The 119,244-nt window shown below is 39.8% G+C and overlaps 3 protein-coding genes across 4 annotated transcripts; 1 reads left to right on the top strand and 2 right to left on the bottom strand.

The window, feature by feature from the left end:
• Window positions 1-4,946: 4,946 nt before the first annotated feature.
• Window positions 4,947-37,607, bottom strand: slc15a4 (solute carrier family 15 member 4). Its single transcript, XM_042487887.1, has 9 exons — window positions 37,424-37,607; window positions 36,594-37,229; window positions 33,412-33,704; window positions 32,544-32,685; window positions 31,451-31,531; window positions 27,832-28,012; window positions 23,033-23,191; window positions 16,640-16,798; window positions 4,947-6,904 (listed from the first exon to the last, which is right to left on the bottom strand). Exons 2-9 carry the CDS (start codon window positions 37,176-37,178, stop codon window positions 6,753-6,755), a joined length of 1,752 nt encoding a protein of 583 aa, XP_042343821.1. The 5' UTR covers window positions 37,179-37,229; window positions 37,424-37,607; the 3' UTR covers window positions 4,947-6,752.
• A 303-nt stretch (window positions 37,608-37,910) lies between these two features.
• On the top strand, window positions 37,911-67,567 carry glt1d1 (glycosyltransferase 1 domain containing 1). 2 transcript variants are annotated; one of them, XR_006105900.1, is made up of 13 exons: window positions 37,911-38,267; window positions 39,435-39,586; window positions 39,736-39,841; window positions 42,324-42,375; window positions 43,297-43,333; window positions 44,323-44,379; window positions 53,346-53,444; window positions 55,369-55,418; window positions 57,463-57,506; window positions 57,967-58,087; window positions 58,696-58,794; window positions 66,538-66,693; window positions 67,482-67,567. XR_006105900.1 is itself a non-coding variant. In XM_042487969.1 (12 exons), the coding sequence occupies exons 1-12, from the start codon at window positions 38,200-38,202 to the stop codon at window positions 61,867-61,869; spliced, it is 1,032 nt and encodes a 343-aa protein (XP_042343903.1). In that variant the 5' UTR covers window positions 37,915-38,199; the 3' UTR covers window positions 61,870-62,120. The 2 variants fall into 2 exon arrangements, 1 of the variants encoding a protein (XP_042343903.1); XM_042487969.1 differs by lacking the exons at window positions 66,538-66,693; window positions 67,482-67,567 and adding an exon at window positions 61,723-62,120 and having other exon boundaries at window positions 37,915-38,267.
• LOC121944237 (transmembrane protein 132D) lies at window positions 63,033-100,052 on the bottom strand. The gene is made up of 9 exons (XM_042487968.1): window positions 99,947-100,052; window positions 91,069-91,945; window positions 80,399-80,536; window positions 75,069-75,261; window positions 71,714-71,857; window positions 68,018-68,223; window positions 67,506-67,770; window positions 67,122-67,313; window positions 63,033-64,871 (listed from the first exon to the last, which is right to left on the bottom strand). Exons 1-9 carry the CDS (start codon window positions 100,017-100,019, stop codon window positions 63,564-63,566), a joined length of 3,396 nt encoding a protein of 1,131 aa, XP_042343902.1. The 5' UTR covers window positions 100,020-100,052; the 3' UTR covers window positions 63,033-63,563.
• Between the last annotated feature and the right edge of the window lie 19,192 nt (window positions 100,053-119,244).

Below are 119,244 nucleotides of genomic sequence, written 5' to 3'. Positions count from 1 at the left end.
CATTTTCACCCATTTTTGGGACATTTCAAAATTTGACATATTTGCTATACTATAGTATGTGATTTTTTGCGATTTTTTCAACATGCTAAATTATGACGTTTTTGGCCTGTTTTGGCCGTTGTTTCTACTTTGTATACTATGCGTTTCCAGGAGTTATAATATGTTGTTTTTAGCCATTTTGTCATTTTCGGTGACTTTTTCAACATGCTAAACCACTCTGCATACTATGACACATCTCTTCAAGCTCTAATATTTAGTTTTTAGCCATTTTTATGACATTTCAAAATTTGACATTTTTCGACATACTATGATATGGCCTTTTCAGTCATTTATTCGACATGCTACATTATGATGTTTTGAGCCTTTTTTGGCCTTTGTTTCCACTTTGTATACTATGACACGTGTCTACAGGCACACGTTGTTTTCAGTCATTTTCATGATATGTCAAATTTGCCATTCTTTACATGATAAATTGCAACGTTTTTCGCATTTTTTTCTTTGCATTTTTTCCACTTTGTATACTATGTTTTTATCAGACATTTTTCTAACATGTATAAATTTGACGCTTTTCAAAATCAGTCGGTTCTTTTCTTTGACATACTATATTTTATTTTTTTTGTAATTTTTGCAATGTTTTTGATATGGCATGTGTCAGCAATGTTTTTTTGTGGTTTTCAGTTGTATTTTGGACACATCACATTTTGACATGTTTCATCATACTATAGTATAGACTTTTCCATCGTTTTTCCAACATGTTATATCATGGTGTTTTTGGTTGTTTTTGCAACGTTCTATGCTATGACCTAGCATAACGTTTTTGGTGGTGGCCCTGAAGCCAACAGGGTTGGACGAGGATATTTGCCAGAAGTGCTCAGTGACCAGTCCAAGCCTGTGATTGATGCAAAATAAACTATAGTGCATATCTTAATCATAGCAAAGGAAAATCTTACCCTGTGCAACAGTTGTGTTTTTGAACAGCAGAGGAAGTCTATGGCACGGAGGAATGTCATTGATTTGATTTGTGATGGGTTTTTTTTTTTTTTTTTGTTTTGGGATTTTTCAGAGAAATATTGAATACTACGTGCATCCCACCAACACCAGTGGACAATCAGGTTTAGACTCTCTGAATGTGATGTAAATACACTTTCACACACAGCAGAATTTACATATACACAACGAAAAGTGTCAGCTATGACTCAAAAAGCCCTAGGCAATAAACAACTAGAGAAGCAGGTGAAGCCCTTCAGCAGCATGAGATAAGGACACAACCATGTCATTTAGATATATCGGCCCAGGTGGAGTAGCAGGGCAATGTGCACAGGGGAGAAACATATCAGCCAGCACCCAAAGACAGGCCGGAGCTTTTCTTTGCCTGCTGGATAACAACAGGTCAGAGGGCTATCAAGATACGCCCAGCTGCACGAATGGCATTCCTCAAAATGGTTGAGAAAAATATATCTTGATACCTGTACTGTTTTATAGGAGTCAAGCGCCATTCTGTACAAATAAGACGCTCTAAACCACAGGACCTGCACGTAATAACCAAGGTTGATGCCATAAATCCAGATGGATGTACGCTGTTAAACGCATTTTATGGTTGCTTATTTCACAGATCATCCGTCTGAATGAACATCCTTAACCTGCCACCATGCTCAGTCCAACAGAAAACAGTTTTCAAGTGACAAGACTGGCACACCTTCTGCAACAGGCGACTGTCAGAGGCTCTACATAATTATGTTTAATTTTTCGTTGCTCATATTCACAGTATGACTACATTGGGGGTAGTGTGTAAGAAAAAAATCAACCCTGATTTAAATAACTTGTCTCTCGTCCAACACTTTCCTGTTTGAATTCACAAACATAAATGCCTCCAGGATGCCGACGAACAAAGACTGCTCAGAGAAGATAATTAGGTCTATGTACTGTAAATGTGAATGATTGGTAATTAGTGATGGGCGATTTGTGTGCTTGGCCATTTTCTTAAACATTGTGTCTGCATTAGCTTATCTTAATTAACATGTGATGATACCTCCTAATCCCCCAATTACTGGAGGAACATCTTCTGGAGCATCTGCCAGTCGCTCATTACACAGGTAAGACTTAGTAATACAATTAAAAGCAGCTTAGCATTTTGTAGATTATGTTAGACTGCCACATGCCCTCGAAAAGCCATTCACAGTAGATGGGAGGGACAAAAATGTCTGACATACAGCATGAAAAATGGTCTTAATTAAGCAATAACCATAATGGACATGGAGATAAAAACACACTAAAAGTAAATGCCACTGACTGAAATCTGTAATCACAACTTCATCTTTACTGTCAAATTATTTTTACACTCATGGATGGACTACTCAACAGGCTTAGTGGCACACAGGCCTTCACCTGCAAAACGTCACTCAAATTATTATGTACCCACCAGGAAGAGACACAAACAGACAAATCAGAGATGCAAAGGACCTCCAAGGAGACACAAAATAACTAGTCTACAAACAGAGACACAAAATGACCTCAAAGGGAAAAAAATGACTATAAAAAGGGGCAAAACAACATGAAAAAGACACAAAATGACAACAAAAAAAGAGGCAAAATCACCATGAGACACTAGGTACCTAGTGTCTCATAGTCTGCCCATGGATACACTACTTTAGCAGTCTTTGAGCTTGTAAAATGCGTTTGTTCAAAATGTTATTAATCTCACAGAGTGGCTATTGCAACGTAATTTGTACAAAATAGTAAGACCAAGAGCCTGCAGGCATGCTAGCAGCTCTGTGAAACTGTACTGTACACAACAGTACTTCCAGCTAAATGTTTATCTTAGCATGTTTACATGTTCACAATGACAATACTAACATCTTAATGCTAAACAATTAGAATGGTTATCCCACAGCCCTAATCAATCAAATAGTTAAAGATTTTTAACAGGAAAAGCAAAAATTTCATTATTCTAAGTCATCAGAATTAATCTTCTGAGGACCATGAATGTCGGTACAAAATTTTACATCACTCCATCGAATAGTTGTTGAGGTATCTCAGACTGGAACAAAGTGGTGGACCTACAGACCAACATTGTCATAGCTAAACTCAACCCACGCAACTAAGATAGTTTAAAAAATATATACTGTCAGATTTAGAACTCTATAAACTCCAGAGGCGATGCATTACCTTGGCTCCTAGAACATGCTGACAAAAAAAGAAGAAAAAAACAGTAGCAGGTATAAATGTATGCTGGAGGTGCTCTCTCCAAGGCACTGTTGTTTGCTTAAAGCCAGGCCAATAAATCAACTTAAAATATTGGGAGGTCAGTACCAAAACTATATATCTCAGTGTTATTGCCTTGCAATTCTGCCTCCATAACCACTTCGATGTGTCAGAAATTCCTCTCAATGTGAGAAACAAGCCGCCACACTAGAATTATGACCCAGAGGCATTGTGTTGGTTTCAAACATCAAGCTGTCTGCTCAGTCACGGCTGTGTGGGCTCTCTGACCAAATTAAACAGGAAATGGCCCTCTCCGAGCCTCATGGCTGTGAGGGCTTAGCATTAAAAAATGATCTGGGATGACGTGTTGATTTCAATCTGTGTCTGATGAAACTAAGAAGAAATATACTGCCTTCCCCAATGGGAATGCAAAATGAGGCTTTACACCTCTGTGTTTGCAACCTCTTTCCAAACAGCCTGCCACAGGGTGTGTTTTTTGTAATATAAATCATTTACACAGTCTACTTTGGGTTTCCCTTAGGAGCAACAAACCATAGCCCTAATCATGAAAGCATCCTGGCAGGCTTTAAAGGCACAATCCGTGATTCACATTTAAACAACAGGGTCACGCTGCTGCCTGAATTTAAAACATGCTGTTGTCACTCTGAGCTATTAATGTTTTCTGATGCTTAAAATATCTGTTCAGTAAGACGTGTGAATACAAAAGTAAACTTAATGATATAGAACTTTGGAATATGTTTAGCATACTGATTTGTCCACTAGATTTATTAGTCATGTTTTAAACAAAGTTTTGCTTAAAACATGAAATTATAATTGGTCCTTGATCCTGCCACATCTTTGGAGGTGAAGAATGAGTTGACAAAAATCACCAGTTACTAAGAAAATTTCATCTGGTTGCTTGGGCATGTTGCTGCTGATGGCATTGTACCATTCCTGCAGTGCATTTTTTGAATTTGCATCAGAGTCTTGTGTCTCTTCAGCTCTAAACAAGGTCCGCCTATCCAACGCAATAGCTTGATCCGAGATGTTAGGAGTAAACCATGTCTGTAAAGATGTGCGCAGAGCAGTCTCTGATTTCCCTTTGCTGATTGAGTCTTAATCGCATCTCATCCACCTTATTCTCCTGCAACAGGAAATTAGCCAGCAGAAGGCTTGGTAGAGGAACAACTCTACAGAAACAGTCCAAGTCGGGTCAGCCTTGCCATGATGCCAACCCCCACCACTCCTCGTTCAGCACTCTCAGTTTCATTTCTCCCCTGTGGCCTGACTGGCCGCTCAGCATGTGCTGTTGCTAGGGGATCCTCTTGTGGTCTGCTGCATTTAGTCCAAACCCCACACAATTTTTCACGATGTTGATAAGTGCTTCTCTTTCGCAGAAAAGTCGTAATTCAGCAGAAGGGGTTGAAAAAATAGACAAAAAATAAACTAAACAAAAAATAGCAGAGATTTGAGGAGCTCCTAGCTGCTGCATCTTTGTGAATCTACATTAAGGGACATTCATTTTCATTGCAAAATTCACCAATATAAGTGGCCATCTGGGTCAACCTTTTCCTAAATTTTTGGGGGACCCAAACATATGCCTCGTTTGCCTCTCCTTACAGTGCACCCCCGATAGTATACCTCTAAGTGAATTAGGGATGACAGCAGCTAAAGTTCAGACATCTGAACTAGCTTTGCACATTAAGCCTTTTTTGGAGAATGGTTAAAAAAGAAAAACCCAATTCTCAATTTAATAAACTTTAATGGCAACAAATATAACCACAAAACAATATTCCAGTTCTGCAGCATTATTAAAACAGAATATAATTCCAAAATGAACACAATAAATCTTTTTGATGAGGACTGAACTGACTATGCAAGTATATATAAAATATGCAATAAAACAAGGAACAGCCATTTATCCGACCGATTAAACACAAACTAAAATCACTCTAACAAGGATCACATACCATCAGTGAGTTACTCTTCATGCTTTTTATGTGCTGTTACAAATGTAACTTTATTTATACCACAGGGTAAACACTGTTCTAGGCTCCCAAAGGCAGTTTTTTTACATTTCCTGGAGAGTTATGCCACTCGGCACTATACCTCGAGCCCTGAGAGTTTTCTGGTTTTAATAAAATTCAGTGCCTTGTGCTGTACCTATTCTGAGAGCTGAAGAAACACACACACACACACACACACACACACCTTTCTTAACAGTATAAAGCTAAAACAAATGCTTCACAGTCTAATAAATACAACAAAACAGAAGCTTCTTTTTTAAGATTTTCTGGCAAAGCTGCAAAGCCACGATAACACTGTAAAACGTCGCTGACAACAAATACTGTGAAAGCTGTGCTGTATTTTGCTCCAAATAGAAAGAAGATGTCAATGTGAATAGGTTACATTCTTTATTTTTTTATATATCAAGTCTGCACTCCTTTTTTAATCATGATCCAAGTGTTAATGCAGGGGATATTTTAAGAGCTACGCTCAAAGTTGCCTGCTTAGCTTAAGGTTCATTTCTAATTAGTTGTTTGTCATGCGGTTTTGCAGCTTGACCAGAAATTAAAAAACTGCGTTGAAGCTTCGTTGGAGTCATGGAGTTTTTTTTAGCATGAGGAGTTAAGATCATTATTCATGTAGGGTTCTGTTTGAGGATTTATAGTGGATTTATGTGGATGGATTTATTTGGATTTACAGTATGTAATCACAGGCGGTGGTAACAAATGTGGGGGATTTTTTTCTCTCAATATTAGATTTGAATAATAGATTAGACAAATAGTGATTTCCTTTGGATTCTCCTCAAACAAAAGCCCTATTCTGTCTCTGCAATGACTTCTGCGAGTCTGCACCACTTTAACATAAAATTACGCTCAGAGTTAAAACAAAATCCCCATTTAATGTGATCACAATTATATGACTGCATAGGTTTATGAAGCTCTCTTGGGAAACATGATCAAGAAATAATGCTCAAGTATATTTAATTTCAGACTACAGATGGAAGTCAAGAAATCACTGAATTTAAATACTAATGTAATTGTACCTGTGCCAGTAAAATGGTTAGCAAAAATAAGACTTTTGTCAGAAAACAAAAGGTAGTAATCTAACTATAAAAACAACTGAGCATTTTTCATGATTCAAAAATATCTAGTTATTTTTTTTTTTTTTTGTTGTTGTTGTTTTATGGCACCACTCCTCAGTTCAAGTGCAAATGATCAAAGAAAGGCAACGGGAGTAAACACACAGGAGTAAAGGAGTAGAGTAGAAATGAATCAAACATGGCTTCTGAATTCATCTCTATACTTTCTGAGGCACCTGTGCAATCATCCAGTTATGTAAAACCATTATAAAAACAGGATAAAGAGTCGCCACTTAAAAGCTAAAATAAACATAAATATGACAAGATAATCTGTGACCGAAAGAAGTAAACCAATATTTTACAGAATTTGATTAGTAGATACCTCTTCCACAGGGTCTTTGGGCACTGAGCGATGAGACTGGAAAAGGCAGGTACGGTGAGGAGGATATGGGGACGTTTGTGTAGGTCAAGAGGAGGTGTGCCTCTGCCTTTGGCTTCCAGCTTTGCCCCTCTGCTTGTCATACTTGAAAGAGACAATGAGGAAGACCAGCAAGGTGATGCCCTGGATCCCTGCCAGGAGGAAAAAGTAGTAGTGCAGAGAGCAGTCATTGATGTTACCTGGAAAGAGAGAAAACAAGGACATTACTATAATAGAATATGTCACACCTTAGTCGAGACTCCAAACAGCCGAGACGCAAGACTGGCATTCATGCTTGAAAAGTGCGAGCTGAAAAATAACAAATATGGAAATTTGGAGAACAAAAGAGTCAGTCACGACATATTCACAGGGCCGACAGCAGGAGGGTTCTTTTATCACAAATTGCTGCTGCGTGTTGAAAGATTACCAAAGGCAAAGGTAAACGGCCATGAGCTCGCCAGTGTGGCAGGTTGCGGTGTTTTTTTGCGAGACATAAAAGGCGGGCTTGAAGTGAGCATGGCAGGGAGACGCGATGCTGTCAGGAATTAGGATTCAGCGGAGGGGCTTGTTACTTCTCATCTCACCACAGTGAGACCCTCTGAAAGTGAAGACGGTTGACCCCGCTCTTCAACGTTGATACAGGAAGACAGTATTGATGATTGGGGGACTGAGGCGTCAGAAATAACAGAGCAATATGGACCCTCAGCTGTGATTCGAGCCAGGGAGTCTTTCATCGGTATTAAAGGACGATTTGTTTCCTCACGGGAATGGAATTGCAATAAAAGGGAGAAAAAAACAAAGTGATGCTTCCACTATGATTTGCTGTGTAACTGATGCTCTGGAGGGAGGGGACTACAGACAGACCGAGCTGAGACTGACACAACTGAGGACATACAGTAAGATTCAAGTCACCCAGGCTAGACTGCTTTGACTGGGAGGTGGGGGAGGGGGTGGGGGCAGTAAAAGATGTTGGTGGGTAATACAAGTTATTATTTAGTGCTGTATGCTGAACTGCTTCATGTTTTTATTTAAAGCTCAGCCATCACCTTCTGTTCAGCGTTTGTGGACATTTGAGGCTTAGATCTGACCTCAGTAGAGGGATCCTCCCCTGGGAATTTGTATTTTTTTTTTATAAACAAGCTCAGTTTTGTGCTTTTTTATGCAGTGACATTCAACTTATGGCCCGAGGGCCAAATCCATCCCCCTATATGATGCCTTGTGGCCCCGCTACCATTTTCTAACTCACAATAAAATTGAAGTGATTGGGAATTGTTTTTGTGCTTTAGGTATACATAAGGTGCCTGAGTGCATAAAATAGAGCTTGTTTATAAATTAAGTACCAGTGGAGGATCCCTCGCATCCCCCAACAGAGGTCCTTGCTAAGCTCCTAATGTCCTGAAATCTGAGAAACGTTCTAAAATCCTAGAAAAGTTCCTTAAATCCTAGAAACGTGCTTAAATCCCATGAAACATCCTGAAATCCAAGAAACATTCTAAAATCCTATAGAAATGTCCTAAAATACTAGAAATGCCCTAAATATGAGAAATGTCCTACAATACGAAACATCCTAAATTACAAGGCATGTCTTATGTCCAAAATCCTACAAATGTCCTTAAAACATAGCAACATCCTAAAATCCTACAAATGTCCCAAAAATCCTAGAAATGCCCTAAAATTGAAGAATGCTGTGCTGCGACCGGCTCCTGGCATTGCCCCCCTCCCTCCCATGCCTAGAACCGGCCTCAAAGCCACCCATTTTTTCGTCTACTGGGTCTGGAGACTTTAACCAGCAGCCTTTAAACTCTTACTGTCTTAACATTTGCTGTGATTGAAGTGGTTGTCCCCATTCAGCAGCAAAGCTCAAGAGGAAAGCTCTAAACAAATCCTGTTTTTGCCTTGCTGGGATTTTACACAAAGGGCAAAACAAGAACAATTGCCTTTACTGTTCAAGTATGGAGACAATTGGAATGGCATTAGAGCAGCTTTTGTCCTCTTGACCAATGTCAAGCAGTCCAATCGACTTTGTAGCCAAACAGAATGGGATGAGGCTGTTTGCTCCTTTACTGGACGAGGAGACATTTTGGGGGTGAGCTGGCTGTTGAAGGGACCATTTTTACTTTTTTCCTTTCTGCTACAGCATATTCAAGAGCGTGTCTCTTTCTTTTTGTAAGAGGCTCCATGTAAGGCACAGTTTCTCAAGTGGACAGAGATACCTATAGCTTACATCCTATATTATCGTCAAATGAGTAAATGTGAAGCCCCAGAAGCAAGCTGCCTCCTTTCTCAGAAAGCTCCCATTAGCTGCTCCATGTGGAGCTGTCACACCGAATAAAGAGCCAGAGAAAGAGAAGTAAGCTTGATTTTAATTATATATGGGGGCAATTCTCAGTTCAAGTTCTGCCTATTCACATTATAGCGAGTGTGTGTGTGTGCGTGCGTGTGTGTATTTAAGTATAGCCTAATTAGACATGTCAATTTAAAGTTAAAAGCCCCTGGGTTGAGATGGTGCTTCTAAATCAAAAGGATTGAATCATTTTATAATAAGTTCAATGTGATGCAGGTATACAAGCAAAGCGTAAATTATACATACTATGTGAGCTGTTTGTTTTTTTTGTGTGTGTTTTTTTTTTTGCAGTTCTCTAAACTTGTGAAGGCTTTTCTTTTGAAGTAGAAAGTACAGTATAGTTGAGGTAACAAATCTAAAGCTTGAACAGTTGAATGTGTTGTAAACAAACCCTTATAGAAAGACGTGCAAAGCGGGAGATCTTGGGGGCCCAAACTGCGTGAGCGTCTCTAAGCACACCTGCAATTTTGGTTCATGTACAATATGTGCAGCAGCGTTAAGTGCAAAAAATGGGGCTGGCTGAAGTTCAATATAGATCAGAGGGTGTGGTGATTAATAAATACACTCTCAGCCAGTCACATCGCTGGTCTTATCGCTACGAAACAGCTGTTTCAATCACAGTGAAGCATGACATCAATAGCTCAACAAATGGACAAACGCTCTCAGAACTCTTGTTGTGTGGATGGTGCAGAGCGGCACAATGTGAACACACAGGACCAAAAAGTAGTCAGAAGTAGATGGTGTTTTTTTGTTTTTTAAAACAGTGATACTAGTACAGTAACGATTGAAATCAATACTTTTAGAAAGTTATTTAATCACCATTTAAATTGGTGAAGCCGCTAAGATTATCAGTCTTTACGATTTCAGTTTCTAGATAGTCTTCCCATCTTAGAGCAACTACAAGGATAGACCGTCAGCAAGAAGATTTTCTTTGGAGAATTTTATTTTTGACGTTATATTTTGTGGTTATGGCTGATTCTGGGGCAGGATTAGCTAAGTCATTAGATAAGAATTGCCCAATAAAAAAAAAAAAAGCTAAAAGTGACAGTGATGGAGCAGAAAAAGAATAAGAAAAAAATAAGACTTTCCTCCTTTTCAGTTCAAACAAATATATTCATTTATTAAGCCCAAATAAATATTCAATTATTATTTATCTATTATCAGGGTTCCCACACATTTTCATGGTCAAAATTTCCACACTCTTCCATTAGTTTTCATGGACCCATACTTTTTTTTGTTGCCCCACTTGCCTGGCATTTTTCAAACATCAGTTTCAAACTCTACTCAAACATAATTTCAGTTAACTGACATACAGGAGGGGGGAGACCGAACGCGGGGCGGAAATGACAAAAACAAAAATGATGGTGAACAATTGTTGTCCTAAATTGACATATATTAGGGCTAAATCACGTCGTAGGCAACAGAAAATACATTTGCTGTTATGTTATGTTAAATTATGTGGAAGGTTATCCATAGAAGACTTGTGTAAAAATGTCTTTACACACAACAAAATGTAATGACTTTTCCGAAACTTTGTATGATTTTAGTCAGTTTCATGACTTTTCCGGGCCTGGACAATTTGACTGTTAAAATCCATCACTGTATAATTTCAACTGATGTGATTAAAACAAGCCAGAGATTCACACCATATGCCTGTATAACGCCCAGCTCACTGCAGCACAGTCAGCTGTCTCACAACACATCCCCAACTAACATAGAAGCCTTTATGTTCCTGTACATGATTTAACAGGGCGTCCTCTGCTACTGATCAAAAAGCAGGATTAACTCATTTAAAACTAGTGATCCCGGTGCTTTGCATGATCACTTGCGATCAGTAGAGCAGATCACACTCAGTAATGTCACCACGTGTACCGTGCATATAAATAATTCTTTTTACCAGTGTCTCTGTTGTGGATAATTAGAAATCGAGGAGAATAAAGAAACACCGTCCTATTCACTGGGCCATCTCTATAGCTTCAAACCTTTGATCTCAGAACAGAGAGCTGGCTGATGACTGTGAACTTCTGCCAGAGCACTAATGAAATGAGTGGCAAATGGAAAACCTGATACTTTGACCTCTGTCGCAGTTTTAACTAATATTGCTGTCGTCTTAATCTGGTCAAAAGTTGAAGTTGTGAAAAAAAAAAAGAAAAAAAAAAATTAGAACCAAAGCAGAGTTTGAATAATTCATGAAGTGTAAAACAATGTGCTTGACAGGAGAGCACGGAAGGAAAAGGGAAGTGCATTTGCAGCGAGGGTGCTTGTATTTTCAATCGATAATTCCCCTTAACAGATAGTAAACCAAGAGTCTGTCTCTGCAGTCTTAATTAACAGAGCAGTATTGCTTACAAAAAGCAAGGAGCATGGCATACAAATTATGTCCAGGGAATATTCAGAACGTTTAGTACAATATCATTAGTTTAACATAGAATATGGACAGTATAAAAATAAGAGCAGGATTTACAGCAACATATTCTCTTGAGTTTGCTCTCAAGCAGGCACTAAAAGTCAGCATGAGGCATGTAACAAAACCTGACTTAAGGACATTTTTTTCTCCTCTGCAGGAGAGAATGTTTTTACCACAGCCTTAGGATTATTCTGACCGATGACTGGATCTCAACCTTTGTTCCTTCTCCCCTAACTAGGATCCACTGGGAGAAGACTACTAGGTAAAAAAAAAAGAAAAAGAAAAAAAGGCATCGTCTAATTTTTTAAGAACAGTCTGGAAAATTGTGCAAGGTTTCAGTTTTGTAATGGTTCTTGCTCTAATTTCATTATACATTAAGTTAGGCTCTACCTCCTCCTTCCAGCCTCTGCCCCCCAGGGCCCACTTGGCTGCTAACTACTTTCAGAAATATGGAGGGCTAATTACAGCAGCAAAAGACTAAACAAGGACTTGCTGTAAAACACATTAATGAAGCCCCATAAATATTTGACGGTTATTTTAAAGGCAAATTCTTAGCGTGGGAGGGAATGGTGCAAACCAATCAGAGTGAAGCATTTTAGAGCAAGCGTCGCTGTAAAACAATTTCTCCAGATTTCTACATGTAGTCCTGTTTTACAGCCGTGAGTTAGTAAATGTTGTGATTACACTGATTGCACCAGCAGCAGGGGTCAGCCACGTAATATCGGAGTGGTATAAATTTGTGGGACAATTTACCTGCGAGCGGGTTTGAGCAGACCATGTGAGTCCAGATGAAACGGGTCAATATCAATTTAACGTTTGAAAATGGATCAATTGATCCAGACCTTCAGTGCAACGACCCAACATTTTAATGCTTCAGTGCATTCAATGCCATCCTCTGCCTCAGAATGAAATCAGAGAGGGAATCAATGCATGTTTGTTTCAGCTATAAATATAGTTATTTTCTGCAGCTCCCCTCTTGCTCATAAAAACTTTATGATTGATGCTTAAATTTCGTAAATGACCACAAGACACTAACTGTATCTACGTGCCCTCCACTGCCTCTGACATGTCTGGTACACACACCAGAAATTACATTTTCAAATAGAGCCCTTTCAGACAGAATAAGAGTTCATGTTAAATTTGCCAGATCTGACATTAAAGGCTTCCATTAAAACACTGACATTTCAGTGAGTGTGATCCAACACTTCACGAGCAGGATGTGCGAATGTCAGCCCGCTCTGAATGTCTGAACACGTCCCAGACATCTGATATAAGATCAGTCAGGACTTGAACGCTGATCAAAGAAAAAGGCTATTTCCTGTCACATGACCACAGTGGCTCACAAAAAAACTCATTCACTTTGAGTGAATGACACTTTCACAAAGCCAGAATAAATGTAATGCAACAAAAGACATTTTCTGGAAACAAAAAGCTCCTCGTGTGTAGAGGATGACACTTGAGAAGAAAGCAAAGGTTGATCTTTAAATGACTTGACTTTGGAAGTTACAATGACTCCATGCTATTGTTTGACAGAAAAAGGATGAGATGGTGATACATACTGGGCCTATAAAATATTGAATAAAGAAGTGTGATGGATGACTAATCAACCAGATGTAACCATGCACACAACATGCTGTGGGATTTAAAGGATCAATGATTTTAACACACCAGCCCACTATGTTTTAAGTTTGAGAGCAGATGTTGCTGAAATACCGCAAAACCATTTTCACCACTGCTTTGCAGACTGATGCCGTGGGCTTTTAGTTGCACATGTGGTCCGTCACTCTGACATGCCAAATGGTAAAGACATTCACAAAGACAGAAAACTCAAAAAACAAGAGCCTGGCATGAGAGGAGTTTGAATTTTGTTGCAGTTTGTAAATAACGCAACATAAATAACACATATCACACATATAAACAAGGTGCAAAAATGTATCTTTGTTTGTCACCTGGCGAAATTTCGACTGAATTTTACCAGCCACTTAATACATAACCTTTTTTGGGGTGGCTGGTGAAAGCAAATTGACTAGCCACATGCATATTCTACCAGTTAGTGACTGGTGCTAACGGCAGGGAAGTGGATGGTGCTAATTCTATTCTCTGCATGTGAACCTGACACAACTGAGATTATGCTACATGTGCAACATGTAAATGTTTCCTATACTTGTTAAATATTGGCACATCTGGAACCTTAATTGTCTCTTGATGAATGCCTGTGAAAGGGCTGCAACTAACATTAATTCTCATTACAAGGTAATGTTTAACCCTTAATTGTGCACATGGTGTAAACTGAAGATTAACTGCCAACATTGTGCTGAATATTTCAAAGGAAAAACTCCTCTAAGTCAATTGCTTACTTTCATAGTGTCTCATTGGGTACAAATTGATGACAGCATAGTTTAGTCAATCCTTACAGGGACTCGCTAGAAACCTGGATGAGCGTTGTTTTGCAGGCCCCAACAGTGCACGCTTTAGCGAGCTTTGTGACTGTCTCAGCCTGCATGTGCTCTGAGTGAATGTTTATGATAATCTATGTGAACGTTTGTAAGAATGCAGTAATAAAAATCTGAATTATTTCAATTTGATGAAAAGAAGAAGTTGGACTGGGGGGCCAACTTTGCGCTGGTTTTATTTCAAAAGTGAAAAAAAATTTGGAAAACCAGACTGAATAATACACACTGCAAGTATGAAGGCATACAGCATATACTATTCTTCATGTTTTCTTATAATTTGAATATTTGGTCTCAGACCTGTATACATGGAAATTGATGGTCTGCCTTGTAAGCTTGTTTGGACTGGGCATTATATATTGATAAAAGAATAGAATAGAGTAGATTTTTGTTGTTGGACATGATTTTTTTCCATCAAAATTTTAACATATTTTAACAGTATTTAGTTGTACATATTTCACAGTATGATGTTATGATGGTCAGTCTGAGAATCTAACAAAAGTACAAGGAACAAAAATCTGAGTGTGTTTTCTTAAACTGACTATCACAAAAAAAAGAAGACAAAAAATAATCTCTGTTTTAAGTAACAGTTATGCGTGAGGTCTGATGTAGGTTTAATGTTGGGGTTAAGGCAAAGATTAAGTTATTTTTTTAGGGTATGGCTTTGCTAACTTATCCAAAAAGTGACAGGACGCCCCGATGCAAGCCAATGAGAATTCACAACAGGCACACAACACTCACACCTGAGGCGCTCCTACCTGGTGAAATACCAGGTTTTTAGTTATTCAGTTCCTTTTAAGACCACTTTAATTGCCTATGTATCTTTCAATTTGCCATGAAAAGACACATTTGATAACTAAAATCACATGTGCAAATACTGGCCTAAACTGAGTCAACCACACTATTCACTAAAACATGTACACTGTTAAAATCAAATGAATCTTCAAACATACATCTCTCTTGCATTACTGTAACAAAGCACTCAATAGTAAGAAACTATCCTATCCTTTTGTCTGTCTGCCATTAATAAGTAATATTTGTGCCTTTTTCCAGAAGTCATTATCACAGACTTGGTGGACGCATCATGTGACACTTCACTGATGCTGACTAAAATTAATGCAAAAGCGGGGAGAGACGGAGCAACAGGAGAGCTGAGCATCCACCAGCGCCATTGCCAGACTAGCTGTGCCATCTCAATGTAACGCTCCAGGGACAGCTTTACTTAAGAGATCCAGGGCTATGTAATCAGACCCCCAGCCTGTGATTAATGTTGTTCATCTGTCTTCAGGCCCATACAGCTCAGTACAACTTAGCTTAGCTCACCCAAGATGCTGTTTACTGCACACCATTTTGCCTGCAGCCATGGAAATAAGTTGAATCCATTCCACCTAGAGAGCCATGAGATGTGGAAGAAGCTAACATCCAACAAACTGTGAAAAACAACCACAAAAACAAACCACATGATTCCTGACTGTACCTAATGCCTAAGCTTTGTGTTGTGTCTCTTTTATCATTGGCCAGGAGGATGTTTTGTTCCATTTCAGCAGCTCACCTTTTAAATGACTTGTTTTGGAAAGCAAAAAGAAGTCTTACAGGCAATCCGGCTGTACTTTAACTGCCCCTCGAGTGAAGCAAGGCTGAGCAAAGGATGGATTTATGAAGCGTGCCAAGCATCTTCCAGTGCTAACATCATCAAAAGTACCTCCCTACCTGTCGGCACACTGTATTAATGAGCTATTAGGTGTTTGAGGGTAAACAATTTACAGTGTTGGCTTATTTACCGCGTACTAAGGGAAAAGTGCATCTGGGTTGGGAGCCTCCTCTTGCTGGGGAGCCCATCCATCTGCTGCCACCACCACACTATTCATTTTACCACTTGGATAGATTTACACAAACCTTTTGTCGTCAGGCTGACATGTCTATTTATTATGGGAAACCCTCTTAAAACAAGAGAACTGCACAGGGTGTTGCCCCACACCCCACCCTCTCTCTGCATTTAATTTACAAACACTTTAAGTGGATTTTAAATCAGCGCAAGCTATGAGCATTCTTAAGGTACAGCCCTAAAAAAACTTTCTGCATTCTGAATCAATACCAACAATTCTATTACGAGTCCATACATACAGTCGATGTGCAAAGTCAATAGTGCACTCTACATGCACTGAGCATCTAACAGCAGGCTTGACAGCCGTAATGCTCAATTCAGGTGGATTATGGACATCCCCAAGAAAACTCTATGAGCGAAGATCAATCACCTCTGTGCTGGAGATATTTTGAAGAGAGAAGCATCATTCTTTAAATTGAAGCAAAGACAAGGTCATCTCATGTCGTGCATGCAGAGTCATGATTCCCATTATGGAAGTCGTAATGATGATTAATCAAATAAAGAACATGTTAAGCTTTAAACCTGCAATATGGGCACCTGGAAACAACAGTAAAAACACTGACATGTATATACTAAGCAGGATTTTTCTAAAAACATTACATTCAAAAGCAATCCCTCTCAATCATCCCATCCAAGAGAATAAGTCACTATAAATCTGTTTGAAGGGGGGCAAAAAAATACTGCGATATACTGTGAAACTGCCAGAATCTTTAAAAATACGGGGATATAAATTTTAGGTCACACTGCCCAACACTAATAGCTGCTTTTATTTGTTGTTTTCTGTCTCTTGTGTGTGGTTTGCGACAATGATTTCACACATTATGAGAGTATAAACTACTATTCTCTTACCAAAGTCTTTGTGAGATGACATCCAGCCAATCTCCTTGAGAGAGACAATAGCCAGCAAACCGTAGCCCACGAAAGAGCCAATCCCAGAGAAGAAAAAGAAGAGCCCCATGATGGCACTCTGCATGGACCTCGGGGCTGCAGAATATGCAAACTCCAGACCTGCAACAAAGAAGGTAAAAAAATGATATTTGTTGAATTATTGTGGAATATGTGCAGTATAAAATCATGAAAATTTGTTTAAATGCTAAAAGCTGAAGCACATAATGGCAAGGCAATAATAATAATAATAATAAAATTATACAAATTATGCTTTACGGGCAAAAGACAAGAAAAATAAAAATATTTTAAAAACATATAAGAATAACATCAGATTAATAAAAACACAGTTAAATATTTTGTAAAAGTACATACAACTTTAAAAACCAAATTGATAAAATGGATAAAAGTACCATGAAAACTAATAAAAAGCTTCAGAAAAGAGAAGCTTAGCTAATCTTAAGCTTAGTTTTCAAAATGGCTACAGATAGGACATTTCTTAGGTCCAAGGGGAGCTGATTCCAGCAGTGGGCAGCTTAATGGCTAAAAGCTGTTATTTACATTTCGTTTGAACTCTGGGAACCACTTACTGACCAGTCCCTGCAGATCTGCGATATATTTTGGTTCTAGACCATTGAGTGACTTGCAGACAATAAGCAGGGTTTTCAAGTCAATTCTATGTTTAACAGAAAGCCAACGCAAGTAGGTAAGTATCGGTGAAATGTGCTCTCTCTTAGAGAAAGCATAAGAAGGTACACCTGTAATATCATGCGATCTAGTCATGTGCTCTGTCTGTCTGTGACACGTTGACTGTGGCTGTTTCCATGTCAGAATATTGCATGTGAGACCAAAAGGCTTCCTCGGCAGCCACTTGGCAGCTAATTTTCACAGTGGCGCTGGTCTGTGGTGCCATTATTGGGTATCTGCAGTGCTTGGTACTAGTCTCGAAAACCAGTAATTTCTGGAAAATACATCACTCAGTATTTACTGTGTCATGAGAGAAAAAACTGAGTGAGAAAATGGGCATGGGACCAAAGAGAAAGAAAGATGAGGAGGAAAAAACATCAAATGTGTGTCTTTTTTTGCCTAGAGATCTGTCTGCCTGCAAGCTGACATTGATAATTTCATGGCACCTCGAACATGTGATTTTTCAAATGAGGCCCTATAGCTACATCTGTCAGGAGAGATTAGGGAGCTGCGGTTAAATACATTTGCCTTTTAAGACCTTCCTTGGAGGGAGACATAGCACAAATTAATGTGACGAACGGCTTTCTTACAGATACCTGCACTAGTTGTGCAAAAAAAATGCTTCGGAAGAAAAGAATTGAGATAAGAGCATGACAAACATAAGGTTATTATTCAATAGAAAATGTGAATGACCTTTACCAAAGTTCACAACGACGCTTTTGTTTATATCCTAAGCTAACCTTTTGATAGCAAAAAACACTGGTCAATAGCTATGCGTCTCACAGCGACTGCAAAGGTTGGTGAAGATTCCCAGATGCAGCTCTGCACAGTAAAGGGGACAGCACAGACCAACATTATAATGTTACGTGAAATTCAGCTCTTGTCTGTCGGTGACAACAAATAACTCATGAAATAATCAGAGTGATCTTGACCTTTCTCAACCAAAGGGCAGAATTATTGAGAGAAAAAAAGGCACGGAATTTAAAATGTATATATCATTTTTCCTCCCTAGGGCATCATTGGAGGGGTGATTTTTCTTTCTTGGTAAAAAAACATTAGCCTTTAACATTTCAAAAGTGCAATACATAATTAAAAATACTGTAGGGAATCATTTTGCAAAAGTTTTTTGCATATTCTTATTGCCTGAAAGCAGACAAACTCAGTTGGTGTACAAGCAAAGAATTACCCATCCTCCTACAAGACTAGGGATTGCAGCGAGGAATGTTGGACGGCACCGGAGGTTTTAAACAGATTTATTCAAACAGAAGAAGACTAAGGGGAAATACTCCTCTAAACCAGACATATGTCACATTTCTGTCAGCCAATTTTCCTTGAAGTAAGCTCTGCGGGATGGTATAGAGGGAGAGAGGAGAGTAAGTTTATTTTAAGGATCCCTATAGCTTTGTTATGTCTGGATTTGACTTTCATAGGGACGCTGGCAGTTTTTGTGGAAATTCCATGTGTTTTATAGAAGCCTTATGGAGTTCTGTTCAGGGGGTTTATAATACCCAAGCTTATTAAACACATTTCAATATCCATGGATTTTAAACCTAAAGATGACGGATGTGAATGTTCATTCGTACAAACACCCTGCAGTGACTGGATCGGCTTGATAATCGTTCCACTGTGGTGAGAGGAAAGAAAAGTCTTAAATATTAATGATTCAATCTTCACTCTTGATATAGAAATAAAGCGAGCGCTATATTGAAGAGCCTACAACAGCATGACCCGTAGTAATAGGAGAATGACTCAATCATGGCTCCAGGCCTTAACAAACTCAAATCAGTGAGATAACTGAGGCCTGAAACCATGATCTGTAGAGACCGTAGAAGAAAAGATACGAAGGGAGAAACGAAAAACTATAGACACAAAACAGATAAACACAATACAAGGCTGATTTCTGTTGTGTGTGTATAGTGTAGGATAAAAGAGGCCCACAGCTGCCACATTGCAATGTTCTATATCACAGTCTATGCATTTCTCACAGATACAAACTCCCCTTTTTTAATATAACAGAATATTGTCGCTGTTGCTTTCGCTCTCCTCAGTGACTCTGCAGCTGCAATTTGATACAACACAAGAGCAATTTCTCACTTTGTCACATGATTGTATTACTCGGGCAATACGGCATTACTTCTCATAGCTTTTAATGAAACGGCATTTCCTGTTTAGGTCAGAGCTCAAAAAAGATTTTTTTTTAAACAGAGCCAGTTTACTGAGCCATTTTCAGCCCTGAGAGTATCAGCAAGAAGTCTGCGGCTGTCAGCTGTGGCATGAACTATTCTGACCTGCTTTGATTCAATGTTTTTCTTTTTAATCATTTTTCCAGAGAAGAACAGGGAATCTATTTCTCTGGGGAAAGCAAACACTGCTACATTTTCAGTGAGCGATTATGGGTGGCCTCATATTGATGAGCATGTGTCTTTGGATGATATTTACTGGGATGAACCGCCTGAGCACCACCAGTAATACAACTTTGAATACATATCAGACTTGGGCCATATTCTCAAGCTTCCTGCTGTTAAAGGTTGTTCCAAGTGCTGTAAAAAAAATCCAAGAACTGTGATATTTTGTAGGAAATTCTCTTTCCATGAAGATTAAAGCTATTCCCAAAGGATCTCAACCATTAGGACAGCTTCTAAGGTCACAAAATAATGAATAAGGAGGATTATTACAAAACTTAGGGCTTTCAGAAAGAGTTAATATACCCAAGTTAACTTCACTTCACTTCACTTCACTTTAAGCGATATCAAGTCATGCAGGTAGCTGTGGCTTACTGTGCCAAGGTTTTGAGATATCTACCTCTGGAACTTTGGCTGCCACCCCAATGGAGATTAATCAAATTTTGTTTGTGCTCTACAGTGAGCGATCGTTCACCTGCTGTTTTTTTAAAAAAATTTAATATATATACTGATCATATCATAGAAGCAATATCTCTAGTTGTACAGGACCATTGTGGACAATCTTGCACATCAACGAGATGGAGCACAGTAACATATAGTTGGCTTTATGCAGCATTCACATGGAATCAATCAGTAGAAGGTAGACAGACAATACTTTCACAACGGCACGGTAAAAAAAAACAGTCCAACGGAATGGCAGGATATGTTGCAATGGTGATGGCATATTGTTTACAAAAAATTGAGAAAAAAAAGTAGATTAAAAAAAAAAAACAATCAAAAAAGTTTATTTTTTCATGTAATTTTCTAGTAATGTCAATATTTTTCAGATCACCTGGTTTTGCCTCGTGTGAGGGAGCTGCCTAACATCTAGTTATACATTTCATGGAAAAAAGTTACAAACATCTTAATTTTGAATGTCTACCGTTACCATTGCTGATATTCTCTGCCGGGCTCACCTATTTTACTGTTCAGGGACCAGATGCATAAACCTATGTAGATTAATGATTAAAACTGTGTGTATAGACAAAGCTAAAATACGCATATGCATTCTTTTAGTCAGATTTGGAAAGACGTTTGTATGCCTGATTTTGTTATATAAATCTCGATCATATTGCTGGCGTTTTGGAAGGGTAAAAGCATTTGCTAATGTTAAATCGTGGCTTGATGATCTTGTCAGGACTCTTGAGGTGGAGAGGATAAGATGTATTAGAAATGAGCAGGTGAACTTATTTGATGCCTTCTGACTAGCTTTTTTTCAGTATTTGAAGAAAATAACAGTTTGATGCCATTTGCAGATTTTCACTATCAAGTAAATATAGGATCCTTTGATTTTGTCTTGGTTTTCATGGTTGGGTGATTTGTTTCTCTTTTTTTTAACCCCTTTTCTTCTATTGTGTTATTTTTAATAATAAAAAACCTGAAAGAGAACGCTGTCTGTTTTAGTTCTGGAAATGCACTAATTATCTTCATACTACAGTTGTTTATTTACCGATAATGTCTATGTTTGTTTAGATTTGCTGATGATTTATGCAAAATGACCCCTATAAAAATGCTTTCAATAAACCTCGATCATTTCCACACCCACAGTCCACCATGTTTGCGTATCACTACTTGTGCCCCTCCACCATTTTTTTCAACCTGTCAGTAAGAAAGATGGTAAAAAAAAATAAAAAATTGTAGCTTCACTATCTTTGGTAAGGTTCTCCAACAGTGCCAGGACAGCTGTAATAACACACGGCTGTTGTGATTTGTAGTGTCTTTGCCATTAATTCATCACATTTCTGCCAACCATTGTCACGGTAAAATCTCAATTATTATGATTTTTGACCGCCAGAAAGATGATCAATGATTAACTCATACTATCATATTAAAACAGATTTTACAAAGTGCTTCACAGAATAACATTAAACCATCACTAACAGGGAGATGTGTGCCAATAAAAATGATGATGAAATGTATCACTTATAAATGATCTAAAGTTATATTTATAAATGTGCTTTTGATTGACATTTTACACAACATAGTGTAGCCTGCAAAAAAATTATTACAATCAGTGAAATTGGCAAACATCATATCACCTGCAGGGATCTCAGCTAAAACTGTGTGTATGCCAGCTCTGAAAGATGCGTCAGATGGACACATTCTCACCAGTTTATGAGTGACAAAAGGCATACGTGTGGTTTTTGTACATTGTTCATCCACTCTCGTCCACTAAAATGATATCTGCTTTGTCGTCTTCCAGCTCTGATTCCATGTGAATGCAGCACTACAGTAAGCCAGTGACTTTTCCTTTGTTCCAGCCATCACTAGAGTCCATAGTATAACGCTTCTAAATTGGAAGTTGATGCATAACATTCGTTTAAGGATGTTTAAAGCTCATTCACTGCCTCTTTGGTTTATATGCAAATAAAACTGTCATCACCCTTAAAGTGTTGGACTGATAATTAAACATATCATATTCTGTGTATTCAAGTGTATTACGTCCCTTTGAATAGTGTGTCAGCACTAATTGGATAATTAAGAGCTGAACTTGCAATAGAGTGTATGTCGGTACAATTTGTCAGAATTATCTCTCTAGAGTGTGGGTGTGTGTGGGAGAGAAGGCACGGCTCACATTGTGATTACTATTTCATATGCTGGTATATATTTAAGTTCATGGTGGTAAATGTCAACACACCAGCTGACTGAACATGGGGGTGAAAAGTTAATGTTCTTATGTTAATTGTGCTGCCACTTTGACTCTACCCTCAGGGATACATAGTGCGGTGTTAGGTTTAGGTCTGTGCATTCATTCATCTTATTATCTACTGTATCTGTGTGGACAACAGGCAGAGGAAGAGCGCCTATGTGCTGATGGTCACTGGCTGGTTCAAGGCTCAGCTTTCATCATCATTTCAGTTTTGAAAAGTTACTTAATCCACACCTTATTTATAAAATGTTCCCTTTATTGAGCGATGTCTTGCAGTTGTGTGAGAAAATCAGGATAATCAATTATCGATTGACTCTCTGGGCTATTTACTCTGAAACAAATTAAGCTGGTGCTGGCGATGAATCAAACAAACTGGTCAAAAAGAGTTTACACATTAGTCTTCATTGCATTTTGCAAGACAAACGGGCGCTATTTTTCAGCGTACAATCTATCCAGAGTGGCTCAGCGTGAAGGGGAATCAGACCACTGCAAGATACTGTATTTCACTGTTAGTCTGAATCATCATGTCTACCTGACCACGGCGGTAAATGAGACACAGGAGATGTGAAACGACTTTACCTGCAATGCTGGCAAAGATTTCGCTGATTCCTATCAGCACATACTGAGGCACTTGCCACCATATGGGTAAATCTGCAGCGTAGTATGTAACTTTGCCAAGCACCTGGTCAATGGTACCATTTGATTTGACAATCTCCAGCCGTTTGGTCTCCAAAATACCTGAGGACAGACACAGAAAAGATGCACATGAGCTCAATAAAGGCACAGTCAAATGCAAGAAAAATTGGACAAAGCATTGTCCTAAAACACCTCACACAACACAGCCTTCTTTGGTATACCATCCTCAAAATGCAAGGTCACAATTCTGCAGGCAAATGCTATATTATTTGCTTCCCTGTTGGCTCAGACTTTTTAAGTGGGAGTCAAATACAGCACTCTAATTCTTACAGTGGTAAGAGGAGGTGCTCTCTCTTCTGCCATATGAGAAACTGTGATATAATGTCAGCAAAGCCTGCAAAAACTCCTTTTTAACCTACAGTCCTCTCAAAGAGTTTGCTGAAGTCTTTTTGAATGCACTTTTTGACTTGTTGTAACTTCAGTACTTGAACAGATGTAAGTGCATATTATTATACTGTATTTAAAAACATTTTTGTTACCTGTGAACTAAAATGGATGTCCCTGTCTGTCTTTCAATGTTTCATTTTTATTTCCTCTTTTATTTCTCTCTCTCATTTGTTTTTCTTTTTTGAGCCTTGGAATTTAATTTGCCTTGTTGTATTATGTTTGCCTTTATACCCACAACCTCAAAAATATATAATTAAGTATTCAAAGCAAACAAACAAAAAGAAAAACACTACACATACACACACACACACACACACACACACACACACACACACACACGTATATAATCTAAATTTCTGCAACATAAACTAACAGGGCATGGGGTGAATCTTAGGGCCTCTATATTTCAGTCAGGAAAAGAGCCGCTTGTTAAAGTACTTAAAGTCCATGACACCAACAAACACTGCCAGACTTAGAGGATTCAGTGACACTCCATTAAGCATCTAACTAGTTTTAGGACTACCCTACCACTTCATTAAGATCACATCTGCGTACTTCCATATTATGGCAGTTAGTAATGGACCAGTGCAGAAGGCTAAATAATAAGACCCAAAGAGTTGTCATCAACCGCTTCAGCCTGCTAAAAGCTTTATTCGATAGAGCTATTATCATGTAACCAGCGGCTATTTCCAGATAACTCCCAGAGACAGCCTCCTATCATAACTACACTTAATGCTGTATTTGAGAGGAGTTGTAGCCTTGTAATCCGGCTATCCTATAATACCAGCCGTCCATCTCAGGCAGTGTGGCCACTGGTCTGCCAAGAGCAAGAGTTGCACTATAAACACACTACTGCCTTTTTTTTCCCCCCTTTACTAAGCATCACACATCAGACAGCCCAGCGTGATCCATGGCAACTCTTCTCCAGCTTTTATGAAAAATAGAGATGCTTTTGGACACCTAAAAGCCATTGAGCTTCAACCAAAGAAGATTATAAAGTTAAGAGAATGTGATAAAAATGTGCTTAAAAAAAATCTCTTCAAAAGCAATGTCAGCGCAGCTTTTCAGAGCTAACCCCAGTGTGTGGCTGAAGTCTGGGACTGCGGATCAGAAACAGTGCACTGTCCGCCTGACAGCATGTCTTCAGTTGTCCCTTTGCACTACAAGGGAGGTCCAGCTGTCCTCATGCCACGAATGTCAGAGCAAACGATGAAATCCTGTGAAATATCGCTGCACCAACGACATCATGACAAATTCCTGCACATTTGTTGCACGCGGTGATGAAAGTGATTTTAACTCTGAACAGCAGTGCTGTGGCCAATGTTGTGGACACAGAGTGGCGGGGCTGACAATGCGATGTGTTGGACTGGCTATTCTCTGGGCAAAGGATGCCACACTTGGTCGTTCACAGCTCTCCATTTGTCAGTGTCTGAGCACAACATGATTTCAGCTAGTGGACAGATGCAAATAAGCACTGAGGACACACAGAAAGCCAGCTGACGGAAAAGCAGTTCAAAATGTAATAATAACACTGTAAGGCAGCTCCCTGGAGTCAATGTGTGTAACTGAATTAATGTGAGGAAAGGCAATGCTGGGGATAAACAGCACACATGCTCAGCAAAATATTCTTGGATGAATAATTCTTAAAATTAGTTGCAGATACAATATCATTAATACTGCATCTAAATAACAAGTTTTACACAGTCTACTGCTGTACAGATTTGATCCGGTCGTCTGATTTGACTCCAAAAATTCAGGTCAGAACTATGTTGCACACTAGTTGTGTATTCACCTACTGTTCTGTGACCAATGGCCACACCACTGCACCATCATAAACCCTTTCTCTCCACTCCTAGGACTCAAAATTGCTTTCTGCAATATTTGGAATTCATTTAGTCTGAATTCAAATGCAGGGATTGCACTTTCTTTCAAGAAGCCAAATGGAAAAGTAAATACCTGAATAGCTTTTGAACATCAGAAAATGAACATGTTAGAGCACCTTTCCTCCCAGGAATGCTCATGTCCTCTGAAAGGAAAATATTACTTTAAACCGAAAAGTAGACACATTAGATTTGGTTAATAGACCTTTCACCGCGGCTCTCTGATTGAAAAGGATGTTTTTGATGGGCTAAGTCGGGCTCTAATAACTCGCTAGAACATCTGAAGACTCTCCCTCAGCAAACTTTCTCATCTCCTCTTCTCCATGTTTATATAATATAAGGCAGAGGGATAAGTGCAGCCCAGCACCCTTTCCTCTCTCTCTTTCCCGTAATAACACAAGAAAAAACAATCTCTTAAAATTCTTGCTTTAAAAACCAAGAAGCTTTCATCATTGTACCATCATTCAAAAATATAACTTATTGACCTTTGGCAGTTTTCTTTGTTCTTTTTTGTAGATTTGTGCCTGATGTATAAACTGATTCATGGTCTTGCACCACCACCACTTTAACAAAGTTTCAAAGTGCAATACGTTTAGGAAAACTGCTTTTGGATGATATGGATTTTTATGAACCACGGCAAATACATGGAACTCTATTCCCACCTTTATCAGAGAATGCACAAGTTTAAGTATTATTTGAACAACACTTAAAATATGGCTCAAGACAAACAAATCATGTGATCACTGATCTAAACACCTGTATGGAATCAACTGTGTTCCTTGACTATATAGTGCATATTTTGTATAAAGTATTTTATGTGATATACTGTTCGTAAATTTGCAAACTGTTTTGCTTGCAAATTGTTAGATTTTAATTGTCCGTGTTGTACTCTCTGTATTGTTTTGTACTTTTTTCCCTCCCAGGGACCACAGATGCAAATTAGCCATATAGCTAATTAAAATACAGTAAACTAAACAAAACTAGTTGGGTACTCGTCCCTTTAATCTATGTCGACGTAAAGATCATACTCAACATTTATTTTATATTAAGCTTCTTGAATCAGCCAGTAATAATAAGTAAATTTGGATTTGAGCTGATTATAAAGGTCCTTAGTGTCATGAAGTGAGCTTTACCATTAAAAAACACCCTGCTTCTTTTTAGTTATAGTGATACTGAAGCACATTTAAATACCGAGTAAATACCACCTTTACACATTTTGCTGTCAGATGACTATAAAGACGCAAGAATTATAACTTTATTATGCAGACAAGGATTAAGAAACTACCAGATTGTGAATATGACATGACACATACAGTAAGTATAATCTTATTTGATGGCTCAAGTGTTTGTGTTGCAAACTGCATTCACAGGGCTACATGCAGCATACCAAGTTGCTTTTCAATCTGGACTCAAGAAGCACTTGGTAAAAATCCTTTGAAACAATGGGTTAAACTTAATAATGGTTTAGCTAATCAGATTACATTATTTGTTTTTTTTTTATAATGTTGAACATCCATAGATTTGTTACTCCCTAATTTATCTCCATCTTAGTTTGTATGAACAAAATATTTAACAAACTCACAATAAAATGTAATTATCCCTCAGAATTGTTGTCAGATTTGATTCAGTGCATGGTTAACAGTCAATTGGCAATCTGGTTGAAGCACGCCAGTCAATATCTAAAAGGTCACTAATGACAGAACATGTTCGTATTCAATGTTGCGGATGTATTGTGCATCTGAGAAAGGGCAGTCGTTGTGGAAAATATAATGTGCATTGATTCTCAGGAGTGCTACTGATTTGCTTTCTTCCTGCCTCCAGGCGTGTTTCTCAAACATTTTAGCCTGGATGTATCAATGCTGCAGCACCCACTGACAGGCCTGGCTGAGACTTTATTTCCAAAATAATCCAAAGCCTAGCAGTGAATAGGACTGAGCAGCGCTGCTGGATGCGGGTGCAGTCATTCAGGACCGGAAAGTAAGATGCCACAGCTCCCCCTGGGCTCTGCAGGGCGAGGAGAAAAGGCAAAACTCTGGGGCTAGTTTTCCTTTGGCCAAGCAGAAAGTGATGTTTTGATTCAGGGACTATTAATACTTCTCAGTCCCACAATGAGAAACGGCAACCATTAACGATCAGACAAATACCAGTAAATCATACTTAGAACAGATTAAAAGACGCCTCAGCAGCAATAATATATTCTCATTGTTGGTAAAGAACTGATATATTAGAGCCAAGTCCTACAAAAACAGTATTTAGGATTTAAATGAATAAATAGTGAAGCTGTGGCACTAAAGCTGCGTTGCTTGCTACTTTGTGACTACTGACTGCATGTGGCATTAACCAAAAGTACTCACTTTATTTGTTTTGCCAATTTATGTTACGGTGTAGAGAGAGCACGTCTGATTTTGCACTCACCCGCTGCCACGGCCGACCACATTACAAAGAACATCCCCACTGCGATCCTCTTCAGAGAGGAGGGCAGCAGGCCGCGGCGTTTCAGGATGGGGTCCACCACTTTGTCCTTAAGGGGAATCAGCATGAGGATGAGCACTGCGTCAAACATGGTGAGCCAGGCGGCAGGGAAGCGGAACGTCATCTGGGGGATCCAGAGGACAGAGATGAGGTAAAACTGTGCAAAAAAGCAACAAAGCATGAAAACTACAGAGAATGTCAGTGCATTGCAACACAGGTCACAGGGTGTTTGTGTGCATATGAGTGTGCATGTGAGTGTGTACATTTTGGACTTGGTATTGCTTTGGCACCCCCAGGTGGTCAAAACCAAACATAATAAAATGAAAATATCTCATAGTAAAGAAAGCACACAGTCAATTCAATAAATAACTATGAAATAGGTAGAAGAGTTATAAATGTTGTTATTTCTACAATGATAAGTAGTGGCAGTAGTTTTTTTATATGCTTATCTATCAAATGTGTAAGTTGCATACAAGACAAAGTATATCTGTTTGGATATAAATAACACTTTCCACCACAAATTCTAAATGTAGAACCACAAAGTGTAATCTATGAAAGGAATAATTACACAGTGCAAACAGACAGGATGAAATATCAATCAGAGGGGAAAATCCATTCTGAGCAGCACACAACGTACAAGTTAAGGCAATATCTCACTGAGGGAGCAATGAAAGACTGCAAACTGCTGGAGATGTTTTTTGCAATTCAAATTCCAAGTGCCATCTGAGCTCCCGATGTGTCTCTGCTTTAACACTTCTGATAGCATCATTTATTCTCAAATTGAATTTCCATTTCTCGGAATAACCGCTGGCAATCTATACGCAGCTCCTTAGAGAGTGTTTTCCTCCCTTGTTTGCGCATTATCATATTCAAAATGAAAGAAAGTGCTAAGGGAGACTTTTCCTTTGCCAAGGAAAGCCTGGCATGAATGAAGGAGGTGTCCCAGCAGGCCCAGGTCTGTGGTGGGCATGATGTTCTGTTTTTCTACTTCCTGAAATGGACTATATACATATGTACTGTATGTACATATACTGAATAACATGGTTCCCAGATTGGTAGGGCTCTGCATTGTTCCAAAATAATGACACCAGTTTCAATGACAGTGGACTTTAAGTAATTCAAATAACAACAAAGTACTTCTTTTGATACCTTTCCCCCCCCACTTCATCCAATATGAATAGAAGAATTCAGTTCACCAGACACCACGGCCGTATAGTATAGTCATACTTTCAAATATTTTGGTGGCATCTCTGCCAGTGGTGGACAAAGTACACAACGCTATCACTTGAGTCAAAGTATAGATACTCCTGGTCAAACGATACTCCAATACAAGTTTAAGTTGTTGAGTCAAATTATTACTTTAGTTAAAATAATGGAGTACTTGCTTTTAAAAAATACTAAAGTAGTCAAAGTACTTTTTCTCTTTTAATCTCAATGCATTTTTCATATTGTTACAGTGCATTTACAGAACGTAATGACTCTTAAACAACCCAATGAATGCACTGACTTGGTTGTAGAAGCAAGTAAATTGAACAAGTCATAATTTGTGGGCTCGGTTAATTTAACTTTTTTTTTTTGCTCATCATTTTGTGGTATTATATCTAAATAGAATCAAAACTTAAAATTAAAACAATCATTAACAACAACAGGACTCGACTATCTAAGCTATCGGCTTTCATTTGGACCAAACAATGTCGATGGCTTTCGCAACTGTATATTAATTCAACTTCTATTACAGCATTGCCAGAAATGTGAAACAGCTTGACCTTTCCTCTCCACCTGACTCTACAACGAGGCATGTGAGGTAGAGAAACGGGAACACTACTTCGACAAACAAACCACACAGACAACAGCATGATCACAGTTTATGGACTTTTGCATGTTAGAAAAGAAAAAAATCATCCGCTGAGAACCTTCATAGAAATGTAGTGGAGTCAAAATAACAAGTTTCAAAAATACTGACACTTACTTATAAAGTACAGATACTCAAAAACTAGTACTTAAGTCAATGTACTTCATTACTATCCAGAATTGATCTCTGCACAGTGATGTGCCAAATCCTTAAAATACACCATGCTTGACTTCACCACACCAATCCACAGACTGTATTGGTTGAAGCTGTTGCAGTAGGGGGCCGATCACATGTCGCATTAAATCTAACAACTGTGGTGACTGGCAGTAAACAAAACCATACAAACTGTCTTCTTTTTTTTCTAGACTTGAGCACATAAAGGACTGAATGCAGGTATCATTTCACTGGAGATGTTTCAATACTACTTGGAATTGCTTTATTGTGGTCGATACCTTAATGGTAATCACAACCGATACCAAGCCCTACAGGCTGGAAACTCGAAATACGAGGAAAAAAAAGAAGAAGCTGGCAACCACTTCTCTGTGTCTCAAAGAAATAAAATAGTAGTTTTGAATTAAAAGTACAAACACTTTACAAAATGTAGTTCAAACCAGTACTAATGCAAAAAGTCTAAAAATGACTTGTATATTCATGGAGACACAAAATAAATGCCACTGTGTTAGAGTAGTAATCTAAGGATCTTATCTTATTCTAATAAATTACAACATGTTCACTCCTCCCATTCCCAGTTGCTATTATTATTAGTATGGGCTCTGTTTGCTTGAAGAGACAGTATTTGTTCAGCTTTGCCATTGAAATGTGTCAGGTGAGGTGAGGGAGCAAATCACAGAGGCATCTAATCTCACTTCCCTTTTGATGTTGCGAAGTGTCGAGGCTGGTAGCAGAGAACGCTCAGTTTTGTTTTGGATACTAGATAAATAGTGTGTGAAGGGAAAGAAAAAAAAACACCAGTGTATTTCTTAAACACAGTTAAACACAGTGGGGTGTGAGTAAACAAAACTATGTCAGACAGTTTCAGTGTCACAAGCCTCTGTGTGCATATTGTTGAAATGTGAGAACATATAACATGCTATTTATATAGCTCAAAGTTACATTGTGTGGTTTACAGGCAAGTGTTTCACTTCATGTTTCCAAGAAGTCAGCACACTTAAACTGTCTGTTCAAAAAGAACAGGTGCACTATACATACTACACTTCCTAGTAACCCATTTCATCACCTCTGAGTTTTTCAGGAGCCATATGGAGCCATGTGGAGTAACCGAGGGGGGAAACTGTCATCAAAGCCCTCCAGAACATAACAGACACTCTGTCAGAGGCAGACATAAGTACAGCAGCAACACTAGTCAGGAGGAATCAGTTGGAGGCGCTGCTGCAAAGGCAGAGTCACAGCCAGGTTGCTAATCTGCGAGGTATTAGTCTGTGAAGTAAAGTTGTGACTTAATCCCCAAGGTATTACCAACCTTTGCTGCTGCCTCCAGCTGTTGCCTACCATTGTGTGTCAGTGACCTACTGACTCCTTTAGTGTCAACAGTGAAAAATCTAGTTTAAACCTACTCATGAGAGGGCAGGTTTGAGCTCCACATTGGTGCATTTAACTAAAGAGAGTTATTACGTCACCACACTGCTGCTACTTTTTAAATGAAACAAAAAAACAGGTACTTAAATTGAGAGCGCATCCACTTAACGTTACCTGTTGGGGGTCAGCAGATACATTCGAGGCACTATTAGGAATCCTAAGATGAAGACTCTGTAGGATGTACGTTGTCTGCATCTGCAACACAATAAGGAGATTAGAGTCCCAGCATGAGGTAATTCTCCACTTCATGACCACCAGGGTGCCTTGTACAAAACCATTCTTCAACAATACTGAAGCGGACAATAATCTTTCCTCGTATTAACACATGGCGTGTACATATCTGCATACAGAAAGCTTTAGTAATAAATGTGAAACATAGCTCATAAATTTTTGATTCAACTAAAAGAGGAACACCGCCCAAATTAATAATTCCAATATGTTGTTTCCAGGGTAAGGTGCTCCCTGACCTTATTGTTTTCTCAATTTGCAGACATTCACAGCTGCCGTTCTTCTTCTTTCAGTTAGCTGCCAGCTGCTTTTTTAATATCCCGTGGTGGGTCGCACACATCACACATCATCAGAAAGTCACACCCATCCTGCCGGCTGTCCCTTTTATACAGATGTTCTTTCAGCACTGTTACTATCTCCCATGCCAGCTTAAAGGTCAGACAACTCTGTCCCCCTAATCTGTGATCGTACCTTTTATACAGAATGGCAAGGCGGCATAAGGGCACGATATTCCTACCATGAACCGGCAGTGAGAAATGGGCTTTTATTTCTGATCATGAGCGACTCTGTCTCAAAGCAAAGCCAGACACCAGAGAAGTAGGTCTCACACTCGTGATGTCATAAAGTCTGGAGATAGACAATGAATAAGAGCCTGATTTGGTGGCCCCACAGTCTTTGTTTTCGTTTTTATACACAAATGAACTTTATTGTGCTGTAGTTTTCTCAGTTCTGAAACATAAAATGTAACCATATACTCAAAACATATATCTGGCTGCTCTCAGTGTCGCCTAGAACACCTTTCACCATTCACTGTCTATGGAGCAGCTCCAGACTATTATACTTGATGACATCACAAATGTAAGTTTTAGCACTATATTTTTTTAATTTGGGAGAGATTAGTCCATTTTTATTAATATTTTTAGACCATAAGAATAACATGTATACATTTTGAAAAGGGACGTAGTTCCCCTTTTCTTACCTGGAAGTACACAGTCCAGTATGGGATTAGGGCGAAGAAAACTGGGAGGATTTTCACCAGGGCTTTCACTTCTTCTACTTTCTCTTCTGGATATTTTCCTCCATAGGTCACTTTGGCACTGTCTAGTAGTGTTGGTTTGTTGCTTTGTGGGAATAAAAGAGAAAAAATAACCTTTAAAATAAATATTATTTTAAAACTACAGTGTGATTGATAACATAAAATAAACATATGAATAACCAAATGCAGACTACACTTCTTTTAAACTCTTTAAGTGCAAGTCTTAATCAGCCTTTTTTGTGAACATCTTACCCTTAAATAAAAGCACTTCTAGAGACAGGGAAGAAACTTTATTCTAAATCCTATAATCCACGTCTCTGGGGAAAATGTCTTAATATGGAATTCTTGAAAGGCTGCAGGATTGGCCAACTTAAAATATTCAATGTCAAGTTTTTGAACCAATTGTGCTGCTTTGGTTCAAAGTCAAGTAACAGCACTTCAGAATAACTTTTCACCACAGGGAATGAAGATGAATGCCCAGACATTCATCTTCAGAAAAGAATTATACAGGGGGATCAAAGGCAGCTTTAACATAAAGGTCTACCAACAACACCTAGCTGTGTTATTCGCCATCCCACTTAACTTTGTCATGAACAAAATATACTTGCTTCACTGTTGGAAAGAGCCTTCCCATTGAGATTGATGAATGCTTTGCTACAACACAGCCATTGTCAGCATGCTGTTTGTCATTGAGGGAATGACTTTACCACTTTAACTGCCTGACAATACAGTTTCATATCATCTTTTTCCCACCACTACATAAAAAATGCTCTAAAATGACGGACACACAGAGGCGACAAGCCATTCTCACCGCAGAAGGTTGGGCTCCTTTGGTTTCTTTGAACAGCAGGCAAAGCCCAGGATTTTGAACATATCTGTGAAAGCACTGCCATCAGCAGGCTTGGTGATGAAGACGGTACGGCCCAGGAGAAAGACCAGGAAGGAAACCCCGAGGCACACGGTGGGGATGATGTAGCCGAGCTCAAAGCTGAAGTTTTGCTGGATGTAGGCCACACCTCCAAGGGACAAGATGGCTCCTAAGTTGATGCACCAGTAGAACCAGTTGAAGAATCTGCGTGTGGCCTCTGGCCCTCTGTCTTTGACCTAAAATCACAAACAGCGCAGAATGATGGCAACCAGTCATGTCATTATGAGCTGATCCTACATACAGGGAGAATGTAAAAAAAGGCTTGTCTTATAGAAAAGACTTTGAACTCTGAATATTTGCTACAGCTGTGTGTCATACAAGTCTGATAGTCAGCTAGCAGCAATTTCCAGCCATAAAAGAAGTGTGATTATCAGCACTTTGATTTGTAAGTTTTCAAAGTCACATGAGGACTATAAATCCAGGAAGAGCAAATCTCATGCATTTCAACTGCAGTTGCTTTCGTCAACAAAAATTCAAACATTAAATCCTGACAAAACAAGACAAAAAACTAACTGCACTATATAAGAGGAACAATGATCACAAGTTGAAACTCACAGGGGATGTGACGTGACATGGAAATGACTGTATTTAGTGTGGTAATAATATAATTAATGGGGAAATCCTTTTGCATCTGCCATATGAAACTGCTTGAAGTATAAGGCACAAAGAGAGATTTTTTCATAAGTTAGGTGGGGGAAAACCAAAATAAACAGCAAGTTTTTGTTTATTCTTTATCTGCTTACATAATTTGCTATGATAGCCTACATCATTAGCGTACCAAAACTGCAATAAATTCAGGCAAATGTCTTTGCAAACAAATATTATTATTCTCATAATGGCACTGATCCATTCCCCATGCAGTTATCCCCGCTGGAGGAAAAGATCTTATCAACGTGTGATGAAGTGGATATGTCTTTTATATATGAGCACAAAAGATGCAGCACTACAGCTACAATTAACTACTGGGGAGATAATGTCACTGCATTCACAAGCCAATGCTGAACATAAATCTTCCTGCGGTTGTGCAGTGTCAGTTACAAAATTCATCATCACCCTCAAACTGACCACCTGATTGCCATGTATTACAAAGACCTGCATTACTTTACACATGAAAATAATACATAGATAGAACAGGGTGCCTTTATAGCTCTTACATTTAGTTTTGGCACAGGATCAATCAGAGTGAGTGGTTGTGCTCCCTCCAGCTTTTAGTCATGTCAGGACAAGACAAACAACTAATTTATTATCTTGCTTCAGTGTTGACCCTCCATCAAATACAGAATATGATCAGGAAATATTACAGTGATCAAAGGCTGATAGACAGTACATCTGCAGTGACTCATAAAAGGACAAGAGAGTCAGACAATGACATTACAGTCTTCTACTCTGTATTCTGCTTTAATGTCATTTCCCCAATTTTAAGATTTATCCACCACCAGCTGCCTACACAGATGCATCAGCAGCCTCGGTAAAACTGTAACTTCATGATTACTATGATCAAGCTGCATATTAATAAAGAAACACTCATAGTCACTATGGCAATCGCAAGAGGGTGCAATTATTTCTTAGACATAATTTAAGCTGCTTGTAACAGGAAATATTCAATTTTATTTAAACTGAGCAAATGTCAAGTATTAACAGCTCCCACTGCCACTTGTTTAGGACTTTCATTAAGGGGAGGATTAATGGGAAAAGTGTGCATTTAACTGATGCAGTTCATGTTATCTTAAACCTAAAAAAGTTTATAATAACTTTTGTTTGACAGTTACTGACACCAGTAAATTTAAGCAGGTTTATTCCAATATCGCTGTTCTTTTCATGTTGCATGCTGCTGTAAGATGTATCCGTTGCTGTGGTTCCCCTTTGTTTCCCTCCAATGTATGGATTTTGTTTGATGTTGTCTATTGTGTGTGTGGAACATGATCAAAAGGAGCATTGACAGAAATGTTAAAATCTTGTAATGAGCGCAGTGGGCTCAAGAACTAATCATATTCAATCCTCCAGCCCCCTTTGAAAGGTTTTACTCTGATTGTTCTGAAAAACAATGACCCTATTGATGAACTTCACCATTTCTATGACTGCTTCTTCTGCTTCTGGATAACCTCAGCAGACTGAGAGATGCTCTTATTACCACCATCTTTTGTGTTTGTGTGTGTGTATATTGCTATGAGTGAGTGTAAGAGAGGGCTTGCCATTGACTGTACATTATGCTCTAAAATGTCAGCTTTATAGTGGAAATGCATATAAGTAGCCACGATGATCAAGGCCATGCATGTCCAAGTGAACTGTCATGGTGCAAAGGAAATCCCATCACATGTCTGACCTCCATATTGTCACACTGCATACCAAATGTTATACAGGCCAAAGACAGAAAACGCATCTCATTCAAAGACCTTCAAGCCTATAATGAACTCCATGTCTACTTTGGCATTCTTTACTTAAAGATACAGTGTGTAGGATTAAGGGGAATATATTGGCATAAATGGAAAAAGTACATTTTCTAGAATCCCCTGTAAGAATCGCAGAGTTTTTGTTACCTTACAATGAGCTGTTTATATGTACATAGGGAGCTAGTCCTCATCCACGGAATCCACCATGTTGCATTTGCAATGTTTCTACAGTAGCCCAAAATGGACAAACACAACACTGGCTCCAAATAGGGCCATTCGCATTTTTGTGTTGGCCACCCTAGCCAACAGCACTCTGTGATGAGCAGTGCCCTAAAACACTGATTTTTTTTTTTTAATCATTTTTTTTAACATGACACTGCTTTTTTTCTGTTTTAATCAAATGATCCGTTTAATTGGAAGGAAGAGGCTTCTGCTGATTATGTGACTACTGGTGAAAACTTCCCGAACATCTGGATTTTACGTTAAACCACAGGGTCTGTTTGTTTTGTAGGGGAAGCGACCTCTGTGGCTAATATGGCTCCCATGAAAAACCTCCTGATCAATGTATACTGAAAAAGGAATTCTGATTTTAATCTGCCACTACACCCCTTGAACATTACACACTGTTCCTTTAATGCAATTTTAGCAATCTGAAAGTAATTTTTCATACTTTACCTGATCTGCCCCAAAGGGTGTGATGTTGGACTTCACAGTACCTACGCCCAAAGCGACTAAAAAAAGTCCACCATAGATTACTGGGCCACAATATGCGGAGCGAATGGGGCAGGTTACATTTGGTGGAATGGTAACGCCATTGGTTGTGTTCAGACACTCAGCAGGTTGCACAGGGAACGCTCCCTCTGGACCACATAGCTGTATCCTGGTGTTATCATTAGAAATGAAAGGGAAAAATAGCATGCCAAGAAAATATAGGATCAAACTTGAAGCAATTGTCCAGAATTTCCCAAGGTATGCATCCGCCAGCCAGCCTCCAAATGGAGAAATCAGGTAAGTGACTCCCATGAACATCAGAGGCGCCTGACTCGCCTGGGTGCCCTGCCAGTAAAAGGGGTCACTGTTGAGAAAAAGGACCAGATTGGATGTGATGCCGTAGAATGCAATCCTTTCCAGTGACTCAGCCAGCAGGATGGCTGCACATGCTAGTCTTCTACCCTGGAAAACTGAGGGTGGTTTGGGTCTGCTCACAGAGCCTGAGTCCAATAGAGGGGTGCTCTCACTGGCATCCCTGTTGTTAGCCATTTTCGACCAACTTAATGGCTTAGGTTCTTCTTGATTAGTATGAGTTCAAACCTGTATAGAGAATACAGAAGGAGTAAAGCATGTTAGTCAAACGTGGTCGTCGGTGTTTACACATAGAAAACAGCTATAGTTAGACCCCCCGTCCATAACACATGTAAAACAGGCACTTCGCTAATAACTTATGAACCTGAAGTAAGCTAACGTTAGCATGACGCTAGCTTGGTAAGAGTTTGGTTTTACATTACCTTTAACTATTGAAGCACGTCCCAGTAGTCTTCAACTATCTCCATTAACCTAGGTATTATTACCGCTCAAATGTTTAACTTTGTCACGTCCTAAATCAACACTTTGTCAAAGGAGAACTGGAAGTCAACAAAAAAAAAACAGTGTCACAGTACTATCGCGTGACACACAGCACACAGTCAACAAACTGTCGCACTTGTGTTGCTCCGGAGACGATCTATAAGAGAAATTTACCCGACGTGCACAGCAAAGAAAGCCGGAGCAGCCCATCCGCGTGATTTGGAAGTTTGTTCCGCTGACGAGGACGTTGTACAATCGAGAGAAGGAAGTGGTGCTGCGGTTATTATATATTTTTTTCTTTTTTGTTGTCCCTTATTCTGCAGTTTACACATTTGTCAGGACACAGAAGTGTGCTGTGGGCCACTTTTACTTGGTCTCACATTCTGGTATAGAAATAAAATGCTGAAATGTGGCTGTACAGTATATGCTTCCGTCATGTGTTTCCAGGGGGACATATAGGAGACGGACTTGTAAACATTTCAAGCGTGGGTGCTTTTCTTATCGGTGCACTGCTGCCACCTCGTAATACGCTTTCGTTGTGGCGCTCGAGGCTAGCCTTTGCTCCAAGTTGCAGGCATGGTTTCAGGAAATGTGATAGGTGGTCAGTATAGCGAGCAAACAGCACATAGAGGATCTTTCCGCCGCATTACTCACAACAGGTTTTCACTAATGTTTTAAGTAAACTAGTTAGCTCATCAGAGCAGCCTATAGTGAAGGTATGAAATTACTCTTTCTTGCTTGTCTCAGCCCCCAAACTGGGAACCACACCACAGCTGAGAGGATAAGGTAATTTACGTTGTTGTTAAGTGTAGCTAGCTAAAACAGCCGTTGATTGTTATAATTTACCTGTTGATTAGGCAGCAGCTTTGTAGGTAACTTAACAAGGGCTACCTCAGATTATAGCAGTGTATTTTACTACACAGTACCTTAAGTAAATCAGCTAACACGTCATTCATCTTCAGGAAGATGAAGCTTAAGCCAGAAAGCAGTGTACAACAGCATGAAACCAACAGCACAACTGGTGACTGTTGTTCAAGGCTTTTTAGATAGTTTAGGGACTGATGGTTATTTATAAATGGGGAGGATGTGTTGCAGAACGGGGCAGAAGTTATAGGTTTCGTTTTAGCTTTAAGGTGGGTGGGGGGGCATTCAACTTAAAATGTTTTTTTCCCCCTGTTTCTTTTAAATGAACCAAGAAACCCCAAATTTGCAAGTGGGTTTGAAAGATGCGCTTTCTTTGAAAATCTCTAATATTACACTATTCCTCATTGCCAGAAACTGTGAAATATCTTTATTTATGGTGGAGGGGTGGGGTCATGAATGGTTCCTGCAAATCTTAGTCTTACAAGGCATTACATTCATTTTTTCTATATTTAAGACCTTAATTGGTATAAAAATGCCTTGAATCAAACAGTCAAAATACTTAAAAATGCTAAGACATTGGAAGATGGATAATTATAATCTCATTTTTCTGATGCTGTATCATAAAATCTTACAATAATTGTTAATGTCTTTTTTTTAAAAAATAATTTACCCAATTTAATGTCATGCAGATCAGGATAGAGGAACCAACAACACTCATATACATTTAGAATCTCCAATCGAATGAAAAATTAACAAGGTTTTTTTTTTTCAAGGAATGGCTTTTAACTTGACCAAAATGTCCTGTTTTATGTTGAATTAAACATTTTGGCAAAATTGTTCTAAACCCAAAGTGACTGATTTCAGTTCATGTTTGTTTTTTTCATTTTTGGTTATTGTAAAGTTAATCTTCAATTCTATTCTGAAGGGGCATTTAAAAAAAAGTCTTAAATCTAATTTTCCTTAAGCCCTAGGAACCCTGTCATGTTGTTCCTCAAGTCCCTGAGAGAGACACTGCTAAATAGAGCACAGTCCCTTAACTGTCCTGTCTTCCTACCAGCCATCCACAGTCTTATGTTTCTTTTATTTCAGGTCCCACATTGAATCAGCAGGACACACATGTGAGCTCAGAGATGCCGCAGAGTTTCGGTCTCCAGCTGAGGTGGCAAACCTAGTATCACAAAATCCTCCATTTGAGGGTGCATTGGCCATTCACCTGTTTAGAGCCGGCAGACTTCTCTTAGGTAAACATCCTTGCTGTTATACGATCTGTTTGCTTATCTCCATACAAGTCATTTGTGTTTGTCAACCTAATACCAGACCTGCAAGTATACTGCTACCTGTGCCACAAATGTCAGGACCTTTCCTGTTTTCTGTCTAACCTTTACACCAGACATCCAAGTACCCTTTGGCGTTATCTTTGGTGGAACAGATATAAATGAAGATGTGAAAGTTGAGCAGAAGCGTGTGGTTATGGAGCAGGTTCTGCTGAAAGCCAGGTGATGTTGCTGCTATTTTAACCCAATCAATTGCAAGAAGCTCCAAACTGAATGAACATTGCACAGCCTTTTTTTTTTTTAAAAAAAAAATGTGTTTATTATATAAGTTTATGCTAATAAACACCATGAATTAGACCTACTATATGAATCTAAGATATGTAGTAATTGTTTTGTACAGGAGACTTTTTAAAATCTCATTGCAGAAAAAAGCCATGTGAAGCTAATAATATGCCATGAGAAATGTCACCTTTTGCATCTATTAGAACAAGTTATATGTTGCGAGTGATATATGATTGTAGCCACGCAGTTACTTTAATTTGTCAATAACAGACACTATATCAATTATTAGTACCAAATATGTAAAAATGCATCACAGTATGTTTAACTTACAGCCTTACAGGGGCTGTATACAGATTTCATCATCCGTAAGAGTGGGCAGAAAGTAAATATAACCTTTCACACCTCTTTACTGAAACTGTTCACATTAAATTACAAACACTTCTAATTTCGTGAAGCATTTGATTTCAAGTCTTGGACATAAGTTCCCACAGCACTAAGTTGCTATGGGAAATACATGGGATATTGCCATAAATCAAGCATATGTGGCTTATTTAAATACAGGGATAGCATTTATCCTTGTGGTTTTGTTTTACATATTACTATCAGAATGTCATGATTACTGCAGTATTGAACATCATTGTCACCGTAACATGAATTGTTGCAAAGCATTTGAATCATATTTACAGGGGCATCAGTTATCTGTGGGAGAATAAAGGACTGGATTTGCACATGATCCTCCAGTGTCTGGAGTACTGGCATGAAAGGATGAGGCAGAACACATGCAGGCCAACTCCAGCTGTGCAGACTGTGTGTTTTCCTCTCACCTAGTTTAACTTTGCAAACTTAATGTGCACACAGCCTTATCAGTATCTTGCTCTGTGCCAGGCCAAGTGCCAGAATGAAATGACTGAAAGTCTATTAAAATTGCATTTTTTTTAACTACAACGTAAGGCTACTGTTTTAAAATCAAATAATACATTTGTTAGAGCACTCACATAAGAATGTAGCTTTAATAGAGCGCTGAATATATTTTGAACTAATGAAATATTCTCTGTCATAATTTGCAGGGGGAGGTGTGTAGAAACAGTGTTTGCAGCTTGCAGCTCTCTTTTGCTGTCTGCAATCCTCTTCACCATGTTTCAGTGCTATCATTTGTGTATTACATTTTAAATTTAATTGATTAGGAAAATGTTGTTTTTCTCTAGCTAAGTCTATAAAAGCAAATGTTTGCATTGTACGTTTCTGCAAAGCACGAATATGTACCATTTGCATTTTAACTGTGTATCATGTCAACATTTTTAAAGTGACCAACAACACAGGTAGTTTTTTGGCGACCAAAAGAAACATCACAGCGCATCCAGCGGCTTTTATGCTACCAAAGTGGAGTGTTTTAAGCCAAACCATGATCTTTTCCTAACCATAACCAAGTGGTTTCAGTGCCTAAACATAACCACACCTTCAATATAGCATGGGTGAGAGAGGATAAGTTTCAGTGGTTTGCAGAAACGTTGAATGCGAACATTTTTTCTATTGACTTGGTGGTTTTCTCACATGGCTCCATGGTGGATGAAGAATACAAAGAAACGAGAAATTTCCTGATGAATTACCAATGAGCATATGACTGGATAAATGAGACTTGGATTATAGTTGTTTGAGAGTATGTAAATGGGTGGTTTGATGTAGTTTTGTTGTTGTTAAATGTGACACTCGTTATTTCAGTTCATCAAGAATTTTCTTTGTTTGTGGTATTCTTTGTTCACCATGGAGGCTTGCAAGAAAAAAAAAGTTTTTCACAAATTCAACACAATACAGGGCGAGTAATTGATATACAAATGATCACTTTGTAGATGAAGTATTCCTTTAACACCCCTTGTGGCGCCAGGGCCGCCCTGTGCCTTAACGTCAGACCCAGGTGTCACTGTTATTATGATGAAAATAGTTGGTCAGGCATCCATCAGAGGGGATAATTGCCTTTTGGGAGAAGTGGGAAGATCCAGGTCTCATGACTTCAAACATGTGAATCCACGCACCTCCCGCTGCCTGTGCCTTCTCACACAAACCTTGATCATGATATTCAGTCACCAGCCCGCTGGCCCATTTAATAATGCACACTCACACACGCAAATTAATATCTCCCCACTGTTCTCTGCTCTATATTCTCTTTGTTTTCCTCTTTGTATTCTTGGTGTATTCATCCTTAAATCCTTTGCCTTCATACCACAAGCAGTTTTGTATGCTCTCATGTATTCAGCCTTACCCAGAGACTTTGTGTTTTACTGGTGTTACCACTGCTTTTTCCTCTGTTTTTGTCAAAATTGTCATTCCATGTAAAAGGCTAAAACTTAGTGTCAGCCATAAAAAGTCTTGTTTTACTCAAATGGCTTTAACAGGGGTGATAATGAAGTGTTCCTTTTTTTAACAGGTTTGCAGTTGCATTTACTGAAAAACTGAAAGAAGAGGCAGAATTATTTTTGGTATGATCATACGCTTTTGTATTTTAATAGAATAACTGCTGTAGTTGATATCTAATAGGCACTGATGCTTGGTGTGCAAATTTGTGTCTCAAGTGGCATTTGGTTGATACCAGTTCTACTCAGTTAAGTTTTACTAGAAAATGTCTGCACTGTTTGTGCCTAATTGGTTGTTCATCATAGGTTCATGCCTGCCTGCTATGCTACGTGACCCCCCACAATAAACTTAGCAGTTAACAAGACTGTCATAATATAAACATTTAATATTACAAAGATGTAATGAAAAAACAAGTAGTGAGGGCAAAAGTTTTTTGTTTACCTTTTACGGCACATCAACAGCTAGCAGCATCGTGACAGCTTCAATAAATACAACAGAAGGGCTTTTACTATACAAACACAATATCCTGCCCTGCCCCGTAATAGTTTGGCATTAAAACAATATTATCGTGTTTTATTTTCAGATTAGATTCCAGCCGTGAGCTGCAGATTGAGGCGAGTGGCATGCTTTATCTCTGCCATTTAGTGCTGACAGCAGGCAGACAGGACAGGCACTGAGAGGCATCGCCACGCTTTTTATTGTGACAGAAAACACACATAGGGGATGAATCTAGTGTGATAACATCCAGTCAATTTCCTTTCCATCCCTTCTGATTTATTTTGTAGCACCCCCATTATCTTAGCAACTGCTTTCCCTGACTCTCTTTTTAAAGTTTGGATTTTGATTAAATATGTTTGGAGCACAACAAGCGTTAATTGGCTGCGTCCATTGTCTCACTAAAAGAGACCAAAGCACAGTTAGTAATAATCAAATGTAATTTGTACAAACAAACACTGCCAGTAATTACTGATCAATTTAGAACACTTATGTATTTATGTTTTAGTATGTGCTTTAACCAGAATTTTCCAATGTGTTTTTCTCTGAAGCTGTCCCAGAGCAGTAAGATCTATGTCCAGCCCCAAGGTAAGCTCTGCAGGATGAATATCCTCGGATGCTGTGCATCCCTGACTCGCCATTGAAGTGTTGCATTAATCAGCTTTGACATTTTTTCTTCCATTATCATGCTGTCTGCAGAACAGAGTTGTATTTGCTCTTGCCATAGGCCACCATGCCATGTAGGACAGCCCAAATCACTCTTCCATGATGTTTCCCACCAGTAGTCTTGTTTGGCAAATAGTGTCTCTTCATAGATTAGAGAGCCCTGAAACAGCTGCATGGCTGATCCCTGACCAATGAAAGCTTATTTTTTATGCATGTCATCAGATAGCGATCACTGTGACATGGATTGCAAAAGTTTTGTTTTTAAATACATTAAATCTGTTTTGTTTGTTTTACATGCAGGAGAAATAAATATAAATCTTTTATGCAAACAGTATGTGTCAAATATGACTAACGATTACAAAGAACGTTGGATGTGATTGATGTGTCTGTTTTTGAGTGTGTCACATAAAGTTTAAGAGCCAATACTGAAACTTTTAAACCTACTTATTACTTTAAAGGAATACTTCACCCACAAAATGACCATTTACATATCCGTTAGCCACCCTTTGTTACCTTGAATTCATGAAAAAGAACTTTTTTTCTTGCATGCTACCTTGGAAAGCTGCAAACAAATTGATTCATTGATTAATATGGGACCACGTTTAACAACAGCAATATTATATCAAACCGCCTGTGTATAAACTCTCACACAACTCTAACACAATCCAAGTCTTATTTATCTAGTCATATGCTCAGTACTTCCCAAACACATGCATTTTTTGCAAAAATGCATGTGTTTGCAAGAAAAGTTTTCTTAACTAATTCAAGGTAACACGACATGGGTAATTAATTTTAAGTATTCTGTAAATTAAAATCCACATTGACATTATTTTGTTAATTGATGTTATCACTGTAAAGTCAAAGCTTTAACGAGAACAATGTACCTTTTATTTGTCTGTGTTATTTGAAAGGTATTCAGACAGAAGTGAGCAAGAAATTCTGCTGGACTGAATTCTTGAGGAGCTCAGGTACTGTTACTGTTTTTTTGCCTTCAGTAGAAAATATTTCCCAATCAAAGGGAGGTCCATGCGTCATCTACTTTAAGCAAATAAATATGTTTTTATGCCTCTGTGCCAGTGACGGCTGTGGACGGCGGTATTATGATTTCAGGTTGTCCGTCTGCCGTCTCATTTCATGAACATGATAGCTCAAGAATGCCTTGAGAGTATTTTTTCAAAATATGGTCAAAGGTCAAGGTCACTTGACCTCACAAAACATGTTTTTGGCCATAAATCAAAAATTAATTTTTACTAATTTAAGCAAAGTGTCATACAAATGTCTAATAGGGTATGTTAATGAAGTGCTGACATTTAATATCCAAAGGGTCAAAGGTCAACTTCACTGTGACATCATAATGTTCTGCAAAACCCCAATTCTGGCCATTATTCAACGTTATAACTCAGGAACAGAAGGCATTCGGTCAGTTACTGAATAAGTTACACTAATCTTGGGTGTCCAACTTGAATCTGTGCTGATTATATAGATCTTCTCTTCTAGTGGATTAAAGATGTGTGTGAAGTATCCACGTTTTAGAATTTGTAGCTTCCTTTAAGCAACAGATATCTGAAGCATTGTCAACTCTCATACGAATTTGGACTGGTATAGATATAAACTGTAACTGTACTTGGATTATTACGCGAGGGCAGACAACTCTCTGAGTCTGTAATTGTAATTTTTTATTATTATTATACCGGTTTGTGCACTGACCGTTTTGTGACACCTAACTCAATAAGATGTTTGGCTGGACCAGTAGGTTCGGCTAACAGCACAGTGGAATGTTCAAATGACCCTCAGAGGCAGGAATACATGTAAACTTATGCCGGCTTTAGTAGAAAAATGGAAAAGCTCACAACACAACCAGATTGGTAATATAACAAAAATGTCAACAATTGCAGGTATCAAATACCACCTTGGCCAATAGTAGTTCTATCTTGGATGCACCCTTTTAACGTGATTTCTGTGTATCACTTTAAATACAAGTTATCCTCATTTAGCTCACAGTTCACAATGAATAAAACAAAACATAATATCAATTTGAATTAAAAACACCATTCACTTAGGCAGGATGTCTTACACACCCCTAACCATGTACAGTTCCAGATAATGAGGAGGTAAGTGTGTTGAACTAAGTTCAAAGAAAAAAGTTAAAATAAAAAAAAGGGGGGGGCAAGTAAAAGTCTTAAGTTCCCGGGAAGTCAAAAAAGAGATAAGTGTGGGAAATTCAGAGTCCAGGGAAGATGTGCAAGTGTGTGTGGGGTGATTGAAGAAGAGGGGATTGTAGCACAGGCTGAGTGTGATGGTGTCTGCAGATACTGGACCGAGCACACTGTAGAGAGTAGCTGAACCTTTCTAGTGACCAGTGGGTGTCTTGGTCTTTCTCTCTAGATCCAGGTGGGAAGGCTCACCATCTATTTCGATGGATAATAAATAAACAACCTACCCTGTCAACAGACAGGGTCAGAGAAATATCTTTAGTTATCATATATCTACAGTCTGTTTAACCTGTTTTTAACAACATGAAATCTGTACTGACAATGACATCACCATTCAAATCATGAAATATGTATTAAAATCAACTTTTTAAATAAAATAATATGTTACTGCACATGCTATTTTATACATATTTTTAGTATACATCCCCTATAATGGTGCAAATTGTGACTACCACAATTTATCTGCCATAGCAACAATCATTAACCAGTGAAAAATAAAATGACTTCAATCCACTGAATACATCTTGAAAATAAATCTCGTGCCCAACCCAACTATACACTACATACACTATAATACAAAGCAGTAAAATCATTAACTAAACAAATGCAGAATATAGTGAAATCCTTCACCAAAAGGCAATAGTCATGCTCACCAATCTCCGTGAGTGGGATGAGGACCGAGAGGAAATATGACGGCGCCCAATAAGGCCAGGGGGTTTCTAAACAAACATATAACGATGGATTTCTTTTACTGTTCAAATACCGCCATAGAAGTTAGCTCTCACTGTTGACTGAATTACATTAAAGTACATGTTTATGAATCACATTTATAACCTTGCTTCTAGAAGCGGAAAGAGGTGGAAACCCTCGGAAATGTCCTCATTTCCAGACCAAAGGGAGCAGATCATGGATGTATTATAAGGAAGGCACATGAGGCTGGTGGTTTAGCACATTAAGCTAGCGCAAACGAGCTAATAGGTAAATGGCAGCTAGCTTAGCCAGTTGAATTAACTCACATGTAGTTACATAAACAAGCGACCGATTTAGTGACAGTTAAGTTATGTTCAGTAGACTCTGTCACAGTCTTTTCTCCTGGTTTACTTCGCTCTTTTATTTAATTTGCTTTACTCAAGACAGCATCTCCTTAACTGCTCAGTGTCTCTGCACAAGCGAGTGGACACACTAACCGCTACTCAAAACACCTGAGTATGTGGGCGGAACTGTCTTCTGTTTGCGGCTTTCTGATTGGTTGAAATAACACTGTCACTTTATTCTCTGCCATATGTATTGGATGAAAGTATCCAGATAAAATATGTTATAAAAGAAACAATAATTTAAAAAAAGGGAAATAAGAACATTTATGTCAAAGTTTTTTTTCTTAGAGGAGGTAAGATTACTATGGCATCTTAATTTATAATTTAAATGTCTTTTTCTCGAATTTTTCTCACATGTAGTTCATTTTGTTATGTGGTTACACCGTCATAGCAGTGTTCTTCATATTTTGAATTTACTGTATTTTAGCTTAATATTTTGTGCTCTTCGACATCTTCCTGGCAAGCCACATTTTGGTCAGGAGCTGAGTCAGTTTGGTCTAAGTACTATATACTTAGCTGACAGTCATGTCTCATCTAGTTATTAAGGCTGTGCGTCAAACTATAAGCAGGGATTGTTGTGTTCGCATCCACAAACCCCTAGTGAGACAGGTGCTGGATATTGTTTGATGCAATAAAATGGAGAAGTACCTGCACACTGAAATTTAAGCTCCCTTATAAAATAGGTTTTATGACACCCGCCATATACAGATGTGCCACATATTTGAAACACTATTGTACATAAAAGCCCTCTGCCATATTGTAGACTGCATGCTTCTCACCTCCACTATCAGTCATAGACTGTAGTGTAACGCAGTGGAGCCACCACTGGGAGCACGATGGGGTGTACATTCATACACTCCCAACCTGAACAGTAGTCAGGGAGCATAAATTTACTCTGTAAAATTGTCAATGCATCAATGTGGTGATCAAGGAGATCAGAGCTTGTAGCAGAATTCCCTTCTCACCTCCAATCTTCCAATTCCCATTTGAATAGCTCTGTAAACACCCTATGCATCCTTTCCACAAACAGCCTGGGCTTTAAATTGGACATTGCAAGATGATGTCCATCCCAGGTACGTTAGTGCTCATATAGAGCACCCTTGACTACAGAAAGGAACAATTGATTAATAGCTTTCCAGCCCAGGGCCATTTGTCACCACGCTTCACAACCAGTGCAAGTAATACTAATTGCCCGCAGTCACTTCTCCATTTGTTATACTTGAAATAGGAGTCACTACCATTGTGGTTTTCCTCTGTGATGTGATGAAAGCACTGTATTGTGACTCATGGTTGCTTTTAGTGCTGCAAACACTGTTCTAGTTTCTGCATATGCACTGTGTGATTGGGTTCATTTGTCCTAGTCATTTATTGCGGATGTGGATCAGACATATTTATTATCAGTAAGAAAAAAATTGCTATATCTTCTGTGCCACAGTGTTATCACCACAGTGCTTTAACAAGACAACACATGCTCTTGGGTTTTACTTGAGATTGAAGGTAATGAGGACGACCTCCAGGAAAAGAGTTACATTTCAAAATAAATAACCGATCCCGCAGTCTATACTTAAGACATAATTGCAAATGTGCCTTTGCAACAATAACAGTGCTTATCTGCAAAATTCAACAGCAATCCCACTTCCTGGAAATCATGACCTGGTTACTCAAGATAATCGACAGACCTTGTCTTTACATGTGGGAACTATTTTCTCTCTACCAAACTGCATCCACCAACTGTATGCACTGCTAGCACACCTCACACCACTGAGTTAGATTGCATTGCAGCTCAGCCATAGAGAATGCCATTAAATGTTAACATTGTTGTTTCTTGTCCATGAGTAGATGCATGTTTCCTATTGCACAGTGATACAGCTGGTGGGTGAAATCTGGTAAAAAGAAAAAAAAGTTCCAACATGAAATCCCTCACAACAAGATTATTTTGAGTAACCGGATCATGATTTCTGGAAAAAGACTTTGCTATTGAGTTTTTCAAATGTTTATTTTGATTCTTTGAGCACAACAAGCCGAGTGCCTTCTTTTTCCATTATATTGGAGAGGAGGCAGGCCTCTCTATGGCTGATATGTCCAACACTTAACTCTCACCAAAACCATCTACATTGATTAATTGCTGTATAATGTAGAGGAAAAATACGTGTTTTTGATTTGGGAGTGAACTGCCCCTTAAATGAAGGTGTGTAGAGGTGTGAGTGTTGGAAATAAACATATTCTGTGTGGCCCGTTGTTGCACTGGCGGTAAAAAGAACTCCACCAGTGAACATAAAAGAAGCAAAGCAGCCTCTCCCACCTGACTGAAGATACACGCCTGTACTGTATGTGCGTCTGTGTTATCCTTCGGGTGTCACGTGCCCTCCAAAGGCACAGACTTCAGCACTGGGATCCAGAAGCTGTCAGTCCATGAAAGACACTGTATTTTGTTTGTGGCCCCTGCTGTGTGCCTCGTGAGGTGGGGGGCTTACATGAAGAACAGCACTGTTGAGTGAGCAGCAATGCTTTGAATCACTGAAGGATGAGAGGAAACAAGCAGGGGGTCTGTTGTTACCTTGTCCAGCTGCTTGATCCTCAAGGGATCGCATGACTATTGAGTAAATTACACAGGATGCTTTCAGTGTATGAACTGGTTCAATTTATTAGGAATGAAAGGATGAGGGAAGGTTAGATGTCAACTTTAATGCCTGTCATCATCTTATAGTGTGAGATCAGGGGACAGTGTTTGTGCCGTAGGGGGCATGCCATGTTTAAAAATGGCGTTATGTTCTTTTGTCATCATATTACAATCATGAGTTTTCCAACTGTTGTTTCCATATTGAAAAAAAAAGTTAAATGTGTGGACATTAAAAATACATCACTTCTGCTCAAGGAAAAAGATGCAATGTTCTTTCTGACTAGAGATATTTGAAATGCATATTTCTCAATACTTCGTTCACCCCAAAGTGTTAAGTCACAGGCACGATTACTCAAACTCAGTTGTTGTGATCTGTATTGGTAGTTTGGGTCTGTATTGGTTGTTTGTGTTGGTTGATTAAAGAAGGCAAGTGTCAAGTTCTGTTTTATAATATTTCAAGTCATAAATAATCCACTTGGTCGTCTGGGATGACCAAAATGTGGCTGTATGTGCAGTCCTGATATCTTGACTTCTCAGATATGATGCAAGCAAACACCTGCAGTGTGGGCACAAACTGTTTTCTGTTTGGAGCCTCAGAGCTGCTTTAAAACACCACATTTACAGCAGAATGGTTGATTATCAATCCTCATACTGACTGAAGGAAGTAAGACACAAATTCTTTTGAAACTGGTGCTACAAGACCAGAAAAAATGGCTATGTCATTTGATTCTGAGCAAGATGTAGAAAACTTACAACTACCAGAATGCACTGCGCTGCACCAGACCAGTAAACTCTCCTACTGGTGGCGTAATGTTAGCTTGGTCATTTTGACACAGAAAACAATATGGCAGCTTGCTGGTAACAAATAATCTCATATTACACTTGAGAATTGCATTAAAATATGTTTCTGAAAACATTTTAGGGGAGAAATAGGCAATTCACCAACATAATCGGGTCCCTCTCTTCCTCTATGGTGTGGGGCATATAAAAATGTGGAAGTACAATGTGTAGTTCACGCACCAGCACTAGAGCCAGCAAAAAATCATGTCATCCGGCACATTTGAGCTGATGGATTAGCAGGGATATCTGGGTGCTGATAAGACAGAGGGAAGTTTACCATGGTTCATTTACACATATTACCCACATTGTTATGATACATAGCTGTTTGCAAAGCAGGTTAGTATCCCTTTAATGGTATCTCACTGGTGTAGCTTTGTTAGTATGTGTAATTTGATTCTCAGCAAACTTTTTTTTCAGTGGCGTTGTCTTTATTTTGTCCCTGCAGTATCTGTTCTGTGTACCATGCTGTGCCACGCAACAGATTAATAGGAGCTGTTCGGATAGATATGTGCTCCCACATCCATGTGCACACACACTCACACATACTGATTAAAGCATTAGGGGATCATTCAAAATGCCCTTCTGAAATCAAAGGCAAACCAACAAAATGTGTTTTGCATAGAACTCACAGAACTGCAAAAAGAGAGAGAGAAAAGTGCTGCTGGCACAACAGATGATTTTTACAATTTTGTTTTTCTCCCCCAAGGAAAGATGAATTGCGTCTTAGATCCAAAGGGATTTTTAAAAAATTATAACTTTGAATTCATTTTGACACGTGTGCTTTGGTATGATTCCAGCTGTACTCCATTATTTCCCTGCATCTTGTACTGAGGTAGTGACGTTTGTTTCCCTCAGCTGACGCGCCTTCACATCCTGTGTGAATCAATGCAAAGGAGTTCGATACATTCTGCAGATGAAGAGCTGTTTTTGACAATCAGCTCCCAGGATCAGGGTCAATGCCCAGACTCCACGCCGTCATTTTAAGATGCTCTTTAATAGCATTAAAAGAGCTGCCTCAGCCTCCTGATCTGGACTTATCTGGCAGCAGGGGATTTCACTTGACTGTCACTGCGCCTTAAGCATCTGCTTGTGTCTGTTTGTGGTATTATATTCAAAATGGTTTGTTTCTTGGTTTGTCACAGATACTTTCGAAGTACATTTTATTATGGGCTTAGTTTGTACTTAAATTTTGGCTCAACACTTCTCACAGTACCATTTTAACATTTATGATTTATCCTTTTGGTTCACTGTGGAGCATAAAAGGTCAGAGATTAAAATTTATTTTCTGACACTTCTCTTACTAATTTATGTGAAAATATTCTCATACATCTGCTTGTATTGGTATAAATGAAAGTTTATCCAGTAGACCTCGACCTAAAAGTGTTACCTTTACACCAACCCCATTTAAGCTTGCATAAAACCAGGACTGCCTTTTCAAACACTGGGCACAGCAGCTTTAATGGCTTTGTACATATTCTCACATGAGGTTTATAACCACTTGGTTTTCCAACCAACTGCCAGATGAATTGCCATAACATGTTTACAGATATTCATGGTCTCTAGAGATAAAACCTACTGACACTGGTGATCCCCTGACCTTGCCTCTAGTGCCAATAGCAGGTTTTCACTCATCCAGTGAAATATATTAACATCTAGTTCACATGTAAGTTTTTGTCATGTGCACAGCAATTACAGGAGCAGTCATTGACAGTGAAATTCTAGTTTTCAAGCTCCCTCCAGTGATGTTAGTACAAAAGGTGTAAGAAAGAAGCCAGCTGTAAAAAATAGATTCCAAGACATAGACGTAAAACACAAAATAACAAAAAGTTAAAACAGAATTAACAAGATAAACATAAAAATAGAGGTGGAAGAAGAGCAGTTGTGTTGCGGTCTTTTGTCTTTCGACCGTTTGCACCATAGTCCCATTGATGGGGATGGGGGCATGTCCCTCTCTGTGGCTTCCTGTAGTCCACTACTACTGGACAAAGTGACACAACGTGTGGTACAGACATTCATAGTTCCTATATAATGTATCTCAATGACTTTGATTGTCCCTCAATTTTATATTTAGCACCATCATCGGGTCAGTATGTAATTTAACTTGTGTTACTGACCAAGTACTTGCAAAGAACATGGTAAACATTACGCCCACATCAGTATTTTAGCAGACAGAGAGAAAAAAGAACAGCATGTGCTTGAATTGCAAGATTGCTTTCGCTCAGTATGAGCATGAGTCTGAAGAAAGTATTACTTTTGTTAGTGTCCAGCACTCAGCGACTCACACCGAAACAATCTAGATTGATAAATAGCACAAAAGGTAAGAGAAAAAATATCTCAAATATATTTTTGAATTAAAGGTGACTTGTCCCTTTTACAAAGGATCCTTGATTATATTTTTGTAAATGGAGCGTGTTGTCTCCATACCACAAACGCTTCTCATCAGCATGTCAGCATTTTCATTGTGAGATTGCTACCCACTAAGCAGCTGTGAAGGTAATTCCATTCCACCTCCACTATAGAAACTTTATAGAGGAAGTGTGCCGTTGCCATCTAGTTAAAGTTCAGGTTCTCCTAATTGGTGAGAAGTCAGAGACTTACAGTCCAGTTTATGTGTTACCATCATGATAGTGCAGGGCTGTGCTGTTGGGTTCAAGACTTTTATCTGTTGCTTTTGGACGGCTGGGTACAGAACAGTAGTTGTTGGCAGTGAGCGGAGTTGTACGCCTGCCAGTTTCTGACTAATCTCTGGATTGATCCTGAAAGTTGGATGATCTGGGAAAAGAGGCGATTTAGTGGCACTGCCTCTCAATTAAAGCAAGGTTCTCGAAACGTTTGATGTCGTTAGCACGATGTTGGGTTAGCTAATTTTAATCTAGGGCTGTTCAGTGAGCAAATTGCCACCCGAACACTGCGGCTCTGTAGTTATGATGCCGTATTACACACTGATTAGGCTGCAACCTTCCAACGTTTTCAGCAGTCTATTTCCCTGCTGAGTGTTACAACTCTGATCAGAGAATTGTGCGAGCACATTAGTCACTGCTGTCTTATTTTCCTCATGACCTTGGGTGATGTATTGCTTTCATTATCTGCCGATGTACACGGGATGTTCATTATGCAGTGTTTTGATATTGTGGTGCTGTCTTTCTGTGTATCTGGCTTCTCTCCAGGTGTAAGCGCCGAGCACGTGGATGAGCTGCGTGTCTTCCTGTTGGTCTGTGGCCTCAGAAGAGTCAAAGACCCCCTCTATCTGGTGGACATTTTTTCAGGTATACCATGCAAATCATTATATTTACAATCTATTTTGGTTATTTAAAACATAAAACAAGTAATATTGCAAGCAGGACAGCAAAGAGAGGGGAGTGTTTCTTGCTGGCATGTTTTCAACCCTAATGTCAGGTAAACACCCACATTGCAAAGCCTCTGTGACTGCGTTTCAGTAGTAGCTCGTGGTAGAGGCAATGGCAATGTCCTCATCAATTAGGAATGAAGTTAGATCTCAGCGGTTGAGTTTCAGCTAATTAAAAAATTTATGTGAAGTGCAATGAGATTCTCCTGACAGCTCATGCTGGCCCTACAAAGACATTTTGTTGTGTTATCTTGTTGAGTCTTGCCTTCATGGTGTTTCTTTTTATTTTTACATGATATCTTATATATGGATCTAACATATTTAGCTGACAGAATCGCCACTGATTAGCAACATCAGTGGGTTCTTTATTCAGTTCTCTTTTATAGTATACAGTTATGGTAATAAGACAGCAGTAGAGGGCGTCGAATTGTATTGATGTTTCATTCAGATGGGATAGCTTTAATGTCTCAACTCCTTACATGTATATGTGTGGATTTGCACATTGCATTTATAGAGATTTAACTTCTATCCACATGCTTAAAAATGCAAACTAATAGTGGAATGTAACTGAATACATTTACTCACATACTGCACTCTCCGTTTCTATTTTATGATACTGTGTCCTTGTACTCCTGTACATTGTGGAGGCCTATAATGTACTTTTTACTCCATTACACTTACACAACAACTTAAAGGAGCAGTGTGTAGGAATTTGCGGTTTTGAGAGGACTGCAACTAGCTGAAATTTCTCCCATGAGCCAAGCATGAACTCCTGGTTAGGATTCCCTCAGTGTTCATTTACTGGGGGCCAAATAATCCACAGAGGTCTCCTCCTCTCCAAAACAAATGAACACGGTGATTTAAACTATTGAAACACTGAATAAAGCACTTTTACATTACAAATCAGTGTTTTCTGATGCTGTTGGCACGTGGTAGACTGGCTGCGAGCCCAGCACCCGCGAGTGTGTGCTCACCTTTTTAAGCTAACATTAAGACATTGTGGAGGTTTTTACCTGGAGCCGAAACATCCAGAGTTTGCGTTGTCTCAAAAAAAAAAAAAAAAAAAACCCAAAACACACACATAGTGATTCAAAGTTGTAAAACACTTGATGAAGTAATTTCACTTTAAATATCAATGTTTTTCCAATGCTTTTCGGTTCGGCACAGAGGGGCTTCTGACTAGGATGGCCAACATGAAAACATGAATAGCCCTGTTTAGAGCCAGTGTTTGGTTTTTCCATTCTCGGCTACTATAGAAATTTTGCAGTGCAAAATGCACAAAGACCTGCTTCCTATGTAGATCTGAAAGGAAGGTAAAAAAAACACGATTCTTTATTTCAGGTGATTATACACTACAGAAAACATACTTATTATATCATATCACATTTCTCCCAATATATCCCCCTAAATCCTACAAACGGGACCTTCAATCTGTTAGTTAGCTGCAGATTACAAATACAAAAATTAATTAGAAATTCTCATTTATAATTATACATTAAGCCAACCAGCAATGTATGAAATACTTAAAGTGACCCTTATCTTTACCAGCTTCAACATGAACGTGAATTCATCACGAAATATTACACAGTATTATAACTTGTAATGAATCTGAAAAAGGGCCATTCTGCATAATGGTTTCTTTTACATTTGGTACTTTAAGTATATTTTAATGCTAATGCTTTTTCACTTGTACTTGAGTAGAATTTTGAATGCAGCACTTTTACAACTTAGTTCTTCAGTAAAAGATCTGAATACTAATGCAAACAACTGCTACACATCTGCTGTTCATTTTTCTCCCCAAACATTGTTTGTTTACAAAATCATTTTCATTTTGCACATTTCAGAGTGGCATTGTGAGAATCCGCAGAATGCGTTGGTCATTATTGGGCCAAAGGTAAGTACACCATCACTATACCTGCCGTGTGTCTCTTCCTCTGTGCCGTGGCTCTCTGTGCTGTTGACATGAGACAGAAACATCCCCTGTGAATGTAGGCGACCTCTAATTGGATGTAGCAGAGATACTGGCTTTAGCTGTTTAGCTGGAATTAACTGGGAGTGCTGGGAGGAAAAGGCAATCTTCTGCAAACAGGGCGAGGGTCAGCAGTGGTTTTGTTTTGTGTCTAACTGGCTGACTGCTGAATGTGCCGTTGCATTGCCTGCTCCAGATTAGCACTTGACCAGTGACCCTTATAGAGCTACCTAATTTTAATAAACAAGGATGGGCATATACATCGAGACTTGTGCTTGTATAAATTACAGCCAAAGCAGTTTGTAGACCTGTCTCATGCCATCATTCTTCTGTTCTGTGCATCAATCCTGGCGTCATTAACTGTACAAATACAGGCAAAATGTCATTAAATAATTGGAAAAAAGCAATTGAACTCATACAGTCAGCCGTGATGTAGTATACTCATGAATCAATCAGCGAGACAGTCTTTGTACATACGCTCTAAAAGTTATTTTTTAACTGACTGCACCTTTATGTGAGCGTTATATCCCAGCCAACAGCAGCAGCCTCACTGCTCCCCCAACTGCCCCCCCCCATTTCATTTCCGATCTCCCACTCATTGATTTGTCTGTATGTTTGTCTTCATCTTCACTCCCCCTGACTTGCTTTGATATGACACCAATGTACAGTATTTTAGTGTCTGTTCTTTCTTTCAAACAGTGGTGTCAGGCAAAAGGTATGTTCTGCTTTAGATTTGCTCACAAAAAACAACTCAATTAGACATGGCCAGGGGCTTATACACCGTCTGACTGCCTCCTCTTGCTCTGCTATGCTTTGTTGTTGTTTGATGAAATGGTTCAGAGGAAGCACAGACGTGATTCATCTCGACACCCCTGAATCACATTCAAAGCCTGTTTGCTTGTTTGTCTGAGAAATGAAAAGCCATATATTATTAGTAGTATTAGTATAATAAACATGTATATGCGTGACCACCAAATTTCTCATTAGGATTTCATTTTTGGTTAAGGATAAACATTACTGAGTAGATTTAATGAAGTAACCATATATTCTGAAAAATATATAAATATAGAGACAGACGTTAGGATGAGACATGTTTTGCCCAAGCTGTCATGATGAACTATAAATCCACAGCCACTTCATTCAAGTAATAAGCGCTCTGGCTGCACTGCATCTGTCATTAAGAGGAAAATTCAGGTCAGTTTGTCAGCAATGACACATCTCACTCCCCTGTAACTGGGCTTTGCATAGCACCACAATGTGCAGCATAGTGTTTTTGATGTACACTTTCTAAAATTTTAGGTTCTGGGAAGTTAGCAGGCTTTGCATCAAAGATTTGCAGCTAAAAAACTAGAAAATATGTGGCCAAGTGCAAAAACAGCATTGATGTCAACTCCAAACGGGATTCATTTGTAAGAACTTAAACACTGATGTTGCGTCTGCCTTCCCCTTCTGATTGGTCACGAACAGTACACAATCACTACGGTGCTTAAAATCATTTGTCTTTGCTAATACAGCCTTTATCGTGATCTATCCCCTGCTGGTTTTACAATGACTACTAAATCCCAGATTACACCAGGATACATAAAATGTTCTCAGTTGAGATTCTTTGATTTTAATGCACACGTGCCGTAAAGCAGATTCCATTTGGAAATTCCATGAGCTGTAAAACGAAAGCGAGAGAGAGAGAAAAAAAAGTAGCAGCTTGCTTGGCAGCATCTTTGACCTAAATTGCTATGCTTTGACTTTTCTGTGGGCAGGCTAATGCACGCAAATCCCACATTGCAATTAATCAGATTGGCCACCCACCCCACCCTGACCCCAATCTCTGAAAATACAGGATTTCCAGAGAATGATTTGCTCATGATAGAAAATATTAATTGTCATTGTTTATTTCATCCCTCAGATTAAGTCATCCTTGATGAAAACACGCAGGTTTCACTTGTCTTAGTGACGTTTCTGTCCCTTTTAGATCGATCCCGTATTTACCGTTGAAGTGGAAGCTGTTGTTAAGAGGTAAGCCTTCGTTCTCGTTTTCTTTTCCGCACCAGTTACACGTCATACAAAAGGAAACGTGGATTGCTTCTCCCCTTTGAGAAATTTCAAGATTGCTTTTACTTCTGTTAATCCCATGTGGCACAAGAAAATATCCAAGCAAATATATTTATCTTGACATAATATGAAGAGAAAGAAAATCTGAGGGGAGTGCCAAGATCCTCTTTTTTTTTAGAATCTGTCCTCCCACTCTCAAGCCTTGGCTGATCTTTCCGTTTATCGCCGAGGGCCTTCACCACAACAAAGCTCTCTGCGGCAGGAAGCTGCCCTCTCTGGTTAGGACTCCACCTGGACTCTCCGTGCATGTCGCACATAGTGCAGCTGTGTTTCCGGCCCTTAGCCTGTCACTGCCCTTTAGCGTCATTCACGCCTCCGTTAGCCCCGAGTCACGCAGAACTAAGCTTTGCCACTGTTTCCGCAGAACAGCAGGGGTCTTCTTGGCCCAAGAGAGGAGCCAACAGGAGCTTCATGCCGCCATGAAAAGATGCTTTGCCGTGGTTAACAGCTCCGTCTCAGAGGGCATGTCAGCAGCCATTTTGGAGGTAAACATCTTCAGGGCTCATGGGTATCTGAACAACAGCATCTCCCTGCTAAACACAATTTTATCTTTTTAAAACTCATCCTTTGTCATGCAGAATAATATTTTAGTGATGAAATTTGCTTAATAAAAGTATATACTAAGAATATGCCATCCAAAGCCTTCGAAAAATCCAAACTGTGAATATTTACAGGAGTCCTTATCTCGCTGTTTCTTGCTCAGCTACAATGTTATCTGACCACTTCAGGGACAATTACCCAAATTAATTGCTCGACTCCAATCTTCCCATTCCTGAGTGAGCAAAACCTGCAAATCCACTTAATCTCTTTTAAACACAGTCGATTAAGACAATCCACAGTAGGCTTAAAGTCTGATTAGTATGTTAGCATGTTTCACTCAACAACCTGCTGAAGGTATTAGCTGATACAGATTGTTAATTCTGTAAGTGAACTAAGGCACTGAAGAGCAGAATGGCTGAGTTGTACACCTTCCAAGGTGCTTAGGTGTGTTTTTTCCCCCATGATAATGATGGGAGAAATAACTCGGCGAGTGAGAAACCTTTGTGACGTCAATCTATGCAGATTTTGAGTGTTTATCTCTCTGCTACAACAGGCCATGGATCTTGGGGTGCCGGTGTTGGCCAGGGACATTCCAGGAAATGCAGCCGTGGTGCAGCATGAGATCACTGGCCTGCTGTACTCATCTCCACAGGTATTCAGTGACAAACACTGACCAGGTCGCCACATGCATTAAGCTCCATTAAGCTTTAACACTAACTATGTTGATGGACTGCAGAGAGGATATACTGCATATAAACTGTCACCTTAACCGACCAGAACAGAACTTACGAATACTGTAAGTAGTGCTGAAGCACTGTCTCCCGATGACTGACGATGTCCCCTTTTATCTGGCGTTGATTTATCTTAAAAGGTCTCACAGTTTTAAGAACTTTAAATCATTTTGTCAAACTTTGTACTTTAAATTCTAATCATTAATCTCAGCAGGTAAAATATAACAAAAGGAGCTGATGTTTCTCCAGGTGCTTAGATTAGGATCAAAAAGTGCAGCCCTCGGGGACAGAGCAAAGATACCACATTACCATGCACTGATGCAACACATTGCAGCACGCATGAAAGTGCAAAGTGGAGAGTTCCCCTGAGAGCTTTTCAGTCTGATATATGATGAGGTTTGTTGCAAAAGGAGATTACGATAAGTCAGGGGCGTCAAACATACGGTCCGCAGGCAAGAACCGGCCCACCAAAGGGTCCATGACTTTGCACATTAATTTTGATGCTCTTGTAAAAGCCTATGAAGTGGCATGTTTCAGGAGCAAGTTAACCCTTTGAAACCTGAGAAATTTGGCTTAATTTCTTTCAAAAGCATGGCAAGACGGCAATGAGCAACGAAAGAAGAAAAGTGAGCAAGAAATTGGAAGTACAAGAAAGTTACCTGAAGAAAAACAGAAAAAGAGGGAAAGATTAAAGAAAAAACAATACATAAATGACTTTGGAAAATGTTAACAATAAATTTGAACCATAATTTTAAACATGTTATTATGATAATTATACAGTTTTTCATAGCTTTTTTCTCTAGACATTTTTACTTAGCTTTTAAAATATATATATATATTTATATATATATATATTTATATCTATATATATTCTAAATCTACTATTTTTTTTCCAATTTGCGAAACTTTTCTCACCAAGTTTGTCATTGCCTTTTATCCCATGTTTTTAAAAGAAATCACACCAATCCTCTCAAGGTTAAAAGGTTTAAGTACTTGTGAAAGGGATCTGCAAGCAGCAGAAGAGAGTGATGTCAGTCCAGGTTTCAGATGTAAAAGGCTGCTTCAGAGGCTTTTCACCGTGACCTGAGTGCAGCACTCTGTTCTAACAATGGACACTTACTGAGGTCATATTATTGAACATTGTGCAAAATATGTTCTCAGCCTCAGTATAAAAGACTCTGTATCAGACTAATAATCTTAGAACAGTATCGCTGGAACCCTACAACCAAGGCTCTGCATAAACTTTTGATTTGTAAATGGTATGTAAAGCAGCAAATAATTTATCGTGCGTCCTCAGTAACTTCCACCTTAGTGTGGTGTGATGATGTCAGAATTAATACACAGGAGTTAAAATGTATGCACATGAGTAGCAGACTGACTGAATGTGGAAAAAACTGAGACATACTGTTGAAATTGCACTTATTTTTGCAAGACATCTCACACTGTTCATCTTCTGTTTTGCAAAAGCATGTCCTTTTCAGAATGTACATATTTACACGAAAAGAAGAGGAAATATTTGCACTTTTTGCTATTTTTAGGTTATTCATCACTGGTTTTACAGGTCCAGCCCACTTGAGATCATACTGGGCTTTATGTGGCCCATGATCTCAAACTAGTATGACACCCCTGGGTTAGGGCAAGTTGACAGAAGGCTTGAGCGTGGAGCTGTGAAGACACCATGCTCTTGCGTGATGTTGTCGTAACAGCAGAGATAAGTCCTCTCCAGGGGGGGGTCACGTGTGCTCAGCTCAGCTGCCAGGAGGAAGCTCTCACAGATGGTTTGCGGAGACTTGGGTTGGATAAACCACGACCTCCGCCAGGACCGACGGGCAGCAAGTGCTCATCTTTTAGCCAAAAACTTTTCCCACAGTGGATCACACTCCAAACTTTTTTTTTTTTTGCAGGCTTTAAATATCCCCTCTTATTTTTGGATTGACAGTGTTTCTGCTTCTTTAAGCCTTCAAAGTAATTACTCGAGGAGTATAGGTATCAAGAAATGTGTCAAAAGAAACAAACACACGAGCACTTGAAAAGCTTTAAATAGAAAAACGGCACTTCCTGCACGGCTCTATAATTTGCACTAAGAGTGAAGTGATTATAAGCGCGCTGCTCATAAGTTGAGCTTTAATCCTGTTGCTGAGGATTTATAGCTCTCATATGGCCATACAGAAGAGCCGTTTCCTACCAAGAGCCTCTCCAGACATAATCACATCACTTGAATGAAGTAAAGTGAATTGGCCTGCTGACTGGCAGTGGCTAAAACTCTGTGTGCCCATTGGCTCTCTACTTCAGTGAATGTTGGCTGCCATGTTGCAGAAACACTTTAAGGCAATTTAACTTCATTTCTTTGGCTTCTTTGACTCTGCTGGGGCAACAGATGCGCACTAGGATTCAGGATGCCATGTGAATACAACACATCTCAGTCAGTGCTCAGCAGTGACACCATTATTCATTTCTTAATTATCTCAATTTTATCCTCATCTTGCCCTCCCCACATCCCTGTGACAGCTGGTGCGGTTGTATTGTTTAACTGTAGCAGTCACTTTGTTTGTTTTCCCCTTTTTTCATAAGCAAACGAGAGGTGGCAGCTATTAGGATACACTGAAAAGGTTTATTGGACAGCCGTATTTGGATCTGGAGCCACAAATATCTCCATCCTTTGGCAATGTAGAGATTTTTTTGAAGTATTTACTAATCAGTGCACAGGCTCTTATCTGAGTTCTGTTCTCGTGCCTCGGATTATCTTTTATGCTTTTAAAAAAAACATATCTTCAGGCAACTTCAATGGCAAGCTTTAAGTGGCATTTGGCAGCAAAATGAGACTCGTTTTTTGCCTTTATCCCTGCCAGGAATTTGTGCATCAATCTCAGAGGCTGTTGTCAGATCATGAGCTGAGAGAGAGAGTGGTAAGGAATGGAAAACTCTACGTGGAAGAGCATCACGGCATGAAGCAGGAGAAAGAAACCTACCAGCGGCTGGTGGACACTCTGCTCTGAGCACAAGGTCACAGCGTTCGACCCCACTCTGTATACTTTCTCAGGAACTAAAGGGACAGAGAGCAGGGCATTACATAGCTGCATTCAACTTGCAGAGGGATAATTTATCACAGATGTCTTTTAATAAATCAGGCTACAAAGATACAAATTTATATAGTTTTGTCTGCACTGCCAGATTGAAATTATGCTGCAGAGCACTTTGAGCCAAAGACCTATAAGAAAAATTTTAATAAATTTGTATGTATTTGAAAGCAAGGATGCACTGTTATTTATGGTTTAGTAAAAAAATATAGATATATATATTAACAGCATGGGTTCTCTGTTTATTCATTCTACTTAATAAAAGAGGCAAATAACTCCCCTGGTTGCTCCTGAGTGGTCGGTGATCTAAAAATCTATTATCATCCCCTCTTCTGAGACAAAAACATCCATTTATCACGCTGAACAAAATTCTGAAAGTGACATTAAATCGTGATTTCTCCTCAACTGCAGCTCATCTACTCATGCTAATAACTGTTCCAATATTTCTCTTCCTTCCTGTCTGTATGCTGCCACATTCATTTTTAATAAAGTTCAGTGATTGGGTTGCACACATTCAAAGGCCTAGCAAAACTCAATTTGTTTAAAGGGCAGAGGGGTGCAAAGGGTTCATGTAATTTGCCTTTACAAAGGTTGAATTTGGCAACATGCTGGGGCATAGGCTTGTTAGGGAAACCAACCAGGTTACCAGAGATTGTATGCCTTATAAGAAAACTTGTAAGCGCTTAAAGGTATACTGTGCAGGGTTGTTGGTTGCTGTTTGTAAGATTAAGTAAAAGTGAACCCCCGATTCACTTTCATTTGGCCTTTTGTCTCGCTATTTACTCTTTTTTTTTTGGCGCTTTGTCTCTTGAATGCCTGCTGCTTACAGTCTGTCACCTCGGTGCTCCCTTTTCATAAAGCCCCAACCTCACCTGAAAGCTGTGGCAGTACATGCAAATAAACATCCAAAACAAAGAAAGTTAGAGAATCCAAGCAGAGGGCAGAATCTCTGCAGAGGAATACACCGCCACACACCTCTAGTGGGTCATAAGTGATGATTGAGAGTGATTACTTTTGTGTTCATCAATACATGTTTTGTAAATTCTGCATAGTAAACCTTTAACATAGAAAATCAAGTGAAAGGCAATATTCAAGATTAGTGTTTTAATGAAAAAAATGAAATTAGATCAACTTGAACTTACAAAGAAAAGGGTCTTGGACATTGCATTAATAGAAAACACCTATTTCTGATAGAATTATGTTTGATCGCAGCCATGTTTATGGTGAAACCCATATCTTTCAAACTGAGGTCTGTATTATAACTGGTAACCAATATATTTGTTATTGATACTTTTTCAGTGTGTCTTTGTACTCTGTAGACCAGCATGTGAGTGCAAAAGTTTAGAGAAGAAGATATCCACATGCAGCATTAACATTTGGTGGCTTTAAACATAGTGTAAGTCCATCTGCTCAGCCATCTAACCCGCATCCACACTCCAGTATTAACAATATTATACAGTACATGTACATGTAAAAGGCCTTTGATAGGTAATGAAATGTGAAGGGGGGCAATTCCAAAATCACATATTCTAGACAGTTATTGGAGTTAACAAAGGCATTGAGGTGATCAAAGCCACATCTACTGTACATGTGAGGTCTGATAGGGTTCTGTATTATAACGGGTCCCCAGGCTCTGCAATGGGCACTTGGGGTTCCTCCTCACAACTGTCCTGCTTCCCAACCCAATGGATGCCATGGCCATTCTCCCTGGGCGGGAGATGTGGCGAGTGCTGGCGCTCCAGAGTGGAGAAGGTGGTGAACTGGACTCTCTTCCTCTTGCTGGTGGGTGAGTGGAGGGACTCGGTGTGCATAGGTTTGCTCCTGAGGGAGCCCACGCAGCTGAGGGGCGAGTCTGTGACTGAGGCCAGGCAACTGGGCCTTCTAGACAGAGAGGCCGACTTATCAGGCCCAATATCTATGACCGTGGTTGTAGTCTGGGAGTCTTGCTGGACAGGACTGCCAGGCACGCTCATCACCAGCTCGGCGTCTGTGCCAAGCCATACCCAGTCGTGCCTGTGCCCTGTAGGCTCCTGGCCATGAGATGGAGGCTTCTTGTGCCTGAACTTGACAACATACGAGATACAATTAACCAGAAAAACCAGGATGGCCAAGCAAAAGACGCCCAACAGAGCGTACATGCCTATCTCTAGGTCTGTGAGCGGCCTGTTGGCCAACATTTCTTCACCACCGATCTCTACTTCAGCTGTCTCCTGCCCGGGTACGTCCACTCTGGTGGGGAAACTGTTATAGTTCACCAGGTTCCCAGGGGCCTTAACAGTGCTGGTAAAACCAACACTGCTCATATCCTCCGCGATCATATTGTCTGAGCCATATGCTTTGCTGCTGTCACTGGGGCTACTCATCATGCTGATGTTCACCATGCTGGTAGGACTGCCGGAGTTTCCTGAATTGCTGGTCTTACCCACTCCTCCGAGGCTGCCGCTGGTGATGAAGGTTCGCTCGGTAGATTTAATCGTGGTTGTGATCTTTTGCATTGCGCTCTCCTCTCTGTCTGAGGTGGAGCTGCGCAGTGGAGGATCCTGAGATGGTTTCCTCTGCTTTCTCTTGCCGTCCATCTCTTCCCCATCATTCCCATAGTCACTGCCATTGGCATCTGCGCTGCTGGTATTGCTGTCTGGGCGCCGGCTGTTCACCTGAAACTTGACCTTGAGGCTTCCGTTACCCACAGCCACAGTGCTTTTGCGTTTGGATTTCTGGCAGGACTCACAGATGGACATCTCTACTCTGACGAGGACTCCCTCACCTTCGCCCTCCGCAAGCACAACTGGAGGCGTTCCCTTAACTGACACTACCCCTTGATCTAGAGATGTCACTGTCACTCGGTAGAAAGCAGGGTCATAAATGTCGAGAGGCGTCTGGTTGCCATCACTGAACTGCACCCAGGCACTGACCAAAGCTTCCTGAAAGAACAGAAAATAGGCAAATATGTAAATGTGCTTTTAATCGACAGTTAAATGACCCCCTTTACACCTTGTACTAAAATGCATCTTGTACCCAGATTTAATCTAGATATGATTTAACTGGAATACATTTACACCTGTTATTAATATGTGTCCCCAATGTCCATATTGAGATCCGACTGAGATCAGATCGTTCTGTCCGGTTTAAAGAACCACGCAGTCCAAATGCCCCCCATCCCACCACTGCAATTTGGGGTTTCAGTCGCTTGCCTAAGGACTGACATGTGGACAGGAGAAGCCTGGGATTGAATTACCGATCTTCCAATTGGTAGACCCACTCTATCTCCTGAACCATCCCTGAAGGCAACAGTAAGGTCGATGTGGATGAAACAGGCCTACCTGATTGTGAAGACAGTGATTGACAAGAATACATTAAAGATGAGGGAGACACTGCATTAGTGTTGGCATCAGATGAGAGAAAGACCATCATGCGCCCCATAGATTAGTTTTTTTAATCAATCATTTATTAATGACCACATGACCAAGCTTGGTGGAATTTGCTTTCCGTACAGCATGGTGGGTAAGCTCACATAGCTTTTGTATGTGGATAAAAAATGCACTTGCATTTAAACTTGTGTTCGGTGTTGTAACAATGTGTCCCTGACCACCTCCAGACATGGTTTGGTCGATTGGATCACAATACGTCCTCAGTGTGTTTTTGGTTTATTCACACTTTCATGTGGTCAAGCACTATCCAATTGCAATCCCAACACCCAAAATGCATTTCAATGCAAGGTGTAGCAAGGGTTCCTAGGCAGGTTTCCATTACAGATTTGCACAAATAATAAGCAATATTGAAATGTCAATAAAAAACAATTGCAAGATGACTGTGTTTCCATTGAGTGATGTTTTGGGACTTTTCTCATGGTGTTATGCGATTTCTCTTTTCATGGTAACATTCCAAGAAGCATGGTGATGGATGTTCAAAACATTAGAGGGTTTATTCATATTGCAGCCACCACACTAGCCGTCATTATTTCTAATCAAAGGCGACATAGGCTTGTTATGCGAGCAATAATAAAGAGGCAAGCCCCTTACACTGGGAGGTGACAGTCTCCAATTTCACAGAGGAATTGTGGATTCAAAATTTCCAGATGATCCTCTCAACTTTTAAAGAGTTATGCAATGCAACAACACCTCTTGTAGCGACTGCAGCATTATGCGAAGGAGCCAGTTCCTACTGACAAGTGTATAGCCAAAGCATCTTGTTCCTTATAAAAGCAAAACAGTTTCCATTGCACTTTTGCAAAATATGGCGTTTTCAAATCTCCTGAAATAGCAACTCATGTGAATGTAAAAACTTTTTGTGATAAATGGGAGTTTTTCAAAATTGATGTGTTTCTATTAGGCATATTTTATAGGGGTGTAATGATCCATCCATCTCTCCATCTTCATCGATATATCGATTAAATGAGCAACGATCATGTAACATCAATGCAAAGTGTAAACATTGACCCATATCATCCTCTTTTCGTGGCGCCTTTATTTTGAAAGTCTGTTTCACCGTCACACAGCGTCCGGCAGATGATGGGGAGCAGCCGAGAGAAAGATGAGGAGGATAACGCTGTTTACTTGGGAATAAAGTGTGGAAATGTTTTGTTTTCAGAGAAACTGCGAGTCAACAGAAGCCATACTGAGGAAACACGACGTACCTGCCGGGTCACCTCACTGACTTCTCGCTTAGTTGACTGAAAAAAAGTGCATGTAAAACTGAAAGTCATCTGTGCTGTGCTGTCGGGAGGTGCAGGGACTTACACCAGCGGTGAGTAAGAGAGAGCATAAATGTAGTAAACTGGTAGAGGAAAAAGAAGGAGAGGAAAAGTAGAGGAAAAGTCCGCTAGCCGCTAAGCTAATTCCTGCAAAGTTAAATGCTATAGGCTTATGCTAAAAACATTAGCATGTTATATATGAGGGAGTTGTTTTTGGAGTTTTATACATTAGTGAAAAGATCTTGTTGTTATTCCACGTTTTGCGGATATTTGGAAAAGTTTTAAGGAAAAAAAATCATGGTCAAAATCGTATCTTGGTAGACTTTGTTATATCGGCAAATATCGTATCATTGTCCAAAGTATCGTGATGAAACCAGTGATTTACACCCCTAATATTTTATATTTACAATTTCGATTTGCGCAGTTTGAGGGTTATTGGACACCTGCCTATTGAGACATTTATATGGGCTCTGACTATTACCTGTTTAGGGCTCTGTAGAACCTCCTGTGTGGTTGTGGTAGCCAGGATGGCCCTATTGCTCCCAGCACTGAGCTGTAAAGTCATGGAGAGGCCTGTAACCAGCTGGACTCCCAACTCAGTGATGGTCACTTTGTCATCCACTACTTTTATAGTCGTTTTAGCCAAGATTGCATCCGACAGTGGAGAAAACACCTGTAACAGAACAATATCACATACAGGAAATTAATTAGGGTCCATCAGACTGCATCTCTTTTGAGGGACCAATTCGGTTCATCAGGTTCAGTAAGTTAAACAAAGTAAACCAACCCATCTAATCCATAGTCTGAATAGTTGCTTCTTGCTTTGATATTTGTCATTCAGGCAAGATTATACCGAGTTTATTACCTGGATGGTGGTGGTCCCGAGGTCTCGTCCTGACAGCACCCTCCCTGCCTGCAGCCTTGCCACTCGAGGGTCCTCCACTTTCATGAAGTATCGAACTAGCCTTGTGACATCCACCTGCCAGTCCGAGCCCAGGAAATAGACCTTGGGATCCCGAGGGTCTGCCTGCTCTGCCACAAAGTAGGTTAACACCCGCACCAGGGCGTGCTGAAACTGCAGCATGCAGCCCTTCCCTTTCCTGTCGTCTTCCTCGCTGTTCCAGCCAGTTCTGGGACATGAGCACAAAAACTCACGTGAAAGTCACACCTGTCACATGGTAAATGCTTTGACCTTCTATACTCCAATCACTCAATCCTGTCTTTTTGCCAGATTGGATCACGTTGAGATATTGTAGTACATTATGTAATGGAATCAAGACCCTAAACCTCTGGAGAGATATGATTTGGATTTGTATGGGCTACAGGATGCTTCTAAAAATCCCATGGGGTGAAAAATGGTTTGTTTGTGTGTCTCACCTTTTTGAGGTTAGTATAGGAACCCTCCAGCTTTTGATCTGGCTCAGCTCTGTGTCTGACACCTCGATCTGGAGGGGGAGTCGGGGCATCCACACGTTCAGTTCGAGCTGAGCACTCAGGTAGCTGTAGGTAAAGTTCACCATCAACTTGACTTTGCCCTTAGTCTCTTTGCCATTCAGGAAAACATAGTCACACCTGTCCGACACCTGGATAAGAGGAGATAATATATAAAGACAACAATCCATCAAAACATGAACACCTTATCTTTTTAATTTCCCTGATAATATCAAAGTGTTTGTGTAAGTACGCTTGAGTAAACAGTCTATATCAAACTCCGAATGAGATTGTTGTCAATGAAGGGGATGTTAGTCATCTAACCAATGACAAAAAATAATCAAATATTCTCATAAAAGTCACTTTTTTAACAAATAGGCCATTCTTACAACAACAAATGGCCTTGCGGCAGTTTTGCACTGCATGTGTTACCACAGTAATGTCAGCTTGCCGTAATAAACTACTGCGATGATCACCGGTCCGAAGCGTTAGGAAGAGGCAGCATTGCAATTTTATGTTAATCAAAATATCATGTGGTGCAGTGCTGAACATCAGTCCTTCACAGCCAAATGCATTCATTACAATGTGATTTCAAAGGTGACCTTGGCAAGTTTAGGCAACTGCTCATTAAGATCTCATGGACATTTTGAGACACGAGTCAGGAGGTTTTCCTTGGTCCTCTCAACAGCCACTGCTTTAAACAAATTGGATAATTAACGCAGCATTGAAATTCAGTCACCAGCCCCCTGGAAGTGCACAGGGGAGTGCAGACGGAGGAAAAAACAGTGACTTTGACAGATAGCCTAAGGAGGAATACAAATAGCAAATAGATTCCCGCTCTCATTCGCGTGAACCCGACAGTTTGCTGGAGGATGTGCTGTCACAGGGACACGCTGTTTTTTGAGAGGATCTTGTGTCATCAGTGCGTCTGAGCATCAGTCATCCTGCACCCATGACCAGAGCTTAAGCCTCAGAATGACCGCATCACTATGTGTCATCCTTGCTGTTAGCTGAGATGCCCTGGCCTCTTCCCTGCGAATAATCCTATACTTGATTTATATCCAAACAGCAGATTTACAACATCTGGCACTGAAGCCCTTGAACAGTTGTTATCGAAAATTTCATGCATGGAACAATTGACAAGGACTGATTTAGTTTCTGTGAAGTAGTTTAGAGTTTTCGTGTTTGTTTGGTTTTTTTTCTCAGTTTGGAGGCAGTCAGCCATAATCTAGGACACTTTGCTCATTTCTTATTTTTTAGAGAACAATCTTTGAACGAACTTCCATAAGCTATTTTCAAATAATATTCTGAAGCGTCACTTAAAAGGGAATGCCATTTTAATGTGTCATCCGCCCACGCATCCTAGTCACAATCTCATTGTGCAGCCAAGAATATCCCTCAGTGTTTTTGGTGTCAAAATAGATATTTGTTTCAAATGGGATTTGACTTTCATCACTGGGTATTGTTTTTAAAGACAGGCGGAAAAAAAACTGAAATGCCCGCTTGACTGACACAACTGTGGCAGTAGTTTCCCCGTGCAAATAACACAAGTTTTAATGAGTATGCAGAGTTCATTTTTCAAAGGGGCAACTTAAGTTCAAGCGTTACACTGAGGTCAGGCCTGATGCAAATCATTTAGTCAAATTGCTTAGCCACGCCACGAAAGGTCCTGATTAATCAGCAAAGTAGACATCTATGCTCAATATGTCCGTGCTTAAAATATTCAAGTGTCAATCTGTCACTCCTGAACTGACAAAGAGAATGCCTGTGCATGTTATTCAAAACTCTCCATCATTTATGTACGTTTGAAAGACCTTTCCATCACGGCAGATTAGACTTTGTTTTGCTTTTGTTTTGTCACATGAGCTATCCATTCTAGATAAATCCTGCCCCATCTATCACTAGCAGATTTGGTACTCTTCAGGCACACCAGAAGAGAAAAGATATCTGAGTCAAGCTGTTAGACTAAGAAGATTAAAGGGAATATTTGTGACTGAAGCTGCTCTCTGGTCAGCAAATACACTGAGAGCTACAGTAAGCTTAGAACAACAGCAAAGACAGCTACATTACAGGGTTGAAAAGAATGATTTAGTCCACATCCGGACTTGACATCCGCACTTAATCCTGCTTTTCTTATGACTGACGTCCATCTGCACTTAATACATGTGAACTTACTGTATATGCTGTACTGCAGATCTCCTAATGTTTATTTATTAGCCTGGACATCTGTTGTTTGCTGAAACCGCTTTAGCACATATTTGAACAGCAAAAAAAAAAAAAAAAACTTGTATCAGATCACTGGAGTCCACTGCATGTCTTTATTCTTTGTTTACAATTCCACTTTACCCTTGAGTAAGTACATTCACAGCCTCTGACCTCGGGGGCCGGGGCCCTGACTTTCAATTTCATCAGTAAACAAAGCCTGCTTTTGGCAGTCAGCCGTGCTCAGGTTCGCAGGATAAAAGCGGCGAGTCGCGGGAAGGGAGCACAGTGGCAGACTGTGAGGTCGTTTGTGGCGAGCGATTTAGCTCAGTGGTTGTTCATTGTCGTGGAGATTGATGGGGATGTTGTCGAAGCCCAGCTAATAGTTTGTTTTACAGTGTGGAAAAGAGACAGAAAGCAGAGGTGACTTTGGTACAACTTATTTGTCCATTCTGTCCTCACAATCACACATGAAAACAACCTTGCACTTTTTAAAGAAAAAAATTTCTGCCACTCTAAACTGCCTTCCTGGCCCCTAGCATCAGACAACGCAAAAACATCTCACACTGTTCCATTTACCAGTAGGCTTTGAGTGCTTTTACACAATACCATACTACATACTGTATCTTCATATTGTATTTTCTTTTTTATATATATTATCATTTTAGGATGCCTCTTGAATAAAATGTGGATTAATGCACATTGTCCCTTTTTAAATAAATAAATTGCAAATTACAAATTACTCCTATTACAAAAGTGATTAAAGGGACAGTTTGCCCAAAATCAAGAGTACACATTTTTCCTCGTACCCGTGGTACTGTTTATCAATCTGTATTGTTTTGGTGTGAGTTGCAGAGTGTTAGAGGTATGGGCCATAGAAATTTCTGCCTTCTCTCCAATATAATGGAACTACATGACACTCAGCTTGTGGTGCCAAAAAAACATACATTTAAAAACTCACCAGCATTGTGCACCAGTGGTGCTGGGAAAGCTAGAAGTAGATGCACGCTTTCTTCTGTGCAGTGATATGGTTGGCTGTGGATTGTCTTGAGGAAGTAGGTCATGATTTCTAGAGAGACTTTGATGTTGAGATTTTTTCACATGCGTTATTTTGGCACTTCGAATACCACAAGCCAAGTGCCATCTAGTTCCATTATATTGGAGAGAAGGCAGACATCTCTACAGCTGATATCTCAAACACTCATGTAACTGTCCCTTTAAGCTTGAATACAAAGGTAGCCTATAACAAAAAAAACCTACTCCACCTCTTAACCCAAAATGAAATAGTTTTAAAAAGCCATTTACATTACAGTAAAATCATTTTGCTAAGAATGCGTGAAGACATAGAAGCAAAATAATGATTTATCTGATGTATCGCGTTATTGTTCCCTCTGCAGTGTGTGGAGGCGTGTAACAAGGAGCAGGAGGAGTAAATCCTACCTTGAGTACATCTTCATCAGTGGAGCTGCAGTCTGTGTAGTCAGACACATCAGTGACCACTCCGTCTTCCTCCACAGCCACTGTCCTCACAGGCATCACCACCTTCTTTCCAGTCAGCACCGCTGTATTCAGGATCTCTGTGTCCTACAGAGAGACCAGTCAAAGTCATCACATATTGCTTCCTTCAATAGAATAATAAATCGCATGCGCTAAATTTGATTTTTACATTTTTGACATTTGGTGAATATTTTCATGTAATGGAAAAAAATGGTTTTTGGGATGGGGGCACTGTGGGGCGCAAGCAGAGGAGGAAGGTAGGAGAGACGGGGGCGATGAAGTGTGACTCAGTGACTCAGCAGTCTTGATGAGTTGAGAAGGCTGGTTCCCCTTTGGGAAGCCGAGGGGGGGTTAGAGATAAGACTGGGTGACGGCCAGGTCACTGCATGGAAGGGAGAGCTACTCCAGACTTTTTCTGCACAGGCATGTCCCTCAGAGCGATGCCATATCCACTCAAATATGATCATATAACTAGAGCCATGGACATGGACTAAAAATAATCTCGAATCTGCAATACAGCCTGTTCTTTTATGCTTAGTGTATTATCAAAAAGGGCAACTGCGGCAGGTAAAGCAGAGTCGACCACTAATCACAGGGTTGCTTGTTTGAACCCTGGGTCTCCTTGTCCATATGTCCTTGAGCAAGTCCTAATTTGTCTGCGATTCTCATGTAAGTGACTTCAATTGGCCTGTGAGTGCAGTATGTGTGTGAGGACGGGGAAATGACAGCTTTGGATACAATGCTTTGTAAATATCCATTTAAAACTCCATAAATTGTTTTTCCCGTTTCTATGTACAGAACATGAAACAATGTAATGGCTGTGTTTTGTCAAACTGATATGAATGCAGTTTAGGGCTGCAACAATGAATTGATAAAATTATCAAATGTGTTGGCAATGAATGATTAGTCGTGTTGCGCGATTATTACGTCACTCGCTGTGTCGCAGGACTGGTTACGTCACATGCAGACAGGAGAAGCCAGTGTTTTGAAGAGGCATGGCAGAAGCAAAGAGGACGTTTTGTACCAAAATTTCAAAAGTTTGGAGCACTCCATGTTATGCAAAACAAGGAAGTGTGTTAGCTGCAAAATGTGCAAAAGTGACACGCATGGCACGGCACGGCATGCGAGCACGACAGTTACGATGCAGCATCTAAAACGAAAGTGAGGAGGAGAGCTCAGTGATGTATGTTCAGTTTAAGTAAGGAAACGTAACAGTATCTTGTAAAAGCTGTCAACGTTTAGTTTTTGAATTGTTTCATATTTGATTTCGGAGTTATTTATAATTTAATATTATATTGACAGCTCAGGGATGTTTAAGCAACGGCCTGTTTATGCACTGAACTTTTTGCACCGTTGTCAATGATAATCTGTTTTTGATCAAAGTGATGGGAGAAAAAAATGCTTATTTTATTATTATTTCTGTTTTTATTTTTTTTAAATCTGATTAATTGAAAAATTAACTGACCGATTAATGGCTTATCAAAATAATCTTTAGCTGCAGCCCTAATGCAGTTATTATTTATACTGTAGTAGCTGTATCTGCCTTTCTCTGTGTGGTGTTTGAACATAACACGCATTTGTGCATTTGTATGCATGTGTGGATAATCAAAGCACGAGAATGAAGCAGATGGATATGTGTCGTCCTCGGTAAAAAAAAAAAAAAAAAACACACTGTTTTAAATGAAGTTGAAATAATTGAGTGTCGTGTGAGTAAATTAGTATCAGAGCAGTGGAGCACAGCCCGGTCAAGTTCTGCGAATGATCAGTTGAATCAAATTTAAAGAGACACTTGGCCACTCGTTTCAAAAATGAAGCAGATGGATAAGTGTCCCTCGACTGTAAAACTGGTTTAAATGAAGCCGAAATAACTGAGCATCTTTTTTTTTTTTTTCCAAATGTCATTACAATATAGTTAAATAATCCAGCTCTGAAGGCTGTGTCAGGGAAGCGTCCACCATTATATAGAAGTATTGAGCAGCAGCATTGGATGGAGTTCACAGAGCAAGGCTCAGAGTGATCAGTCAACGCTAATGTCCCCCCGAGCCAACCATCAAATCTCCTCATGTTTGGCCCTCTGCCTGAGGTCAGCTTCTAATCCGCAAGAGAGATGAACCATGTCAAATTCACGGATCAGGATACTGTAGCATATCCTCATAACTTCAAGCACTCCGGCACCATTATGATGGAAATGTGGCAGACAGCAGTGTGAAATATAAGTAACCTGCTGCCCAAGTATATAGAATAATGTATAATAATGCTGAACTTTTAATTGTACATATTTCATCAGTAAGAAACTAGGGTTAGGGTTAGGGGTTAGAGTAAAGGGTGGGCTGGCTGTATTATGTGCAGAGTTAATGCAGATACTTAAAAAGTCTTAAAAGGCATTGAATTATCTAATCTAAGAATAAGGACTTAATTGCTGTTAAAATGTCTTAAATCAATATTTCAAAAGTGCTACAAATGGGGATAAAGTAGGTTTTTCTGGGGGGGTTCTGATTTTGCATTGTAAAATCTCAAAATAATTGGTGACTTAAAAAAAGAAAGTTTACGTAATGCTTTACATTAATGTTATTACAGGTCATGTTTTATGTTACAATAAGTATTTGGGCAAAATTTTCCCAAATCCTAAGTAATTGATGCCAGTTTATGTTTTTTTCTTTAATTTTTTCTTGTAGCAAAATTTGGTCTTAAATTTAATTCTTAGTGGCATTAAAGACTCTTAAAAAAGCCTTAAATCCCACGTGCCTTAAGTCGTAGGAACCCTAATTATGTGACATGTTAAGCAGGCGTAAGAAAAAGCCTGCAGTGACCCAGGTGACAGATAACTCAAATTTAATATGTGTGACTCAAAATGGTGTGAACTCTTGTGTAATGTTCCGTATTTAGTGTTGTAGATTATATCATAGATTAATTATAGAGGTAGCATGATAAAGAGGCTTGCGGCACCAAAATAGAAGCACATGAAGCAGCTGTTAGGAGGAGAGGATGACCACATATTGCACGCCAGAACAGAGCAGAACAACACAGAGGAGAGACATCAGCTAGCTGACAGTCAACAACACAAGGTCACTCCCTGCTCAAAATAGAACCCATTTACTAAACAATCCAAAGCATACTCAGCCGTCTGCGTTTGCAAACCAGACAGGAATGGATCAGAGCAAAGTGCAATTTATGATATTTTCATGCACCGAGGCTCAAAGGATGCAGTCCAAGTGTTGGCGCTATCAGAGCTGTCAGTAACGTCGATGTCGGTTTTAATGATGATTAGGTGTGACATGGAAGCTGTCAGCCAACTCACCATTACAAGAGGGGCCAGGCCAACAAAGTCTCTCTGGGTGGTATAGATTCTCATGGCTCCTTCAGTCTTGGCGATGTTTTTGGACGCCGACGGTAATTCCAGCCTCCATATGATCACCTGACTGTCAAGTGGGCTGCTCAGCTCCTCCACCTCGAAATCCATTTGAAGCACCTCCAGCAGACTGCTCTCAAGCCTGAATAGGAAGCAGGATTAGTTAGATGTGCATACCATGCATGCATACATATGAGTCTAAAATTCCAATACAGCAAAATGTTGTGTTTTATTTAAGAGTTTCTTGAAAATAACTGTAGAGATTAATATGGAAATGCAGCAAAACACACTGTAAAATAGATGTTACTGCAGCTTTTATTATGTTATTATTTGGGGCAAGAAGTGCCACATTTGTGTTTCAAGTATATACTTCTGTCTATAATGCAAAGACAGAATCTCTCCATCATGTCACTGATACATAATAGGATTATTTTACCATTGGTGTCTGTGAATTCCCCTCCACACATTAAAATACTGTAGAGATAATCATGTCTGAGTAAAGGTGCAGATTATACCGCAGTGTATCCTGCACTTCAGCCTGCGGTGCGTTGCTCTCAGTACAGGACACGTTGTCGTAAATCCATTTGATCATATGTGAATCGACAGATAACTTAACGGGCACACTGTGACCAGGGCCAAACTTTAATAGTTCGTATAGCAGAGGTGTTGACTCAAGTCATACGATCATGATGGACTCAAAGATCTGATGACTCTAGACCCGACTTGCAAAATTAAAGACTTGTAACTTGATTTGGACTTTAACAACAATGACTTATGACTTCACATGGACTTGAGCCTATTGATTTCAAAATACTAGATGAGTTCCCCCAAGCCCACAGATTTTAAAGTATGCCATTAAAAAAATGTGACACTTTTTGTGTACAAGAACTAATGCTGTCAAGAAAAATCTAATTGCAATATGCAAAACGCATAATGGGTCAAAAATTACAGACTGAGACACCACAACTCCCAAACAAATTAATACAAATTGTCAAAAAGCATTCATGACTTTTGTTAATTCAATTAATTATTTCTCTGTTGTTAAAATGACATTTGGTGAAAAGCACAATTTGACTTGGTTAGGACTCGAAACTCAATGTTTAGGACTTTGGACTTTGGGACTTGTCAGTCTTGACTTGGAACTTGATTGAAATTTACTTGTGATTTGCAAAACAATGACTTGGTCCCACCTCTAAGTCAGACAGTTTCACAATTTCAAGTGTCAAGCAGAATCCCTTAAACCAGAAGTATAGAAATATGGTGTGGTGACATAACTGCTGTGACATATTAACAAGTCAGAATGGCCTCATTCACTGTACGATACAAAGGCATTATGTATTATATAGACTGCAACAACCAGCAGACCATGCATCCCTAATGTAATGCAATTATTTCAAAAAGTTGAACTAAAAGTACAAAGAAGCCCGACAAAGGTTTTGACTGGATTTTTGGATACCCAGCTCAAAATTCCTTATGAATATGGCACTGTGGAAAGAAAGTGAAGAGATTTTCAAAAGAGGGATGTGATCCCAGCAGTTGCGACAAGACACAATCCTTTTTTTTGGTAGAGGGCTTTGCATTTTCTCAAACTAAACCAAAAAAGAATAGAGCTGATTTTCTCTGTGCTGGCCCTCGAGTTGACGGTACTGTTAAATGTGAACTGAATAAAAGGTGGACCGAGGACAGCAGCATCCTGCATTCACAACAAAGTATAAGCCTTTGTAACTTATAATGGCCTCTCAGTGATGCCAGCTAGAACAGAGTGTCCTAGCCATGGATTCAATTTTCCTCCATGGTCCAAGTTAGTATCCTGGGTTTTATTTCTTGGCACAGTATTGAACTACAGAAAAGATATATTGGTGGACAAAAACACAATAAGCATGCACATACCCACATGGACATTATCAGACCCAGTGCATCTGTGTGTGCATGTTATAAATATCTGTGTCAGAGCAGTGCAGACACAGTAAGGGGCTGTTTATTGCGTGAAAACGACCTCTGAAGGGCTGCACACCAGCCGCTTTTTTGCATTAGAGCAACAACAATTGGAGAAACGGCAAATCATATTTTGTTAATCCTCCATTAAGTTCCAAACTCAACAACAAAGTAGACAAAAGTCCTTCTCTGTATCCCCTTCTGACTCCATTATATCTGCCCTTAATAAGGACAAGACAGAGACTTAGAGTAATTGAATAATCTCAGCATATTGCTCCGAGACCTGAGATTAGAAGATAATAATGGCATTCTGGTCAAGTATCAAAACAAGATATGCTTGACTCATAAGCATGCATATATCCCCTTAAGTATGCATTAACACAGATATAAGATAGGGCATGCTGCCCATGCTATTTACGCCCTCAGTCATTCTTGTGAAGCTTGCAGGGGGATGACGCCTCAACAACTTGATTATGACCTGCAGTGTGTCTGTGAGTACTAGCGCTTTAATATTGAGATCCAAACCAAGCTGCAGCAACAGAGGATAAAAAAAGCTTTAATATACAGATAACAGCAAATACTTTTAGTGCTCGCTTAAGACAAAAGTCAGAGAAATCCCCACAGTGGTGTGACAGTGGACACTCTCTGCAGGGGTTCTGTTAGTTTCATGACATTTTAGAGAGGATAAGCCGAAATGACTGAGTGAAAGAATATGTTAACCCGTAAAGAGGCTGTGATAAACAATGTCATAATCCACACCAAACGGGGGAAAACAACTTAATGAGGTCAAACCAATAATGACAAGCACACATGAGGTCAGAGTTCTGTTTCTATTTAAAGCAAGCTGTGCCTGTGTTATATGACTTCTAATGAGTCAGTGTCAGATAAACCCACATGTTATGCTTAAGGAAGTTTAAATTTATCCCTGAATTTGGGTGAATTCATCTTTTTTAGATTAAATTGAAGCAAAGTTCACTCAGAAAAGCTATTTTTTTTGTCTACTTTTATCAGTATTTTTCTTTCATCCTGGGAAAGTTGGCTGCATAGCATACACTTGCTCTTTTCCAGCCATGCCAACCATTCACACACAGATTAGAGCTTTAGTTTTACAAGCGTTTCTTGGAGCTGCTCTAGAGGCAGAAATAATCTTACTGTTTGAGTTCAATCTCAGTGGATCCATTTTTTTGGGGAGAGTTGGCAAGCTTGAATAGCAACAAAAAAAAAATTAAAAGCAAGTGCACAAAACCAGCACAAATAGTATTCTCCTGAATGTATGTTGCCTTCAAGACGGCTGGTCAGCAAGAAGAACGGATGGCTCACCTAGATTTGAATCGCACTAGTGGTGTAGGTGTTGGTCCTCACCCTACATCCATACTTAAATATCTAATCGTATATCATTCATGGTCCACAGAGGATGCATCCTAACGACTTTGGTGAACCCCTTACTTTTCCATTCGTGTCACCATGAGGTTGGCATTTGTGGTTTTACGTGAGGTGTTTTCACAATCATTGGATGGACTGCCATGAAATTTGAATGAATGGAGTATGAATGATTGAATTATAATCGCATTGGTCCTTTAGTTTTCATTTAGCAGCATCATCAGGCCAACATTTAAATCAGCCCAGAACTTGGTTTTGTAACCAAGTATTTGTACAGCTAAAGACATTAAAAACTGTAGGAGTCATTTGTGTTTAACAAATGTCAGCATGCTACATGGTTTGCACCATGCTCAGAAAAAATGGTGCATCCTAACTGTGTTGACCAATTATGACAGAGGGAGGTCACATTCAATGATGAGAAGTCACTTCTTTGACAGAGGAATGTCCTTGTCTTTTCTAAGTAAAGAAACTTAGCCCCTCTGCCAGGCTCCTCTACTCAAGGCACAGAAAAACTGTAGGCCTTGTGGCTATTTAGCCTGATTTGGTCTAGTTGCTGCCTCATGTGACAATTGATTTGGACCTGTCCGTTCAGGTTTTTTTGCCTTAAATTGCTTAAGAGTTTACCATGTTGTTTCCATAGCAGCCCAGAGCGGGCAAATCAAACACTGGCTCCAGAGAGTGCCTTTGCGTTTTTGTGTTGGCCTCTGTAGTTTTGCTGCAGGCTTGGCACAAGGAAGAAGTTTCAGTTCTGCAACTTAAAAACTGGACGCCACTAAATGCTACACACTGGACCTTGCAGCGTGACCTTCCTCTGTCATTATTAGCATACGAAATGCAATACTAAAATGATCAACATGTTAAACACTACAATTGCTTGACATGAGAATGTTAGCATTGTCATTGTCAGCATGCTAATGTTAGCATTCAGCTCAAAGTACCGCTTAGCCACGGCACTGCCCCACAGAGCCACTAGCATGACTATGAACTGTAGTCTTTAGTCTCAATTTGTTTATTAGGTCTACAACGTCCAGAGGATATAGCCTGTGTAGGCTAATATAAAATAACTTAAACAAAGGTTTAACTTTAGGCTCCAGTTGTGGTAAGGCAATACAAGGAGGGCTTGAAGGGACATAAACTTTTCACTCTGTCTTTCTTGTGCCCTGGATTCTCAGGAGGTGTGGGGCACACTTATATGACTTGACTCTTAAATAAACCCAGCTCACCTTGGTTCAATGAAATGCACTCAGCTGAAAATGAAAAGACATCTGAGATAAGCTGCTTGTTGGGAAAAGGATGGAGCCCTGTTTAATGAGGTTATGGGGCAAGTTAAGTACTTCTTAGGAGCCCAATGAGTTGGATCAGACCAACCTGCAGATGTCTTGTAAATAGTTTTAGTGCCATGTTTGAAAATGGCTCACTACAGTATAGCTATAACTTTCCTTCTTGCGGCTTTTAATCCGAGGTTAAAATGGGTTTTACTGCACACTAGAAATGCATGGATGTGCACAGTTTTTAGAAATGATTAAAGCACAGATGAGAAGTGGACAATAAAGGGGGGGAAGCAATAGTTGTTTACGGGGGGGGGGGGGGCAGCTTTACAGGAGCACCTGCAGCCAGACTGTGCTTAGAGAGAATAAGAGATGTCCTCCCAGGACACAGTATGCTCCTGCAGTAAGCTGCTGTCAGGCTTGTACAGTGCAGATGGTTTGTCTTTTACTCCACAGGTGCTGAGACAAATACTGATTCTCTTTGCAGGACATCCATTTCAATAGTGCTACTTTTATCAGCTAGAGACACTGGCAACCCAACAGTACATGACAAATTCCCCTTGGGCCTTAGGAGTGTTATTCGTCCATCCAAACAACAGCAATTTACGCCTATAAATATGTAAAAACTCTCAGCCACAACAAAATGACACGCATAGATAGCTGGCAAACAAAGTAATGTGAGGAGAATAGACTTGCCTTTTCCCAGGTATGGGAGCCTTCCTCTGACAAATAACAGCAATGGCTCCATCTGCTCCCATATCCAGAGTGATGTCCCACAGTAAAGAGTTACTGGGTGTTGCTGTTCGAAAGGTCACACCTTTCTTTACTGTCGCTCTGTGGAAAGTCAGAAACGAAAAGGTCATGAACGTGGTAAATGCAAAATGTCCAATTTTAACAACCAAAGGATTCAGGGCGGTTTATTTTTCCAAAGTTAAAGTGGTATATATGGACAATTAACCAAATAAATATTTAAAACATTTGTCTGACTAGGAATATGCTTGTGACAAATTAATATTATTATAGATTAATCCCATTTTTGTAGATTTTAAATCAGGTTCCTCATACAGGATATATTTGATTTGTTCATTCATATTGCCAGGTTATAACAACAAATCCAGAATTTCTGTAACAAGAAGGCAACCTAATAAATGTATTATTTCTCACAGAACAGTGATCACACTTCATTAAAGCAATCATATGAAAGGAAAAGTGTAAAAAATTTCAAAACCACTGCTTTACTACCACCTGTGACCCCCTAACAGCCCTCAACAACCCTTGCATTTGAAACAGCAAAGAAAACATTGTTTTTTCTCTTCATCCTCATGTGTGCTCATTATTTATTTATTGCAGTACTAATGGATCGTTAGTTTTCCTGGCCTCTAATTTGTCAATGATAAGCATTATGCAGCTGAACATCTACACCTCCCCGGCGGGCCTCCTCAGTATAAGCAGCTTGCATTGGGTCAAATGTTAATGAGATATTCTTCTACAAGAATTGTGATCAAGTAAAGTCAGAGGAAGCACACATGCATAAATCCTGTCCTCTGTTGCAACAATACTGATAACCCATATGGTCAACTATTCTCACAAAATATTGCTCCTTTATTATACTCAAAGCCCTGAGACCCCCTCAAACAAGTCGTCTCAAATAGCTCCGAACAACATCCTCGTGTAATTCTTTAGTTTTCATCTGCATGCAAAGCTGTGTGGTTCATCTCTGAATCTTTGAGATAAACACAAAGTGTTGAGCGCATTACGAGTCTCTGAGGAGATGTAATCTATGATATGCACAACAGCAATCTGAGCTCAGGGTTTGACTTTGAAAACCAGGCAAAAGAACAGGCGACACTGCTCCCTGTTCAGCACAATGAAATAAATCACTCCACCAACATGTCCTAATTGAAACATTTAAAGGTACAGTTCACCTCATTATAAAAAATACATATTTTTCCTTTACCTCTTTCTTGTGGGAACTGTTTTTTCTGCTGAACTACATTCGCCAACCGCATCACTGCACAGAAGGAAGTGTGCTTCTACTGCTATCTTACCTGGCACCAGTAAGCTCACTAACGTTACAGCTCAGCCAATGAGGGCGCCATCAATGTCTGCATCTCGCACTGTTAGTAGATTCTGGCTATATTTGAAAAACAAAGTAGCAATGTCTCTTTCCAGAAATCATGACCTGGTTACTCAAGATAGTCCATAGACCATGTTGTATGCTAGGAATGATTTTCTTTCAACCGTATCTTTGCACAGACGAAAGCATGCATCTATTCATGGATGACAGACTAATGCTAGTGACAGCACAAAATGTACACATTGATAATGCCCTAAGCTGTGATGGTAGCTAGCACAGTGGTGCCAGGTGAGCAAGCGGTGGATGCACGCTTCCTTCTGTGTGGTGATACAGTTAATGAGCCTTAGTTTGGTACAAAGAAATTAGTTCCTTCATGAAAAAAAAAATTGTATTTAGGAGTGAACTGTCCCTTTAAGATGGCCTTTTAATGTATCTATGGTGAGCTTAGTGTGCACATTTGTATGTGGCTATATGTGTGAGCCCTTGTTCATGTCAACATCTGCACATCCAGCATGTAATCTGGAAGAATGGTCTCAAGTGGCCACTGATCTTAGCGTGAAAGCCTCTGCTTTAAAGCCACACCAGCCAACACAACGGTGCCTTTAACCACAGGAGTGCAAAATAGAAAGGTCTCCTTTTTTTTCCTCAGAGAAAGAAAGAATAGGTTTGGCTCATCTTGTAGCATTTATGATACTGCTTGAAGTTCAAACAGACAAAGAGCTCACAGGTTAAAGGCCAAGATTAAAAGGGGATCACTGAGCAGTGTCTTTTTCAGTGGTGGTTTTAATCTCGTGCCATCTTGACCCTGGAGGCTGCTGGTTTCAATTCCAGTTGCACACAACAGCAGCTGATTCATCTGATTATCACAGGTTAAGCTGGGGGGGGAAGGGGTAAAAAGTGAAATCATCTGGAGCTGGAAAATGAAGAACCCGAAAGTCTTCTGGTCATGATTGCACACTGCTGAATTCCACAGTTTTAGAGTCAGTGGACACGTAATAGCCTTATTATTTACAATAAAGTAAGTGTGTCAAAGCCTCCAGCCTCTCTCTCTGACAATTTTACCACTGAGGACTCTGCAGAAGACATATCTCAGGAAACAAACTGAACTTACAAATTGAGAATTTCAGCTTATTAGATCACTTCTGGCTCTGAGCGGTTCTCATCAAATTAAGTAAAAAGGAGCCAAATGCTGTAGCTGCTGCATGGTCCCTGTGTTGCTATAGGAAATGAGACTAGCTTCTCTATGTACTGTGCATCAGAGTGAATGACAGTCTGTTGTTATCATTCTGATGGGTCCTAAGAGGAGCCAACACACAGGGGTAAAATTAGCAAAGAGAAATACATGTGCATTTGATGTAAAGAGGCTATGACTTTCTGGAAGATGAGGTGATAACAAGAGGGAAGATGCTGCTCCCTGTTATGCATGTAGATTACAGAACAAAAGAGTTACTATTTTTATTTTGATACCCTGTGACACAATATGCATTCTCAGAAAAACATTAAGATTATGACTGTCGCTATTGCAATTTCTAAAGCATAAGCAGCTGCCCTTTTTGTTAATGGAAGATATTCTTTTTTGTGCTGCACAGTATCCACAACCTGCATTTACTGTAACAGAATATATTTTATTTCATCCTATCTTTCCAAATGCATAGCTTCTCCTTTTTTCAGTGTTTTTTGTTTGACCTTGTACAGAAAAAAAACATGAGCCATATCACACATATATTGTGGGAACACACAACCACAGTGAATTTGCTATTAGACAATGACGAATGTGCATCTTTCACAAACAGCTAAAACCTTTGCCTATAAGCAGAGGCGGAGCAGGGGGTGGCTTTTGGGGCTCCAGCCCGATATGTTTTCTCTATTGCTCTGAGTCTATGCTATTCCCTAAAGAAATATACTTTGTAATATAACTGAGTAAATGTTCTTCTGTTGACCTTTTATTCAATATAGAGGTTCCAAATGTAGCAGATTTACCTTTAAACACTCATTATTTTAGCTCTACTCCAGCATAATAACAATAGGTTTTAAGATTGGTAATGCTATTTACATAAATATCCTATCCAGCCTATGGTATGTGTCTTAAAAACATTAACATCAGTTTTTACCCATTACTAAGTAGCAAGAGTGAAAATTAGTCAGCCTTATCATTTGTTGGGTTATAGTTTTGGTAATAATAATGACAGTTTAGGAACAATTAGATACAAAATGGGATGTAGGCTGTACAGGGTGATTTATTTTCCTTGGCAACTATCATGTTTTACCCAAATGTTGTACAGATTTTAAGGCAAACTGTTTACTTAAATAGCTTGAAAAATAGCTGCTGTATATAGGGAAAAATATCTCCCCAGGGGAGCATAACCCTGGACCCCCCAGTTTGGGCTGAGCTCTAATGTGTTCAACATCTGGCTCTGCCTCTGGTGTTATGCCATTCGCCGAGCACTGTTCAGTGTGATTTTAGTTTCGTTGCAGCTCAGATTCAGTCCTCTCAGAATGTGTTGAGAGTTGAGATGTACTAGCAATTCTTTGAGCTCTGTTTCCTATGTCAGATCTTTTCATCACTTGCTCTGACAGTTGCTATTTTTGTGACTGCTAAGGTCCTGAAAAACTCCCAAACCAGAAAGTGTGTTGTGTTACCGTGAGATAATCCGCAACCATGAGTTGTCGTTGTCTAGGGGTATGATTCTTGCTGCCAGTGCGAGAGGTCTTCGGTTCAACTCCCGAACGTGCCCCCATTTGTCACAAACTAGTTCATTGAATGTGACAAAGAGGGAGTCCAAACAAGAGATTTAGTGAAACAATCATCATTTTTTAAACTGAGAGTAAATTAAATGAACAGTGGAGTGTGTGGATCAGCCAAGTTGGTCATGAAAGTCATGCATGGATGTATTTCAGGTGTGCTGTGGAGGTGTTGTAGGTGCAAATCCAAAAGGCAAAAATGCAGGTGGATTAATGATGGCTGCATTCCACTTAGGGGAGACCTTGGTATTGTCTTGGCTGACTCACTGGAATAGCTTACTGGTAAACTTAATGGAACTGAGCCATTGTTAATGTTATCATTTTCACCTGTGTTTTTCCTGCTATGACAAGTCAAAAGGTCCACTGCCTGATGCGTTTGACCAGGACAGTCTTCAAGACAGTGGGAGGGGTTTCACACCATGTCATCAGGTGTGGCCTAACTGCATGCCAAACACCTCTTTACAGCCTCGTGTTGGTAGCAATACGACCTTAGTGTAGTTTGTTTATGGCCTTAGGTTAGCGTTTTACTTCTGTCGATTACATTTAGTGTTCAGAAATCCTGAAAGTGGTGTTCATTTGTGAAGATTATCTTGCTGAATAAAACATGTAAGAATCACTGCATTTGTTTACTACAGATCTTATTTTCTGAAATGATGCAAAATCCAATAGGAAAATTCCCATAGGCTTTTTGACGAGGTAACAAAGACAACATTAGCTTCTGGGTTGGCCTAAAGAAAAGCATCATCCTTGGGGCACTCTATTAATTCTCTTATTCACTCTAATTTACTCTATAAATTAGCACTATCCACAAAATTGAGCTGAGGCTGCTGGGAATGTGATGTGTTTTGTATAAATCAAAAGTAGACAGAAAACTTGCATTATTATTGGGATTAATATTGGATTATTGATATTTAGTTTTTACAATATGAACGTCTGAGCCAATTATTTTGGCATCCCATCGCGTCAGATGTGAAATCCCACTCAAAACCACAAATGTTAACTTCATGGAAAAGTCCAAGGATCACTAAAGTAATAATGGTTTATCCTCTGGAAACCATGAATGTCTGTACTAAATGTAATTGCAATCCAGCCGTTGAAGTTTGTTTGTCTGGAACAAGGTGGTTGACTGTTTAACCATCCTTAAAGTAGCAATAACATGGCTAAATAAAAATTATAAAATGTCATTCACATGTAATGTATTGCACATTTCACATGTGAAATTTATCATAGAAATGCATTAAAAAAAATGTCCTTCCACAACATGCATGTTCTGTATGTAATTGCACCACTGATGCCGACTGTAGAGAATTGCAATGCAAAACAGCATAATCAGTGAGTAGAGCAGGATGGCATTCACAGCGTATTAATGAGAAAACCTAGGAGGACAGTTAATCTAGTAATGACTTCTGTATAACATGCCCTGCTGTGATGAAACACCTCAGTGTATTGAGCTGCATGGAGCAGAGTTTAACTAATAAAAAGTGACAGTAACAAGAGAACTTATCTCAAACCCTTTTTCTCTCCCAGCCCCCTTTATGCTAAAAAAAAAAAATCCCCTGCGACTGAGAGAGGTGTTTTTTCTTATGAGCGTTTGGGAGCTGGGACCAGTGTCCACGGCTTTGGTTAGCAGGCCCTGAGGAGGCAGTGGGCAGGGGGAGGCACCAGGGCAGAGAAGATGGATGGCTGTGGAGACTGAAGCTGACAGTGTGTGAGAAAAGCAGCTCTCAGGTGCTGCACCCGCCATCCATCTCACTTCTGACCAGGCAAGGCATGAGTGGCACTGTTCTTTCACCTTTTACATACTCTTCATTCACTCACACACACACACACGCATGTAGAAATGCTAACACAAACTGGTACACAAATAGGTTGTTGGCCCTTGGCCTTCATCAGTCAGTTCCGTTCCCTGATGTATTTGTGGAATGCTGTTGTCTTAAAACGTATCTGAAAGATCACAGAGCCGTGGCCAACAAAGGAAAGTGAAACAATGAGACAATTCAAATAAAGCAAATACCTAATACAATAAAACAGAGCCTGAGTCTGATCAAAGACCTACAAGATAGATTGTATTCTCCGTGTGAGCTGGCCCAGATGCATTTCATCACCGACGCTGCTATCGAGATGCTACAGTACATAGCGTTTGTAATTACTTCCCTGATATAATTTGTGTTACCATCTTTGGCTTTGTGAACACATCACTGCAGGGCCGCTGTACCACCGGTGAACCCCAGAGCAATCGGAAACAGATGCAATCGTTAATTATGCAGGCAAATGCCCACCGTTTAGCCAGTCTGATGGCCAGCCATCGGCAACGTGCTTATCGTACTTATGGAGCAGTTTAGGGAGTTGGGGAGACGTTCATGCCAACACTCCTGCCAGATGGCAGGCACCACAGCACTAAAAATGGATGTGAAAGTCCTATTTGTCACACAGATGAATGATTAGGTTCCCTGGTTGAAGAGCTCGCTGACACGGTGTCCTGTTGATACAGACGCTCAAGTTTATTTATTGCCACACTGCTGCTTTTAAATAAAACCCACACAGCAAGGCAAACTATTGTGCTTCATTGCTGACTTTAAATAGCCGTTAAGAAGAAAGCAAAAACAAAAACTGTGATCTTATACTTGTCACTCAGCTTCCTGAGGATACACTGAGGGGATCATCTAATTACCCCTCACATGGGCATGTGATGATGGCGTTGCAATACTTTATCAGTGACCTCTATCAAAACCTTGCTGAGAATGACAGGTTCATTTTGCAGGAACGGACAGGTGTGGCTTGTCTTTTTCTCAATCGACCTCAAATTTGTATGTCCCCTGACTCCAGCTATAGACATCAATAACAGGTTTATCATGCTGATGAGAGAGTATTAAGCAAAGCTTAATGGGACATTCAGACAGTGATAAAGCACACAGACAGCTGTTGAGGACCGGATGCACAGGGCTTGTTAATGTGCTGATAAGCTGGGGGAGGGTGGCTCTGTGTTTCTGAGGATGTGAGTTAGAAGAACAGTGAGTGCATTATGTCACGTTTATAGGATACAAAAAACATAATGTCAAAATTCAGTCATTATTGCATAAAGTATGGACTGCCCATCACATAAGTTTAATTACTGCAAAGTGTTCTAATCAAATGAGAGGAGAGGAGAGGAGAGAGAAGAGACAGGGAGAAAAAAAGCAAGAAAGAGAGAGAAAAAGATAGAAAAAAGAAATTACAGGAAAGGAAGGAAAAAGGAAGAAAGGGAAAAGAGAAGCGAGCAGACGAGAGGCGACATTTCTGCTATCTGCTTTTTGTTCAGAAACACGTGTGACTGAGTAAATGAATTAAAGCAGCAATGATTAAAAGTGACAGAATGAAAAGGGGGAAATCAGGATTGCTTTTTGGCTTCATTGCTTTAGCAAAAATCAAGAGACAGAAAGAAAAGGAAGCCAGTTAAATAATTCAAACACATTGTCAAACCCTTTAAAATACATTAACACGAAAGTCTGTAATGCAATTTAACGATTCTCAGGTTCTCTTGTAAACAGACAACCCGTGAAACGTAGAACGAAACACCTGAAGCATCATATTTCTCATATTTCATATAGGCACAGCAGAGAAAACAAACCTGAATGAACTGTGAGAAATGTTGAGACGACTGTAACTCTCAAACCTGAAGAGGACAAGTGCATCCATGCACGGCTGTTGGCCCGATCAATATTCACCTATTGCAGCATTCACAATTGATCTGAGTAAGTGACTGTCTAAGTGAATGAACACAGGAGCAGGTGAAAAGGGCATTAATAATCCATGACTGCCCCCTCACCTGCTCACCTCCACTCATGCATGTATTTGCAAGTCAAGCCGGACGTAACTCAGAAATTATTTATTTTCCAGGAAGTGTTGATTGTGTACCACAGCGTTTTTTCAATCTAAGAGGACAGGCTGTACCTATTGAGGAACTACCACACTTTTGGCCTTCAAGGACTTTGTTGTTGAGCCAGTTTTTAAGTCAGGACACCTCACTGGACATCATCCAACCACACTGCAAACAGCAAGATAAATGATGATTTATTATATTCTGTGAAACCACATATGAAGGAAGGATTTATGACATACTTTACTCATGATCTAAATCTACACATATAATGAATAACTGAGACTATGTATTTCACACCTCTTGACAGTCCATTATTCACTGGCTTGGAGTAAAGCAGATAGTGTCTAGAATAATAATTTTAAAAAAAATCAGTCTCTAATCAAGTTAGCGTAAATCTCTACTTGTCTTACGCTGACAGCTAACCTCGACAAATCTCGCTTCGCTGCAACGTGATTCTCTTTGATCTCCGTCTGGATGATGATAATAAAAGGCATTATGCTGCGGATGACCATGGAAACCGACAATGAAACGGTGAGAGCGAGATGGAGGCATTTAATTCATATCCAGTTTTGAGGTGCCAATCTCTCCCATTGCATCACTTCACCTTGAAAGGGTGAGTAACAAAGTGACGTCTTGAAAGAAAGCCGCAAGATTAGACTAAGTCTTGTTTTTCTTTTTGCCTTTGTTCATTTGTATTTTTAGCCTCCAGAGGATAATAACTTTGGTGGTTGAGACATTCATTCTAAGGAAACATATATGCTTTAAAATCTGTATAAAATTAGCCTCTATTACTGAACAGGTCACAGAGACCTCCAGAGGAATAACTACTGCTTTTAGATGGAACTACACATGCTCTCATCTCCAGTCAAAAGGGAACATTTTGCATCGCAAAAAGAGAACAGAGCCTTAAAATTAAATTGAGCTATGCTGGTAATCCCCGTGATCTTCACACATTCAATAGCAGGGCGTTGATATAGCACAAATCCTGAGCATACCCTTTAAAGCGGAGCAATAATGAGTCACAAGCTACACGTGACCTTATTTGATCCATGTCAACCTTGATGACTACGGCTCTTGAAGCAGCCCTTAATGTCATCAGGCTGTGCTCACTCAAACATGTATTTCTCTGATTTGACTCGAATAATCTACCGCGGTTCTCGGAAAGACAGTTAACCTCGATCATATTTTCAGAGATAATGCCTTAATCCATGCAAAATCTCATTTCCTTCAATATTCCCTTATTTTTGATGGAGCTGAATTTGTGCAAGAAGGAGAGAAGAGGACTAATACAGTTAGTGAACACTTCACCAGATTGAATTCTCATTGACCAATTAATTTGGACTTCATTGAAACTGCAGAGCCCTCTGAATTGATGGCAGTATGGTGCCTTAGTGTATGGTAGGCGTAGATTAGGGGAGGGAGCACAATAGGCACATCCCAATAAATATTTAGAACATGTGCAGTTGTCCTGCTCTAATGAAAACATGAAATTGGCAGAGGACTTTTATTTTGATATTTACACCATGAATTGATGACGAAAAGGCACAAATTAGTTCATAAAAATTGCAGGAACCAGAATGCAGGAAATTAGGAATTTCCCATGCAGGGTTTCCCACTAGAGGTGCAAATCACCAGTTTCATCAAAATACCATATTAAATCATTTCTTTGGGCAATAATAGAATATTTGCCTATATCATTAAGTCTGCAAGATACAGTTGTGATGCAGACTTCCTATTAAAAATTCAGATTCGATTCATTTCCATTCAGGGGTCTGTGATTGATATGAGATAGCCTATCATATGCTTATTTTACATCGGTTACAGAGGAAGCTGTCGACCATTTCTTTTATTGCTTTGTACATTAAAGATAAAGACATTGCATAAATAATTATTAATAACTGTACAGCACATGTGATAAGTTAACCTTCAGGACTTTCAGTCAGAGAGCCCTTTCTGGGAGTTTTCATTTTAACCCAAGTTTTTTCCTAAAACTTCAGGGCTAACTAGCTTTTGGTCCTTCAGGCAAACTTCTCCCAACAGCCATAAAACATGGATTAACAACAAGGCCATTTAACAAAATTATAAATTCGTCTCAGTAACAATTGTCAAGGTTCACTGACAAAACAGTTGTTTTTTCTCAGTCACACAGTGTTAGCTTAAGCACTTAAAGGTAATTGCATAAATTAGCCTGGGAGCTAGTGGAGTTTAGTCTAACAATTTACATAGATTATTTATACTTTTTCTTATTCACCGCTGGTTTAAGACACTTCATCTCCAGTCAGAACAGCACAGTTGAATTTTAGACTTTTGTGTTTGTTTTTTCCATCTAACAATGTTGGAATAGAGCAGCTAATGTTGCTGTAGCATTAAGTTAATGAGGTTAGATCCAGGTCCAGGCTGGCGTGTCCTCTCACTCCCAAAATGCCATTGTTTACAAAAAAACAAAAACAACTAAATTTTACTGTTGTTATTGTCACCCCCATCCTTAAGCTTCTGCTACACATACATTCTAACTCTGAGGGAAACACTGTTGACAAACTCAAAATCGTCTTGCGGAGGACCCCCATCCCAACCACTTCATATGAGTCCCCCTCAATGCTGAAACGAAGCCTCCGTCTGTGCTGTAAATCTTTACAGTAAAGCCAGCCTCACCTGCAAACTGTGAGGCAACTGAAATCACAGTCTTACCTGAGAGTGAAGTTAGTGAGCTGAGCAGAGCTGGCCATGAGTATGTAGAAGGTGGCGATATCAGTCTTCTTCAGCGGTTTGGAGGATGTCCGTATAACAATGGCATTGCCAAGCTTGAGCCTAGAAAGCGTTGCCATTCCTTTAGGCACCTGCAGCAGACGCACGCTGCCAATCCTCTGCATGGCTGTGACAGGAACATACTCTGCCTGCTGCTGCGAGCCACCCCAACGACTTCCATCTACAGAATTACACTTCCCGTTCACTCTGGGCTGTGCCTGGTAATACAGCTCCACAGGGTTCCCGGTAGTGGGGTCCTGCCTTTCCCTACTGGTGCCCTCTGACCCCGGAGCAAACCAGCCGAGCGGTGGAGCCAGCTCAGCCATGCAGGTTCCCCTTTCGCCTCCCATGGCACAGGAGCCCCTCACCTCCTGGGTCTGCCAGAAAGCATACACTGTCACACACGGTAGCTCATCCACAGTTCCTTCCCCCCTGCCCCAGTCCCTCCCTGCGACATAGAAGAGCACACGCACTCTGGGCTTAGAGGAGAAAACCCGAGGCGTGAGCACGAAGGCCTGGATTTTCCAGTTAAAGGTAAAGACCTCTGGAGCGTTGAAAAGCTGCACAGACTGGACCAGATCTAGAGGCACAAGCTGCTCTGTGGACATCGTGCCGTAGCTGGCGTTGACAGCTGGCTGCCGGCTGGCTCTTAAGATAACAAAGGGCTGCGTGTGACTCTGCATGCTGGAGTTCCTCATGAAGTCCTGCCCAGCCTCCTTTAGGAAGAAGTACTCAGCATCTCGCACCTCGTAGTTGACTGGCAGAAAGACGGGGAAAGGCACTGGGCTCTTACTGTCGGTCAGCTCTTTACTGCTTAGATCTGTAAAGTGAAAGTAGAAAATTGGGTTTGTTAAAAGCCATGGGGATGTGTCACAGTACGTTTCTAAGCAAGTGGAATTCTACTTGAAACAAAAACAAGGAATTGAGTCTCTACATTTGAGAAGAAAAAAAACTAGCAGCAGCGTTCCATGAACTAACACTTGAGCACAAAAAGTCAGCCAAGGCCAAGTGATCAACTGAGTGGGGCATTAATGTATTACACTAAAAGGCCTCTGAGCTTAACCTAAAATTCCTATTGCAGAACACATAGGTGAAATAATACAATTTACAACAAGAAGAGCTTAAGAGTGTTTTGTTTCTGAGGTCAGAACAGAGCAGGAGTCGAAGTCTGTGGCTCTGCTGAGAGACTGTACAATAATTATTGGTGTGAGGAGGGGAGCTGAATCTTACATTTCACTTTGCGAAAAGGCAGTGCCCTCCACAAGGATTTTACTATTTTCTTTGAACCCTTGTCTACACTGAGAGAAAAAGGGCAACAGCTTCCCAGCAACATATCAAAGTACTACAACAGTGTTAAACTGGTGTTTAACCCTTTGAAATCTGGGCAAATTGGCCCGATTTCTTAAAAAAGTACAGGAGATAAAGGCAATGAGAAGAAATGACCCAAAAATCTGCAAGAAATTAATAAAAAGACAAGAATATTATCTAAGATATTAAGGTGCACCTTAATGAACAAATCTGAGTCCTGCATCAGGTCGCGTACCTGGTGGGTGACACTCAAAAAGGTGATTTGTGGGTGGTATTTTGTTTTTTATTTCTGCTTTGGCTCTGGGTGAAAAAGAACATGCAGGTTGGATTGCAGGTGTTTGATGACAAATATATTAATATAAAATGAGAATAATAATTCAATTTAACATTTTAATCCTTTGACTGCTGACTTTGAGTATCAGCCTTGTCTTCTGCGCCAGCTAGAACATGAGCCGCTTCAATCAGGTGCGTCACTAACAGGCACATTAACTGTGGAGATGTCCTCCGAAATATTATGAGAATAAGCAAAAAATACTTATTTAAATGGTATTTCCTGATTTATCTAAACTCATTTAAACTATGACCTACATTTACAAAGGAAGCCTGAAATTAAATAGACATTCTGGAAGAATTACATCCCTCATATTTGCTCCCCTTTCCACCCCTAATAATTTTCATACAGTCCTTTAGTGTCATCCAGGTAAAGATAATACACTAAAAATTTGTTTCCTACAGGATTTACTATTTAAAAGCTGTTTACAATTACTCAGATGTACTGTGTCAAGTGTTTCAAAATGTAAAATGTACTTTAAAAATATCGCCTATCATGTTTTAGTGTTATATTTCCATATTTCCTTTCCACTGCCCCACTTCCACCTCTCTCATGGATGATCAGCTTTCACTATATGGGGAGGAAAGGTGGAATCTGATGCATCTGGCACAAGATTGAAATCTGCCATCAAAAACTGAGATTAAAATGGCTTTTCAGATTGTCAGCAGGCTGTGAATACCCAGCAGATCCTCCATGAAAAAAAACAAGAATCATGGAGCATCACCATGTAAAGTAAAAGAATATATTAAGCTAACTAAAACAGAAACACATCTGAGAAGTTATCTATATTATTCAGTAAGATGTGTATTTATAGCTTTGTGTTGGACGGTACACAATGATCACGCGGATTACTGTCTGACTGTTAAATACTGATCACAAGTGCATAGAATGACCTTTAATATGAGTGAGTAAAAACAAACCAACAGCCTAAATATTCTCTGATCTGGTTTAAAGGCTTAATGGCAAGTGTTTGTCTCAGTGGACATGAGCAGAGGTCACCCGGCCATCATGTGTCCTCATTAAACGTCCATTTTGATAGAATTATGAAGATTATAGCTGCTGACCTGAGTGTGCACTGTTTATCTGGTGGCTAATTGCCCTACTTGATGAATTAAGGACAAAAACACTGGTGTTTACTCTGCAGATTATAACAAAATGGATGAAGCTGCATTAGTATGGTGAAAAACAGCTTCAGTAACGCCCAAACAAATCATCATCCCATTGGTACACTGCAGCTAACAATTAGGGTTGTGTCGTAGGCGAGTGTTTCGTTCCAAATAACAAATCTTTTGTGTGAATTAATTGAACAGAAATCACTTCCTGAAACAGTTCCTTCATTTCTCAGTTCAGTTGAGCGCTTATTCAGCTGAGTGAGTGATTGAAGTCTGTCATTTGCAGCCCTAAGTGATGGACAGTCGCTGACTGGCTCAAGCCTGCCCCTCTCCCTCCCTCTTGAAGTATGAAGTGGTACCAAATAATTTAATAATTTCGTGTTGCCAAAGTTTAAGCACTTCAGATTTCAGTTTGCAAACTGTATTTTTATCCAAATAAATTCTGCGTTCCCAGTTCACTGGTTAGTGATCCAAATTGAGCGTCAACGCCAGGCAGAAACCTCCGGGGCTGAAAAATGAAGCCAAGCACAAAAGCTGTAGTTCCTTGAATGGCTTCTTGAGGCTGGTTCAAAGAGTCATTCAATTCACATGAAGTTAAAATATCCAACTTTACAGCAGAAATAAACATATTTAAACTATACATATTACAACTCACCTATTTACATATTATTAAGGCTTAAAGTTATGCACAATTAATGTTGTGTCCGCACTAAGTGAGAGGTGGGTTCTCTGCAGTGCCAAGTTGCTACCATGGCAACAATGTTGGCTAATGTAACCGTTCACCTTAGATAGAGTATAGGTGTAGCCATAGCTGTTGCTATGTTAGTGTTTTTGGTTCAAGGAAGCAAATTTTTATGTTTTGGTTGCCTAAAAAAGTTTTGTTCAGCGTTTTGTTGTAGTAAATCACCCTCAAAGGAGTCGTATTCAGTTATTCTGTAACGTACATTTTGTCGTGATGGTTTTAAACCAGGTTTTAACTAAAATTAGCTTTGAAGTTATACTTATCACAGTCTACCACAGCTCTAAGTGCACCACACTACCACAGCTAATAGCTAATGTTAGGGTTATCTCCACCCTCTTGTCCAAATATGGTCACTTTTGGCTACATGGCAACGGCCAAAGTGCCAAAACTTGATGCTTCAGTGTGTGTGTCCAAATAAAAACCCCAATGGGTGACATCATGGAGACCACATCCATTATTTTATACTGTATATGGTTCAGCCACGTTAAAGTTACGTGAGAGGGACTACATGTAGTAGGAGCTCTGGTCGGGCAGTGAACCGATCTCCGAAAAAATAAATATATATTGAACGGATTCCAGTGATTCAGTACGCTAAAAAAAAAAAGAGGCTTGGCCCATCACTTCTAACAATGTCTAACAAAAGAGATAATATTTAGATCTATAGACTTGCACAAGACATATTTTTGAAATTATGACAAAAGATGCCAGATAGAGAGTTGTCTGTCACTGAATAATTAATTGTTATTTATCCAAGAAGGAAAGCTTGAAGCTTTTCTATGTCAGTATCAGCTGTCCCGTTATGTCCCCCATGGATGCTGGCATTTGACGCGTCCGTCTATCATGGCCTCTTTTGCTTTTTATCCTCACTCATCCAGCCCGGCAAAGAGCCTGTCACGATGGTCTGACAGTTCACACGGCAATCACTACACTGAATGTGTCAAAATCATGTCAGCCCTCGGAGGAAGACAACAGCATCTTTTTTTTTCCTTCTTCTTCGCTCTTCCACGCACAGACAAGCGTGTCAGTCATGTTCACCGAGTGGGCGACGCACTACATGGGACAGAGGGACTGGAGCTGGGGACGTGGCTGTCCTGGCTTAGCCTACCAGTGGCCACAGTGACAGATGTGCTGTTTAATACCGGAGCTGGCAGCAGCTCCGGCTGGAGTGAATATAAACTGGCTCACTGTCTCCTGGAGGGAGAATGCACCGCCAATGTAGCAACAAAGTACTTCACATGCAAGCTCATCCCTTTACAGTTGTGTTTGATGGGTCATCTGTGCACTCCTTGTTATTTCACACACTTTTCATTTCAGAAAATCTCAAAAGAGACTGTTTAAACGACGCATGTGTCGCATACATCTATTTGCGGGCACTGTCTGTTTATGATTCATCGCCAAAAGGATGCATCCTACCCTTTGCCAACATTTTGGATATTTAAAACGTAGCCAATGTAAGCAAAACTGTACTTCTGTCGTCCTCTCATCGTGATGAGAGCACTGCCCTCAGCTGATAAACATGAGAGCAAATCCGCCACACCAGCTGTTCCAGCCTCTCAAATCACTCATTTTGAGGACCCTGAGCTCCTCTTCCTCCTTGGCTGAGTCAGAAAGCATCAGTGTTGCCATGCAGATGCTACAACCGCCTCTAAAAGCCACCTCTCCAAGACTGCTCTCCTGCAGACTGTCCGATGCCTTGTGTTGCAGCTTTTTTTTTTTTCCACTGTATGTAGGCCAAGTGCTTCATATGAGTGGAAAAAAAACAAGATTGCCTTTATGCCAGGGATCAAATCACATGTTAATCAAGTCTTAGTTCATCCTCTTTGTGTCCAAATGAAAGTGCTCCTTGTATGAAATTAGGTTTTGGGGTTGTTCATTTGTAACTAACACTAGTGTACCTTTGAGTGAAAGCAGAGAATCAACTTCAAGCATGGATTTTCATTTTTAAATGGATATGTGTCTTTTCATGTGTTCGGTATCCCCTAGTTTTTGTGTTTTTAGCTTTGCCACATGTATGAAGCAAGTAAGCGCTTTACTACCATGCATTAAAATGGAAATAGGAAGTAAACTTGGTATTTAACTTTGAAAAGTGCAGAGCAGAAGCTGAAATTTTGTCCTGTGGTGTATCTAAGTAAGTTTACTTAGGGATTAAGACTTACAGATCCATTTCAAAACAATGTTCCCCATCACCAGTTTTATTAATAAAAGCACTGTTGTATCTAATGAGCTACATTTTTGCCCTGCAGTTTGTCTCACGGCTCAGTATTAAAACATTTTCAGAGGCATGTCAGCCAACTTCTTCTCAGCGCGCTTGTCTTTTAGCATTATTTCTCCAATTGTAATCAATCTTTGTATTATTCTATTAAAATGCAGAAGAACCACTGTGAATTCTAATGCGCAGTAATGACTTTTACCATATGTGCAAAACAGCTTGCAGAAGTGAGTTGACTCCCAATGGCATCGCAGAGGACAACAATGGGATGTCTGCATTTTAATCAGTAATTGAGAGATTAACAGAGTTTTTTGTGCCTTAAAGTTTCTCTGTCATGCTGTCTGTTGAAGGTGTTCCATCATGTTTTTATGTTAGTGTTATGTTTCACATTATTTACAAATGCACTGATAATGTTAAAACAAGAAAGTGTTGGCAATGACCCAGATGCTAATTACACTAATAAGGCACCTGTAGCAGCATCACTCTCCCTCTTACAACTAATGTTAGCTCTCTGTGTTTTTATCTTTCAACTGGCTGACCTTTCCAATAGCTGTGCCTTTAATAAAACACCAAAAAGTCTCATTAGGATCTGAGAGCTTGCTAATCAATAAGTGCTTAAATACAAAGGTTTGAGTTTTTTGTAGGTCAGTTAGCAGTCACCTTGGGAGGTAAGCAGTGACTCACAAGAGAAGAAGACAAGCTGTTAATACTCTCACGGATCTTTTTTTGAAGTTGCAAAAAGTTAAGACATCTTTCGACATTGTGGGTAATTATCAAAGGGCACCAAGTGGGAAAAACTGTGATCTGAAAAAGGTGTGGAAGACATATGTTAGAAACATAGGCAGTAAGGTGGTGTCTGCTATGAGCATCTAATTGGGGTATAGTGATCCCAATTAAATGAAAAGTCACAAAGACTTCAAAGTTCACTACCTGCTCTCAGATTTTAGGGCTATTACAATTACAGCAGCAGTTGGTAACTTGTTAGCATATATATAACTTACTATATATATATATATATATATATAGACTGTTTGCTATCATAATATAAATTAAAAAACACCTTTTTTTGTATTTGCTAAAATTTTCTCTATATTTACATGACCCGAAATGAGACAGATAATCTGTGAAAGAAAAATATTATTCCTCTGCCTACTATATAAATTTGTGCAGGAATGAGTCCTAAAACCAAGAAATGGGTTAGCTTTAGCACTCACGGTTCTGTCGTCTTGAAGTCAGTGGGTTATTTGAATGGGTTTTTGGTTAGATGTCTGAGGGTCTGTGGTCAACACAAGTATTACAAAGGTTTGTTTGTAATACAGAGCTATTTTCAACAATGATGTGAAATCCAATGGAAAAATACCAGAGCCCCTATGACAAGGTAACCAGGGTGATGCTAACTTCCTCATTGGCCTACAGACAAATGTCATCACTGGAGCATGCTATTGCCTTGTAGCTCCTCCAATGGCTAGTTGGTAGGCGGTTCTTGGTATTTCAGACGTCTTTTTGTAACATGGCAGCTGGGTCAGAACCGTTCTCATTTTACCACCAAACAGTACAATATGTTTGGTGATAAAATGGTGGCAAAATATGTTTTTGAAAACATTTGATTTGAGAAATAGGCAATGCAGTAACAGAATCTTGATTTATATTTGATCAGCGCTGCTTTGACCGTTTGACCAAAGTTCATCAGCATGATTGACAGCTGCTGTGGTGACTCCTTGGCTCTGATTGGTTGTTTTTGGTGTACCATGGTCAATTCTAGTGAATGCCATTACAAGCAGAGAAAAGAAGAGAAGGGACATGATTTTTTGACAGATTATCTGTGTATGTGATATGTACTTCTGTCAGAATCTAGCGACACTTTCAGCAAATACTGTATTACACATAGTTCTTTTTATAAAAGTTACCAACTACAGCTTTAACCAGAAATGATCAAATATAATGTTCAAAACTTTTTTAGTGGTAGCTTATTTATGTTCTGTGGTCAAGACTTTCTTGCTGATTTGTTGTCGTGCCATTTACTTTATGTCATGATGGTGAATTATGTGCTGACAACAGAGGAGCTGTGAAACAGTTCTGGTCTTTGGCACTTTCCAGGATGAAAGTTGGATTACTTATCAGTCAAATCTCATGATCCAGTTAAAGTGCTCTTGACAGCATTATATTCTCATTTTACATGGAGTGCTTTATATAAACATACACAGAGGAGGCTCTGATCATATAGCATGTAATGCCCTGAGGGCCTGAGATTGTGGAGAAGATGGGCAGAGAAAGTGAAAGAGGGTTTAAGCTTACGCAGTGATTGGTAGGGATTGCTATGTCCAATGAGACTCTTAAAGCTGCTTTAAAAAAAAATCTGTTTTACCACAATTTCTCCATTTTTGTTATCCTTTTATCCACATAAATCAGACCGCGTGTGTTCTCTGGAAATAGCCATTTATGAGGCAGTTATAGGCTTTACAGTAAATGCCTTTGTGATGTGCTTTTTTTCCCCCTATATCTTCTTTTTTCATTATCAAAGTTGGGAATTTAGATTGTCTGCGTCTTGTTTGCCTTGCTGTGTGTGAAAATGGGATTTTTTTTCTTTTGCAGACATCCATAAGGGAAAGCAATACTTCCCAAAGGGAAGCAAAGTACTGAGCATTAAGCCATGGCTCAAGTTGTAATATAAACCCATCAAGTATTTTACCCCTCAATGATTTCATCCTAAATGTTTAATATCCCCACTCGCTGCCGTCACACCCCTTTGCCACAATACATAAATGCTCATGTTTGGCTCACTGGAACGCTGTATCACTGTGGATGTAAGTTTGTGGCACAAATGGGGACCTTTATATATTATTTAGACTTGTAGAGGAGGCTGTTTTACTGCTGGCATGGCACTGCTGAGAGAGGGCCCACCCCCCATCAGTAACATGTGCACAAGATGGACAGTTCCCTCTAATAGCTCATTGGTTTTCAGCTGTTTTCATTAAATACAGCGTGGACACAGTATGAATGCTTAAACAATCCCAACTTGAGGCTTCAGGATAATTCACTGACAGAAGCTGGTCTTGCACTCGTCCCTGATGGCTTTAAATACATCACAACACGCAACCAATTACTTCCAAGTCACTTACCTTGCGTGAGAACTGCTGTGATTGTTGCAAAGAATATTTGTAAGATCCTCCAGCTCTGGTAGTAAACGCTCATTTTGGCACCCGGCGCGGCTCGCTGTTCCAGGCAACTTCCCAGTGTCCGTGATTTAGTATCGCTTCAGCAGAGCGCGGAGCGGATCGTTTCATCCATTCCTGCAGCTCGCGAAATTATTATAATCACACCTGTGGGAGTATAAATTGTAGTGTAGTCCGTGCTGCAGGTGACATCGAGATCTGATCGTCGGCAGGTTCCCCGAGTTGTGCGTAAAAGTTGTGCGTAACGATCCTGGAGATGTGTCTCCTGAAGACTTTGTGCCCGCTAAGGAACAAGATGTGGGAGTCTCTCGCTGAGACTGTGAGACGGAGAATGTTGCGTTTCGATCGATATGACCCCTCGAGGCGAAATATCTCAACTAGTCCTCCAGATTGAGTCTGCCGCCGCGGCTGCTAGGACTCTGCGGTGTTAAACGGCTGTTAGCAGATCACTGACTGTCTTGTGCGCAATCCTCGGGGCACTAAACTCATCATCTGTCACTGCTCATCCGCTCAGGAAGCCACGTCCAGTACGCAGCTGGTAGGATTAACCCTGCGTGGGTTTGACTTATGTCAGAAGAAATGGTCAGACGTGACACATTTAGTCTACTGATTGTTGATCACTGAATCATTAATGTGGAATTTCTGTAAGTTGACCCAGAGGTAACATACAGTGAAACTCTTCGTCTATAGTCATTAAATAGGATTTATGTTGAGATATGCAGCGGAAATCGGAAGCATGGGTGTAGTTGAAGTTACTTTGCTCACCTCTGTCTTTTTAGTGTGAAGTTGTTAGATCATCTTGAAAATAGGATTTAAAAAAATACAAATATCATATAAACAGTATGTTTTACGGGTAAAATATATGCACGAATTCATACTTTTATGAAACTATATTTTAATTTTGTTTTACCCCACGATTGTGAGGCCATTGGATACACTGCATCAACCACTTGGAAAAAGTAACTTAAAGGAACAATGGAGTAGATGTAGTGGCAGCTAGCGGGGACGATTGCAAACTGCAACCAGTTTACTTTTCTCTTGGTTCGAATTTTTTCAGTGTTCATTATTCGGGAAGTTTTTACTGAATTCTCCAAAACAAACAGACCAGATCATTTTAACCAGTAAAAACACTGAATAAAGCAGTTTCGCGTTTAAAAAATCAGCATTTTTCTGATGCGCTTGTCATGGCGGGCTGCTAACCACAGCAGCTGACGTCAAAACATGATTGGCCCCATCTGGAGCTAGTGTTTGGTTTGTCTATTCTGGTCTACTAGAGAAACATGACGATTTCTGTAGACAAGGACACACTCTCTATGTAGACATAACGGCTCACTGTAAAAACACAACGATTCTTACTTTAAGGTAATTCTGCACTAGAGAAAACCTTGCTATATCTGCCAATAAATCCCCCCAAATCCTACACACCAGACTTTTAAAGTTTCCCTGTATCTCTGTAATTCTCTACAGTAGTGGTTCTCAACCAGAGGTCCTGGGATCCCAAGCTGTCCTTAAGGGAGTTCCAGGGGTCCTCAGAAAAATGGGCAATCGTGTATTCTCACTATTTGATCTCCATATAGAAGTAAGTTTAATGTGAGTTAAAGTCATACGCATTACTATTCTGATCACAGGTTTCACTTTCTCCACATTTATCTCCTTAACCGTAACTGACAACTATAGACTTATGGTACTAATCACATCAATGAAGGTCCCTGAAGCTAAATCTTATCAAATGGGGGTCTGTAACCAATGTGTGTCAATTTAGGGGTCCTTGACATGAAAAAAGGTTGAGAGCCACTGCTCTACTGCACAGTTTATTCTCTTTTCTGCCTTGTTTAATGTTTAAGGTTTTTTTTATTCATAAAAAATTAAGACTAATTTTCTACACAGAGAGCCAAGAAATTGCAACCTTGACTGCATGAACTATAATAATGACACCAACCAGAGCAACTCAGGCTAATTAGGGCAGAATTGCATCACACTTACCTCATTATTACTGTTCATTCAAAATTCAGAGATTGATCAAGCAGAATCTTCTTCTTACATTATGAATAAACCACAACATGAACACTTTTCTTTTTTCTTTTTTTACATATTGCCTTTCAAAAAAAAAAAAAATCACGCCAGCTATTTAATTCCAGTGATTATTACATTCTTATGGTCCCTGAATGGTTGATAGCATCAGGTGGATTTTTAGTGCCCTCTGATGGTTAAGAGGAGTTCCTATGTCAGTAAAAGCAGAGGTGAGTGACTGAATATTGCTTACAGCTCTGTTGCATCAGAAACTGTTGGGTTTTTCAACTCATTTTGGCTTATTTTGTTAACACAGAAGCTGATAGATGGAATTTATATTCATACAAGTATTCACATAATATTTTTATGTGCAGGTGCTGCGTGAATGATGTTAACACTTTTGCAACACCCTGTTTTAGCAATGTTTTTTTTTTTAAACAGGGCGGATGTCAGGGGGATGAAATGTGGTCGTTTTATCATCCTTCTGAAACAGAACATAATATTCACAAGTCAGTAGTTGAACTTGGTGCACATACTGACTCTTTTCACTCCAGCAAGGTGCTTGTCTGCAGACTTGTAGGGTAAATGTAATGGGGCTTTATTGACTAATAAAGAGGATTAACCATCATATCAACACTCAGTGTGACCAAACCTCACAGTATCTGTAGACAGGAAGAAGTTGCCACGAGCTACTGCTGAGAGCTTATTCGAGCTCCTCCCTGGCACTGCAGCACTGTGATAAGCAGCAGCAGCATCTGTGTGTTGGGTCGCTCCAGTATGCTGTAGAGTACTGCTGTAGGATAATTTAGATCCTTTCCTATATACCTGCGCCTTACACACAGAGGAACAGCAACCACAGTGTGCACTAAGAAAAGCTGAGAAGATTTACCCCTAAAAAACTGGTGCTGAAGTTGTGCATTCATGCTTCCCAACTCTGAACTGGAGACTGTATTAAGAATATGTGATGCTTGTCATATATGCATATAAATGCAAATATTCCACAAGATCCAGCATGCTTTAATTGCCAAAAGTCAACAGAAGCTCATGTCCACATCCCTGCTGAGTAAATTAAACAGTTTTGACTTGAGGAATTGGCAGCTGAATGCTTGAGTAATCTGCCAACCGAATCTTCATTAACATAGTGGAGGCATGCTCCTGTGAGGAAACAGCCTTTTTAGTCACCTTATGTAGTGGGAAAATCACTTGTCAGGAGTTTCATATATTCACCCATCATTTAACATGACATTAAGCTGTTCAACACCACCAAAAAAAAGAAAAAAATCAGATTTTTCTGACCCTCCTCCAGCGACGCTTGATGAGAAACATCCACAATGGCTCGCAGATGCTGAGACGACATATGGCGAAACCTGTCAAGAATATGTTATAGACACTTAAAGGACAGAGGAAACAACACAGGCCCCCGGATATGCAAGTTAGGATGCTGACATAGATGGATGTCATAGCAGAGATGTGCCAGAGTGAGGAGAGTGGCCATAAACCAGTGATAGATGTGAGTGCCACAAGGAAAGGGAATGTGTTTTCAATGTACATCATCCTTCTGTTTGACAGATAGTGCCAGCTCCTGCCGAGGTGCATTTAGCCACACACGGTGCTCTAATGTTCCCCGTTCTCATTTTCATTGCAAACTCAGAAAGTGAGTGCACTAAAATTTACATATCTTTACAATAACATTGTTACCAACCATTCAAGGTTGAATATATAGAGTCATAGGTAGGCTATTTATGTGTGCATGCATGTGTGTGTGTGTGTGGCCTGATCTGCACACTCCAGTAACTAGGGCTTTCCGCTGGTTCTCCGTGAGTTAGTTGTATGTTTTTCTGTGGGATTCTACTTGACAATAATGCAGTTGTAAAAGTTTGTAATCCCTTAATAAGTACTCATGAGTTTCTTACTCTAATAAGCCATCAGTACCGTTCTGTTGTTAGAGGATTGTTCTGAATTTCGAGAAATGGATAGGATCGATACCACTCTTATATATCTAACTCTTGGCAAAAAAGCAAATAAGTCTTTTTCCCCAAATGTTAATCTATTCCTTATATAATTGTTTTTTTGCTTTTTAAGTAAATAAATAAAATTCACTGTGGTCCAGAGTCTCTGCAGCACTTCTGCAGCAGCTCAAACATGAGCCAACCCTACCCATTAAGCGATAAGCCGTTGCTTAGGGCCCCCTGGTCTCTGTGGGAGCCCGAGAAAAGATTATTTTTAAATAAACATGAGACAATGATGAAATCAAATTAGGATCCCTAAACACAAAACTGACAACATTATGTGCCATTTTTGCCAAAAATAAATAAATAAACTCAGAGACAGGCAAAATGGACAATTTAGTTAGGCTGAGTAAATAATTTATTGTCCCCTATGAAATAAGAATTCCCAGGATTATGTGGTATAAAAAAACAACACATTTTGTTGTTGTATTATGATAAAATAAACAAAATTAATGAACAAGAAAAGAAAGAAAGTCAACACCAACATGGACAAGTATGTTTCACCAGCTATTTTTTTGACAGTCCATGATTTTAGTTAAATAAATACCATTAAAAAAGGGCCATTATAGGGTCAGGGGGTAATATGCAAATATGCAGATTTTCATATCTTGTCAAGCTCTACAGGTAATTTTTTTCCTTGTTTGCATTCTTTAAATTTATTTTCTGTTTAATTTTGTTATCTCTCCTCTCTATGTGTACCTAAACCAATAGTCACAAAACACAAGTTGGTTCAGTGCCATGTGAACTGCCATCCATCCACAGATCCATACATCAGTAAATGGTTGATCAGCCAATATAAAGCCAGCAGTAACAGTTTAAAGATTTTATAAAAAGGATCTGGTTAAAAACATGTGTTCCCCTTTTTAATATTTCTCTGTAAATGAGAGACTTAAGCACCTGTAAAAAGAAATTTCTGGAAGAATAGTGTGTCGAGTGTTAAAATTCAACACCAGTGTGCTGGTGTTTGCTGTGTGGTGCAGACTGGGTCTGATCTCAAAAATGAATCTTGAATCTCTGCTGTAAGCAGCCTGAAAGTTGTGTTCACAGCAAGTTTCACGCTGTTGAGAAGTTTTTTGAATTAAGAGTTATTCTCACCGGATAAATCAACACCTCTGCATACGGCTCAATATTCAAATCAGCTGAAGGTGTTTAATTAACTCACAAGCAGCAATGACATCATGTTGATTTTTAAACACTCATTATTCTTTCGAATGCAGACTGCTGTGCTACTATGAAGGCAATTGTCCAGAATAAACAGGACTTTAGCAGAGTCTGTAACACGCAAAGTGGGCTTTCGAAAGTGACAAGAGCTTAGTAGCAACCAAGTGTCTATAGGGTTGAACAGCAGAAAACCTCGTGCATTTTGCAGGTGGCTTCCGAACACAAGAACAAACTGCAATCCAAAATAAAAATGTAATGTGAATACGCATGAAATCTGACAAGTCTCACTACACCCACTAACGCTTCAGATCAAACAGAGTCTTCTTAAAACCGTGTCAATACATTACACTGCATGCAATTACAGCTCGGGATGCTCCCACCTGCAGTAGGCTCTATCTATACCTTCTCACCCACTAAACCTTCAAACAGTGTACATTGTTCAAACTGCAATAGATAACAATCCCTCTACTTATGGTACTGAAGCCCACTTTTTCCATTATATTCTGCAGTGGATAAAAATGGCAAAAGACAAATCTTTGATATGCTTGGAAGTTTCTTTCTGTGAAATAACAGAGAAAATGGTTCCTGTGTCCTTAATAGAAGGGAGGCGGCTGGAGGCTTTTTCAAATTACATGCCTGTACAGCATCCACTGCACACCCACGTAAGCAGCTCTCCAAACATTAACTGCAAGTCTGTAAAACTTGAAAGGTACAAAGAAGAAACCTGAGCAAACACAAGCTCAGGTGGCTGAAATACACACAGGAGCAGGATCTCTCTTGATTTTACAGGGTCTCAGAGGCAAACAGGTTAGCTCTGCACCTGTGTTACCAAGAGAGAGTTGCAAACATACATCAAGACTGACCTTACAGTTGATCCTGATTGTAAACTGTTTATGTTAGGTATAGAAGCAACTCAATTGCTAGAATAAATGTTCGCTTTGTACATTTCTTACATTTGCATGTTATTATGGAGTGGGTACAAATCTAAACTTTCCGTTTTATCAATGTTATGCTTAATATATGGTTAGGTAGAAAAAATACTTGGATTATGGTTAAGAAAATATCATGTTTTGCCTAAAATACTCAGTTTTATAGGAAGAAAATCCCTGTTAGAAACAGAGTGATGTCACAGTTCAAAACAACCACTTTGCATGCCACTTTCCTTCCTAAAAAAACGGTGATAGGTCACTAAAAAAAACACATTTGGGCGTTGAAAAGCTGCTGGAAAATCAGCAATGATTCTGTAAAAAGAAAAAACAAAACACAAACGTCAAGGTTTGGGGCTCAAAAGCCGATGGAAAAACAGTGGCAGGTTGCAAGAAAAACACCCATATTTAAGCTGAAGGGGGCACTGGAAAAAACTGCGACAGGGTTGTTAAATACACCCACATTAGGGGGCAAAACAGCAAAACAACGCCCCCTTCACTCTCTGATGACAAAGTGAACTTATGTATTCTGTCACTTTAGAAATGTTAATATGATATTTATGAAATACAAGAAAAATGTAACCTGTTCATGTTTTGCAGGGATGCACAGTGCCAATATTTCCTTCTGGTGTAGGGGGTGTTAAAAACACAGAATAATTTCATGTTGTGATTGTCACATAAAGTCGAAGATAAAAGTCCTGCCGACACTCACGAGTGAAAATAGTGATTCTTGCAACAGCAAATTTACTTATTAGTTCAGTCCTTTATTTGAATAGCATACCAATCGTTGTTTTTCCCCAACTCTTGTGCAGAGTAATGCTGTCTGCAGCTTCCTAATCCAGCCCAAACTGGGCCATGAGAGACAGCTCTCCATGTTTGGGTTGAATACCCTCAGGCAACCGAAGAAGAGTTTGTTCAGCCTAATCTCCACTGTGTGATGTGTGACTTCTTCCCCTGCTGTCGTACTCATGTAATCTGCTGTTTGTGCCGCTTTAAGTCCGGGGAGCAGCGAGGGGTTGAAGCGGGAGACTACATGATGGGAACTGTCATCTCTGTCCCATCGATGGGTGCTGCCAGTATCCTGCTAATCCCCGGAGTAATCCCACCACCACAACAGAGAAATCAGACACACCAAGGCAGGCAGGACAGGACTCTGCAGCCCTCTGCACAGCCAGTACGTACTGTAGTGTGCACACACAATCACACACATACACACACGCATTGTTAACACAGCAACAACAGCCACTTTACAGGAAGGCTGGCTCTCACGCTTGATTGACGACTAAATTGATGTTTACATGTCTCAACAAATAACCAAAATGCTTGAAGCAACTGAGGATTGTTTGCATTTTGAGTGAAACCGAGTCACTTCTCGGGTAAAAAGACAAAGAAGCATCCAATCTGGGATGTGTGTGACTGAGATCTGTGGCATATGTCTGTGTTGCAATGCGTTTTCATGACATCTAAAGTAATCCAAGGGGAGATTTCAGTTAAATACTCAGTATATGATGTCTCCAATTCAAAGCAGAAATGTTCTTCCCAGAGAAATCATCCGACTTTCTGCATAGGGTTTACTCTATTTTTCCTCCTTGTATAGATGTTTCTGTGAAAGCGTCGGATGTTGAGAATCGTTGAGCCGAAGCAAAATTTCTAAATAAAAAAAAAAATCTGTCACCTCCTTGTGTCATCTCACAGCTGTCTGAAAAAGCACAAAGCAGATGGAATGTGACTGGGTGAAAAACAGATGTTTGGTTGCTGCGAAAAATCTGCTTCTCACTCTTCGATACAAACATTTCTCCTTTCTCATATTTTCTTTTTTGCCTAATGAGGAAGCTTTGATGTCTCTGAGAGGCTAAATAATTCTTTCTGGAGGCTGCTGTCTTGACAATTATCCAAGAAATATGTTAACTATAGTGACATAAAACAATAATAAGATCTCAATGCTGAGAGATTTGTTTCCTTGTAATGACCGAAGAAGAAAAGAATAAATTTAAGGCAATTATCAAACAGTTGGTTTGTCTCCCACCAAGATCATCTGTTAGGCACATACTCCTCATGTTTTCACAATTGTCTCATTAATTTCCACTTTAGTTATCTTAAGAAGGTTGTAGGGGAAATGAAATCAGTGATGCAGTATTCAGGCCACAATTAAGCATAGATATCTCATGGAAGATTCATACGATCCCCTCATCTATCTCATTCATCTATCATTTATTCCTACATTTTTAGTCATGCTAGCAGCATGGCTGTGTGAAAATATTGGTTGCTCAGTCCACACTTCGGTATGAACTGAAAAATCTCGACAACTAACGGATGGATTGCCCTGAAATTTTAGGCATATATTCATGTTTATGTGCAGTCACTTTGGTGATCCCCTGACTTTCCATCTAGCGTCAGCATAAGGTCAAAATTCCAATACGTCCATGTACAATTTGCATGATTAGATTACTAAATGGGGCCTATTGAGCACAGACCCTGAAAGCCCAAAGAGTTAGTGGGCTCCTAGCCTGCGTTTGTAAAATGTCAAATGTCCAATTAACATGTACTGACCAGGAGAGACTCAAAATTACCACAATGAGAGGCAAAACAATTACAAAGAGACATAAAGTGACTATAAAACAACGAAACCAAACAAAATCCCCCGAAAGAGACGAAAATTTACCTCAGTAACACCCAAAATTAACTCATAGAGACCAAAACAACCACAAATAGACAAAAAAAAAAAACAACAGCAGAAACAGACACAGAAAGAAACATAAGGAGAAACAAAAAAATAACAGGGGACACAAAATTTCCTCAGAGACAAAAAGCAATCACACAGAGCCACTAAATGATGACACAAAATGACCACAAAGAAATACAAAACCACGATGCATAATAACTACAAAAAGACAATAAACTACCACAGTGTTGGCCCTTTGCATAACTGTGCCCAGGGGCCCATTTTCTCCTAATACGCCACTACCAATGATACTCTGGTTTAGGATCAAATACATGCCTTTTGTTTGGTGCTAATTAGCAAATGTTATGAATGTGGTAGGCTAATACCTGTTAAACATTAGCATGTTTGTACTGTCATTATAACCATGTTAGCATGCTGGAATTAGCATTTAGTTCTGCCATGTCAAAAGTACCTCACATAGCCACTAGCATAACCATAGACTCTTATTCTATAGCCTACAGATGCCAAAAAAGAAGCTTCTCATGTTGGGGTTGTGAAGATAATAACCTCCTCATTTCCTCTGTCTTCTTTTGTTGAAACTGTGTAGAGGTTAAGTGTTAAAATGGATAATGAAGGACTGTTTTATGGCAGCAACACTGGCTCTTTGACAGCTATAGTGGATTAAATCTCAACTATGATACAGCTTAGGTGACAGCTCCAGAGGTCAGACAAGGAGACTGAACGGACTCCTGTTTCACTTGCTGGCAAGCTGAGAGGCCTTGACCCAAATTTAATATGTTTGCCAAAAGGACATACATACTCAGTATGAGGAAGTTGTTTGCTGCGCACCTTAACGGGGAAAGAGAACCAAGAATAGATGATAAAGTGATGTCATGTCTTGTCCGTAATCGGACAAGTGAACTAAAGGGCAAAGATGACAGGTTATTTAAGTGCAAGGACAGTTAAGTACAACGCAGGCAGGCAGCAAAGATATCAATCCACTTTGAGCTTGGCCCATAAATGCTACCCAAAGGACCTATGAGGCTGATGAGGTTGATGGAGGGGTCAGAGAGAGTGAATTGCAACACCCCATTGGCTGAACATTAAGGTCATGAGGTGGACCTTGGTAGAATCAGATTGTCAAGGATGAGAGGTGCCGGTGGCGACGTTCAATAAAACATGAGAGCAATCTTCTCACCAGGAGTAAAAGTGCTCGGCAGTTCAACTCCAGGCAGCCCAAACAGATTTCCCCTGTGAGCCAAAAGCACTGCAGCTGCTCATTCACCACGGCCGGCAATCCAAGCTGCCATCAAATCGACAGCCGTTGCCAGAAATAGTGCTGAAAATTGGTCAAACTATCACACAGTATCTGACCTCTGACAAAGCTTATCTTGCACAAGAAAACGTATGGAGCTGAAATGATAGTGTCTGTCTGCTCCAGCTCCTCTTTCTGCCTCATTAGTTGCTGATATTGGATAGGTTATCTCAGCTTACAGCACATTTTAAGGTTGCAGCGGGCTCACCTTATCCTGAAAACGCTGCAGCGGAAAGGTTACTTTTTTGTGAGAATATCACACCTGAAACTCCTTTTGAATATGATGATTAGATTTGTGCCTGCTGCTTCCCCTATATGTCTCCTGTGTAGCAATGAAGGTGTGTCAATGATGGCTACATCCTGAGTTTGTTCCGTAGCTGAAGGCTGCCTGCTACAGGGCATGAAATGAGGAGACAGATGATAAGCTTCTCCCTCACGCTCTGGGGAGCACAGTCAGCTATGATGGAATGAATCATGACGGGCAGGAATCTCAGAGTCACATAAGTATGTATAGACCAACACTGCACGATGCATTCACAGCAACACAGTATGGACAGGTCGATATATTGGGACATGGCCACTAGATTCTTGGGCTGCTGGATGCATGGGATTCCCTGAGGACTAATTATGTCACAAGAGTCTGCACAGTATGGTTGCATATGTTGTTTGTTGTCATTTACTATGCCCTACTCCTCCATTAAAGGAACAGTGTGTTAGATTTAGGGCAATAAAGTGACATCTAATGGTGAGGACTGCAAATTGCAACTAGCTGAAACTTCTCTGGGTTAGAAATCGTTGAGTGTTAATTGTTCGAGAGGTTTTTATTGGGAGCGGAATAATCTGCAGAGGTCTCTTTCTCTCCAAAACAAACGGACCCAGTGATTTAAACTGTTAAAAATGATGAATAAAGCAGTTTCACGTCATAAATCAGTGTTTCTCCAATAGTGTTTGGCACCTCACAGAAGGGCCGCTAGCCCAGCACCTGCTGATCTATCCTCACTTTTTTTCTCTAATAAACTTAAGATTCCTATGATCAGTAGGTTTTTATGAGAAGCCAAATTATTCAAAGAGGTATCTTCTCTAAAATAAATGGACCCAGTGATTTAAACCAGTAATAACACTGAACACAGTAGTATCAAGCAGCTTGCCCAGTTCCTGGGTGTGTGCTCACCTTTTTTCTCTGATAACTCAGGATCCAGACTTTTAGGAGGTTTTTAACAGGGGCCAAATTATCCACAGAGGTCTACTCCTGTCTAAAACAAACAGATCTGGTGAGGTTAAATGTGTAAATTAAGTGAGTAAAGCAGTAACACTTTTTAAAAAAAATCACAATTTTTTGACACTTGTTGCGGATGGGCTGCTAACTACAGTGGCCCACAAAACACAAATATGCGAATGGCCGTAAATCGATACAGACTCTGATGATAAGGACTGTTCCCTATGTAGATATAAACGACTCATTTTAAGGTAACCAAAATATGAGGATTCTTCTCCATGTCTGCCGATATTTCCCCCAGAAATCCCACACACTGGACCCACTGACGCTGAAAAATATAAAAAAGCGTGTTTTATTTCTAAGAAAATTCCTGTACACGAACAGAGACAGAAGCCTAAGTAGTAAAGCAGACTGTAAACATCAAACTTTCAAGTCTTCCCCTTCAGCATTCTTAAAAACTCTGTGCAGGACCAGAGGGGCTCCACATCTTAAGCCCACTTTCCCTTTCACTGATAGAGTGCCAAGTTCCAGGAATTACCTGGCAAACTGTGATCAGGTCCAGAGGATTAGCACAAATATTCTCTTCCAAAAGTCAGACTTTTTTTTTTTCGTCTCCGGAGGGTGGTTTAGGAGAAGGCCAACGAGTAGATGTCAGAGCTCAACTTTAATTTATGTATATTTCTTTTCGTGCAAGCTCACAACAGCATGACATGCAGGCTGAGCAGTTAGCCAGCCATGTTATTAGATTTTTTTTTCTCACTGGGGAGGATAGTGCGTACATGAGGAGTTTTAGGGCAGGCAACATGTCAATCTAACAGCAGGTGAACGAACAGATATGACATTGTATGTAATCATGTTATGTCATAGGAATAATCAGGTGAAATGTGTGAATGTCAAAATATTCAATTAGGAGGCGGTGCAGTGGTGCGACTGTGCTGCCATCTAGTGCTCCAAGGCTGCACCTCGCTGCTTGTTGAGCTTGCAGTGGAATGTAAAATGAATTCAGCTCTGGACTGCATTCATTTTCCTTTCATTTATCTCCTGTGAGGCATGTGTGTGTGTCTGTGTATGTGTGTGTGTGTGTGTGTGTGTGTGTGTGCATGCGCATCACTGGGGATTTCGCCTTCGTACACACTTTTATTCAGAGCATCTTACAGTGCCAGGAGTGCACACGTCTCCTGTGAGGGTAATCCCAGAGGGAATCAAAGCCATAGTCCTGGCAGTGTTATTGCCATGTTTTATCCATTTAACTTCACAGTTCGTATCTGTATCCATGGCTTGTGTCTCCGTCAAGTTTGACATTGATGCTTTGCAGTTCACCCACATTTTAAATTAATAAATAAAATAAATAAAAAAATGAAAAATCCTAACAAACCTTTAGGGGTATTTACCCATGTGGATAGCTTTTGGCTTTATTTTCCCAGATTTTGAGATATTGGCTGAGATTTTTTTGTCAGATCCTCATAATGTATTTTTTATTATATCTAATTCCAGGATGTATATTACAATCTTATGAGTAAATTTTAAGTGAATTGCATTTTTTAAAAAAAAAAGAAAAAAAAGTGACTACTGATTTTCTTAAATGTCATTTTTCTATCATTTGGCTTCCACACATGAAATTTTTGCTTTACCTTCATTGCAGTGGGGTTGTGAAAGAAATCTTAGAAACTTGGGGAAAAAACTGTTTAAATGGCTGCACACCACTAATAATAATCAAGGGTATTATAGTTAACTAAAGCTAAACTAAAAACTAAAACTTGGTGTGTTGAGTTAAAAATAAAAAGTGGACTTTAGAAAAAGAAAAAAAAAAACGATTTGAAAATGGATTGTGTACTTATAAAACTAACTTAAAATAATGTGTTCAGTTTTACTCTTTGTCAATCTGGTCAAATTTGTCAGCACACGAGCACGAGGAGGCATATTTGACAGAGATGTCTACATGACTGTGAGTCAGTTTCCTTCACACAGTGTTGTGTTTGTATTGTAATACCTTTTCTAAACTTGAAGGTCCGGAGTGTATGATTTAGGGACATCTATTGGTAAATAATAGTCATAGTTATGTTATCATAAAATTTTAATCCTCTGAAAATAAGATCTGTTGCTTTTTTGTTATCTCAGAATGAGTCATTTAGATCTACATACAGAGCAGCTTCTCTTCCACAGACTCCACCATGTTTTTTTCCACAGTCGCACAGGGTGGACAAACCAAACATTGACTCTAGATAGGACCATTCTCATTTTTGTGTCAACCACTGTAGTTCCCCTACATGCTTGGCTTATAGGAGAAATTTCAGTTCTGCAACCTTAACAGCTAGATGCCACCAAATTCTACACTCTGGTCTTTTAAATCTGGCCCCTGAAAAATAACCCCCTATTGTGACAAAAAATAAAATACTGAAATTAATAGAAAACAAACTAAAAATAAACATTTTTAGACAATAAAAACTAAACTGAAACAGGCACTAAAACCAACTGTATTTAATAAAAAAACGAATAAAATAAATACAATACAATAATAACTATGGCCATAACTGAGAAAGTGTGACTACTTTTATTTTGAATGAGCCAACCCTTAAAAAACAGCTTTAAGCATTGATCAGTGCGTATGATCAACAAACATAGCCTACAATTCTCCCACCAACCAGTCTCTTAATCCATGCTCATGTGTAGGCATTGTCTGAAAAGTGGAAACCTGTGTTGTAGTGTGTGTTCTTAAATGCTTGACATCCTTATATCTTTAATCTCTTTACGTGTCATTTAACCAGCTGACAAACAGAACCACAAACTATTTGCGGGTCATTAGCAGTTATAGCGGTGGAAGGAGAAGTAGCACCACTAGTCCTTTATTGGACCTACACTAGCAAATCCTTTTGTCACTCCAGGTGATACAGATGTCACCTCGAGTTTTGTTATTGCTCTGCTGTCCTCCACAGGCTGCAGTTGTACTCTGCCTCTGCCCGTGTGATTGACTGTGTATGCAGCAGGATGAGCCGCACCAGGACAGAGCCACTTATCACTCCGGGAGCAATGGATGACCCAGGAACAGAGATGCAGCCTGGACCGCACACTGTGTCATCTGTCAGCCAGCCGCGTAGGTGAACCGGAGGATGAGAGGAGATGAGCAGAACTGAGATTTAGAGCCCAGCCTTCCTCACATTATCTCCCCCTCACACCATTGCTCATGTTGTGAAACTTCCTGGAGCTAAGAGCCGCTGGAACAGATTTTACAACTGGGGGAATAAAGGGACAGCTGAAGGATGAGGGGAGGCATGCAACACTGTTGTGGCTGTATTTCTAATGAGAATTAGGCTCCAAATCACTGTATTCATCAAGTACAATGATTGTCAGGGAATTTGTCTTGTCAGCACTGATGCAAGGACGTATCGACAACTCTGCACCAACGCCAGCTAGACAAATCTCAGTACTTTTAATCTCATTTTAGGAGAGGAGGTTACAGTTTGAGTACAAAACTTCCACTTCACACTTAGCCTTAACCACAGCAGATTTTTTTTTTACCGCAGATGGTTATCACAGCAATGAATTAACCCTTTGAAACCTGAGCAAATTGCCTTGACTTCTTTCAAAAACACTGGAAGAAGGCAATGGGCAACAAAGAAATTAGCTTAAAAATCAGCAATAGTAAAAAGTACAAGAAAACTACTTAAAATTGTATATTAAAACTAAAAGAAAAATGAAAAAGAAAGTTTTAAAAAAGAAAATGCCCCAGAAAAAAAAATGTTGTAACTTAATTTTAGATATGTAATTATGAGAAATGAATGATTAATTAATTACTTATTTAGTCATTAATAATTTTTCCCTAAACACTTTTCCCTAGATTTTTCCTTTCTTTCCCTGGACATTTTCTCTTGCTTTTTTCTTTTTTTAAAAAATATAAATCAAAATGTAAATCTACTTATTTCTTGCAATTTGAGGAACATTTCTAACCAAGTTGCTCATTGCCTTTTCCCCCATGTTTCTGAAAGAAATTGCACCAATTTGCTCAAGGTATGAAAAATGATAAAGATGGTGTATAAAGAATGCATTGCACAAAAAAAAACAACTTTATCCCACAGCTGCATCAAAATAAATGTACAAAATGTTAACCAACCTGACCAAAGACCATTATATATTAAAAAGCTTTTCCCATAATTGTCTGCATGTAGAGTTCAGTCAAGTGTTCAGTCTGCCGTGTGTGAGATAGTAAACCACACAGCTCTCCATGCAGGAAGAGCACAGGGAGGGATGGTGCATTCAGTGGAGCTGACAGCTACCTACCTCTGATTCAATGTGATTTATATCCACACAGAGCTCGGACGTGGCTGGTGCATCGGCAGGTCAATTTGGTTTGGGTAGAAGAAGACTTGTCTGATTGATAGAGTGGGGGCCAGCTATGTTCTCCACGCTCGGCTCCCCCTCCATCAGGGCCCCTGTTACAGCCGATTAATCCTCTGCACACAGAGCACAGGCTCTGGCAGGGATTTTGTGTGTGTGTGTTTGGGTAAACCTCAATCTCTGACCTAAGACTGCCTCCTCCTGGAAGCAAGCTGTCGTCTGCTTCATGTTGGCATAGCTGCATTTCCAATCTACTAAGCCAAGGAAATGATCTGGAGTCCTCTGTCACCTGCTGTGGTAGGGTGAACCTGCAGAAATGATGATTAATCAAATATTTTGCTATCACCAGTAGATGGCAATATCTGCTAAAATATGAATTTGATGATCTCTGTATGACATACTCCTACAGTCCTGTGAGATGAACTGACTATGGTGCTGTATCAGGTAAAATGGGACAAATAAGGTTTCACATTTTACTTTAAATTTAAGCAGCCATTCATCAGTCATGTGACTGCATTGTTAATGCAAATGTGCTTTACATAAAGCAATCATTTTATTGATCTGAGATCACTTGGATAGGCAGAGCAAAGAGTAAAAAAATCCACCTTTTACACTTCCACAACTTACAAGGGAATCCATGTGACATGTTGGTGATAAGAGTACTGGAGCTAAAACTATAAGGTTATAGCAACAAACATGGTTGTAGTATGTTGTGTTTTATGATCTGTTTGACTTATAATCAAAATATTTTTACAATTAATTTAATCGGGTATTTTTGCAAAATGGTTTAGAGTGAGTACTTACAGTAATGCATTAAGGTAAATAATAGGTCCTTTTTCTGAAGTGAAACCACCATGTTTTTAGGCTTTCGGGTGCCATAAAATCATGACTTATCCTACCGTGTGTCACCCTGTCATATAACAGACATTTGTTTTGTAGTTTTGTAACTTAAAAAAACTTTAATGACTATGCATTGAGTCCATGTTGGCTACAATAGTCCAGAAACAGCAATCACTGATACACACACAAAGCACACAGTATGATCTGCCCTGATCTCCTCTGCAGTAGTGTTTTTCCTGTTTAATTCTGTTCCGCAATCATACTTAGTGTTTCCTGTTCTCTGTTGTCACTGACATCTCTTGTTTCAGAGCACTTCATTTGCTGCTCTTCTGTTTTCCTGCCACTTTTGATTATCTTCCACGCCCTTTTTAGTTTCACCCGTCCCTCACTAGTCTTGAAGTCTACTCACCTGTTCTCACTTCCCTAATCAGTGTCTTCCTCCTTATGCTTGCTCATTTCCTTTGTTCTTGGTCATTCAGTCTTCATTTTTGGCTTCTTTTTTTATATACATTTTTGGTCTCTTACCTGCTTTCGTGTGCCTGCTTGCTTTCACTTGCGTTATATTGTGACTGTAACCATTTTGGACAGCAAATTCATCCAGCTGCCTCATCTGTTGCCTGCTTTTGGATCCAATCCTGCTTCCTGCTCTCCAAGACAGTAACACACACACACACACACACACACACACACACACACACACACTAGATCATGCTTTTGTACTGTTTATCACAGCCGTGATGATAAACAGTACTACAGCACTCCCTCTCGTGTGATATTGCTGAAATGGCTTTTTGGCTAATAAGTGGGTATGCTTTTAACAGCCAGAAAAATAGTTGGGTAGACCCAGTATACCTGATTATACTCACCAGTACACCTCTGGTACCACCTGTAGTCCAACTAGTTAATCAGAGAGTGACCATCACAGTCACAATATGCTCCAGCATTTATTGGTATGGTGAAGCTTGGTGTATCTGAGGATCATTGGAGTAAGAAAAAATGAAAACGCAAAAGCCATTTAGGCCATGGTATAAAAAAAAGGTAAAATGTGCTAATTTTATTGTTTTGTTATAAAGTATTGTTTGTTAGCAAAGTTGTTTATTTGTGTTATTTCTCATCAGCTCAGGTCAGGCTTGACTAGGGTACCCAATGAGGTAGGTTTGGCAGTGTGTCTTTATGATACAAAAAAGTGTTCCAAATTTCCTGACTGCACCCAAATGGGAAATCATTCACCCATTAAGAATATAAAGATTGATTAAATAGCAGATGCTCCGATTTATTTGTACAGTTACATTATTCCCCCGAGTCTCTGCTTCCACAAGACGACTATAATCAAATGAAGGGGAGCAAAGAGCAGTTGACTCGTTGCTATATCAGTCACAACAGCACAGCCGGCCCGCTCCCTGTAGTTCACTTCAATCCCACAGTCGTGCTTTCTCTCAGTGCCCGCCCCGTGCCTGGCTGTGTTGGATGAGACTTGGATGAGGGCCTCTCGCATCTTCAAGGCTCGGAGCGGTCAAAGTGCTGCCTGATGTCCCACTGACCCAGCCCACCTCTGAGTATCTGTCCAAGGCCTCCCTTTTCTCCTGAAGCCCCCCTCCTGAAGGCTTTGTATCCCTTTATCCATGAGATCAGAATTCCAGATCAGGATTAGGGTCAGTGTCTGGATCAGTTGTATCAGATATCTATTGAAGCATATCTCTCCATCTCTTTTTCTCCTCTCTGGCTTCGCTGGTCCACCAAAAAGACGTTTTATCTTGTGTTCACCGTCTCCTCTCTCCTGGAGATGAGTGACACATCAGAGATAGCCTTCAACTAATCCAATCCTTTATGCTCCGTGAAAGTAAGTCGCGAGCCTGTAGCCCTTTCGCACTTTATTTGTTGTCGTTTGAAATCATACTTAATGTCATGCTCGACGTCGGATGAGGAGCTCCATGCCTTTTTAAATTTCACTCAGCCAGTGATGTGACTCTCAGGAACAGAAGAAACTTTCAACATCAAAGCGAGACAAGAATTCTTGCAGTCAAACTGTTGGTTATTGTTGGAGCTGCTCCAGGAAATGGTTTGATGAATGCATTGGCAGAGTGCCTTTCAAGCCGGCATTGTTTTTTGGTTGGTGAGATTTCAAAACTTCCCACACTGCTGTCATTATACAACACTGGACTCCAGACAGTATGGTGTGATGTATGCAAGGCCACGATGGATAAAATTACACTTTCTATATCTGTAGCATCCATAAGAAGTCTGCTCTGATGATGCTAAGCTGAAGAGCAGACTTCTGCTTTGCTGTCACATGATTTGCAATTGTTGTCACTCTCGTCAGCTTTGTTTGCTAATCTGTCCAGCAGGTGGTGCTGGAGAGCTGAAGTTCTCAAAGACATAAAATTGGAGGCTTAGTTTGTGTGTGTGTGTGTGTGTGTTTGTGTGTAAGTGGGAAGTATCCCCAGAGCTTTACCTGACCTCCCATTCCCCTCTGTTGCACACACCTTGTCAGCAGGTTGGGCCTTATCTCTCTCCGACTGAACTGAGCCATTGAGCGCACACTTGACCTTGTCATTATCTTGTACCTGGTTTTGTTTTCACTCTCCTTTCTCCCTTTTGTGTGTTTCCTGACTTTCCCTTTCCACTCTATTTGTACAAAGATAAGAACGGAGTCTCTATCCCCCACCGCACACACACACACACACGCACACAGGCAGACACACACTCACACACCCTCACACACCCTCACACACCCTCTCTTCTCTCTCTTTCTCACTGCTTTGTTTATGAAAGA

This window comes from Plectropomus leopardus, chromosome 6 (assembly GCF_008729295.1).
Source record: "Plectropomus leopardus isolate mb chromosome 6, YSFRI_Pleo_2.0, whole genome shotgun sequence".
Lineage (NCBI taxonomy): Eukaryota > Metazoa > Chordata > Actinopteri > Perciformes > Serranidae > Plectropomus > Plectropomus leopardus.
The sequence above is the reverse complement of the archived record's forward strand: the minus strand, read 5'-3'. Positions and strand labels throughout refer to the sequence as shown.

Coding starts and splice junctions, on each gene's coding strand:
- LOC121944237 (XM_042487968.1), bottom strand. CDS start 100,019: ATGAGCGTTTACTACCAGAGCTGGAGGATCTTACAAATATTCTTTGCA. Junction 68,224..71,713: donor CTGATGAAGATGTACTCAAG/GTAGGATTTACT, acceptor CCTCTTATCCAG/GTGTCGGACAGGTGTGACTA. Junction 64,872..67,121: donor TTCTACAGAGCCCTAAACAG/GTAATAGTCAGA, acceptor CTGTTCTTTCAG/GAAGCTTTGGTCAGTGCCTG.
- slc15a4 (XM_042487887.1), bottom strand. CDS start 37,178: ATGGCTAACAACAGGGATGCCAGTGAGAGCACCCCTCTATTGGACTCA. Junction 31,532..32,543: donor ACTGGACTGTGTACTTCCAG/GTAAGAAAAGGG, acceptor ATTGTGTTGCAG/ATGCAGACAACGTACATCCT. Junction 23,192..27,831: donor GTGGTCGGCCGTGGCAGCGG/GTGAGTGCAAAA, acceptor GTCTGTCCTCAG/GTATTTTGGAGACCAAACGG.
- glt1d1 (XM_042487969.1), top strand. CDS start 38,200: ATGAAATTACTCTTTCTTGCTTGTCTCAGCCCCCAAACTGGGAACCAC. Junction 39,842..42,323: donor CAGGTTCTGCTGAAAGCCAG/GTGATGTTGCTG, acceptor TTTTTTTAACAG/GTTTGCAGTTGCATTTACTG. Junction 53,445..55,368: donor TCTGGTGGACATTTTTTCAG/GTATACCATGCA, acceptor TGCACATTTCAG/AGTGGCATTGTGAGAATCCG.